This window comes from Arachis hypogaea, chromosome 6 (genome assembly GCF_003086295.3).
Source record: "Arachis hypogaea cultivar Tifrunner chromosome 6, arahy.Tifrunner.gnm2.J5K5, whole genome shotgun sequence".
NCBI classification, from domain to species: Eukaryota; Viridiplantae; Streptophyta; class Magnoliopsida; order Fabales; family Fabaceae; genus Arachis; species Arachis hypogaea.
The window spans coordinates 53,645,082-53,787,051 of record NC_092041.1 but is presented as its reverse complement, the minus strand read 5'-3'; the positions used below and the strand labels follow the sequence as shown (position 1 = coordinate 53,787,051).

Below are 141,970 nucleotides of genomic sequence, written 5' to 3'. Positions count from 1 at the left end.
CTGAAGTTCCTACCAATGAATTACATAAGTATCTCTATCTTTACCTTTATGTTTTATGCGTCTATCACCATACCCATTTGAGTTTGCCTGACTAAGATTTACAAGGTGACCATAGCTTGCTTCATACCAACAATCTCTGTGGGATCGACCCTTACTCGCGTAAGGTTTATTACTTGGACGACCCAGTACACTTGCTGGTTAGTTGTGCGAAGTTGTGTTTATGCCATGGTATTGAACACCAAGTTTTTGGATTCATTACCGGGGATTATTTGATTTGTGAAAAGTATTGATCACAATTTCGTGCACCAGCGTGCCACGCCCAGCTCGTCAAGTGGCACGCCCTCCTTCAGTATCATCCCGGCGTGCCACACCTTCGACCTCAAGTGGCACGCCCAGGGTCTTTTTAACCACGTGTGTAGCCTGGCGTGCCAAGCCTTCGAGCCCAAGTGGCACGCCCAGGTCTTCTCCCTCTTCTTCTTGCTTCTGGAAGATTGAACTAGTGTGGCACGCCCAGGGTTTGGCGTGCCACGCCCATGTTGTGTGCTTGATCCATCTCTCTAGAAAGTTGAACTAGCGTGGCACGCCCAAGGTCTGGCGCGCCACGCCCAGGGTCTGGCGTGCCACGCCCATTTGTGTGCTTGGTTCCTTCGCTGGGGTGCCACGCCCAACATTCAAGTGGCACACCCAGTTCCTTCTTGGTTGATTGGTGATCATGGCATGCCATGCCTAAGGCTCAAGTGGCACGCCTGAGTGGAGAATGGTGGCTGGCGTGCCACGCCTTCGACACCAAGTGGCACGCCCTTATGGTTTGCCTCCTAATTCCTTCTCTGGAAAATACAACCAGCGTGCCACGCCCATCATTTAGCCTTGGTTCCAGTAGCTGGCGTGCCATGCCCAGCATTCAAGTGGCACGTCATAGTAAGATTTTTGAGCTGGCGTGCCACGCCTTCGACACCAAGTGGCATGCCCAGCCCATGCTTTGACTTCTTGTACATTGGCATGCCATGCCTGGATGCTCAAGTGGCATGCCCAAGTGAGGGTGAGAGCTTGGCGTGCCCCGCCTTCGACCTCAAGTGGCACACCCAGACCTTGTTAGCCTTCAACCCCTTTTCTGGAATCTTGTACTAGCATGCCACGCTGTGCTGCCCCAAGTGGCACGCCTATTCGTTTGTGGTTTTCTTATGCTTGGCGTGCAATGCCTTGCTCTTCAAGTGGCATGCCCAAGTGACTTTTGAAGCTGGCATGCCACGCCTTTGACACCAACTGGCACAACCTATAGTAATTAATGGGTTAGGCGTGCCACGCCCCTTCAATGGCCTTCATTGTTGTTCTCTGGAGATATGTACCGGCGTGCCATGCCCAGCTTCTAGCGTGCCACGCCCATGTGAATGCTTGAGAATCTCCTTTTGACTTCAATACTGGCGTGCCACGCCCAGCTCCTGGCATGCCACGCCAGTGCATTTTTGTGGCGTTTGCTTTTTATGCCCAGCTCCTGGCACGCCAATTTCACACGCCTAGCTTGGTTTATTGTTTTGTTCCCATTTTTGATGTCTTTTTCACCTGAAATTCAGCATAACCCATTTCAAAGCAATGTACTATAATATTCATCAAATATTGCATGAATTGCAATGATCAAATGAGATTATGCTCCTTTTTGGTCTTTTTTATGCAAGAAAAAAGGGTAGATGATGCAAGTCATCAGTCACACAACACAAAACTACGGAATCTATCTAGTCAGCAAGGCCAGGGAAAACTTTCGAAGACATCTTTGTAAAGTCCCTACGAGACATAAAGGATACACATACAAGCACAACAAAAAGAAACAAAAAACCATCACTCTGGGTAGCTCGGTCAGGGGCAAAAGAGATCGGGTAAAAACCACGAAGACTAACAAAACACAACAAAAATACCCAACTAGCTAAAAGGTGCCCCCACCTCACAACATCAACGTCGCAACATTGCGGCACCTTTTGGAGGCAACACAAGTGCAAATAACATACAGACAAACACAGCCCCCCATGAAAGAAGAATGAAAAACACCAAGAACCAAACATGTTATCCCCAAACGACACAACAGTCCTAAAAGGAACAAAAATTACTGCTAAACAAATTACCAAAAATAGCCAAGCCAAATAAAAAAGTCCATTTCCAAATAAACTACGTCGTTATCAAAAATGGAATCATACAAAACAAGAACACACTACCAGTGTCCATTAACGACAAAGTAAGGCAAAAATTCAACCGATCATCAGCCAGAAGCTACTATTAAGAAGCAAGTAAATAAAACAAAAGGTGAAGTATCAATCTAAGGGGGAGCCAAAAGAAAGAGTTCGCTAAACAGTGGCGGCACAAACATCCCTCTCCGAAAATGAAAACACCAGGAAAACTAAGAGAAAGAAATTCTTGGGCACAAGGCGCAGTTGAACGGCAGTAAGGAGAGAAACTTGAAAAGAAATGAAAAGAAGAGGCGTCACGAAAAGAAAAAAGAAAAGAAAGAAGAAGAGGCGCCAAAACTTTTATAAGCGCCAACGGAATGAAACGACGAAGGAATAAAGACCTAATCAATAGGTCTTAAAAGCCCTCGAATGAATCAAGGAAATTGTTGAGCCAAACTAAGCTCCGCATTTAAAGTAGAGCAATGTTTCAAATTTCAAAAAAGCAACGAAAGGTCACTTACACGAGCTACCTCAAGGGAAAAAATCCAACAAAGATGAAGTCACTTATGCTCGAATACAACCTACAAAAAGGTCGAAGCTCGAGCAGGGGCACTGTTCATATCCTATCCCGAGCTCTTACCCGGGACCTCGTGTAGCATCTCTTTTTTTTTTTACGTCGTACTGACCCTCTTTCTTTCAACGATTCTATCCCGAGAAGGATTCCTTAAAGCGATCCTCAATGGCCTGATCTTCCGCAGGCTCCCGCGGTCCCCGCAAGGCTTTGTGGCTCGAGTTAGTCTATGTCCGCCCTATGCTTATGATAATTGTGTGCGCACACTTTAGTAGGTGTGATCATACCAGCACTAATGTACTGGATCCCATTAGAACTCTGCAATTAAAAGTGCTTGGGCGAGAGTAGTACTAGGATGGTTGACCTCCTGGGAAGTCTTCGTGTTGCATCTCTTTTTTTTTATGTCGTACTAACCCTCTTTCTTTAAATGACTCTATCCTGAGAAGGATACCTTAAAGCGATCCTCAATGGACTGATCTTCCGCAGGCTCCCGTGGTCCCCGCAAGACTTCGCGGCTCGAGTTACTCTATGTCCGCCCTATGCGTTTGATAATTGTGTGCGCACACTTTAATAGGTGCGTGACGAACTGATTTCTATCGGTAAAGAAATTCACAAGAATATAATCGCGTTGTAAGTATAGTTTCTAAACCAACAGAGAATCCTTTCGTACAAAAGTTTGGTTGTCACAAGTAACAAAACCCAATAAAATTTATAACCGAAGTATTCAAACCTCGGGTCATCTTCTCAAGGAATTGCAGGGATGTGTGCTTATAATTGGTTATGGAAAAGTATGTTTGGGGGGTTTTTAATATAAGAAGCAAAAATAGTAAATGGCAAAAGGAATAAACTAATAACTAGAAAAGCTCTTGGCAAAGTATGAGAATTGGACGTCCTATCCTAGTTATCCTTATCAATTGTGATGAAAATTGGATTTTGCTCCCACTTGGTCAACCTCTAACTATGAAGGTATGTTAAGTGGATAAATCAATTTGATTTCTTAGGTCCCAGTCAATTCCTAAGAAAGGACTAGTGTTAGGGGAATTCAAATCAATCAGTAAAGAATTCCAATTTTCAATCAACAAGGAGTTTGATAACTCAAGTGTCTCCAATTACTCAAGCAAAGCTAAGAGTGTAAAGAGCTAAATCAAAATCATAAATATGAAATACCTCAACTTGCATTAAATAGAGAAATCAAATTAAACATGAGAATTCATAAACCAAGTAGCAACATCAAATAATCAATAAGGGAAAATCAATAAACTAAAGTACTAGAAGAATTAAAAGCAGAAGAGAAATCCTAATCCTAAAACCTAAGAGAGAGGAGAGAGCCTCTCTCTCTAGAAAACTACATTTAAAACGTAAAATTGTGTGAATAAGAAGTTGTGTTGGTATCCTCATGAATAGATGCATTCCCCCACTTTATACCCTCTAATATGTGTTTTCTGGGCCGAAAACTGGGTCAAAACATGGCTTGAAATCGCCCCTAGCAATTTCTGTTAATTCTGCAGATCGCGCATGTCACGCGTATGCGTCAGTCACGCGTACGCGACATTTGGCAATTTTCCTCTCCACGCGTGCATGCCAGGCACACGCTCGCGTCGTTTGAGCGAAATCCAATCCACACGTATGCGTCAAGCACGCGTACGCGTCACTGTGATTTTCTCTATTTCGCGTGCACGCATGAGCCATGCGTGCGCGTCGAAGCTCGCTGGTTATCTCCTTGGTTTCTTGTGTTCCTTCCATTTTTGCAAGCTTCCTCTCCATTCTCTAAGCCATTCCTGCCCTATAAAGCCAGAAAAAACTTAACACATATATCATGGCATTGAATGGTATAAGGGAGAATTTAAAATACGTAATTTAAAGGCTTAGGAAGCGGGTTTTCAACCATAGAACTAAACTATGAAGGAATTGTAAAATCATGCAAATCATATGAATAAGTGGGTAAGAATTTGATAAAAACCACTCAAGTAAACCCAATATAAACCATAAAATAATGGTTTATCAACCTCCCCACAATTAAACATTAACATGTCCTCATGCTTAGCTTAAGGAGATAAAATAAATGAGTAGGGAAAAGCAAGACTCATGCAATGCAACCTATGAATGTGAATACAACTATATGCTAAGACGTTTTTATCTACTTGGTTAAAAGCAAACACGTTCTCCAAGACAAATACAAACCAAATTCCACTAATTCAAATCGTACAATAAAAAGCAAGTAAACTTGTAAGAAGATAGCTCATGAAAGCAGGGAACATAGAATCAAGCACTGAACCTTTACTGGTAGTGTATATCACTCTAACTCTCAAGTGTCTAGGGTCAATCACTCTACTCTTCCCTAGTCATGCTTTCTAAACCTTGTTCTTCATCTAACCAATCAACAAATATTTAGCATACCAATGCAAACATCATGAGGTCTTTTCAGGGTTGTGATGAGCGGATAATTTATACGCTTTTTGGCATTGTTTTTATATAGTTTTTAGTAAGTTTGAGCTACTTTTAGGGATGTTTTCATTAGTTTTTATGTTAAATTCACATTTCTGGACTTTACTATGAGTTTGTGTGTTTTTCTGTGATTTCAGGTAAATTCTGGCTGAAATTGAGGGACTTGAGAAAAACTCTGAAGAAGGCTGACAAAAGGACTGCTGATGCTGTTGGAATCTGACCTCCCTGTACTCGAAATGGATTTTCTAGAGCTACAGAACTCCAATTGGCGCGCTCTCAACGGCGTTGGAAATTAGACATCCAGGGCTTTCCAGCAATATATAATAGTCCATACTTTATTCGAAGAATGACGACGTAACTTGGTGTTAAACGCCAAGTTCATGCTGCTGTCAGGAGTTAAACGCCAGAAAAATGTCATGATCCGGAGTTGAACGCCCAAAACACGTCAAAACTCGGAGTTCAACTCCAAGAGAAGCCTCAGCTCGTGGATTGATCAAGCTCAGCCCAAGCATACACCAAGTGGGCCCCGGAAGTGAATTTATGCATCATTTACTTACTCATGTAAACCCTAGTAGCTAGTCTAGTATATATAGGACATTTATCTATTGTATTAGACATCTTTGGTCTCAGTTTTGTTTTATTCTTCATCCTAGGAGATCATTGATCACGTTAGGGGGGCTGGCCATTCGGCCATGCCTGAACCTTTTACTTATGTATTTTCAACGGTGGAGTTTCTGCACGCCATAGATTAAGGGTGTGGAGCTCTGCTGTACCTCAAGTATTAATGCAATTCTATTTTCTTTTATTCAAATCTCTCTTATTCTTATTCCAAGATATTCATTCGTACCCAAGAACATGATGAATGTAATGATGAAAGTGACGATCATTATCATTCTCACTTATGAACGCGCGTGATTGACAACCACTTCCGTTCTACATGCAACAGAGCTTGAATGCGTATCTCTTAGATTCCCCAACAGAATCTTCGTGGTATAAGCTAGATAGATGGCGGCATTTATGAGGATCCGGAAAGTCTCACCTTGTCTGTGGTATTCCGAGTAGGATCCTGGGAATCCGGAAAGTCTCACCTTGTCTGTGGTATTCCGAGTAGGATTCCGGTAATGAATGACTGTGACGTGCTTCAAACTTGCAAGTGCTGGGCGTTAGTGACAGACGCAAAAGAATCAAGGGATTCTATTCCAGTAGGAGCGGGAACCAACCAGTGATTAGCCGTACTGTGACAGAGTGCGTGAGCATTAGTTTTCACTGCGAGGATGGGATGTAACCATCAACCATGGGTGATGCCTCCAGACGATTAGCCGTGCGAGTGACAGCCGCATAGGATCATTTTCCCGAGAGGATTGAAAGTAGCCACCGCTGATGGTGAACCCCTATACAAAGCTTGCCATGGAAAGGAGTAAGAAGGATTGGGTAGAAGCAGTAGGAGAGCAGGCGTCCTTGAGCCATGCAGCATCTCCATATGCTTATCTGAAATTCCCACCAATGAATCTGCATAAGTCTTCTATCCTTTTTATAATCTGTTCTCTTATTTCTATTTTCAAAAACCCATAAACCATTTTAATCTGCCTGACTGAGATTTACAAGGTGACCATAGCTTGCTTCATACCAACAATCTCTGTGGGATCGACCCTTACTCACGTAAGGTTTATCACTTGGACGACCCAGTACACTTGCTGGTTAGTTGAACGGAGTTGTGATAACAACTGGTGCCACAATAATAATTTCATACAACTTAAAGAACAGTGATCACAATTTCGTCCACCAAGTTTTTGGCGCCGTTGCCGGGGATTGTTCGAGTATGGACAACTGACGGTTCATCTTGTTGCTCAGATTAGGTAATTTTCTTTTCAAAAATCTTTTTCAAAATTTTTCTTTTCTTTTTCGTTTTTCTAATAATGTTTTTCGAAAAAAATTAATAAAAATACAAAAAAAAAAAATTAGAAAATCATAAAAATCAAAAATATTTTGTGTCTCTTGTTTGAGTCTTGAGTCAAATTTTAAGTTTGGTGTCAATTGCATGCTTTTAAAATTTTTCTTGCATTTTTTTCGAAAATCTCATGCATTCATAGTGTTCTTCATGATCTTCAAGTTGTTCTTGACAAGTCTTCTTGTTTGATCTTGATGATTTCTTGTTTTGTGTCTTTTGTTGTTTTTCATGTGCATTTTTGCATTCATGTTTTTCATGCATTAAAGATTTCTAAGTTTGGTGTCTTGCATGTTTTCTTTGCATAAAAAAATTTTCAAAAATATGTTCTTGATGTTCATCATGATCTTCAAAGTGTTCTTGGTGTTCATCGTGACATTCATACCATTCTTGCATGCATTCATTGTTTTGATCTAAAAATTTCATGCATTGAGTATTTTTGTTGTTTTTCTCTCTCATTATTAAAAATTCAAAAATCAAAAAATATCTTTTCCTTATTTCCCTCCAAAATTTCGAAATTTTGGGATTGACTTGGTTAAAAATTTTTAAAATTAGTTGTTTCTTACAAGTCAAGTCAAAATTTCAATTTTTAAAAATCTTATCTTTTCAAAATCTTTTTCAAAAATCATATCTTTTTCATTTTTTCTATAATTTTCGAAAATTTCAAAAATCTTTTTCAAAACATTTTCAAAATCTTTTTCTTATCTTTATATCAAATTTTCGAAAATTAGCTAACAACTAATGTGATTGGTTCAAAAATTTGAAGTTTGTTACTTTCTTGTTAAGAAAGGTTCAATCTTTAAGTTCTAGAATCTTATCCTGTAGTTTCTTGTTAGTTAAGTCAATTTTAAAATTAAATCTTTTTATCTTTTATCTTATCTTTTTCAAAATTTTATCTTTTTCAAAATTTGATTTCAAAATATCTTATCCAACTTCTTATCTTCTTATCTTTTTCAAAATTTGATTTCAAATCTTTTTCAAATCAACTAACTAACTTTTTGTTTGTTTCTTATCTTTTTCAAAACCAACTAACTACCTATCCCTCTCTAAAATTCGAAAATTCTCCCTCTCTTTTAAAAAAATTCTTTTTGTTTTAACTTTTAATTTTAAACTTATTTTGTCATTAATTTTCGAAAACACTAACCTCTTTTCAAAAATTATTTTCGAATTTTTCTCCCTCTCTCTTCTCTTCTTATATTTAATTAATTAATTACTAACACTTCTCTTCACCTCTCTTCATCTAAGAATCCGAACTTCTTATATCCCTTGTATTTGGATTCTTCTACCCCTTTCTTCTTCTACTAACATAAGGGAATCTCTATACTGTGACATAGAGGATTCCTTTTTCTTTTCTTGTTTTCTTCTCTTTCATATGAGCAGGAACAGGGAAAAGGGCACTCTTGTTGAAGTCGATCCAGAACCTGAAAGGACTCTGAAGAGAAAATTAAGAGAAGCTAAATTACAACAATCCAGAAATAACCTTTCAGAAATTTTCGAACAAGAGAAGGAGATGGCAGCCGAAAATAATAATAATAATAATGCAAGGAGAATGCTTGGTGACTTCACAAAGCCAACATCCAAGTTTGATGGAAGAAGCATCTCTATTCCTGCCATTGGAGCCAATAACTTTGAGCTTAAGCCTCAACTAGTTACATTAATGCAACAAAACTGCAAGTTTTATGGACTTCCATCTGAAGATCCTTATCAGTTCTTAACTGAGTTCTTGCAGATCTGCGAGACTGTAAAGACGAATGGAGTTGATCCTGAAGTCTACAGACTCATGCTTTTCCCTTTTGCTGTAAGAGACAGAGCTAGAATATGGTTGGATTCACAACCTAAGGATAGCCTGGACTCTTGGGATAATCTGGTCACTGCTTTCTTAGATAAATTCTTTCCTCCTCAAAAGTTGAGCAAGCTAAGAGTGGATGTTCAAACCTTCAAACAAAAAGATGGTGAATCCCTCTATGAAGCTTGGGAAAGATACAAGCAGCTGACCAAAAGATGTCCATCTGACATGTTTTCAGAATGGACCTTATTAGATATATTCTATTATGGTCTCTCTGAATTTTCGAAAATGTCATTGGACCATTCTGCAGGTGGATCTATTCACCTGAAGAAAACGCCTGAAGAGGCTCAAGAGCTCATTGACATGGTTGCAAATAACCAGTTCATGTATACCTCTGAGAGGAATTCCGTGAATAATGGGATACCTCAGAAGAAAGGAGTTCTTGAAATTGATGCTCTGAATGCCATATTGGCTCAGAGCAAAATGTTGACTCAACAGGTCAACATAATCTCTCAAAATCTGAATGGATTGCAACATGCATCCAACAGTACTAGAGAGGCTGCTTCTGAAGAAGCTTATGATCCTGAGAACCCTGCCATGGCAGAGGTTAATTACATGGGTGAACCTTATGGAAACACCTATAACCCATCATGGAGAAATCACCCAAATTTCTCCTGGAAGGATCAACAAAAGCCTCAACAAGGCTTTAACAATGGTGGACGCAATAGGCTGAACAATAGTAAGCCATATCCATCATCTTCTCAGCAACAGACAGAGAACTCTGAACAAAACACTTCTAATTTAGCCAATATAGTCTCTGATCTGTCAAAGGCCACTTTCAGTTTCATGAATGAAACAAGATCATCCATTAGAAATTTGGAGGCACAAGTGGGCCAGCTGAGTAAGAAAGTCATTGAAACTCCTCCCAGCATTCTCCCAAGCAATACAGAAGAGAATCCAAAAGGAGAGTGCAAGGCCATTGATTTGATCAAAGTGGCCGAATGCACTAGGGAGGAGGAGGACGAAATTCCTAGTGAGGAAGACTTCCTGGGATGTCCTTCAAGCAAGAAGGAGTTTCCTATTAAGGATCCTGAGGAATCTGAGGCTCATACAGAGACCATAGAGATTCCATTAAACCTCCTTCTGCCATTCATGAGCTCTGAAGACTATTCATCCTCTGAAGAGGATGAAGATATCACTGGAGAGCAAGTTGCTCAATATTTAGGAGCTATCATGAAGCTGAATGCCAAGCTGTTTGGTAATGAGACTTGGGAAAGTGAACCTCCCTTGCTCATTAGTGAACTAGATACTTGGATTCAGAAAACTCTACCTCAAAAGAAACAAGATCCTGGCAAGTTCTTAATACCTTGCACCATTGGCACCATGAGCTTTGAAAAAGCTCTATGTGATCTTGGGTCAGGGATAAATCTTATGCCACTCTCTGTAATGGAGAAGCTGGGGATCATTGAGGTACAACCTACCTTGTTCTCATTACAATTGGCAGACAAGTCAGTAAGACAAACTTATGGAATAGTAGAGGACGTGCTAGTAAAGGTTGAAGGCTTTTACATCCCTGCTGATTTCATAATTCTAGACACTAGGAAGGAAGATGATGAATGCATCATCCTAGGAAGACCTTTCCTAGCCACAGCAGGAGCTGTGATAGATGTCAACAGAGGAGAATTAGTCCTTCAATTGAATGGGGACTACCTTGTGTTTAAAGCACATGGCCATCCCTCTGTGACAAAAGAGAGTAAGCATGAAGAGCTTCTCTCAGTTCAGAGTCAAGAAGAGCCCACACAGTCAAACTCTAAGTTTGGTGTTGTGAGGCCACAACCAAACTCTAAGTTTGGTGTTCAAACTCCATATCCAAACTCTAAGTTTGGTGTTGGGACCACACTAACATTGACCTGATCACCTTGTGGCTCCATAAGAGCCACTGTCAAGCTATTGACATTAAAGAAGCGCTTGTTGGGAGGCAACCCAATTTTATTTATCTAATTTTATTTTATTTTGTTTCTTTGTTATTTTTGTGTTTAATTAGGTACATGATCATGAGGAGTCACGAAAAAAATCAAAAAAATTAAAAACAGAGTCAAAAACAGAAGAAAAAAATTGTTCACCCTGGAGGCAGCGCAGACTGGCGTTCAACGCCAGTAAGATGCATCTGGCTGGCGTTCAACGCCAGAACAGAGCACCATTCTGGCGCTGAACGCCAGAAACAAGCAACAACCTGGCGTTAAACGCTAGGAAGACGCACAGAGAGGACAAGCTGGCGCTGAACGCCAGGAACAAGCATGAAACTGGCGTTCAACGCCAGAAACATGCATTACATGGGCGTTGAACGCCCAGAACATGCACCAATGGGCGTTTGAACGCCAGAATGATGCATGAAGGCATTTTACATGCCTATATGGTGAAGGAATGGTATTTCTTTTCACCTCAGGATCTGTGGGCCCCACAGGATTCCCACCTCAGGATCTGTGGACCCCACAGGATCCCCACCTACCACATTCCCACCTTTTCTTTAATCCTAATCACACTCTCCTAATCCAAATCTCATTTTCACTCTTTCCCATGTCACACTTCCCAAAAACCTTCACCAATCACCTCAATTCCTCTTCCCAATTACCCCATTCACCATTCACATCAACCTCCTCTTCCCCATAAACCCCACCTACCTTCATAAAATTCAAATGCATTTTCCCACCCATTCCCACCCAAATTGGCCGAACCTATACCCTCCCCTCTCCCTATAAATACCCTTCCACTCTTCTTCATTTTCACACATCACAAACCCACATCCCCCCACATAGCCGAACCAACTCTTCTCCATCTCTTCCCTATTCTCTTCTTCTTCTTCTACTTTTCTTTTCTTTCTTGCTCGAGGGTGAGCAAAATTTTAAGTTTGGTGTGGTAAAAGCATAAGCTTTTTATTTTTCCATTACCATCAATGGCACCTAAGGCCGGAGTATCCTCTAGAAAAGGGAAAGGGAAGACAAAAACTTCCACCTCCGAGTCATGGGAGAAGGAGAGATTCATCTCCAAGAGCCATCAAGACCACTTCTATGATGTTGTGGCAAAGAAGAAGGTGATCCCCGAGGTCCCTTTCAAGCTCGAAAAGAATGAATATCCAGAAATCCGACATGAAATTCAAAGAAGAGGGTGGGAAGTCATAACCAACCCCATGCAACAAGTCGGAATATTGATGGTTCAAGAGTTCTATGCCAATGCATGGATCACTAGGAACCATGATCAAAGTATGAACCTGAATCCAAAGAACTATCTCACAATGGTTCGGGGGAAATACTTAGATTTTAGTCTGGAAAATGTGAGGTTGGCGTTTCACTTGCCCATGATGCAAGGAGATGAACGCCCCTACACTAGAAGGGTCAACTTCAATCAAAGGTTGGACCAAGTCCTTATGGACATATGTGTGGAAGGAGCTCAGTGGAGAATAGACTCCAAAGGAAAGCCAGTCCAACTGAGAAGACTGGATCTCAAGCCTGTGGCTAGAGGATGGTTGGAGTTCATCCAAAGATCCATCATTCCTACTAGCAACCGATCTGAAGTTACTGTGGATCGGGCCATCATGATTCACAGCATCATGATTGGAGAGGAAGTAGAAGTTCATGAGATCATATCCAATGAACTCTACAAAATAGCCGACAAGTCCTCACCTATGGCACGGCTAGCCTTCCCTCACCTTATATGCCATCTATGTTACTCAGCTGGAGTTATCATAGATGGAGATATCTCCATTGAAGAAGACAAGCCCATCACCAAGAAAAGGATGGAGCAAGCAAGAGAAGCTCCTCACGGCCCTCAAGAGATGCATGAGGAAGCTCATCATCAACAATTCCCTGAGATGCCTCAAGGAATGCACTTTCCTCCCAACAACTATTGGGAGCAACTCAATACCTCCTTAGAAGATTTGAGCCATAATGTTGAACAATTAAGGGTGGAACATCATGAGCACTCCATCATTCTCCAAGAAATAAGAGAATATCAAAGAGCAATGAGGGAGGAGCAACAAAGGCAAGGAAGGGACATAGAAGAGCTTAAGGACATTGTTGGACCTTCAAGAAGAAGACGCCACTAAAGGTGGATTCATTCCTTGTTCTTTATTTCTTTCTGTTTTCGGTTTTTAGTATGGTGTTTATCTATGTTTTGTGTCTTTATTTCATGATCATTAGTATGTAACCATGCCTTAAAGCTATGAATAAAACCCATTAGTCCTTCACCTCTCTTAAATGAAAAATGTTTTAATTCAAAAGAATAAGAAGTACATAGATTTCGAATTCATCATTGAATTTAATTTAATTATATTGATGTGGTGACAATACTTTTTGTTTTCTGAATGAATGATTGAACAGTGCATATGTCTTTTGATATTGTTGTTTATGAGTGTTAAAATTGTTGGTTCTTGAAAGAATGATGAACAAAGAGAAATGTTATTGAGGATCTGAAAAAAATCATGAAATTGATTCTTGAAGCAAGAAAAAGCAGTGAAAAGCAAAAGCTTGTGCGAAAAAAAAAAAAAGCAAGCCATGAGCACTAGGCAAGAGTAAAAAGGATCCAAGGCTTTGAGCATCAATGGATAGGAGGGCCCAAGGAAATTAAATCCAGGCCTAAGCGGCTAAATCAAGCTGTCCCTAACCATGTGCTTGTGTCATGAAGGTCCAAGTAAAAAGCTTGAGACTAAGTGGTTAAAGTCGTGATCCAAGGCAAAAGAGTGTGCTTAAGAGCTCTGGACACCACTAACTGGGGACTCTAGCAAAGCTGAGTCACAATCTGAAAAGGTTCACCCAGTTATGTGTCTGTGGCATTTGTGTATCCGGTGGTAATACTGGAAGACAAAGTGCTTAGGGCCACAGCCAAGACTCATAAGTAGCTGTGTTCAAGAATCAACATGCTTAACTAGGAAAGTCAATAACACTATCCGAAATTCTAAGTTCCTAGAGAAGCCAATCACTCTAAACTACAAAGGAAAAAGTGAGATGCCAAAACTGTTCAGAAGCAAAAAGCTACAAGTCCCGCTCATCTAATTAAATTAATATTCATTGATATTCTGAGATTTATAGTATATTCTCTTCTTTTATCCTATTTGATTTTCAGTTGCTTGGGGACAAGCAACAATTTAAGTTTGGTGTTGTGATGAGCGGATAATTTATACGCTTTTTGGCATTGTTTTTATATAGTTTTTAGTAAGTTTGAGCTACTTTTAGGGATGTTTTCATTAGTTTTTATGTTAAATTCACATTTCTGGACTTTACTATGAGTTTGTGTGTTTTTCTGTGATTTCAGGTAAATTCTGGCTTAAATTGAGGGACTTGAGCAAAACTCTGAAGAAGGCTGACAAAAGGACTGCTGATGCTGTTGGAATCTGACCTCCCTGCACTCGAAATGGATTTTCTGGAGCTACAGAACTTCAATTGGCGCGCTCTCAACGGCGTTGGAAAGTAGACATCCAGGGCTTTCCAGCAATATATAATAGTCCATACTTTATTCGAAGAATGACGACGTAACTTGGCGTTAAACGCCAAGTTCATGCTGCTGTCTGGAGTTAAACGCCAGAAAAACGTCATGATCCGGAGTTGAACGCCCAAAACACGTCAAAACTCGGAGTTCAACTCCAAGAGAAGCCTCAGCTCGTGGATTGATCAAGCTCAGCCCAAGCATACACCAAGTGGGCCCCGGAAGTGAATTTATGCATCATTTACTTACTCATGTGAACCCTAGTAGCTAGTCTAGTATATATAGGACATTTATCTATTGTATTAGACATCTTTGGTCTCAGTTTTGTTTTATTCTTCATCCTAGGAGATCATTGATCACGTTAGGGGGGGCTGGCTGATGTGCTATAACTGGGTATAGCTACGATTAAGGGAAATTGCACGAACGGCAAAATTCCTTCCGGCAAGTGCACCGGTTATCGTCAAGTAAAAACTCACAATAGAGTGAGGTCGAATCCCACAAGGATTGGTTGAATGAGCAATTCGAATTAGAGGTTTGATTAGTTGAGCGGAATCGAGAATTGGGTGTGAATTGCATAAAGTAAATTGGCGGGAAATGTAAATTGCAAGGAATTGAAATGACTGAATCTTAAATTTCAGAATTAAAGTGCGAGAAGTTAAATTGCTGAAATTAAAAGGAATTGGGGTGATTGCATAAATTGAAATTTCAGAATGTAAATGGAAAAGGATAGATCAGAGAGATGGGGAATTCATTGGGTGTTAGGAGATATTGAGATCTCCGAATCAGAACATTTCATCTCTTCCTCAACCAATGCATTCATTGAATTTTGCTTGGCAATCTTATATGATTGGATCCCAATCCCTTGGCTCACCAATTCTCTCTAAAAACAAACAAATTCCCAATCCCTTGGTTTAAATGTTCATAAGAAGAGATGAAGCTCGATCACTGATTATACCACACAATTTCATGGACCACAATTTGGTAGGATTACATGTCACAATATCCATCCAAACCCCAATCCAATTCACTGTGAGAAAGCTTCTCTAGCATGAATCCATCATTCCTTTCCCAAGGTTCCGAAGGATTCCAATTATGGGTAGTTTCTTTCCCAAGACAACTACCCAATGGAATTAGATCGAGAAGCTTTCTAACAAAATTCAAGAGAAAAGATTGAAGAAGAAGAATAAACTATTATTGATTCATTGAACTACAATAGAGCTCCCTAACCCAATGAAAGGGGTTTAGTTAGTCATAGCTCAGAGTTCAATTACACAATATGAAAAGTTCTAAAGTGTCAAAAAAAGTTCCCACTAACTTAAATTCTACCCTATTTATACACTTTCTAAATTGAGCTTCTGTTGTGTTCCTTGGGCCTTGAGGCCTTTCCTTGATTTCCTTTTGCTTTGGGTTTATGGTCCATAATCCTGATGAGACTGTGATCCAATTCTGCAACATTCATTGAGCAAACTTAGTAATAAACAAGTAATGACACAAGGCTCAACAAATTGAAGTTTCAGACTCATCAATTCTTCAAGCCCAAATCCCACAAACCATGATATTCAATTGGGTTTCATGCCATAATAAGTTTAAGTTAATCTTTGTGCTCATTTGCTAACTTAAACTTCAATATAATTGGCCCAGAAACCTTTTTAAATGGTGGTGTTTAAGTTCAAGTTTAAGTTTCAGTTTAAGGTCAAACTAAAACTTAAACGTGGAATTGGAAGAAAGCAACCCAGGGGTGTGCATTGTCGAGCACGTTTAACCTCCAGTTTAAGGTTAAACTGGAGGTTAAACTTGGAAATAAAGAAAGCACACCCTGGAGGCAATTTGGGTCGACCACGTTTAACCTCCAGTTTGAGGTTAAACTGGAGGTTAAACTTGGAAATGAAGAAAACACCCTGGAGGAGAGAAGCCATCGAACACGTTTAACCTCCAGTTTGGGGTCAAACTGGAGGTTAAACGTGGAATGAAGAAATCACACCCTGGAGGCAGAAAATGGTCGAACACGTTTAACCTCCAGTTTGAGGTCAAACTGGAGGTTAAACGTGGAAACACTTCCCTTTCTTGAGTCGTCACTTTGTTCTCTTGTCAACCTTGCCAATTTGATGCCAAATATGGACTATTATACCTCGTTGGAAAGCTATGGATGTCTACTTTCCAATGCAACTGGAAGCGCATCATTTGGAGTTCTACAACTCGAGTTATACTCCATGGAAGGTGAAGAGGTCAGCTGGCCTGATTGCATGTTGGTACTATGCTCTTCTATGCACATTACGGGGCTGTTTTCTCCCTCAATTTTTAGTATCCACCATGCATGCCATATATGCTTGGAAAGCTCTAGATGTCTTCTTTCCAATGCATTTTGAATCACCTCATTTGAAGTTTTGTAGCTCAAGTTATTTATGTTTGAAAAAGGCATGGTCAAGCTGTTCCATATAACACGTTTAAGCTCCAGTTTAAGGTTAAACTGGAGCTTAAACGTGGAAATGCTCCTGGTGCCTTTCTTACTTCTGGCATTTAACCTCCAGTTTGAGGTCAAACTGGAGGTTAAACGTGGAAATGCTTCTTGGTGAGGAGAAGTGTCGAACACGTTTAACCTCCAGTTTGAGGTCAAACTGGAGGTTAAACGTGGAATGCTCCCTTGGTTCAAATCATCATTCTGGCGTTTAACCTCCAGTTTGAGGTCAAACTGGAGGTTAAACGTGGAATGCTTCTTGGTGCCCTTTCTCATTCTGGCATTTAACTTCCAGTTTGAGGTCAAACTGGAGGTTAAACGCCAGTTATAGCATTTCCTCTCTTCTCATGATTTTGGCGTTTAAGCTCCAGTTTAACCTTAAACTGGAGCTTAAACGTCCCATTTGATTTTTAAACTTCCTTTATTGATTTTTGTTGCTTCCTTGCCTAGCCTCTTCTTCCCTGAAATCATCCAAACAATTGCATCAAAGTCTTGCAAAATTTCATGAGAAATCATCCATTCATAGCATTCAAGTAATAACACTAAAAACTCATGGAATTTGCATCAAAATCATAATTGTTTGGATGATTCATTGCTTGTTGTTCATTTAACCATTCTTGGTTACTTTAAACTCAAGAAAATGCATAAAACAACTAAAACTAACAGAAAAGTGCTAGTGAAACTAGCCTAAGATGCCTTGGCATCACTGGCCATTCGGCCATGCCTGAACCTTTTACTTGTGTATTTTCAACGGTGGAGTTTCTGCACGCCATAGATTAAGGGTGTGGAGCTCTGCTGTACCTCAAGTATTAATGCAATTCTATTTTCTTTTATTCAAATCTCTCTTATTCTTATTCCAAGATATTCATTCGTACCCAAGAACATGATGAATGTAATGATGAAAGTGACGATCATTATCATTCTCACTTATGAACGCGCGTGATTGACAACCACTTCCGTTCTACATGCAACAGAGCTTGAATGCGTATCTCTTAGATTCCCCAACAGAATCTTCGTGGTATAAGCTAGATAGATGGCGGCATTTATGAGGATCCGGAAAGTCTCACCTTGTCTGTGGTATTCCGAGTAGGATCCTGGGAATCCGGAAAGTCTCACCTTGTCTGTGGTATTCCAAGTAGGATTCCGGTAATGAATGACTGTGACGTGCTTCAAACTTGCAAGTGCTGGGCGTTAGTGACAGACGCAAAAGAATCAAGGGATTCTATTCCAGTAGGAGCGGGAACCAACCAGTGATTAGCCGTACTGTGACAGAGTGCGTGAGCATTAGTTTTCACTGCGAGGATGGGATGTAGCCATCAACCATGGGTGATGCCTCCAGACGATTAGCCGTGCGAGTGACAGCCGCATAGGATCATTTTCCCGAGAGGATTGAAAGTAGCCACCGCTGATGGTGAACCCCTATACAAAGCTTGCCATGGAAAGGAGTAAGAAGGATTGGGTAGAAGCAGTAGGAGAGCAGGCGTCCTTGAGCCATGCAGCATCTCCATATGCTTATCTGAAATTCCCACCAATGAATCTGCATAAGTCTTCTATCCTTTTTATAATCTGTTCTCTTATTTCTATTTTCAAAAACCCATAAACCATTTTAATCTGCCTGACTGAGATTTACAAGGTGACCATAGCTTGCTTCATACCAACAATCTCTGTGGGATCGACCCTTACTCACGTAAGGTTTATTACTTGGACGACCCAGTACACTTGCTGGTTAGTTGAACGGAGTTGTGATAACAACTGGTGCCACAATAATAATTTCATACAACTTAAAGAACAGTGATCACAATTTCGTCCACCAGGTTGTAATGGGGCTGAGGTAAAGGTAAGGATGCATGTATGGTCAAGTGAGCTATAATATGAAGCTTTGACTAACCTAAGCTCTTACCTAACACACACATACACTCTATGTAATTCTAAAATCATACTTAGCTACCCATAATTCCTACTTTTGTATCACTTACTCATGTACCAAAATTTTGATATTTCTTTACTTTTATCACATGTGCATTGATCTTTTATTAAAGCTTAACATTGGGGTAATTTTGTCCCCTTGTTTATTTACTTATTTATTGAATATTTTTGGTTTTTTTTAAATCTGAAAACTAAACATAACTTATCAATGCACATAGACTTTTAATTTTTCTGGTTTTACATGAGTAGGTTCCCAAATTCCCAATATTCAAAATTAGAAACATGATACATTCCCTTATTGACCCATGTTCCCACGGTTTTCCCCACACTTAGTTGATGCACAATCTTTATCTTAAGCTAGCCAAAGATTCAATTTGGGATAATTAATTTGTTTTTCTACTTAAGGCTAGTGATGTGGTAAAATATTAAACAAATGGGGATAAAAGGCTCAAAGTGGCTAACAAAGGTAAATGAAAGGGTAGGCTTTTTGGGGACAAGTGAGCTAATAATCAAATGATGGCCTCAATCATATGCAAGCATGTAAATACACTAAACAATGGACATATAGAATGGAACAAAATCTATATTGCAATTATAGAGAAGGAAACACGCAAGAATAAAATATTATGGTTAAATAATATAACCATATAATAAGCTCAAAATCTCACGGGTTGTGTGTTATTTGGCTCAAAAACTATGTTCCAAATACAACTTCAAACAAATTTAACACATAAAAAATTTTCATTTTTAATTTAAATTAGTGAAATAATTTTAATTTTTAATTTAAATTAGTGAAATTTTCAAAAATAGGGTCCTAGAAAGAAACTTATTATTTTTCAACAAAGTAGTACTTAAATACAAACAATCAACTACACATGCAATCTATTATGCAATGCAACAATGAACTAATAAAGAAAATAAGACATTGGTGTTGAGAAGAGAATACCTAACCCACGGAGATCGGTATCGACCTCCCCACACTTAAAGATTGCACCGTCCTCGGTGCATGCTGAGATGTGCAGGTGGACGGGCGGTTTCAACTGGCACTTTTCTCCAGAGATTGTGCAGATGGACTTGTTTGTTGCCCCATATAGAAGTTTCTCCCTTTTTCCTTCTTTGGTGGCCAGCCTGAAAGAAGAGAAAAAAGAAGAACAGTAACCTAAAAATAATGATAGAAAACAAATAAAATTATGAGTGGGTAATGCCAAATAATAAGGGTCTCAATTACATGGTAGCTACAACATGTAAGTGAGGAAACACTATAAGCACATGGCATATCAATGGTGCAGACATTGCAACAAAGGGGAAGAGATAATGGGTAATGAAAAACAATATAAATTCATGGCAATGCAAAATGAGTACAAGTATCGTAAAAGATTAGCATTAACTTAAATAATATTACCCAACAGATTAAAACAAGTCACTAAGCACCAAAACAATACCAGAAAAGATACAACAATTGAATAAGAACATTTAACATCAACGGTAAAATAATAAATTTAGGAAAAAAATAAAAATATGCACAAAATTAAAATACAATAAATGAAAGTATGCAAATAAATTAAGTATAATAGAATGAGAGATAATAAGAATGAGAATTGAAAGAAAGGAAGAAGAAGTAAGTAAGAAAGGAATAAGGAAAAATTAGGATTGGGAAAGACAAGATAAGATTTTTTTGGCGCTGATCTAGATAAGCTGTGCGGTGCAGGTGACGCGGACGCGTGGGTCACGCGTTCGCGTGAGTTGCAATATTTTCAAGTGACGCAGACGCGTCGGTCACGCAAATGCGTGACTTGATTTGTGCTAGTAGCATGAGAGTAGCCTCGCGTTCGCACAACTCTCTGTCTCAAACGCATATTGCTAAAATTTAGGGTGACGCGTGCACATGGGTGACGCGCACGCGTGCACATGGGTGACGCGCACGCGTGCATGGCCTTTCTTTTAAAATGACGCGGACGTGTGGGGCACGCGTTCACGTGGTAGGGCTTGTGCTTCTAGCATGGTTCTAGCCCCACTCCATCACAACTTGTTGCCATACACCCATTTACGTCAATTTCACGGGGTCACGTGTGCGCGTGGGTGACGCGCACGCGTGGAAGGCTGGATTCGCAAAGAAAGCGGATGTGTCAGGGACGCGTTTGTGTGGGTATGTTTGTGCCTGAGGCACGCCTCCAGCAATGCTTTCACGTGACTCTCTGCTTCTTTCTTCTCGTGTCCAAGGCACCTATGACGTAGACGCGTCAACGACGCTTGCGCGTCGCGTGCGATTTTTTTTATGCAGTATGCAAAATGCAGAATGCAGAATGCAGATGACTATGCAGAAATTATGAATGAACACGAATGAAAATAAATAAAATAAAGCTAAGAACAAATAGGAAAGAATATACCATGGTGGGTTGTCTCCCACCTAACACTTTTAGTTAAAGTCCTTAAGTTGGACATTTGGTGAATCCCTTGTTATGGTGGCTTGTGCTTGAACTCATCCAGAAATCCCCACCAATGATTGTAATTCCAATGGCCTCTGGGATCCAAACTAGGCGCACACAGCTGTCAAGCAATCTAAAGTAAGTGACAAGGCCCCAATAGTGTTGATTGCTAGAATGAATTCTGGGGTCCCAGACCTTACTTTTGCACCCGTCTTCTTGTTGATCATCATGATTCCATTCGAGTGGCACGCAATTGACATTCTCACTGAGACATCCAAACAGCTTCCTAGACCCATTCAATTGAGAATTGTACCAACCTTTGTACTTCAATTTGGAGCATGCAACCATATTGAACCTTGCATGACATTTCCTACTACTAACCATTTCCTGCTTGCTCTTATGGCCACAAAGAGCTTTAAGCTGACCATCTGTCTCAAGTAAAGCATATTCAAGTGAGCTAATTAAGCTTAGAGATGAGAGATTTACCAACTTGAATGAAGGAATGGACAGTGATGGCTTTGGGGGAGAGGTCTCCAACAACTTTGGCAAGGTAATTTCCAGCTCCATTCCCTTGAGCTCTTCTTTGACAACTTCCACCTCTTTGCAAGCTTCTTCAATATCAACCTCTTCCTCTTGGTAGCATTCTTAACAATTTGATCTCTTCTTCATTGTTCACCAAGGGCATGGGAGGTTGTGCTTCTTCTTCTTTAATCTCCATGACAAGTCCAATGGGAGAGGATTCAAATGTAGATAAGAATTCATTAATGATTGAATCCATCTATTGATCGTCCCCTTCAAAGTCTTCAACCATGATATGCCTTGGAGGTTGTACACCCTCCTCAACATCAAATTCAAACTCTTTAGAAGGGGGCTCTATGACTTGAGTTTCCCATGGAGGTTTTGCATCTCCTAAATCTTCGACCACTTCTTCCTCTTCAACGATTACGGCTTCCTCCAATTGTTCTAATACAAAGTCATGCTGCTCACTGTCCACTGGAGTTTCTAGCTTCTCTTTCATGCTGCGTTCTTTAGTAGATTCTCCACATGAAGCCATGGGAGTTCCTTGAGTGTCCGAACATTGGGAAGGTAATTGATTGATCGATTGCTCCAGTTGGTGAAGAGTTGCATGAAATTTTTCCACTATTTCCTTAAGACGCTCCTGTGATTCTCGGGTCGATGGATATGGACATGGTGCATAGGAAAGTGGTGGTTCTTGGGAGTAATTGGATTGGAATTGGGGTGGATATGAGTTAGGGTCATATGGAGGTGAATGGTGGAAGGGGGATTGTGGATATGGTGGTTCAAAGCTATGTTGAGGAGGTGGTTCATAAGCGTATGATGGGGCTTATTGGTAACTACAAGGGGGTCCACCATATTCATCATCTTGGTACGCTCCCTGGAATGGCTCTTGACCATAGTAATTTGGTGGAGGTTAGTTGTCACGAAAGGGTCCACCATAACTATTGTCTTGGTATGCATCACAGAATAGTTGTTGGTTATAGCGCATTGGAGGGGGTTGTTGCCAAGAGGGTTGATCAAATCCTTGTGGCTCCTCCCATCTTTGATTATTCCAACCTTGATGCCTGTTCTCATTATAGCTTCCATTCCTTACAACAACATTGGAACCAAACTTAAAGCGATGGGGGTGAGAACTCATAGTAACTAATAAAAATTAAAAACAAAAAGAAAAATAAATAAACAAGAAAAAGAAAATATTTACAATAACCAATAATAGGGCACACGTTTGCAATTCCCGGCAACGGTGCCATTTTTACAAACTGATTTCTATCGGTAAAAAAATTCACAAGATTATAATCGCGTTTTAAGTATAGTTTCTAAACCAACAGAGAATCCTTTCGTACAAAAGTTTGGTTGTCACAAGTAACAAAACCTAACAAAATTTATAACCGAAGTATTCAAACCTCGGGTCGTCTTCTCAAGGAATTGCAGGGAGGTGTGCTTATAATTGGTTATGGAAAAGTATGTTTGGGGGTTTTTTTTTTAGATAAGAAGCAAGAATAGTAAATGGCAAAAGGAATAAACTAATAACTAGAAAAGCTCTTGGCAAGGTATGAGAACTGGACGTCCTATCCTAGTTATCCTTATCAATTGTGATGAGAATTGGCTTTTGCTCCCACTTGGTCAACCTCTAACTATGAAGGTATGTTAAGTGGATAAATCAATTTGATTCCTCAGGTCCTAGTCAATTCCTAAGAAAAGACTAGTGTTAGGGGAATTCAAATCAATCAGTAAAGAATTCCAATTTTCAATCAACAAGGAGTTTGATAACTCAAGTGTCTCCAATTACTCAACCAAAGCTAAGAGTACTAGAAGGTTTAAAAGTAGAAGAGAAATCCTAATCCTAAAACCTAAGAGAGAGGAGAGAGCCTCTCTCTAGAAAACTACATCTAAAACCTAAAATTGTGTGAATAAGAAGTTGTGTTGGTATCCTCATGAATAGATGCATTCCTCCACTTTATAGCCTATAATCTGTGTTTTCTGGACCGAAAATTGGGTCAAAACACGGCCCGAAATCGCCCCCCATCGATTTCTGTTAATTCTGCAGATCACGCATGTCACGCGTACGCGTCGGTCATGCATACGCGTTATTTGACGATTTTCCTCTCCACGCGTGTGTGCCAGGCAGCGCTCGCGTCATTTGCGCAAAATCCAATCCACGCGTATGCGTCAGGCACGCATACGCGTTGCTGTGATTTTCTCTATTTCGAGTTCACGAGTGATCTATTTTCTCCTTGGTTTCTTGTGTTCCTTCTATTTTTGCAAGCTTCCTTTCCATTCTCTAAGCCATTCCTGCCCTATAAAGCCTGATAACACTTAACACACATATCATGGCATTGAATGGTATAAGGGAGAATTTAAAATACGCAATTTAAAGGCTTAGGAAGCAGGTTTTCAACCATAGAACTAAACTAGAAAGGAATTGTAAAATCATGCAAATTATATGAATAAGTGGGTAAGAATTTGATAAAAACCACTCAATTAAACACGATATAATCCATAACATAATGGTTTATCAGTGCGATCATACCAGCACTAATGTACTGGATCTCATCAGAACTCTAGAATTAAGCGTGCTTAGACGAGAGTAGTACTAGGATGGGTGACCTCCTGGGAAGTCCTCGTGTTGCACCTCTTGTTTTTATGTCGTACTGACACTCTTTCTTTAAATGATTCTATCCCGAGAAGGATACCTTAAAGTGATCCTCAATGGCGTTATCTTCCGCAGGCTCCCACGGTCCTCGCAAGGCTTCGCGGCTCGAGTTACTATATGTCGCGTGATGGGCTGAATTCACTGCCCTTCCCCAATAATATTGATGAATCCGCTCTTGGCAAGCGCACCAAAAATATCATCAAGTATTAACCCACAGTGGAGTGGGACCGTATCCACAGAGATTGGTAGATTTGAGCAATTTTAATCAATTAGTGAATTAGTCAAGCTCAACAGAATAAGTTGTGTGTGCAGAATTATAAATGGCAGAAACATAAATGGCAAAGGAAATAAAAGAAAGCAATAAAATATAGAAATGGAAATAACAAGAATGTAAAGGGGAATGGGATTTTGTAGAATGTAAGTAAAGCTATAAAAGAATGGGAAAGATAAGAATGGGGGAATTTATTGATATCAGGAGATATTGTCTCTTTGGATTAATTCAGCTCATATCCTCTTCAATCATGCAACTCATTGACCTCTTGGCAATCATGATTGATTGAGCCCCAATCCCTTGGTGACTCAATCTCTCAGATCTTGATCAATAGCCAATACCTTGGTCTAATTGCTCATGAAGAGAGATATGCTTGGTCCCTAATTATACCACACATCATCATAGGTCCAGGTAGAGGGAGGATTATATGTCACCATATCCAAACACCAAAACCTAGATTCTACTCCAGTGTGAGAAGGGATTTCTAGCATGGTTTCATGTTTCCTTTTCCAAGGTTCCCATGAAACCCATTTTGCATTCAATCTCTTTTCCAAGTTAATTGAACACTAAGCATTAAAATCGAAATTCCTTCTAGCAAATCCAAGAGAAGATGAATAGAAGAAGAAATTCACTATCATTAATCCATCAAGTACGTTAGAGCTCCCTCTCTCAATGAGAGAGAATTTAGCTACTCATAGCTCAGAGAGAAAGTACAAAATATGGAAGAGATGAAGTGTGAAAAGTAAAAAATAAAATCAAAACTAAACTCTGTGACTTGCTTACCCCCTTTTTCAATACTTCCAAGGGTATTTATACTACTCCTAGATCTAGAAAATAAAAGAAAATTACAAAAGCGAAATGAAAATTACATTTTGGAGGGAAAAGAAACTCAGCAAACGTGATCTTCTAGCTGCCGCGTGACTAGCGCTTCTCTGGCGTGTCACGCTCCTTCTGTTTTTGACTTGGCATTCCACGCCTCTTCATTCAAGTTGCATGCCGTCCTCTGTTTCACCCCTGGCGTGCCACGCCTTCGAACCTAAGTGGCACACCCAGGACATTTTAAAGGGCAAGGTAGCCTGGCGTGCCACACCTTCAAACCAAAGTGGCACGCCCAAGGCATTTCGAAGGGCAAAGCAACCTGGCGTGCCACGCCTTCAAACCAAAGTGGCACGCCCAAGGTCACTTCCCTTATCTCTATGTTTCTGGAGATTTGTACCAGCGTGGCACACCCAGGGTCTGGCGTGCCATGCCCTTCTTAAAGTTTCGCCCCCTTGCCGGTGTGCCACGCCTCGTCATCCAAGTGGCACGCCTGAGTTTATTGGCTCCTCTTCTTCCTCTCTGGCATGCCACGCCATGAGATTGGCATGTCACGCCCTTTATTTGCTTTATCTTCTTGCTGGCATGCCACGCCTCATCTCCCAAGTGGCATGCTTGAGTTCACTGGCCCTTTAACTCCTCCTCTGGAAAACACTACCAGCGTGCCACGCCATGAGATTGGCGTGTCACGCCCTTCATTTGCCATGGTCCCAGAGGTTGGCGTGCCACGCCTGGATGTTCAAGTGGCACGCCAAAGTGAGATAATTAAGCTGGCGTGCCACGCCTTCGACACCAAGTGGCACGCCCAGCTTTATTTGGCCTCCTTAGGTGCTGGTGTGCCATGCCTTGTTGCTCAAGTGGCACGCCTTAGTGGGACTTCTTGAGCTGGCATGCCACGCCTTCGATACTAAGTGGCACGCCCAGCTTTTGCATTCTCCCCTTGTTTACTGGCATGCCACGCCTTGTTGCTCAAGTGGCACACCTATTCAATTGTGGGTCTTATAGGCTTGACGTGCCACGCCTTGGTCCTCAAGTGGCATGCCCAAGTGAACTATGGGGCTGGCGTGCCACGCCTTTGACACAAAGTGGCACGCCATAGTGATGGCTCTTCTAGTAACGAGTTCGCGTGCCGCGCCTTGCTCCTGGCTTGCCACGCCCCTTTAATGGTCTTCAATTTTGTTCTCTGGAATGTTGTACCAGCGTGCCACGCCTAGCTTCTGGCGTGCCACGGCAACACATTTTTGTGGCGTTTGTTCCAAATGGCACGCCTGCTTCACACGCCCCACTTGTTCTGTTGTTTTCTTTCCCATTTTTTATGTCTTCTCCACCTGAAATCCAGCACAAACTCATTTCAAAGCAATGTATTATGATATTCATCAATTAAGGCATGAATTGCAATGATCAAATGAGATTATGCCTCTTTTATGGTCCTTTTTATGCAAGAAAAAGGGTAGATGATGTAAGTCATCACAACACCAAACTTAAGCTTTGCTTGTCCTAAGCAAATCAATGTGAGTGGTCTTTTTGGTGAATTGAGACTTGACCTTGAATGTATGCACTATAACTAGGAATTGGACTAAGTGCTCAACACATGCATGAGTGCTTTGAATATCACAAAGAGCTCCTAGATCCTTAAAGGTTTTTTTTTCAAAGTATGCGTCTTAGGGGTCCTTTTCATTGATTGTCACCTTGAAGTAGTAAGGGTTAACTCTTTCTCTCTCTTTTGTGCTTCTTTTCTATATATTAACCACAACTCTAAGTGTTTTGTCTCAAGCATTTACTAGGAGTTCTAACTCTTTCTGATTTTTTCAATATTTCTTTTCCCTCCTTAGTAGTTGATGCTCAGAGCCTTGGGTCTTTGTTGCTTACTACTTCTTGGTTCTATAGATATTTAAGGAACACACCTCAACTTCTACTTGTCATGCCTTCTAGGACTAGTTACTTCTCATGACTCATTTTTCTCCTTTCACTTCATTCAAGGTTTTTCACTTAGTCTTTTGTTCCTTAGTTCTTTTGAATAAGCTTTCTTGGTCTTAGTCTCATTTACTTTTGTTCACACTCACAACAACTCTTATGGAAACAAACTCTACTTTATTGATGAAGATGAAGACTACAGTTATCATTGCATTTTCTTTTTTGCATATCAAAGGACTCACAAAAGACTTCAATAGAATAAAACATAAACTATCCTAACATTATTGATGAGCGGATAATTTATACGCTTTTTGGCATTGTTTTTAGGTAGTTTTTAGTAGGATCTAGCTACTTTTAGGGATGTTTTTATTAGTTTTTATGCTAAATTCACATTTCTGGACTTTACTATGATTTTGTGTGTTTTTCTGTGATTTCAGGTACTTTTTGGCTGAAATTGAGGGACCTGAGCAAAACTCTGATAAAAGGCTAACAAAGGACCGCTGATGCTGTTGGATTCTGACCTCCCTACACTCGAAATAGATTTTCTGGAGCTTCAGAACTCTAAATGGCGCTCTCTCAATGGAGTTGGAAAGTAGACATCTAGAGCTTTCCAGCAAAATATAATATTCTATACTTTATTTGTGATTAGATGACGTAAACTGGCGCTCAACGCCAGTTCTATGCTGCATTCTGGAGTCAAACGCCAGAAACACGTCATGAACCAGAGTTGAACGCCAGAAACACGTTACAACTCAGCGTTCAACTCCAAAAGAAGCCTCTAGATGTGTAAAGCTCAAGCTCAGCCCAAGCACACACCAAGTGGGTCCCAGAAGTGGATTTCTGCATCAATTACTTACTTTTGTAAACCCTAGTAGCTAGTCTAGTATAAATAGGACATTTTACTATTGTATTAGACATCTTTGGTCTCGGTTTTATTCTATTATTCATCTTAGGAGACTATTGATCATTCATGGGGGCTGGCCATTCGGCCATGCCTGGACCACCATCACTTATGTATTTTCAACGGTGGAGTTTCTACACACTATAGATTAAGGGTGTGGAGCTTTGCTGTACCTCAAGTTTTAATGCAATTACTACCATTTTCTATTCAATTCAGTTTATTCCTGTTCTAAGATATTCGTTGCACTTCAACATGATGAATGTGATGATCTGTGACACTCATCATCATTCTCACCTATGAACGCGTGACTGACAACCACTTCCGTTCTACCTTAGACCGGGAGCATATCTCTTGTATTCCTTAATTAGAATCTTCGTGGTATAAGCTAGAATTGATGGCGGCATTCATGAGAATCCGGAAAGTCTAAACTTTGTCTGTGGTATTCCGAGTAGGATTCAAGGATTAAATGACTGTGACGAGCTTCAAACTCGCGATTGTTGGGCGTGATGACAAACGCAAAAGAATCAATGGATTCTATTCCGGCATGATCGATAACCGACAGATGATTAGCCGTTCTGTGACAGAGCATTTGGACCATTTTCACTGAGAGGATGGGATGTAGCCATTGACAACGGTGATGCCCTACATACAGCTTGCCATGGAAAGGAGTCAGAAGGATTGGATGAAGGTAGTAGGAAAGCAGAGATTCAGAAGGAACACAGCATCTTCATACACTTATCTGAAATTCTCATCAATGATTTGCATAAGTATTTCTATCTTTATTTTCTGTTTATTTATTATTATTTTTTGAAAACTCCATAACCAATTATTATTTGCCTAACTGAGATTTCCAAGATGACCATAGCTTGCTTCATACCAACAATCTCCGTGGGATCGACCCTTACTCACGTAAGGTTTATTACTTGGACGACCCAGTACACTTGCTGGTTAGTTGTGCGAGGTTGGGAAGAAAGTGCTGAGCTATAAACGCGCATACCAAGTTGAATGCCATTATTAGAGATCACAATTTCGTGCACCAAGTTTTTAGCGCCGTTGCCGGGGATTGTTCGAGTTTGGACAACTGACGGTTCATCTTGTTGCTCAGATTAGGTAATTTCTTTTTGTTTTATTTTTGAAAAAAATTTTTTTCAAAAATATTTCAAAAATTTTACTTCTGTTTTTGAAAATCTTTCAAAATTTTTACGAATGGATTCTAGAGTTTCATGTAACATGTTGAAGTCTGGCTGGCTGTAAAGCCATATCCAAATCCTTTTGGAATGAGACTTCAATTAATCACCTCAATGCATGTAATGCCATCCTAAAGCTGGCTGGCTATTAAGCCATGTCCAACCCTTGGATTGGAGCTTTAGGCTAACATTGAAAGATTCCTGGAATTCTTCTTAAAAATTTTGAATTTCTTATTTTCTTTTTCCTATATGTTTTTCAAAAAATATAAAATAAAATCCAAAAAATTTATAAAATCATAAAAACATAAAAATCAAAAATATTTTTTGTGTTCTTGTTTGAGTCCTTAGTCAAATTTTAAATTTGGTGTCAATTGCATATTCATCTTGTTCTTGCATTTTTCGAAAATTCATGCATTCATAGTGTTCTTCATGATCTTCAAGTTGTTCTTGGTAAGTCTTCTTGTTTGATCTTGATGTTTTCTTGTTTTGTGTCTTTTATGGTTTTTCATGTGCATTTTTGCATTCATAGTGTCTAAGCATTAAAGATTTCTAAGTTTGGTGTCTTACATGTTTTTTTTGCATCAAAAATTTTTCAAAAATATGTTCTTGATGTTCATCATGATCTTCAAAGTGTTCTTGGTGTTCATCTTGACATTCATAGTGTTCTTGCATGCATAATGTGTTTTGATCCAAAATTTTCATGTTTTGTGTCATAATTGTGTTTTTCTCACTCATCATTAAAAATTTAAAAAAATAAAAAATATCTTTTCCTTAATTTGCTCAAAAATTTTGAAATTTTGGGTTGACTTGGTCAAAAAAATTTTAAAATTAGTTATTTCTTGTTAGTCAAGTCAAAATTTCAATTTTAAAAATCTTATCTTTTCAAAATCTTTTTCAAAAATCAAATATTTTTCATTTTTTTTATTATTTTCAAAATTTTTAAAATTTATTTTCAAAATCTTTTTCCTATCTTTATCTCAAAATTAAAACTTTACTAACAATTAATGTGATTGATTAAAAAATTCGAAGTTTGTTACTTTCTTGTTAAGAAATGGTTCAATCTTTAAATTCTAGAATCATATCTTTTAGTTTCTTGTTGGTCAAGTAATCAATTTTAATTTTAAAAGTTAAATCCTTTTCAAAATATATTTTTCTTAAAAATCATATCTTTTTATCATATCTTTTAAAATCATATCTTTTTCAAAAATTTGATTTCAAAATATCTTTTCTAACTTCCTATCTTTTCAAAATTGATTTTCAAATCTTTTTCAACTAACCAATTAACTTTTGTTTATTTTTTTTATCTTTTTCAAAATCACCTAACTAATTTTAGCTCTTTAATTTTCGAAAATTATCTCCCTCTTTTTCAAAATTCTTTTAATTAACTAATTGTTTTAAATTTTAATTTTAATTTTAATTCTTCCTTTAATTTTCGAAAATCACTAACTCTTTTTCAAAATTTATTTTCGAAAACTTCTCTCTCTCATCTGATTCTATTTATTTATTCATTTACTAACACTTCTCTTCATCTCAAATCTCTACTCCTATCATCACCCTTGTGTTTGGATTATTCATTCTTCTTCTTCTATTCCTTTCTTCTTCTACTAACATAAAGGAATCTCTATACTGTGACATAGAGGATTCCTCTTCCTTTTCTGTTCTCTTCTTTCTCATATGAGCAGGAACAAGGAAAAAGGCATTCTTGTTGAACCTGATCCTAAACCTGAAAAGACTCTGAAGAAAAAACTAAGAGAAGCTAAATTACAACAATCCAGAGACAACCTTACTGAAATTTTCGAACAAGAAAAGGATATGGCAGCCAAACCCAACAACAATAATGCAAGGAGGATGCTTGGTGATTATACTACACTTACTTTCAAGTTTGATGGAAGAAGCATCGCAATTCCTGCCATTGGAGCAAACAATTTTGAGCTGAAACCTCAACTAGTTGCTCTAATGCAACAAAACTGTAAGTTTCATGGACTTCCATCAGAAGATCCCTACCAGTTTTTAACTGAGTTCTTGTAGATTTGTGAGACTATTAAGACTAATGGAGTAGATCCTGAAGTCTACAGGCTCATGTTTTTCCCTTTTGCTGTAAGAGATAGAGCTAGAACATGGTTGGACTCACAACCTAAGGATAGCCTGGACTCTTAGGATAAGCTGGTCACAGCCTTCTTGGTTAAATTCTTTCCTCCTCAAAAGCTGAGCAAGCTTAGAGTGGATATTCAGACCTTCAAGTAAAAAGATGGTGAATCCCTCTATAAAGCTTGGGAAAGATACAAGCAAATGACCAAAAAGTGTCCTTCTGACATGTTTTCAGAGTGGACCATGATAGATATATTCTTTTATGGTCTATCTGAGTTCTCTAAGATGTCACTGGACCATTCTGCAGGTGGATCCATTCACCTAAAGAAAACGCCTGCAAAAGCTCAATAACTTATTGACATGGTTGTAAATAACCAGTTCATGTACACTTCTGAGAGAAATTCTGTGAATAATGGGACGCTTCAGAGAAAAGGAGTTCTTGAAATTAATGCTCTGAATGTCATATTAGCTCAGAACAAAATGTTGACTCAGAAAGTCAACATGATTTCTCAAAGTCTGTATGGATGGCAAAATACATCCAACAGTACTAGAGAGGCATCTTCTGAAGAAGAAGCTTATGATCCTGAGAACCCTGTAATAGTAGAGGTAAATTACATGGGTGAACCTTATGGAAACACCTATAATTCATCTTGGAGAAATCATCTAAATTTCTCATGGAAGGATCAACAAAAGCCTCAATAAGGCTTTAATAATGGTGGAAGAAACATGTTTAGCAATAGCAAATCTTTTCCATCATCTTCTCAGCAACAGACAGAGACTTCTGAGTAGAGCACCTCTAATTTGGCAAACATAGTCTCTAATCTGTCTAAGACAACTTTAAGTTTCATGAGTGAAACAAGGTCTTCCATCAGAAATTTGGAGGCACAAGTGGGCCAGCTGAGTAAGAAAGTCACTGAAACTGGTCCTACTACTCTCCCAAGCAATACTGAAGAGAATCCAAAAAGAGAGTGCAAGGCCATTGACATAATCAACATGGCCGAACCTAGAGAGGAAGGAGAGGACGTGAATCCCAATGAGGAAGACCTCAGGGGACGTCTCTCAAGCAAGAAGGAGTTCCTTATTGAGGACTTAAAGGAATCTAAAGGTCATATAGAGACCATAGAGATCCCATTAAACCTCCTTCTGCCATTCATGAGCTCTGAAAACTATTCTTCCTCTGAAGAGGATGAAGATGTAACTAGAGAGCAAGTTGCTTAATATCTAGGAGCTATCATGAAGCTGAATGCCAAATTGTTTGGTAATGAGACTTGGGAAGGTGAACCTCCCTTGCTCATTGGTAAACTAGATACATGGGTTCAGCAAACTTTACCTCAAAAGAAACGAGATCATGGTAAATTCTTAATACCCTGTACCATAGGCACCATGACCTTTGAAAAGGCTCTGTGTGACCTAGGGTTAGGCATAAATCTTATACCACTCTCTGTAATGGAGAAGCTGGGGATCATTGAGGTACAGCCTGCCATATTCTCATTGTAAATGGCAGACAAGTCAGTAAGACAAGCTTATGGATTGGTAGAGGACGTGTTGGTAAAGGTTGAAGGCCATTACTTCCCTGCTGATTTCATAATCTTAGACACTAGGAATGAGGAGGATGAATGCATCATCCTTGGAAGACCTTTCTTACAGAATGGTGTTCTTCTGTAACAATGGAGAGGAAGCATGAAAAGCTTCTCTCAATATCGAGTCAAACAGAGCCCCCATAATCAAAATTTAAGTTTGCTGTTGGGAGGCCACAGCCAAACTCTAAGTTTGGTGTTGAATCCCCACATCCAAACTCTAAGTTTGGTGTTGGGAGTCTACAACATTGACCTGATCACCTGTGAGGCTCCATGAGAGCCCACTGTCAAGCTATTGACATTAAAGAAGTGCTTATTAGGAGGCAACCCAATTTTTATTTATCTAATTCTATTTTTATTTTTACTTTTCTTTTATGTTTTATTAGGTTCATGATCATGTGGAGTCACAAAATAAATACTAAAATTAAAAACAGAATAAAAAATAGCAGAAGAAAAAGCATACCCTGGAGGAAGGTCTTACTGGCATTTAAACGCCAGTAAGGAGCATCTGGCTGGCGTTCAATGCCAGAACAGAGCATGGATCTAGCGTTAAACGCCAGAAACAAGCAACATCTTGGCGTTTAAACGCCAGGAAAACACCCTGAGGAGAGCTGGCGCTGAACGCCAGAAACAAGCATGGAACTAGCGTTCAACGCCAGAAACATGCTGCAAATGGGCATTGAACGCCCAAAACAAGCATGAAGCTGGCGTTCAACCCCAGAAACAAGCATCAATCTAGTGCTGAATGCCAGGATTGCATGAAAAGGGCATTTTACACGCTTCATTGGTGCAGGGATGTAAATCTTGACACCTCAGAATCTGTGGACCCCACAGAATCATCTCAGGATCTGTAGACCCCACAGGATCCCCACCTACCTCAACTCACCTTCTTTCCTCTTCACACAATCCAATAACACTCTTCCCCAAAACCCTTCACCAATCACCTCAATCTCTCTTCCCCATCACCTCTTCACCACTCACATCCTTCCATTCTTCCCCATAAACCCCACCTACCTTCAAAATTCAAAATCTCTTTCCCACCCAAACGCACCCTAAATAGCCGAACCTACTCCCTCTCCCTCCACTATATAAACCCCTCCATTCTCCTTTATTTTCACACAACACAACCCTCTCTTCTCCTCTTTGGCCGAACCACAACCCTCTCTCCCTCTCCTCCATATTTTCTTCTTCTTCTTCTATCCTTTCTTCTCTTGCTCGAGGACGAGCAATATTCTAAGTTTGGTGTGGTAAAAGCATAGCTTTTTTATTTTTCCATAACCATTGATGGCACCTAAGGCCGGAGAAACCTCTAAAAAAAGAAAAGGGAAGACAAAAGCTTCCACCTCCGAGTCATGGGAGATGGAAAGATTCATCTCAAAAGCCTATCAAGACCACTTCTATGAAGTTGTAGCCAAGAAGAAGGTGATCCTCGAGGTCCCTTTCAAACTCAAGAAAAATGAGTATCCGGAGATCCAACATGAAATCCAAAAAAGAGGTTGGGAAATTCTTACCAACCCCATTCAACAAGTTGGAATCTTAATGGTTCAAGAGTTCTATGCCAATGCATGGATCACTAGGAACCATGATCAAAGTATGAATCCGAACCCAAAGAATTATCTTACAATGGTTCAGGGGAAATACTTAGATTTCAGTTCGAAAAATATAAGGTTGACATTTAACTTGCCCATGATGTAAGGAGATGCACGCCCCTACACAAGAAGGGTCAACTTTGATCAAAGGTTGGACCAAGTCCTTATGGACATATGTGTGGAAGGAGCTCAATGGAAAAGAGACTCCAAAGGCAAGCCGGTTCAATTAAGAAGACTGGACCTCAAGCCTGTGGCTAGAGGATGGTTGGAGTTCATCCAATGCTCTATCATTCCCACTAGCAACCAATCCGAAGTTACTGTGGATCGGGCCATCATGATTCATAGCATCATGAATGGAGAGGAAGTAGAAGTTCATGAAGTCATCTACCTTGAATTCTACAAAATAGCCGAAAAGTCCTCCACCATGGCAAGGCTAGCTTTTCCTCATCTTATTTGCCATCTATGTTACTCAGCTGGAGTTATCATAGAAGGAGATATCCCCATTGAGGAGGATAAGCCCATCACTAAGAAGAGGATGGAGCAAACAAGAGAGCCCACTCATGGAGCCCAAGAGACGCATGAGGAAGCTCATCACCAAGAAATCCCGGAGATGCCTCAAGGGATGCACTTCCTCCCAACAATTATTGGGAACAACTCAACACTTCTCTAGAAGACTTCAGTTACAATATGGATCAATTAAGGGTGGAACATCAAGAGCACTCCATCATTCTCCATGAAATTAGTGAAAATCAAAGAGCAATGAGGGAGGAGAAACAAAGGCAAGGAAGAGACATAGAAGAGCTCAAGGACATCATTGGTTCTTCAAGAAGAAAGTGCCACCATCACTAAGGTGGACTCATTCCTTGTTCTTATTTCTCTGTTTTTTGATTTTTAAGCGTTATGTTATCTATGTTTGTGGCTTTATTACATGATCATTAGTATGTAGTAACTATGTCTTAAGGCTATGAATAATTCCATGAATCCTTCACCTTTCTTAAATGAAACATGTTTTTAATACAAAAGAACAAGAAGTACATGAGTTTCGAATTTATCCTTGAAATTAGTTTAATTATATTGATGTGGTGATAATACTTTGTTTTCTGAATGAATGCTTGAACAGTGCATATTTTTTATCTTGTTGTTTATGAATGTTAAAATTGTTGGCTCTTGAAAGAATGATGAACAAAGAGAAATGCTATTGATAATCTGAAAAATCATGAAATTGATTCTTGAAGCAAGAAAAAACAGTGAATAGCAAAAGCTTGCGAAAAAAAAAATAATAATAGAAAGAAAAAGAAAAAGCAAGCAGAAAAAGCCAATAGCCCTTAAAACCAAAAGGCAAGGGTAAAAAGGATCCAAGGCTTTGAGCATCAATGGATAGGAGGGCCCAAGGAAATAAAATCCAGGTTTAAGCGGCTAAATCAAGCTGTCCCTAACCATGTGCTTGTGGCATGCAGGTCCAAGTGAAAAGCTTGAGATTGAGTGGTTAAAGTCGTGATCCAAAGCAAAAAGAGTGTGCTTAAGAGCTCTGGACACCTCTAACTGGGGACTTTAGCAAAGCTGAGTCACAATCTAAAAAGGTTCACCCAGTCATATGTCTGTGGCATTTATGTATCCGGTGGTAATACTGGAAAACAAAATGCTTAGGGCCACGGCCAAGACTCATAAAAGTAGCTGTGTTCAAGAATCAGCATACTTAACTAGGAGAATCAATAACACTATCTGAAATTCTAAGTTCCTATCGATGCCAATCATTCTAAACTTCAAGGGATGAAGTGAAATGCCAAAACTGTTCAGAAGCAAAAAGCTACAAGTCCCGCTCATCTAATTAGAACTAATATTCATTGATATTTTGAGATTTATAGTATATTCTCTTCTTTTTATCCTATTTGATTTTCATTTGCTTCGGGACAAGCAACAATTTAAGTTTGGTGTTGTGATGAGCGGATAATTTATACGCTTTTTGGCATTATTTTTAGGTAGTTTTTAGTAGGATCTAGCTACTTTTAGGGATGTTTTTATTAGTTTTTATGCTAAATTCACATTTCTAGACTTTACTATAAATTTGTGTGTTTTTCTATGATTTCAGTTACTTTCTGGCTGAAATTGAGGGACCTGAGCAAAACTCTGATAAAAGGCTGACAAAGGACTGTTGATGCTGTTGGATTCTAACCTCCCTGCACTCCAAATGGATTTTCTAGAGCTACCGAACTCCAAATGGCACGCTCTCAACAGCGTTGGAAAGTAGACATCTAGAGATTTCCAATAATATATAATAGTCTATACTTTATTTGTGATTAGACGACGTAAACTGGTGCTCAACGCCAGTTCCATGCTGCATTCTGGAGTCAAACGCCAGAAACACGTCACGAACCAGAGTTGAACGCCAGAAACACGTTACAACTTGGCGTTCAACTCCAAAAGAAGCCTCTACACGTGTAAAGCTCAAGCTCAGCCCAAGCACACACCAAGTGTGCCCCGGAAGTGGATTTCTGCATCAATTACTTACTTCTGTAAACCCTAGTAGCTAGTTTAGTATAAATAGGACATTTTACTATTGTATTAGACATCTTTGGTCTCGGTTTTATTCTATTATTCATCTTAGGAGACTATTGATCATTCATGGGGGCTGGCCATTCGGCCATGCCTGGACCACCATCACTTATGTATTTTCAACTGTAGAGTTTCTACACACCATAGATTAAGGGTGTGGAGCTCTGCTGTAACTCAAGTTTTAATGCGATTACTATTATTTTCTATTCAATTCAGTTTATTCCTGTTCTAAGATATTTGTTGCACTTCAACATGATGAATGTGATGATCCGTGACACTCATCATCATTCTCACCTATGAACGCGTGACTGACAACCACTTCCGTTCTACCTTAGACCGGGAGCATATCTCTTGGATTCCTTAATCAGAATCTTCGTGGTATAAGCTAGAATTGATGGCGGCATTCATGAGAATCCGGAAAGTCTAAACCTTGTCTATAGTATTTCGAGTAGGATTCAAGGATTGAATGACTGTGACGAGCTTCAAACTCTCGATTGTTGGGCGTGATGACAAACACAAAAGAATCAATGGATTCTATTCCGGCATGATCGAGAACCGACAGATGATTAGCCGTGCTGTGACAGAGCATTTGGACCATTTTCACTGAGAGGATGGGATGTAGCCATTGACAACGGTGATTTCCTACATACAGCTTGCCATGGAAAGGAGTAGGAAGGATTGGATGAAGGTAATAGGAAAGCAGAGATTCAGAAGGAACATAGCATCTTCATACGCCTATCAGAAATTCCCATCAATGATTTGCATAAGTATTTCTATCTTTATTTTTTGTTTATTTATTATTATTATTCGAAAAATCCATAACCAATTATTATTCGCCTAACTGAGATTTCCAAGATGACCATAGCTTGCTTCATACCAACAATCTCCGTAGGATCGACCCTTACTCACGTAAGGTTTATTACTTGGATGACCCAGTGCAATTACTGGTTAGTTGTGCGAGGTTGTGAAGAAAGTGCTGAGTTATAAACATGCATACCAAGTTGAATGCCATTATTAGAGATCACAATTTCGTGCACCAATTATCAATTATTCTCAAACATAAAGTAAATAGATAAAAAAAAACTTAAGCAGAATTAAAAAATTTGGGAAATGTCAACCATGGAACTCAACAACCTTATGCAACTTCTTCAGTTTATTGGCCCCTTGCCTTTGTCCTTCTTCTTGGAGGGGGAGAAGTCATCTTCACCCTTTTTGGAGGATCCTTCTTGTGCTTTCTTATCCTTGGGCTTCCAGAAACCCAGCCTCACCATATAATTTCTTTCATCCTCCTTATGCTTAGCTAGGATCTCTTCTTGTCTAGCACTTAATTCTTCTAGCCCTTGCATGAAAGTTGGGTATCCGGGGTTGATGGCGGCCACAGCATTACACAGGTGATTCAGCATCGCCTGTGTGTTGATATCATATTGTCTCCTTGAAATGGTCCGGGCATCATAGAGATGCCTGAACTCAGCAAGGTTCCTCTTTTGCCATTTGTTTTGCTCCACCACCTTGTTAAGTGCACTTCGCACCTCACCCCAATCAAACTTCTCTTACTGCTCCTTTCTTACTTGCTCAAAACTTCCTTGGAGGTTATGTATTTTCTCATTCACTTGGTTCCATTGCTTCCTTTGGCTACTTTGAAATTGGTTGACATCTTCCCTCAATTGATGCAGGTCTCCCTTCATTTGGTGCAAGTCTCCTTGCAGCTGCTCCCAGTTCATTCCTTCAGGAAATTGTTGGTATTGTTGGTGTGGTGGTGGTTGAAGCACCAGAAATTGTGGTTGCTCCTTTGCCTCCTCTTCCTCTTGTTGTTGTGGGTGTGGCACATGAACATGAGCTCTATGCTCTCTAGCCCTTTGAAGTGGATTGATGGTCAACACCTTGGCCATCTTTTTGGCAGTTATAGACTTATCCTGCTTCACCAACACCTCATCAATCACCTTCTCAACTCTAGCGTCATCACATAGCTCTTGTATGTTGCTGAGGAATGCCAATCTTGTGCTCTCATTAGTGCTTTTCAATATCTTGTTTATGTTGTTGGCAATTAACTCCCCAACATTCACGTTCTCCCCCTTCATTATGCTGTATATAAGTACATCCCTCTCCTTGGTCACCTCTGATGTGTTCAATGTAGGGATCAAAGACCTTCTCACAAAGTCTAACCACCCCCTAGCTTGGGGGCTCAAATCCCTTCCTTTCAGATGGTTGGGTTTTCCATCTTTATCATTGATCCACTACACATTTAGTACACAAATTTCATTCAGGATTTCATCAAAACCTGGGTCTGGTTGCTTCATCCTCTCCTCATAACTTCGAGTGGAGTTGACCCTTTTCACCATCAACAGCCTTTCTATGTTAGAGGGACTATATAGTCAATGGTCATCCCCCTCACATAGCTGATATACCCATATGTTTACCCTGGCTGTGGCACGGCATTGGCATAAAACTCCCTTACCACACTTTTCACCACTTTCTTTGGTGGGTTGCAGAAGAGTGCCCAGTCCTTGTTGTTGATCTCAATGTTGATCTCAAGCTGCTCATTCCTTCCTAGTTAAAAGCCGACCTCTGGGATGTTCCCTCTCTCACTCACCCAACCATAGAATTGGTTTTGGTTGAATGCTGAGAGGAATTTGTACTCATTAAAGTTTGAGCTTGAGGAACCTGAGGTTGGTTCTTTGGTCTTTCTTTTCTTTGAGGTTGAGGATCTTGGTGGTGCCATTGGGTGGAGAGATAGTGTGTTTGAGGGTTCTGAGATATTAGTGGAGTGTTGCGAAGAAACACAAGCAAAATAAGGTTTTGCCCCAACACCAAACTTAGCACTTGATTGTCCTAATCAAGTAGAGAGATAAAGAAAAAGAAGAACGAGAGAAGAAAGAAAGGGCTCTGTGAGTTTGTTATGTGGAGGGAATGGGGGGGTAGGGGATTTATAGGAGTGAAGAGTGTGGTTTGATGGTGGGAAAAAAAGGGAATTCAATGTTTTTCACTTGGGGAGTGGCACCTAGCATGGGAAGAGGCGCCAACCCTTATCCCGCTGTGCTCTCTGAATATGTTGAGTTCCAAAGTGTAAGTACACTTTGACCTCCTTGTTATCTATCAAGTGGGCCCTATTCAATCTCCTAAAAAAAAGAAAATGAAAACCCCATTAGTAATGACAAAATGATCCTCCACATTCCTTTTCAATGCTAGTGAATGGAGTTGCAACTGATGGGTGTCCCTTGGGACACCAAACTTAATTCATTTGCATCTCAATAAATTGGGTTCATCATTGGGTATTTAATATGTTCATGGGGAAGAAATAATTCCAATCCTTTCACATTCTTTGCATCTAATCTCCCTTGAACACATTAAAATCCTCATTTAAGAACTCCACCAATGTATTAAATGCTTCCAAGTTGAGTGGTATTGGGCTTGCTGATTGATTCTTGTATGGTAGTGGCCACACCAAACTTAATCCATGGGCTTACTCCTTAAAAATTTAATTTATCCAAATGTTTGTAAGCCTAGATCAAGTTGGTGGGTGGCCACACCAAACTTAGCTTTTTAGCTAGTCTTTAGCCCAATCACTCATCATCATTAGTAAATGCTTTCATCCAGCTGCACTTCCGAAAATAGCACACAATTTACTCACAAAGCTATCTTAACTATCAAAACTGAAATTAACTTCCTAAGCTAATATTTACAATCTACTTCTAATAAAGCAATGAATCAAAAGTATATAAAGTGTTGAGTTGCCTCCCAACCAGCGCTTCTTTATCGTCACTAGTTGGTCTGCGGATGATAAGGGGTTGCCACCTTGTGTTTGACTCCATATCTGAGAAGGAGTGCTTCCAGTTTATTGCAGAAATGTGTCCCTCCATCAATAATGAGTGCTCTGGGAACTCCGAACCTGCTGAAAATGTTCTTTCTTAAGAAGCTCATTACAACCTTGTTGTCATTTGTGGTGGTGGCAATAGCCTCCACCCACTTTGACACATAATCTACAGCCACAAGTATATAACTATTTGAGTAGGAGGATGGGAAAGGCCCTATGAAGTCAATCCCCCATACATCGAATAGTTCTAGCTCCATTATAAATCTCTGTGGCATCTCATTATTCTTGGGTAAATTTTCAACCCTCTAGCATTCATCACACCTTGACACCAAGTCCTTTGCATCCTTAAAAATGCTTGGCTAGTAGAATCCACATTGAAGCACCTTGGCTGCTGTTCTTTCTCCACTAAAGTGGCCTCCATATGCAGATCCATGAAATTACCAAAGCACCTCTTGTCCTTCTCCATGGGATATACACCTCCTCAAGATCCCATCAGTACACTTTTTGAACAAGTATGGCTCATCTCAGATATAGTATTTGGCATTTTTGATGAGCTTTCTCTTCATATGTTTGTTGATGTTGGTTGGTAGTTCCCCAATGGCCTTGAAATTGGCTATGTCAGCAAACCAAGGGGTCTCTTGTATCATCATCAATTATTCATCTGGGAAGCTTTCATTCACTGCAAGATGGTGTACTCCTTCTTCCTCTTGTAGGATCCTTGAGAGGTGGTTAGCAACTTTGTTCTCTACTCCACTCCTATCCTTAATTTTGATGTCAAACTCTTGGAGTAACAGGATCCATTTTATTAGCCTTGGCTTGGATTCTTGTTTTGTAAGCAAGTATTTGAGTGCTGCATGATCAGTGAATATAATTACTTTAGAACCAATGAGATATGATCTAAATTTATCAAAAGCAAAGACAATGGCAAGTAATTCCTTCTCTATAGTGGTGTATTTCCTTTGATTTTCATTGAGGACCTTGTTGGCATAATAAATGACATGCACCAATTTATCCTTCCTCTGTCCTAAAACAGCACCTACAGTAAAATCTAATGCATCACACATCAACTCAAAGGGTAGATCCCAACATGGTGGTACTATGATAGGTGCAGAGGAAAGTTTGTTCTTAAGCTCCTCAAAGGCTAACATGCATTCATTATCAAAAACAAAAGGCACATTAGAGACAAGTAGGTTGCTCAATGGCTTGGCAACCTTAGAGAAGTCTCTAATAAACCTCTTATAAAAACCAACGTGTCCCAAAAAGCTTCTGATTGCTTTGACATTGCTAGGTGGAGGTAACTTTTCAATCACCTCTACCTTTGCCCTGTCTACTTCTATGCCCTTCTTTGAGATTTTATGACCAAGGACCACTCATTCTGTAACCATGAAATGGCATTTTTTCCAGTTTAAAACAAGGTTGGTCTTTTGGCATCTCTTTAGCACCAAGGCTAAGTGATGCAAGCAATCAGAATATGTGTTACCAAATACAGAGAAGTCATCCATAAACACCTTGATGAACCTCTCAATCATGTCTGAAAATATGGAGAGCATGCACCTTTGGAATGTTGCAGGTGGATTGCTGATAAACCCCGTTTTGACGATTTATCTTGTATTAATTTTAAGAGATTTTATCACCTTTTACCCACATTTACCCATTGAATTAGCATAGTTTTGTGATTGTCTCCTTATTTGTGCTTAGATGTGAAAACATGCTTTTTAGGACTTAAAATTGCTAAATCTAATTCTCCTTGATTCCACTAGATGCCTTGATGTGTTTGTTAGTGATTTCAGATTGAAAAGGCTAGGAATGGATCAAAGGAGTGAAGAGGAAAGCATGAAAAGTAGAGAAATCATGAAAAGGCAAAGAAGTTGAACTCGCCCATGGACGCGCGCGCGCAACTGCCAGTTGCGCGCACCTTGCGAATCACCCCATGGACGCGTACGCGTGCTGTGCGCGTATGCGTCGGTGATGGTTTATGATTTTTTAATGAAAACGTGACCAATGAATTCTCAAGGGTTGTGGGGCCCAATCTCAACTAACTTTGGCACCAAAGATGCTATTTAAAGCCAAGGATTGAAGAGCAAAGGGACATTAGTTCATTCCCACTCATTAGGATTAGTTTAGAAGTAGTTTCTAGAGAGAGAAGCTCTCACTTCTCTCTAGGATTAGGATTAGGATTAGGCTTAGTTCTTAGATCTAGGTTTTCATTCATTCATTCTTCTACTTCTACTTCTCAATTCCTTGTTTGTTAGATTCATTCTTCTTCTATTCTTTTGTTGTAATTTCCTTTATGTTGTTCTTATACTTTGTTGTAGATCTACTATTGTTCCTTCCATTTTCTTTCAATTCAATAAGAGGTAATCCATAATAATTGTTCTTCTTTGCTTTTCTATTGTTGATATCTTACCTTTGTAGTTAGATCTCTCTTTAATTCTTGCAATTTATGTTGTTTACTTTTATTGCCTTTTATGTGTTTGTTGAAATGCCTCTTCTAGATATAGTATAGATTTTGTTCCTCTTGGTCTAGGTAGAGTAATTGGTGACACTTGAGTTATCTTATTCCTTTGTTGATTGGTAATTGGAGAGATTGCTAATTCGTTTGGAGTGCACTAAAGCTAGTCTTTCCTTGGGAGTTGGCTAGGACTTGTGGCTCAAGTCAATTCATCCACTTGACTTTCCTTTATTTAGTAAGGGTTAACTAAGTGGTAGTAATGAACAATTCTCATCACAATTGAGAAGGATAACTAGGCTAAGACTTCTAATTTTCATACCTTGCCAAGAGCCTTTTATAGTTGTTAGTTTATTTTCATTGCCATTTACTTTCATGCCTCTTATCCAAAACCCCAAAACACACTTCTAACCAATAACAAAACACTTTATTGTAATTCCTAGGGAGAACGACCCGAGGTTTGAATACTTCGGTTTATAAATTTTAAGGGTTTGTTTTAGTGATAAACAACTTTTTGTATGAAAGGATTAGTGATTGGTTTAGAAACTATACTTGCAACGAGAATTCATTTGTGAAATTCTATACCATCAAAAATCCATTCATCAATTGCACAGTCCAAAGGGCATCCTCCTGTAAGCAAAAATAATATATGAACAAGCAAATGAAGTTTTCTCCTGGTCCTTTGGGTCTACAACTATTTGGTTGTAACCCGAATAACCGTCAAGAAAGCAGTAGTATTCATGTTCAGCCAGCCTCTCGAGCATTTGGTCCATGAATGGCAGGGGGAAGTGGTCCTTCCTGGTGGCTTCATTGAGTTTCCTGTAGTCGATGCACATGCACCAACCGGTCACTGTTCTTGTTGGTATCAGCTCATTCTTCTCATTTGGTACAATAGTGATTCCTCCTTTCTTTGGAACTACTTGTACCGGGCTCACCCAAGGGCTGTTTGAGATGGGGTAGATCACCCCAGCTTGTCACAACTTCAACACTTCCTTCTGGACTACCTCATTCATGGCCGGATTCAACCTTCTTTGTTGTCGCCTTGAGGGCTTGGCACCCTCCTCAAGTAGGATCTTGTGCATACACATTGAAGGGCCGATCCTTTTTAAGTCTGTGAGTGTCCAGCCTATAGCATCCTTGTGTTGTTTCAGCACTTGGATGAGCTCCTCTTCTTGCTCCTTGCTCAAGCTTGAGTTGATGATCATTGGGTAGGTGCTGTTGTCACCTAGATAGGCATATTTCAATCTTGGAGGTGAGGTTTGTAGCTCTAGTTTCGGTGCCTCTTCTTCATTGTTGTCTTTGTGGTTTGTCATGATTGAACTTTCCATGGTTCCTTGTGGTGGTTCTTCACGTGGTGCTTGTTGCTCCAATTCCATACTTCCTTCATATTGCACTTCTTCCAAAACTCCTTGGACTATTTGTTTTATGGTGTCCACTGATGTGTGGAAAACGATCCAACACGAAACTCACCGGCAAGTGTACTGGGTCGCATCAAGTAATAATAACTCACATGAGTGAGGTCGATCCCACAGGGATTGAAGGATTGAGCAATTTTAGTTTAGTGGTTGATTTAGTCAAGCAAATTAAGCATTGGTTGAGTGATTTGTAGCAGACAGAAGGTAAATTGCATGAATTATAAAGGGGAAAGGGATGAATTGCAGAAATAAAAAAGGACTGAAAGTAAAGGTACTGAATCTTAAAGAACAAGAAATTAAATGACTAAAATTTAAAGTACAAGAAATGTAAATTGCGGTAACTTAGAGTGCAAGAAATATAAATTACTTGAATAGTAAAGAGGATTGAGGGACTGTGACTGCAGAATTTAAACAAGCAGAAGTAAATTGCATTAAACAGAAGAGTAGAAGATGAATTGAATTGAAACAGATCTCAAAAAGTAAGGATAGAATGCTTTGAAATATAAAACAGAAAATGACTTGTGCTTAATTGCAGAAAATTAAAAGATGGTTGAAGATCTCAGGAGTGGAAGAGACTAGAAAACAAGTCTAGATCTCAAATCCTTCCTCGATCCAACAAGAACAATTGCAAAGGAGAATGGAAAAGTGAATTGCAGAAGAAAATAAAAGATGAAGTAGTAAACAGAAATTGAAATTCAATTATGCAGAAAAAAGTAAACAAGAGATCTCAAGGTGAGATTGAAACAGAAGTTCTTCAATTCTCCACCCAAGATCCAAAGCCAAAAGTAAAGAGTGCTCAGACAAGAACAAGGAAGAAAAGAGATGAATTCTCCTTCCCAATTCCCTAAGATCTCAAATCCAAAGTAAAAGCTCAAAAATGAAAAATCAAAGAAAAATTCTCAAGTAAAGTCTAGAGGTCTGTAAAAAGGTCCTCACTAAATCAAACTAACCTATATTTATACACATTCTATTCTTGGATTTTAGAATTTGGATGGGCTTTTAAATTTGGTGAAGAAATGAATTAAGTTGGATTTTTAATTGAATTTCAGCCCAAGTAGCTCCCAGGAGGACGCTGTGCTCTTGTGGAGAGCAGAGCATTGAAGCCTTGTGTGGGGATCCTTGTTGCGTGCCAAGGTTGGTGAGACATCAGGATGCTGCTCCGCTCTTGTGGAGAGCGGAGCAGTGGTGTCATGTGTGCATCTTGCCCGTGCACCCAAGCTCCCTTCTGGCCGTGTCAAGCATGCCCATGTGCATGCCAAGGAGTAGCGCTCTGCTCTCCTTGTGGGCAGCGCAATGGGGCTTCCAAAGGGGAGTCCCAAGTTCGAAACTTGATGGATGGCTCTTTGGAGAAAATTTCCTTGGTTTCCTTGGCACCAAAGTAGCACCTAGACTTTTACTTTCTTGGAGGCCTTGTTTTCGAACATTGGAGGTTGAAAACAAGCCAATTTTGGCTTGTTTTCCTTTCATTTGAGCGCTACTTCCTTCCCTCTTGAGCTTGGGTTCGAAACCCATGGGTGGCACTTGGAGTTAATTTTTCCTCAATTTTTCCATGAGGAGCCCGAAATTGCTCTTGAGGAGAGGAGAGCAGAATTTTTGCTCTTCCTTGTTTCTTGGCTTGAATTTGTGCTCCGCTCTCAAGGGGGGCAGGGCAGTGAAGCCTTGCATGCTTGGTTCATTATTGTGCTCCCTTGGAGAGCAGTGTGCTCTTGGGGAGAGCAGTGTAGCTTCCCTCCTTCATTTTGCCACACTATTTTCTTCCTTGGGCCACACTTCTTAGGCCACGCTTTCTTGTTTTCTTCTTTTCTTCACCTACAATTAATCAAAACAACCAATCAAAGTATCACCAAATTCACAAGGTTTATAAATCATTAAAAATCAATTAAATTTAGCTCAAACCTCATGATTTAGCATCAATTAAATGGTGGTTGTTTGATTCAAAGAAACCATGCATTTCCATTCCAAATTACTTACTTAGAATGCAAGAAAGTGCATAAAAACTAGTGAAACAAGTGAAATTAGCTTGAAAAATGGGCATATGATGACTTGTCATCAAAACACCAAACTTAAATCTTACTTGTCCCCAAGCAAGAACTAAACATAAGAGAAGATAGAATGAAATAGAGAAGTATATATGTCCTTATTAGGCAGATAGTTAAATTTGGTTTTTAGGGTTTTATGCAGATCAATAGTAGTTCATTTATTACTTGCTGTCAAAACAAACAATGTCTCCTAAAGGGTTCACTAAGGTTGCTGCTACAATACCTTATTTTTTTGCTTATCTCCCTTGTTAGCTTTTTCTTCTTTCTATTGCATTAGAGAGCTTATTGCTTATTAAAGGCTTGGTGGCAAATGTTGTAGTGGCCTTTGGCTTAATTTCACTCAACATTCCTTCACCACAAGACACATGACTCACCTTTTTCTTCCTAGGATCATTGATGCCCAGCATCTCTTTGGATAACTAAATGTTTTGTAGCTAGGTTGCTCTTTATTGTGAACTTACTTGTCCAAGCATATCCTAGTACAAAAACACCACATGCATGTGTCCTAGGGTCCAAGCTATTGGTGTCTAGCCTTATTATTTGTTTCCTTGCCAGCTTTTGGCTTTTCTTCTTCTTTTTCTTTTTGTTTTGATTTATTTGCAAGGGACTTTCATTAATTGAAGGATCATAGCAGCAAACTAGCTTAAGCTTCAAGTAACATGTCATTATGCAGCAATTATTCTATGAGCTAATAATTGAATCAAACACATACCACCACTAACTTTCATTCTAACTTTTGCAACATTGAACAATTACTTTTCTAAGTCAAAATCTCTCTTTTATTCAAATAGCAGGGGAAACAAAACAAAATTCAAAGCTAAGTGATGGATAACAAACATTATGCAGATCATCATACTTAATCAAACAACTTCACTTGCAACTAGATGAACACTTTAGCAAGACATACAAGAATTCCTAAATTAAAAAATTTCACAACAACAAGGATTAAGTGTAGATACAACCTTTTGGGTTGCAGCTTTTCATTCTTCCTCTTGTTGTATCCTTTTTGAGTCACAATGCAAATTGTCTTCAATTGTTGGCTAATTTGCTGCATAATTCTCAAAAGTTGCTTGCTTCTCAAGCCCTTAAATGAATGGTTAGTATGCATAAATTGAGTGTGTCTTTTGGTTTTATTTTGGTGTGGGAACACCAAACTTAATTGCTTGCCACTGCCTCTGATGCAACAAGTTAACCATATGTGAAATCCTTGTGTCTTTGCTAGAGGTTATGGAATTAAATCTAGAAAGCTATTAAATAGTTGAATAATTTGTCTGATTGCTTGGAGCTAGCATTGTGCAGGAAGTGAGAATGTGCTTTTAAGTGAGATTTTGGTGGAACACCAAACTTAGAATCCTTCATTCTCCCTTAATTTGTTTTGGTGTGCAGCACCAAACTTAGCTCCTTGCAATGCATACCAATTATTCAACATTTTTATTCAAAATGCTATGAAAAGAAAACTACCTCAGGTTGGGTTGCCTCCCAACAAGCGCTTCTTTATTGTCACTAGCTTGACATCATTCATTCTGTTGATCATGTAAATTGAAGATCACAGTGCCTTAGCTTGTCTTTCTTTACCGTGAACTTCCTTCCGGTTTCCCCTTTGATGACTTCTATGACTTCCCGTGGAAGGATCTTAGTCACAATATAGTGATCACACAGCTGTGGGGAAACCTTCATGGTTTGAATGTCTAGCAGTACTTTATCCCCTAGTGAAAATTTCTCAGTAGGGATTTTCTGATCTTCTTTAATTCTATCCTCTGTCTCTCCTTGTAAGACTTCCTTGTTGTGTTTTTCTTGGCTGGTACTTTCTTTGTCCAAGGTTTTCTTACTTTCCTCTATGATCTTTTTCCATTCTTCCCTTTTTGCAACATTTTCGTTGTTATTTGGTTTGTCTTCAGTGATGTTGAGAGGGATTTCCTCTTTCTTGGTTGTTTTTGAAAAAGCTAGGCCAATAGCAGTATTTGTTCTCCAAGCTTCTTATGTGCATCCATATGGTTTTTGGTCTCATGGGCTTGAACTTCCATGAGTTTCTCTATCATCATTTCCAAGTCTGAGATTCTCTGAAAAAGTTGTAAGTGTATAAGATGAACTGGTTGATGTGGCAAACCTTGTGAAGGAATTGCATAGGTATTGTGCGGGTAAGATGTGGGTGTTGCAGAGGTATTCTGGTGATTTTGTGAGTTGTTATGAGGCCGGGAGTGCATGTTTTGTGAGTATTGGTTTTGATTGGCATTATTGGATGAGTGACGTTGGTTGTTTGTGGTCATGGATTTGCCCTGATTGAAACTTCTTTTTCTTGATGTTGATACTCCCCCATTCTCAGATAAGAATGGGGCCTCCATGGTGAAAATTGTGCATTCACTGCAACAGAACGCAGGCAATCAACTTTTCTAGCTCTCAGCTCCATGTGTTGCTGGGTTTGATGGTGCATTTGTTTGTTTAGGTTCATGACTACATCCATTCCTTCAAGATTCGTCACTTCTTTTTCTGAAATTGCATTCTGTGGTTTCTCAGATAAGTGTTGGTTGCTGACTTCTTTGTCATTGAAATTTGCAGCTCCTTGGGCAGTTGTTGTCGCTTTGAGTAGGCCATTTGAGACGTAATCCACCGCTTTTCTTATTTCTGGGGTTAATCCTTCATAGAAAGCTTGGAAACCCACTTTGTCAATTGCTTTCTTGTATCTTTCCCATGCCTTGAAGAGTGGTTCTTCTTCTCCTTGTGTGAATGGATGTACCCCCTCTTTCAGCTTGATTATCTGTTGGGATGAGGAGAATTTGGCTAAAAACTTGGTAACCAAATCGTCCCAACTAGTGATACTTCCTTGGGGAAAGCTTTCAAGCCACTGTGCAGCTTCATCCCTTAGTGAGAAGGGTAATAACAAGAGCTTATAGGTGTCATGATCTATACCATCGGGTTTAACAGCACCACAGGTTTTTAGAAAAGTGGATATGTGCTGTTTAGGGTCTTCCAATGGATTTCTGCCATAGGAACAATTGTTCTTGATTACTTTAATGAGTTGTGGCTTCATGTCATGATATTCTTCTCCAATAATAGCCTTCCCTTTGACTTCTCTTCTCAACCTTCTGATAGTTTGTTCGTCTTGACCTTCAGAATTTGGAACCTCTCTTCTTTCCTGCAACATGCAAACTAGTATAAGGAACACATAGTGGTATTTTTTTGAAAATTGAGTGCAGTTAGTTGAGACAAAATTTCAAACAGTTAGTGTGTTAATAGTGGCAAATCTTCAAACAATTAGTATGTTAGTAAAAGAATAATAAAGAAAATACTTGATCTAAACTACCACCTCACTTAATCATTGTCAATCTATTTCAATCCCCGGTAACGGTGCCAAAAACTTGATGTGTGGAAAACGATCCAACACGAAACTCACCAGCAAGTGTACCGGGTCGTATCAAGTAATAATAACTCACATGAGTGAGGTCGATCCCACAGGGATTGAAGGATTGAGCAATTTTAGTTTAGTGGTTGATTTAGTCAAGCAAATTAAGTATTGGTTGAGTGATTTGTAGCAGACAGAAGGTAAATTGCATGAATTATAAAGGGGAAAGGGATGAATTACAGAAATAAAAAAGAACTGAAAGTAAAGGTACTTAATTTTAAAGAACAAGAAATTATATGACTGAAACTTAAAGTGCAAGAAATGTAAATTATGGTAACTTAGAGTGCAAGAAATATAAATTGCTTGAATGGTAAAGGGGATTGAGGGACTGGGACTGCAGAATTTAAACAAGCAGAAGTAAATTGCATTAAACAGAAGAGTAGAAGATGAATTGAATTGAAACAGATCTCAAAAAGTAAGGATAGAATGCTTTGAAATATAAAACAGAAAATGACTTGTGCTTAATTGCAGAAAATTAAAAGATGGTTGAAGATCTCAGGAGTGGAAGAGACTAGAAAACAAGTCTAGATCTCAAATCATTCCTCGATCCAACAAGAACAATTGCAAAGGAGAATGGAAAAGTGAATTGTAGAAGAAAAGAAAAGATAAAGTAGTAAACAGAAATTGAAATTCAATTATGCAGAAAAAAGTAAACAAGAGATGTCAAGGTGAGATTGAAACAGAAGTTCTTCAATTTTCCACCCAAGATCCAAAGCCAGAAGTAAAGAGTGCTCAAGCAAGAACAAGGAAGAAGAGAGATCAATTCTCCTTCCCAATTCCCTAAGATCTCAAATCCAAAGTAAAAGCTCAAAAATGAAAAATCAAAGAAAAATTCTCAAGTAAAGTCTAGAGGTTCGTAAAAAGGTCCTCACTAAATCAAACTAACCTATATTTATACACTTTCTATTCTTGGATTTTAGAATTTGGATGGGCTTTTAAATTTGGTGAAGAAATGATTTAAGTTGGATTTTTAATTGAATTTCAGCCCAACTTGCTCCCAGGAGGATGCTGTGCTCTTGTGGAGAGCAGAGCATTGAAGCCTTGTGTGGGGATCCTTGTTGCGTGCCAAGGTTGGTGAGACATCAGGATGCTGCTCCGCTCTTGTGGAGAGCGGAGCAGTGGTGTCATGTGTGCATCCTGCCGATGCGCCAAAGCTCCCTTCTGGCCGTGTCAAGCATGCCCATGTGCGTGCCAAGGAGTAGCGCTCTGCTCTCCTTATGGGCAGCACAATGGGGCTTCCAAAGGGGAGTCCCAAGTTCGAAACTTGCTGGATGGCTCTTTGGAGCAAATTTCCTTGGTTTTCTTGGCACCAAAGTAGTGCCTAGACTTTTACTTTCTTGGAGGCCTTGTGTTCGAACCATGGAAGTTGAAAACAAGCCAATTCCTTTCATTTGAGCGCTACTTCCTTCCCTCTTGAGCTTGGGTTCGAAACCCATGGGTGGCACTTGGAGTTAATTTTTCTTCAATTTTTCCATGAGGAGCCCGAAATTGCTCTTGTGGAGAGCAGAGCATAATTTTTGCTCTTCCTTGTTTCTTGGCTTGAATTTGTGCTCCGCTCTCAAGGGGGGTAGTGTAGTGAAGCCTTGCATGCTTGGTTCATTGTTGTGCTCCCTTGGAGAGCAGTGTGCTCTTGGGGAGAGCAGTGTAGCTTCCCTCCTTCATTTTGCCACACTATTTTCTTCCTTGGGCCACACTTCTTAGGCCACGCTTTCTTATTTTCTTCTTTTCTTCACCTACAATTAATCAAAACAACCAACCAAAGTATCACCAAATTCACAAGGTTTATAAATCATTAAAAATCAATTAAATTTAGCTCAAACCTCATGATTTAGCATCAATTAAATGGTGGTTGTTTGATTCAAAGAAACCATGCATTTCCATTCCAAATTACTTACTTAGAATGCAAGAAAGTGCATAAAAACTAGTGAAACAAGTGAAATTAGCTTGAAAAATGGGCATATGATGACTTGTCATCATCCACCATCATGCATTCTCCTATTGCTTCCTTGGAATAACTCATTGCCTTGAAGACATTAAAGACCATCTTTTCCTCATGTAATCTCAAGACTAGTTCTCCTTTTTGCACATCAATGATGGCTCCAGCAGTAGCTAGGAATGGCCTTCCTAGGATAATTGAAGTGTTTGCCTCTTCTTCTATATCCAGCACAACAAAGTCAGTTGGGAAGAAGAATTCTCCCACCTTCACCAATAAATCTTCCACCACTCCATGTGGAAACTTGAATGTTCTGTCAACTAGTTGGAGTGCCATTTTTGTTGGTTTGGCTTCCTCAATTCTCATCCTTCTTATCATGTTCAAGGACATTAGATTGATGCTAGCTCCCATGTCACACAAGGCCTTTTCAATAGTGATATTCTCTATGATGCAGGGGATTTTGAAACTTCCTAGGTCCTTCATTTCATGGGGGAGTTTCTTTTGTATGATGGCACTACATTCCTCAGTTAGGACTACAGTCTCCTTTTCACCCCAGTTTCTTTTTCTTGTCATGAGCTCCTTCAGGAACTTTACGTAGAGGGGCATTTACTCCAATGCTTCAGCAAATGGTGTGTTGATTTGGAGCTTTTTGAAGTTTTCCAAAAATCTGGAGAACTGGCTGTCCTTCCCATCCTTCCTTAGCCTTTATGGGTATGGTGCCTTTGGTACATAAGGCTTCAAGATTGGCTTGGCGAAGACAGGCTAGGGGCCTTTTCTTTCTTCATGTTTTCAGGCTTTTCTGCAGCTTCTTCTTCATTGTTTTCCTGGTTTTGGGTGGCTTCTTCTATCACTTTTCCACTTCTAAGTGTGATGGCCTTGCATTCCCCTCTTGGATTGACCATGGTATCACTTGGAAATGTGTGTGTAGGCATTGGGATTTGCTTGGATAAGAACCCCACTTGTGCTTCTAGTTTTGAGATTGCTGCACCTTGGTTCTTCAAATTCAACCTGTATTCTTCTTGGTTGGTATCTATCTTCTTTTCAGCTTGTGCTTGCCTTTCAAAGAGGGTGGAAATGGCTTTTGTGAGCTGTGATGATAGCTGTGCTATGGCGGCCTCTACTCTCTCAAAGTTACCTTTGATTTCACATGGTTGTGAGGTTGGGGTTAGTGTATCTTGATGGTGGTGTGTTTGCTAGTTGGAAGGATATGAATGTGAGGTGGATTTTGGTAAGGTCTGTTGTTATTTGACTAATGGTTGGAGTTGTGATTCTGGTATTGATTGGCTTGGTAGGGTTTGTTGTGCTCTTGGTTGTGATTTTGTTGGTTCCCCTACCCAAAATTTGGGTGGTTCTTCCATCCTGGGTTATATGTCTTAGAGTTAGGGTCATATGGTGGTCGAGAGGGATTATGCACATAGTTTGCTTGCTCACATTCAACTTCTGGTTCATTTTCTTCTTGGGGTGGTGCTTGAGCTTGGACAACTGCAACTTGATTGTTTTCCATTTTCTTGGTTAAGGCTGCCAATTGTGCTGCAATTGCCATGTTTTATGCCAACAGGGCATCCATAGAATTGAGTTCCAGCACCCCCTTCTTTTGGCCTCTTTCTAAAGAATAGAAGTAGTCATTCTCAGCTACAGTTTCAATGACATCTATAGCTTCCTCGATGGTCTTCTTCTTGTTGAGTGAACCCCCTGAAGAGTGGTCTACAGCCTTCTTCGATTCATAGGTTAATCCTTCATAGAAAATGCAAAGCTGCACCCACTCATTAAACATATCTGGTGGGAATTTCCTTGTTATATCTTTGAACCTCTCCCAGGCCTCATAGAGTGTTTCACCATCTAGCTGTCTGAAGGTTTGCACCTCAGCTCTTAGCCTGTTGATCCTCTGTGGAGGGTAAAATCTCGCTAGAAACTTGTTCACAACATCCTCCCATGTGGTTAGGCTCTCCTTGGGGAATGATTCTAACCACTTTATTGCCTTATCTCTGAGTGAGAAAGGGAACAGAAGTAGTTTGTAGGTGTCAGGGTGTACACCATTGGACTTTATAGTATCGCATATCCTCAAGAATGTGTTGAGATGTTGATTTGGATCTTCTTGAGCACCTCCTCCATATGAGCAGTTATTCTGGACTAGTGTGATGAGTTGAGGTTTCAACTCAAAGTTGGTGGGATATATTGTTGGCTTGAGGATGCTGTTGCCACAGTTTCCTGGATTTGGGTTGATATAGGAGCCTAAGACTCTCCTCTCTTACCCAGCTTGATTTCTAGCTCCTCCTCCAACATCTTCGTGCACTTCGTCTTCCATGGTGGTTGTTAGATTTTCTTCTACTAGTTCTTCTCCAACTATACCCTTGCCTCTAGCCTCCCTCCTCAATCTAAGGAAGGTTCTCTCAGGTTCATTATCAAGAGAGGATGAAGTTCTCCTCTTCTACCTGTCATACAGCCAACACACAACAAGAAAAGAGCAAGTGAAGAAATCTCCTTAGTTAAAATTAGTGATTAGAAATCTCAAAATAACTAAAGAAATCTCAGAAAGTATAAACAATGAATAACTAAAGAAATCTCAGAAAGACAAGAAAGAAAAAATAGATATTAGAAAGGAATTTAAAGGTTACACTAGGAAATGAATAAAGAAAAATAAAAAAATGCTTAATCTAGCTCTCCAATTGGTTTAATCATTGTCAAATTCAAACCAATCCCCGGCAACGGCGCCATAAAACTTGATGGTCGGAATTTACTACCCTTCCCCAATAATATTGATGAATCTGCTCTTGGCAAGCGCACCAAAATTATCATCAAGTATTAACCCACAGTGGAGTGGGATCGTATCCACAAAGATTGGTAGATTTGAGCAATTTTAATCAATTGGTGAAAGTCAAGCTGAATAGAATAAGTTGTGTGTGCAGAATTATAAATGGTAGGAACATAAATGGAAAAAGAAATAAAAGAAAGCAATAAAATACAAAAATGGAAATAACAAGAATGTAAAGGGGAATAGGATTTTACAGAATGTAAGTAAAGCTATAAAAGAATGGGAGAGATAAGAATGGGGAATTCATTGAGATCAGGAGATATTGTCCCTTTGGATTAATTCCAGATCATATCCTCTTCAATCATGCAACTCATTGACCTCTTGGCAATCATGATTGATTGAGCCCCAATCCCTTGGTGACTCAATCTCTCAGATCTTGATCAATAGCCAATTTCTTGGTCTAATTGCTCATGAAGAGAGATATGCTTGGTCCCTAATTATACCACACATCATCATAGGTCCAGGTAGAGGGAGGATTGTATGTCACCATATCCAAACACCAAAACCCAGATTCTACTTAAGTGCGAGAAGGGATTTCTCGCATGGTTTCATGTTTCCTTTTCCAAGGTTCCCATGAAACCCATTTTGCATTCAATCCCTTTTCTAAGTTAATTGAACACTAAACATTAAAATCGAAATTCCTTCTAGTAAATCAAAGAGAAGAAGAAATTCACTATCATTAATCCATCAAGTACAATGAGAGAGGGAATTTAGCTACTTATAGCTCAGAGAGAAAGTACAAAAGATGGAAGAGATGAAGTGTGAAAACTAAAAGTAAAATCCCCCAAAACTAAACTTTGTGACTTGCTAACCCATTTTCCAATACTTCCAATGGTATTTATACTACTCACAGATCTAGAAAATAAAAGAAAATTACAAAAGTGAAAAGAAAATTACAATTTGGAGGGAAAAGATACTCAACAAACGTGATCTTCCAGCTAGCATGTGACTAGCGCTTCTCTGGCGTGTCACGCTCCTTCTGTTTCTGATTTGGCGTGCCACGCCTCTCCATTCAAGTGGCACGCCGTCCTCTGTTTCAATCCTGGCGTGCCACGCCTTCGAGCCTAAGTGGCACGCCCAAGACATTTTAAAGGCAAAAGTGGCCTGGCGTGCCACGCCTTCGAACCAAAGTGGCACGTCCAAGGCATTTTAAAAGGGCAAAACATCCTGGCGTGCCACGCCTTTGAACCAAAGTGGCATGCTCAAGGTCACTTCCCTTATCTCTATGCTTCTGGAGATTTGTACCAGCATGGCACGCCCAGGGTCTGGCGTGCCACGCCCTTCTTAAAGCTTCACACCCTTGCCGGCGTGCCACGCCTCGCCATCCATATGGCACGCCGGAGTTCATTGGCTCCTCTTCTTCCCCTCTAGAAAATACTACCAGTGTGCCACGCCATGAGACTGGCATGTCACGCCCTTCATTTGCTTCATCTTCCTACTGGCGTGCCATGCCTCATCTCTCAAGTGGCACACCTGAGTTCACTGGCCCTTTAACTCCTCCTCTGGAAAATACTACCAGCGTGCCACGCCATGAAACCGGTGTGTCACACCCGTCATTTGCCATGGTCCCAGATGTTGGAGTGCCACACCTGGATGTTCAAGTGGCACGCCAAAGTGAGATAATTAAGCTGGCGTGCCACGTCTTCGATACCAAGTGGCACGCCCAGCTTTATTTGGCCTCCTTAGATGCTGGCGTGCCACGCCTTGTTGCTCAAGTGGCACGCCTTAGTGGGACTTCTTGAGCTGGCATGCCACGCCTTCGATACCAAGTGGCACGCCCAGCTTTTGCATTGTCTCCTTGTTCACTGGCGTGCCACGCCTTGCACAAGTGGTACGCCCACTCAATTGTGGGTCTTATAAGCTTGGCCTGCCACGCCTTGGTCCTTAAGTGGCATGCCCAAGTGAACTATGGGCTGCCGTGCCACGCCTTCGACACAAAGTGGCACGCTATAGTGATGGCTCTTCTAATAACGAGTTCACGTGCCACGCCCTGCTCCTGGCGTGCCACGCCCGTTTGATGGCCTTGAATTTTGCTCTCTGGAATGTTGTACCAACATGCCATGCCCAGCTTCTGGCATGCCACGCCAATAGATTTTTGTGGCATTTGTTCCAAGTGGCACGCCTGCTTCACATGCCCCACTTGTTTTGTTGTTTTCCTTCCCATTTTTGATGTCTTCTCCACCTGAAATCCAGCACAAACTCATTTCAAAGCAATGTACTATGATATTCATCAATTAAAGCATGAATTGCAATGATGAAATGAGATTATTCTTACTGGTGTTAAATGCCCAGAAGTGCCTCTTACTGGCATTTTCGTGCCAGTGAGCTTCTTTTCTCTGCTCTCTGCTCTGAACCCTTCTATAATTCTGTGACCTCCTGTAAATGAGAATTAATTTTGATGATAATTTATTAAACTCCTATAATTATTATTTAAATGACAAATAAACTATAGTAATGGCTGGGTTGCCTCCCAGCAAGCGCTTCTTTATTGTCTTTAGCTGGACCTTTCTGAGCTTTAATCTAGTCTCAGTTCTAAGCATTCTTGCTCAAAATTGCTTTCCATTGAGTCTTGAATGCTGCTCTGTATGCCCATAGAGCATCATCCAAGCTCTTTGCCCAATCCTTTCTACGGGTAATTATAGTCCATTCTAGGATTCTTTTTAGTTCTCTATTAGAGATTTCAGCTTGCCCATTGGTCTTTGGATGATATGGAGTTGCCACCTTGTGGCTAATTTCATATCAGACCATGGCAGTATAAAGCTGTTTATTACAGAAATGAGTGCCTCCATCACTGATTAGTGCTCTAGGGACACCAAATCTGCTAAAGATATGTTTCTTGATGAACTTCAGTACTGTCTTAGTATCGTTAATGGGTGTTGCAATTGTCTCCACCAATTTAGATACATAGTCTACTGCCACCAGAATGTAAGTGTTTAAATATGATGGTGGGAAAGGCCCATGAAGTCAATACCCGATGCATCAAACAACTCAATCTCTAAGATCCCTTGTTGAGGCATGGTGTAACCATGAAGCAGATTACCAGGTCTCTGGCAACTGTCACAGTTACGTATAAACTCTCGGGAGTCTCTATAAAGTGTAGGCCATTAGAAGCCACATTGGAGGACTTTGGTGGCTGTTCGCTCACCTCCGAAATGTCCTCCATATTGTGATCCATGGCAATGCCATAGGATCTTCTGTGCCTCTTCTCTAGGCACGCACCTATGGATTATTCCGTCTGCACATCTCTTAAAGAGATATGGTTCATCCCACAAGTAGTACTTCGCATCAGAAAGTAATTTTTTCTTTTGCTACCTGCTGTACTCCTTGGGAATGAATCTTGCAGCTTTATAGTTTGCAATGTCTGCAAACCATGGCACTTCCTGAATGACAAAGAGTTGCTCATCCGGAAAGGTTTTAGAGATCTCAGTTAGAGGGAGAGACATCTCTTCTACTGGTTCTATCCGGGACAGGTGATCTGCTACTTGATTCTCTGTCCCTTTTCTGTCTCTTATTTCTATATCAAACTCTTGCAGAAGCAACACCCATCTTATGAGCCTGGGTTTTGAATCTTGCTTTGTGAGTAGATATTTAAGAGCAGCATGGTCAGTGTACACAATCACTTTTGATCCTACTAGATAGGATCTAAACTTGTAAATGGCATAAACCACTGCAAGCAGCTCTTTTTCTGTGGTTGTATAATTCTTCTGTGCGTCATTTAGAACATGGCTAGCATAGTAAATGACGTGTAGAAGCTTATTATGCCTCTGTCCTAATACTACACCAATAGCATGGTCATTGGCATCACACATTAATTCAAATGGTAATGTCTAGTCTGGTGCAGATATGACAGGTGCTGTGACCAACTTAGCCTTCAGAGTCTCAAAAGCTTGCAGACATTCTGTGTCAAAGCTAAATGGCGTATCAGCAGCAAGCAGGTTGCTTAGGGGTTTTGCAAAATTTTGTGTCCAAGGACAATTCCTTCAGTCACCATAAAGTGACATTTCTCCCAGTTTAAAACCAGGTTGGTCTCTTGGCACCTTTTCAGAACAAGTGCTAGATGGTTAAGACAAGAGCTGAATGAATCTCTGAATACTGAGAAGTCGTCCATGAAGACTTCCAGAAATTTTTCCACCATATCAGAGAAAATAGATAGCATGCATATCTGAAAGGTTGCCAGTGCATTACACAGACCAAATGGCATCCTTCTGTAGGTAAATACTCTAGATGGATATGTGAATGCTGTTTTCTCTTGATCCTGGGGATCTACTGCAATTTGGTTGTAGCCTAAGTAGCCATCTAGAAAGTAGTAATAGTCATGACCTGCTAGCCTTTCTAGCATTTGGTCTATAATAGTAAAGGAAAATGATCCTTTCTTGTGGCAGTATTGAGTCTTCTGTAGTCAATACACATACTCCACCCTGTAACTGTTCTTGTAGGAACCAGTTCATTTTTTTATTATGAACCACTGTCATGCCTCCCTTTTTGGGTACAACTTGGACAGGGCTCACCCAGGGGCTATCAAAAATGAGATAAATAATCCCAGCCTCTAATAATTTAGTGACCTCCTTCTGCACCACCTCCTTCATGGCTGGATTCAGCCGCCTTTGTGGTTGAACCACTGGTTTGGCATTATCCTCCAGTAGGATCTTGTGCATGCATCTGGCTGGGCTAATGCCCTTGAGATCACTAATGGACCACCCAAGAGCTATCTTGTGTGTCCTCAGCACCTGAATTAGTGCTTTCTCTTCCTGTGGCTCTAAGGTAGAGCTTATGATTACAGGAAAATTTTCACCTTCTCCCAAAAATGCATATTTTAGGGATGGTGGTAATGGTTTGAGCTCGGGTTTAGGAGGTTTCTCCTCTTCTTGAGGAATTTTCAGAGGTTCTTCTATTTCTTCTGGTTCTTCCAGATTAGGCTGAACATCTTTAAAGATATCCTCTAGCTCTGATTCGAGATTAGGCTGATCTCCTATACCAGGGAGTCAATAATATCAACACGCATGCAGTCTTTTGATGTGTCTGGGTGCTTCATTGCTTCAATAGCATTCAGCCTAAACTCATCCTCATTGACTCTCAAGGTTACTTCCCCTTTTTGGACGTCAATGAGAGTTCGTCTAGTTGCTAGGAAATGTCTTCCTAGAATGAGAGTTACACTCTTGTGCTCCTCCATTTCCAGCACTACAAAGTCAGTGGAAAAGGTGAACGAAGACATATCCTGGTTGGTTTGACCTTTTCAGTCTAGCTAAGCTTTCTGATAGTGGATGTAGGGATTAGGTTGATACTTGCCCCTGATGACAAGTCATCATATACCTATTTTTCTATGCTTTTTCATACAAGAAACTGATGATTTGTGCTTAAATATTGAATGCTTTTGTAATTAAATGATATATTTTTTTGATATTTTAATTTTATAAATCTTGTAGGAAATAAGAAGAAAAAGAAGCAAAGAAGCACAAAAAAAGGAGAAAAAAAGAGCTTTGGGACACACTTTGAAGTTGGAGCACACTTTGGAGCCTTAGGCCACGCTTTTAAAAGCGTGGCCCATGACCAAATCAAAGGTGAATAAGCAATCAGCGCACACTGCCCTGCTCTTGCCAAGGGCAGGGCAATATCATGATGAAACAAAGTGAGGTTGGAAGCAAATTTTCGCTAAGGTAAAATCTGGGCGCTCACAGCATGACCATGCCTCCTTCAAAGGGCTATAACTTGAGCTACAGACGTTCAATTGATGTGCTTCCAGTTGCATTGGAAGGTTGACATTCAGAGCTTTCCAACGATATATAGCAATCCATATTTGGCATACAATTGTGGCAGGAACGAAAGGCATCTTTAAGGGAAAAAAAATAAGCAAAAATAAACCAATGTGCTTCCACCAAGGTTCGAAGCTGGAGCCTCACTCCAAAGCAAAGTAGCGCTCAATTTTCTGCCCTGCCCTCTTGGAGAGTAGGGCAATGTCGTGCTCTTCATGGAAAATCAAGGAAAATTGCTCCCCCAATTGCTTGCCAAAAGAATCGAACACGGCACCATGAGGAAGCAAGAAACTAGGCCTTACTTTGGTGCCAAGAAAACCAAGGAAAAGAAGTAGCGTGTGCATCCACCAAGTTTCGAACTTGGAACTTCACTTTTGGAAACACTGCCCTGCCATCTGCGAGGGCAGGGCAGCATTTTGTGGTGCACGGCCAGCGGGCAGAATCTGGCGCACCAAGGGGGTCTCGGCAGCATCAGCACGCACGGGCAGCAGAATCTGGCGCACCAAAAAACTCTGCCCTGCCCTCCACAAGGGCAGGGCAGCATCCTACAGCACCAACACGCACGCACCAAGGGACGCATGCACCATTTTCTGCCCTGCCCTCCACAAGGGCAGGGCAGCCTCCTGGGAGCAAATAATCATGGGCCAAAAGTTCAATTTCATATAAATTCAATTCCTCACCAAATTGAATCAAGGCCATCCAAGACCCATTCTCCCTCAAATCCAAAGCAAGCAAAAGCCCACTCAACATGACTCAAAGGCACACAGAGAAGCTAGATTAGAAATTTCATTTTTGTGAATTTGTTTTTAATTTCAATTTCATTTTATTTTCATTTTGTAAAAGAAGCCTATATAAAGGGCATCATCCTCATTTCGGAGGGGAGGTTGGCTCTAAAAGGAGCTGGATTAGAAAGAGGCTAGCTCCACTAGGGAGTATTAGGATTTGAGAGCTCTTTCTCTCTCTTAGTTTTAATTTCTGTTTTGAAATTTTGGATTGAGGTTGGAGGAATTATGTTTCAATCTTTAATCTGAAATCCATCTTTGTTCATCTTCTGCATAATTTCTAAGAATTGAAAGTTGAATCTGCATTCTCATTTACGGCTTCCATCTTTCTTTCTTCTTCAATCTGCTTTCTACTTTGATCAAGGAAGGGATTGAGATCTAGACTTATTTTCTAGTCTCATTGATTTCCTGAGATCTTGTCTCTTTAAATTTCACAATTGAGCTTAATTACATTCTGTGTTGCTTCTTCAAGCAATTTTTCATTTCTGTTTAAATCTATTGCACTTCATCTTTTACTTCTCTGCTTGATTGCTCTTTACATTTTCTTGTTGAATTTTAAATTTCCTGCACCCAATCTCCTTTACATTTAATGCAATTTACATTTCGTGCAATTTAAGTTTCAGCTCTTTTACTTTCTTGTTCTTTAAGTTTCCTGCAATTTTATTTTCTGCATCTTTTAAATTCCTTGCAATTTACTTTCCATTGATTAACTTCACACAATTCACTCAATGTTAGCTTGACTAAACTAATCAACCACTAAAGTTGCTTGATCCATCAATCCCTGTGGGATCGACCTCACTCTAAGTGAGTTATTATTACTTGATGCGACCCGGTATACTTGCTGGTTGGATTTGTGTGTTGGAAATTTATTTTTCCACAAAAACACCATCAAGTTTTTGGCACCGTTGCCGGGGATTGATTAGATCAACAATGATTAAGTGGGTGAGAGGTCTAGATCAAGCATTTTTTTTTGTTTTTGTTCTCTATTTTAAATTGATAGCAAGGTGTTTGAGTTGTTGCCTCACTAAGAAATTCTATCTCTGTGACATGAATTTCAAATTTCATTGATGTCTACAAAATACAAATGGAGTTCAACTCATCTTATGCTCAAACAAAATTTTATGGGATATCACCCACCATCACCGATCTCTAATGATGGCTGGGAATATCACCAAGAGAATACACATTCTGAGCACTCCAATTCATGGAGATTCGCTTCAGAAACACAAGATGAGCAAGAGAACCATATGGGATATTTCCTTCCAACACAAAATGATGCAAGTCATGATTCTAATGGAGGCTGGGAAGGGAATTCTAATGCTCCATATGATATTCATCCAAAGATATCATCACTTGACCATGCTTCAACAGAAAGCCCCTTTCAAAACTCACCACTCACACAAACTTCCATGAACCACTCAAGGTTCTCAAAGCTTGAGTCCATGCTCAAAAGATATGAGGAGAAGACAACAAAAGTTTGGAAAAAACAAGAAAACTCCCTCAAAAACATGGAAGTGCAGCTAGCTCAATTGGTGAGTGCAACGAAGAAGGAGGAAAAACAAGAGGAAGAGGCTACTGAGTCAAGTGGATTTTTAGTGAAGAAAAAAGAGGTGGTGGAAACATTTGAACCTGAACTTGCATATTCACAGAAGCCACTTGAGATGACAAGAGCACATGACAACTCACAACTCTCACAAACTTCCCTGGACCAAAATACCTCAACATTTGAATCCATGATTGAAAGGTATGAAGAGGAGATGAAGAAAGCTTGGGAAGATCAACAAACCTCCTCCATGAAAGAGCTATTAAAGCAAATGTTGAGTGTAAAAGAGGAAGTGGAAGAACAAGCTAGTGAGAAGGACAATCAAGAACGTCCAAACTCAAGGGAAACAGAGAGGCACATGAAGGACAAACTCATTGAACCACCAATTCAAAATGCTCTGGATGAAGATCAAACTCCAAAAATCACACAGCAACCAATTCATGAATCCAAAGAAGTGAAGGCAACTAACAAAAGCACCAATCCTGTCCCTGAACCAGCAAGCAAGCTCAATCAAGCCAAATTCAAAAGGAAGCTTGCTGAGAAGAGGCCAAGAGAAGGGACAATAGCTGAAACTTCTCCTCCTTTGAGGTCATTCCTCTTAACAAACTGGAAGAAGAGGAAGAAAATGAAGAACGGTAGACAGTAGGTACATTTCTATCTATGCTTTGTTTAAATTCAATAAATTGGCATATGGTTACATTCTAAGTTTGGTGTTGCGTTGCAACAAATTGTTTTCAATCTTTTTGGATGATTGCATCAAATCAAAAATGAAAGTGACACACCAAGATTTTAAGTTTGGTGTGCCACTTATTTTCTATGCAATTCATTCAAGCAACACTACTTGTCTGCATAATCATAATGCCTCTATAGTGTTATTTTTTTTCTTTCTTTTAATTTGACACTTTGTCATTCTACTTTCTTTAGTCATTTTTCTGTTTTTAAATGCTTTCATTTTAGTTTGCTTATTTACTGTGTTTGTTAATACATTACCAAGAGAGCTTTATTCATGACAGATTCTTGGCTTGGTGATTGTACTTAACAAATAACAGTTTCACCTGCTTAGTTTTAATTCAAATAAATTGACATATGACTGCATTCTAAGTTTGGTGTTGCTATGCAACAAAATTTGGTTCCAATATCTATTAGATACTTGCATCAATTCCAAGTGAAAGTGTCACACTAAGTTTGATGTGCCACTTATTCTTTATGCAAAGTATTGTGCACACCTTCTTATGCTTGCAATCAAAATGTCGCTGCCTCTTGTGCCTTGATTGTTATTTTTCATTTTTGCTTGCTTGCAACACATGTAATGCTAACATTTCATTATGTAAGACATCCATGATATATCTTAGCCCCATAGCCACTGTTCTAATTATTGCTTGAGGATGAACAAGCATACTAAGTTTGGCAAGGGAAAGAGGAAAAATAGAGGAAAAAGGACAACAATAATGAAGATGAACTACAAGGTTGTAGAGTTCCTTTTCTTCTCATTTATTTCCAGCACTTTAAATTGCATGATTGTCTTTATATTTTCTGTATACATGTGTGGTATGACTAAGCATAGCTTGAATTTGATTTGAAATATGTTGTTGTAACATTATGACTACCAACTTGAGTTTTGTGAATTCAAAAGCAAAAAAAAGCATCATGATCATAAACAAACAAGGAATTAAAGAAGAATTTAGCATGTGCATACAAGTATTGGAAAGCTAGTGTGATTGATTGTTGCTCAATTGCATTGGATTTTATTTAATTGAAGTTTTTCATCTAGTATATTTTGTGAAATCTTTTGAAATCATGAAAACCTTGAAGAAGCAAATACAAGTAAAGCAAGAAAAGAAAAAGGGAAAGAATGAGAAAGCTGAAGGCTCTGAGTACCAATGGCAATTTATTTGTTAAGTGCTTGTGGTGTTTATATATCAAGCCAAATGCTTGAAAACAAAACACTTAGAAGTCAAGGCTAGGCTCAAGTGCAAAAGCACTCCCTCAAAGCTCAAGGCTCTGAGCATCAATGATTAGAGAGTTAAGAAAAGAAACAAAAGAGCTTAATGAAGTCCTCTAATTAAATGCTTGTGGTGCTTATGTATCAAGTGGTAATACTTGAAAACAAAGCATTTAGAAGTCGTAGCTTTGTTATTAACTCATGGGGCAAAGCACCCAAAAGGAGAAGCTAAAAAAAAAAATTCAAAAGCTTGTTTCAAGGAAGAATTATAAGAAAGAGATTTCATAAATTGAGCTAGATGGAAGTATCAATCATTTACATTTCTTTTGTGATTGAAGCATGCATAGAAAACTAGCTTACCATGAACATTGAGTTGCTATTCTTCTTACCTTGGATTGTCAATCTTTATTGCATGATTCTTTTCTTGCTTGGGGATAAGCAAGGTTTAAGTTTGGTGTTGTGATGACAAGTCATCATATACCTATTTTTCTATGCTTTTTCATACAAGAAACTGATGATTTGTGCTTAAATATTGAATGCTTTTGTACTTAAATGATATATTTTCTTGATATTTTAATTTTATAAATCTTGTAGGAAATAAGAAGAAAAAGAAGCAAAGAAGCACAAAAAAAGGAGAAAAAAAGAGCTTTGGGACACACTTTGAAGTTGGAGCACACTTTGGAGCCTTAGGCCACGCTTTTAAAAGCGTGGCCCATGACCAAATCAAAGGTGAATAAGCAATCAGCACACACTGCCCTGCTCTTGCCAAGGGCAGGGCAATATCATGATGAAACAAAGTGAGGTTGGAAGCAAATTTTCGCTAAGGTAAAATCTGGGCGCTCACAGCATGACCATGCCTCCTTCAAAGGGCTATAACTTGAGCTACAGACGTTCAATTGATGTGCTTCTAGTTGCGTTGGAAAGCTGACATTCAGAGCTTTCCAATGATATATAGCAATCTATATTTGGCGTACAATTGAGGCAGAAACGAAAGGCATCTTTAAGGGCAAAAAAAAAGCAAAAATAAACCAATGTGCTTCCACTAAGGTTCGAAGCTGGAGCCTCACTCCAGAGCAAAGTAGCGCTCAATTTTCTGCCCTGCCCTCTTGGAGAGCAGGGCAATGTCGTGCTCTTCATGGAAAATCAAGGAAAATTGCTCCCCCAATTGCTTGCCACAAGAATCGAACACGGCACCATGAGGAAGCAAGAAACTAGGCCTTACTTTGGTGCCAAGAAAACCAAGGAAAAGAAGTAGCGTGTGCATCCACCAAGTTTCGAACTTGGAACTTCACTTTTGGAAACACTGCCCTGCTATCTGCGAGGGCAGGGCAGCATTTTGTGGTGCACGGCCAGCGGGCAGAATCTGGCGCACCAAGGGGGTCTCGGCAGCATCAGCACGCACGGGCAGCAGAATCTGGCACACCAAAAAACTCTGCCCTGCCCTCCACAAGGGCAGGGCAGCATCCTGCAGCACCAACACGCACGCACCAAGGGACGCATGCACCATTTTCTGCCCTGCCCTCCACAAGGGCAGGGCAGCCTCCTGGGAGCAAATAATCATGGGCCAAAAGTTCAATTTCATATAAATTCAATTCCTCACCAAATTGAATCAAGGCCATCCAAGACCCATTCTCCCTCAAATCCAAAGCAAGCAAAAGCCCACTCAACATGACTCAAAGGCACACAGAGAAGCTAGATTAGGAATTTCATTTTTGTGAATTTGTTTTTAATTTCAATTTCATTTTATTTTCATTTTGTAAAAGAAGCCTATATAAAGGGCATCATCCTCATTTTGGAGGGGAGATTGGCTCTAAAAGGAGCTGAATTAGAAAGAGGCTAGCTCCACTAGGGAGTATTAGGATTTGAGAGCTCTCTCTCTCTTAGTTTTCATTTCTGTTTTGAAATTTTGGATTGAGGTTGGAGGAATTCTGTTTCAATCTTTAATCTGAAATCCATCTTTGTTCATCTTCTGCATAATTTCTAAGAATTGAAAGTTGAATCTGCATTCTCATTTACGGCTTCCATCTTTCTTTCTTCTTCAATCTGCTTTCTACTTTGATCAAGGAATGGATTGAGATCTAGACTTGTTTTCTAGTCTCATTGATTCCCTAAGATCTTGTCTCTTTAAATTTCACAATTGAGCTTAATTACATTCTGTGTTGCTTCTTCAAGCAATTTTTCATTTCTGTTTAAATCTGCTGCACTTCATCTTTTACTTCTCTGCTTGATTGCTCTTTACATTTTCTTGTTGAATTTTAAATTTCCTGCACCCAATCTCCTTTACATTTAATGCAATTTACATTTCGTGCAATTTAAGTTTCAGCTCTTTTACTTTCTTGTTCTTTAAGTTTCCTGCAATTTTATTTTCTGCATCTTTTAAATTCCTTGCAATTAACTTTCTGTTGATTAACTTCACACAATTCACTCAATGTTAGCTTGACTAAAATAATCAACCACTAAAGTTGCTTGATCCATCAATCCTTGTGGGATCGACCTCACTCTAAGTGAGTTATTATTACTTGATGCGACCTGGTATACTTGCCGGTTGGATTTGTGTGTTGGGATCGACCAGGAAGAATCTTGATTTCAAGAGTCCTGAGATAGTCTGCAAAGCGAGCAAATTTTTTATCCTGTTTTGCTTGGCGGAGTTTCTGAGGATAAGGTATTTTGGCTTTGTATTCTTCAACCTTGGTTGCTGCAGGTTCATTTCCTATAGAGGTAGGTTGAGAAGCCTTCTTAAGAGAGCTATTATCAGCACTTGCAAGTGTCTGACCCCTCATAGGCGTTTCAACACCAGGATTGGGGGTTGGATTGGCGTTTAACGCCATATTCCCTCCCTTTTCTGGCGTTTGAACGCCAGAACTGAACATGGGTTGGGCATTTAATGCCAGTTTTTCACCCTTTTCTGGTGTTTGAACGCTAGAATCATTCCTCCCTTGGCTCTTATTGTCCTCAGAGGGATTTTGGGTAGCAATCTGCTCATCCTCTATTATTTGTTCTTTTCTTGGCTTTCTGCTGCTTTGAGTTGAGGTATTTAATGTTTTTCCACTCCTTAATTAAACTGCTTGGCACTCTTCTGTTATCTGTTTTGATAACTGCTGTCTTGTCTGGTCAAGTTGTGCTTTCATGTTCTTGTTAGCATCCTTAGTGGCTTGTAACATCTCTTTAAATTCTGCCAACTGTTCTGTCAGATAACATAATTGCTGATTGATTTCAGCAACTTATTCTAAAGGACTAAGTTAAGTGGATACTGCCTTAGCCTCTTCTTTTATGGAGGACTCACTACTTAAGTACAGATGCTGATTTCTAGCAACGGTATCAATGAGCTCTTGAGCCTCTTCAATTGTCTTTCTCATGTGTATAGATCCACCAGCTGAGTGGTCTAGAGATATATGAGCTTTTGCTGTAAGCCCGTAGTAGAAGATGTCTAACTGCACCCATTCTGAAAACATTTCAGAGGGGTATTTTCTTAGCATCTCTCTGTACCTCTCCCAGGCATTGTAAAGGGATTCATTATCCTCTTGTTTAAAAAGCCTTGGGTGTCCAGCCTTAGCTGTGTCATCCTCTTAGGAGGGAAATATTGATTCAGGAATTTGTCTGACAACTGTTTCCATGTTCTTATGCTAGCTTTAGGTTGGTTATTTAACCACCTCTTAGCTTGGTCTTTTACAACAATTTATAGACATCCTAATCTACTTCCTTATCATGTACTGTGTCAGCAATTTATAAGAACTGTGCCAGAAATTCAGTAGGTTCTTCCTGTGGAAGACCGGAATACTGGATTTTGCTGCAACATGATAATGAGCTGAGGATTCAACTCAAAACTACTGACTCCGATGGAAGGTATACAGATACTACTCCCATGTGAAGCAGTAGTGGGTTAGCATATGACCCCAGAGTCATTCTGGACTGTTCATTTCTACTTAGGTCCATGATGGAGAAAGGGAGATGATGTGGATTTATTTTATTTTTTTTTATTATATTTATTTATTAATTTTTTTCGAAATAATAAGAATAAGAAAATAGATATTAAAATAATAAAATAAAATAAAAAAATTTGAAAATATTTTATGATGATTTTTTTTAAAAAGAATGAGGAGAGAGAAAGTGGTTAGGAGTTTTTGAAAAAGATATGATTTTTAAAAATTTTGACTAAATCAACCTATTGAATTCGAAAATTATGAGCAATTAAAGGAAAAGATATTTTTTTGATTTTTGAATTTTATTATGAAAGAGAAAAACACACAAAAGACACAAGACTTAAAACTTTTAGATCCAATGCTCATTGTTTTCGAAAATTTTGGAGGGAAAACACCAAGGCACACCAAACTTAAAAATTTTAAGATCAAAACACAAAGAAGACTCAAGAACACTTTGAAGACTCACAAGAACAACAAGAACAAAAGAAAGAACACCAAACTTAAAATTTTTAGAAAACCAAAATAAATATTTCAAAAACTAAAGAAAAATTAACAAGAGAACACCAAATTTAAAATTTGGCACAATATTTAATCAAAGAAAAATTATTTTTAAAAAGATTTTAGAAAAGAAGACTCAAAGGGGCAACTATTCCCAAGAACATAGACACATTCAACAAATGCAATGATTGAATAGAGAAAAACTATTTTTTAGATGACAAAAACACATAGGACACCAAACTTAAAACATGCAACTAGACCCAATGAGAAACTAACAATTAATAAAGAAAAATAATATTTTTGAAGACAATTTTTTTGAAAAGAAAGTAAAAGACTTTAAACTAAAAAGACAAATTTTTCCTAATCTAGCTAATAAAATAAACCATCAGTTGTTCAAACTCGAACAATCTCCGGAAACGGCGCCAAAAACTTGGTGCACGAAAATTACAATCACACTTTGTAATAACGCACAACTAACCAGCAAGTGCACTTGGTCGTCCAAGTAATACCTTACGTGAGTAAAGGTCGATCCCACGGAGATTGCCAGCTTGAAGCAAGCTATGGTTATCTTATTTTAATTGCGAAGAGTAAAAGAGCATGAATTAAATGATAGTTGTTATGCAGTAATAGAAACCAGGTTGAGGTTTTGGAGATGCTCTGTCTTCTGAAGTTCTGCTTTCCTACTGTCTTCTTCTTCACGCACGCAGGTCTCCTTCCATGGCAAGCTGTATAATGGTGGATCACCGTTGTCAATGGTTACCAGCCGTCCTCTCAGTGAAAAGGGTCCATGTACATGGCTAATCATCTGTTGGTTCTCACTAATGCTGGAATAGGATCCATTGATCCTTTTGTACACTGTCACTGTGCCCAGCATTTATGAGTTTGAAGCTCGTCACAGTCATCCCTTCCTGGATCCTACTTGGAATACCATAGATAAGGTTTAGACTTTTCGGATCTCAGGAATTCTGCCAACTGATTCTAGCTTATACCACGAAGACTCTGATCTCACGGATTTGAATGCTCTGTTGTCAGGAGAGGCAGTCAAACTCGTGAACCAGGAACCCAAGAGACATACATTCAATCTAAGGTAGAACGGAAGTGGTTGTCAGGCACGCGTTCATAGGTTGAAAATGGTGATGAGTGTCACGGATCATCACATTCATCATGTTGAAGTGCGAATGAATATATTAGAATAGAAACAAGCATGATTGAATAGAAAACAGAAATAATTGCATTAATTCATCGAGACACAGTAGAGCTCCTCACCCCAAACAATGGGGTTTAAAGACTCATGCCGTCAAAGATACAAATTCAGATGTAAAATGTCATGAGGTACAAAATAAATCTCTAAAAGTAGCTTTTATACTCAACTAGTAACCTAGATTTTCAGAAAATGAGTAAACTAAGATAGATAGTGCAGAAATCCACTTCCGGGGCCCACTTAGTGTGTGTTGGGACTGAGCATTGAAGCTTTCATATGTAGAGGCCTTCATTGGAGTTGAACTCCAGTTTGTAACTTGTTTCTGGCGTTTGACTCTAGCTTGCAACTTGTTTCTGGCGTTTAACGCCAGAATAGGGCAGAAAGCTGGCGTTGAATGCCAATTTGCATCATCTAAACTCGGGGAAATTATGGACTATTATATATTTCTAGAAAGCCCTAGATGTCTACTTTCCAACGCAAATGAGAGCGCGCCATTTGGGTTTCAGTAGCTCCAAAGATTTCATTTCGAGTGCAGGGAGGTCAGAATCCAACAGCATCTGCAGTCCTTTTTCAGCCTCGGAATCAGATTTTTGCTCAGGTCCCTCAATTTAAGCCAGGAAATACCTGAAATCACAGAAAAACACACAAACTCATAGCAAAGTTCAAAAATGTGATTTTTGCATAAAACTAATAAAAATATACTAAAAAGTAGCTAGCTCCTACTAAAATATCCGCTCATCATCGCGCCCCATGCTTATGATAAATGTGTGCGCACACTTTAATAGGTGCAATCATACCAGCACTAATGCACCGGATCCCATCAGAACTCCGCAATTAAGCGTGCTTGGGTGAGAGTAGTACTAGGATTGGTGACCCACTTTCTTTAAACAATTCTATTCCGAGAAGGATACCTTAAAGCGATCCTCAATGGCCTGATCTTCTCCAGGCACCCGCGGTCCCCGCAAGGCTTCACGGCTCGAGTTACTATATGTCGCGCCCCATGCTTATGATAATTGTTTTCACACACTTTAATAAGTGTGATCATACCAGCACTAATGCCCGAGATCCGATCAGAACTCCGCAGTTAAGCGTTCTTGGACGAGAGTAGTACTAGGATGGGTGACCTCTTGGGAAGTCCTTACGTTGAACCTGTCCTTTATTTTTTTTTACGTCGTATTGACCCTCTTTCTTTAAACGATTCTATCCTAAAATTGCGTTGCACCTCTTCTTTTTTTTTTACATCGTACTGACCCTCTTTCTTTAAACGATTCTATCCTAAGAAGGACACCTTAAAGAAATCCTCAATGGCCTGATCTTTCGCAAGCTCCCACGGTCCCCGTAAGGCTTCGCGGCTCGAGTTACTCTATATCGCGCCCCATGCTTATGATAATTGTGTGCGCAAACTTTAATGGGTGCGATCATATCAGCAGTAATGTACCGAATCCCAGCAGAACACCGTAATTAAGTGTGCTTGGGCGAGAGTAGTACTAGGATGCGTGACCTCCTGGGAAGTCCTTGTGTTGCAACTCTTTTTTTTACGTCGTACGGACCCTCTTTCTTTAACCGATTCTACCCTGAGAAGGATACCTCAAAGCGATCCTCAATGGCCTGATCTTCCGTAGGCTCCCGCGGTCCCCACAAGGCTTCGCGGCTCGAGTTACTCTATATCGCGCCCCATGCTTATGATAATTGTGTGCGCAAACTTTAATAGGTGTGATCATATCAGCACTAATGTACCGAATCCCAGCAGAACATTATAATTAAGTGTGCTTGGGCGAGAGTAGTACTAGGATGCATGACCTCCTGGGAAGTCCTTGTGTTGCAGCTCTTTTTTTACGTCGTACTGACCCTCTTTCTTTAACTGATTCTACCCCAAGAAGGATACCTTAAAGCGATCCTCAATGGCCTGATCTTCCGCAGGATCCCATTGTCCCAGTAAGGCTTCGCGGCTCGAGTTACTCTATGTCGCGCCCCATGCTTTTGGTAATTGCGTGCGCACACTTTAATAGGTGTGACCAGACCAGCACTAATGTACTGAATCCCATCAGAACTCCGCAATTAAGAGTGCTTGGGAAAGAGTAGTACTAGGATGGGTGACCTCCTGGGTAGTCCTCACATTGCACCTCTTCTTTTTTTTATGTCGTACTGACCCTCTTTCTTTAAACGATTCTGTCCCAGAAGGATACGTCAAAGCGATCCTCAATGGCCTGATCTTCTGTAGTCTCCCGCGGTCCCCGTAAGGCTTCGTGGCTCGAGTTACTCTATGTTGCGCCCCATGCTTATGATAATTGTGTGTGCAAACCTTAATAAGTGCGATCATACCAGCACTTATGTACCGAATCCCATCAGAACTCTGCAGTTAAGCGTGCTTGATCAGGAGTAGTACTAGGATGGGTGACCTCATGGGAAGTTCTCACATTGTACCTCTTCTTTTTTTTAATGTCGTACTGACACTCTTTCTTTAAACGATTCTATCCTAAGAAGGATACCTTAAAGCGATCCTCAATGGCCTGATCTTCCGTAGGCTCCCGCGGTCCCCGTAAGGCTTCACGGCTTGAGTTATTCTATGTCACACCCCATACTTATGATAAATGTGTGCGCTCACTTTAATAGGAGCGATCATACAAGAACTAATGCACTGGATCTCATCAGAACTCCGCAGTGCGTGCTTGGGTGAGAGTAGTACTAGGATTTGTGACCTCATGGGAAGTCCTCTTGTTGCACCTCTTTTTTTTTACATCGTACTGACCCTCTTTCTTTAAACGATTCTATCCCGAGAGGGATACCTTAAAGCGATCCTCAATGGCATGATCTTCCGCAGGCACCCGCGGTTCCCGCAAGGCTTCACGGCTCGAGTTACTCTATGTCGTGCCCCATGCTTATGATAATTGTTTGCGCACACTTTAATAAGTGTGATCATACCAGCACTAATCCCCGGATCCGATCAGAACTCCGCAGTTAAGCGTTCTTGGGCGAGAGTAGCACTAGGATGGGTGACCTCCTGGGAAGTCCTTGCGTTGCACCTCTTCTTTTTTTTTTTACCTCACACTGACCCTCTTTCTTTAAACGATTCTATCATGAGAAGGATACCTTAAAGCGGTCCTCAATGGACTGATCTTCCACAGGCTCCTGCGGTCCCTGTAAAGCTTCGCGGCTTGAGTTACTCTATGTCGCGCCCCATGCTTATGATCAATGTGTGCGCACACTTTAATAGGTGTGATCATACCAGCACTAACGTACTGGATCCCATCAGAACACTGCAATTAAGCGTGCTTGGGCAAGAGTAGTACTTGGATGGGTGACCTCTTGGGAAGACCTTGTGTTGCACCTCTTTTTTTTTACGTCGTACTAATCCTCTTTCTTTAACCGATTCTACCCCGAGAAGGATACCTTAAAGCGATCCTTAATGGCCTGATCTTCCGCAGGCTCCCGCGGTCCCCACAAGGATTCGCGGCTTGATTTACTCTATGTCGCGCCCCATGCTTATGATAATTCTGTGCGTACACTTTAATAGGTGCAATCATACAAACACTAATGCACCGGATCCCATCAGAACTCCTCAATTAAGCATGCTTGGGCGAGAGTAGTACTAGGATGGGTGACCTCCTGGGAAGTCCTCGTGTTGCACCTTTTTTTTATGTCGTACTGACCCTCTTTCTTTAAACGATTCTATCTTGAAAAGGATACCTTAAAGCGATCCTCAATGGCATGATCTTATGCAGGCTCCGGCAGTCCCAACAAGGCTTCGAGGCTTGAGTTACTCTATGTCACGCCCCATGCTTATGATAATTGTGTGCGCACACTTTAATAGGTGTGATTATACCAGCACTAATGTACCGGATCACATCAGAACTCTGTAATTTAGTGTGCTTGGGCAAGAGTAGTACTTGGATGGGTGACCTCCTGGGAAGTCGTTGTGTTGCACCTTTTTTTTACGTCGTACTGACCCTCTTTCTTTAACTGATTCTACCTCGAGAAGGATACCTTTTTTTTACGTCTTGATGAATTAATGCAATTATTTCTGTTTCCCATTCAAACATGCTTGTTTCTATCTAAGATGTTCATTTGCGCTTCACTATGAAGAAGGTGATTATCCGTGACACTCATCACCTTCCTCAATCCATGAACGTGTTCCTGACAACTACCTCCATTCTACATTAGATTGAATGAGTATCTCTTAGATTCCTTAATCAGAATCTTCGTGGTATAAGCAAGAATTATTGGCGGCATTCATGAGGATCCAGAAGGTTTAAACCTTGTCTGTGGTATTCCGAATAAGATTCTGGGATTGGATGACTGTGACGAACTTCAAACTCGCAAGTGTTGGGCGTAGTGACAGACGCAAAAGGATCAATGGATCTTATTCCGACATGATCGAGAACCAACAGATGATTAGCCGTGCTGTGACAGAGCATTTGGACCATTTTCACTGAGAGGATGGGAAGTAGCCATTGACAACGGTGACACCCTACATACAGCTTGCCATGGAAGGAACCTTGCATTTATGAAAGTGAGGAAGCATTATGTTACAGAAATTCAGAAGACAAAGCATCTCCAAAACTCCAACATATTCTCCATTATTGAGTAACAATTATTTATTTTATGCCCTTTCACTTTTTACAATTGAACTAAAAAACACTGTTGTTGGTATCCTGACTAAGAATAATAAGATAACCATAGCTTGCTTCAAACCAACAATCTCCGTGGGATTCGACCCTTACTCACGTAAGGTATTACTTGGACGACCCAGTGCACTTGCTGGTTAGTTGTGCGAAGTTGTTAAGAATTGTGATTTCCAATTTTGTGCACCAAGCGTGCCACTTGGTATCGAAGGCGTGGCACGCCAACCCAAGCATCTCACTTTGGCGTGCCACTTGAAGCTGAGGTGTGGCACGCCAACCATTGGAATCAAGGCAAGATCATGGGCATGGCACCCCAGCCTTTAGGCGTGGCACGCTGGTACAAGTTTTCAGAGAGGATTAAAGAGGCCAATTACATGGGGCGTGCCACTTAGTATCAAAGGCATGGCACGCCATTCACTATTCTTCACTTAGGCGTGCCACTTGAGCAACCAGGCGTGGCACGCCAGTGTCATTCAGAGGGCAAAGAAGCATTGGGGCGTGCCACTTGAGTTCGTGGCGTGGCACGCCAAACAGAGGAACCACTCACTCACAAAGGGGCGTGGCACGCCAGACCCTGGGCGTGCCACGCTAGTGCAACTTTCCAGAGGAGCTTAGCCAAGCACACAACAAGGGTGTGGCACGCCAAACCCTGGGCGTGCCACGCTAGTTCAAGTTTCCAGAGGCAAAGGAAAGTGGAAAAAGCAAAGGGCATGCCACTTGAGCTCGAAGGCGTGGCACGCCAACACAAGAATTCCACTATGGCGTGCCACTTGAGTTCGAAGGCGTGGCACGCCAAGGTTGACAAAGGGACGAGCGTGCCACTTGAAGGATTGAGCGTGGCACGCCAAGCTAGTTTGAAGGGAACGTGACACGCCGGTAAAGCGCCAGCCACACGCCAGCTAAGAAGTCACGCTTATTGAGTGTTTTCTTTTCCCTCCAAAATGTAATTTTCCCTTTTCACTTTTGTAATTCTTTTATTTTAATAGGAGTAGTATAAATACCCCCAAGGAGTACTGAAGAGGGGTTAAGCATTTAGTTTTAGATCCACTTTTACACTCCACTTTTGAGTACTTTTCAAGCTATGAGTAGCTAACTTCCCTCTCATTGACAGAGGGAGCTCTGTTGTACTTGATAGATTGATAATAGTGAAATTCTTCTTCTCTTCACCTTCTCTTTGATTTGCTTGAAGGAATTTCGTTCTTAATGCTTAGTGTTCAATTATCTTGGGAAAGAGATTGAATGCAACTGGGTTTCATGGGAACCTTGGGAAAGGAAACATGAAATCATGCGTGAAATCCCTTCTCACACTTGAGTAGATTCTGGGTTTTGGTGGTTGGATACGTGACATATAATCCTCCCTCTACCTGGACCTATGAGGGTGTGTGGTATAATCAGGGACCAAGCATATCTCTCTTCATGAGCAATTAGACCAAAGAATTGGCTATTGATCAAGATTTGAGAGATTGAGTCACCAAGGAATTGGGGCTCAATCAATCATGATTGCCAAGAGGTCAATGAGTTGCATGATTGAAGAAGATATAAGCTAGATTTGATCCAAAGAGACAACATCTCCCAATCTCAATGAATTTCCCCATTTTTATCTATCCATTTCTTTACAGCTTAATTTTTACATTCAGCAATTCCCCACTCCCATTTACATTCAAGTCATTTATGATTCAGCACTTTACATTCTGTAATTTCCATTTCTACACTTTATTGCTTTTCTTTATATTCTAGTCATTTACATTTATCTCATTTACAATTCTGCACTTCACAATCTTATTGATCCACTTGACTAATTCATCAATCAATTAAAACTGCTTGAATTTGCCAATCTTTATGGATACAATCCCACTCCACTGTGGGTTATTACTTGGCGATAATTTTAGTGCGCTTGCCAAAAGAACTAATTCACTAATTTTTGAATGGGAGTGTGAATTAGAAACTCATCAATCATACCAGCACTAATGCACCGGATCCCATCAGAATTCTGTAGTTAAGCGTGCTTGGGTGAGAGTAGTACTAGCATTGGTGACCTCCTTGCAAGTCCTCGTGTTGCACCTTTTCTTTTTTTTTTTACATCGTACTAACCCTCTTTCTTTAAACGATTCTATCCCGAGAAGGATACCTTAAAGCGATCCTCAATGGCCTGATCTTTCGCAGGCTCCCGCGGTCTCCGCAAGGCTTCGCGGCTCGAGTTACTCTATGTCATGCAACATGCTTATTATAATTGTGTGCGCACACTTTAATATGTATGATCAAACCAGCACTAATGCTCCGGATCCAATCAGAACTCTGCAGTTAAACGTGCTTGTGCAAGAGTAATACTACGATGGGTGACCTCCTTGGGAAGTCCTCACGTTGCACCTCTTCTTTTTTTTATGTTATACTGACCCTCTTTCTTTAAACGATTCTATCCCGAAAAGGATACCTTAAAGTGATCCTCAATGGCCTGATCTTCCGTAGGCTCCCGCGGTCCCCATAAGGCTTCGCAACTCGAGTTACTCTATGTCGAACCCCATGCTTAGGATAATTGTGTGCGCACACTTTAATAGGTGCGATCATACCAGCACTAATGTACCGGATCCCATCAGAACTCCGCAATTAATCGTGCTTGGGAAAGAGTAGCACTAGGATGGGTCCTCGCATTGCACCTCTTCTTTCTTTTTTTATGTCGTACTGACCCTCTTTCTTTAAACGATTCTATTCCGAGAAGGATACCTCAAAGCGATCCTCAATGGCCTGATCTTTCACAAGCTCCCGCGGTCCCCGTAGGGCTTCTCGGCTCGAGTTACTCTATGTCGCGCCCCAAGCTTATGATAATTGTGTGCGCACACTTTAAAAGGTGCGATCACACCAGAACTAATGCATCGGATCCCATCAGAACTCCGCAGTTAAGCGTGCTTGGGCGAGAGTAGTATTAGGATGGGTAACCTCCTGGGATGTCCTCATGTTACACCTCCCCCTTTTTTTTATGTCGTACTGACCCTCTTTCATTAAACGATTCTATCATGAGAAGAATACCTTAAAGCAATCCTCGATGGCCTGATCTTCCGCAGGCTCCCGCGGTCCCCGCAAGACTTCGCGGCTCGAGTTACTCTATGTCGCGCCCTATGCTTATGATAATTGTGGGCGCACACTTTAATATGTACGATTTTACCAGCACTAATGTACCGGATCTGATCAGAACTCTGCAATTAAGCGTGCTTAGGCGTGAGTAGTAATAGAATGGGTGTCCTCTTGGGAAGTGCTCGTGTTGCAACTCTTTTTTTTCTTTTTTTTTACGTCGTATCGACCCTCTTTCTTTAAACGATTCTATCTCGAGAAAGATACCCTAAAGCGATCCTCAATGTTCTAAGCTTCCGCAGGCTCCCGCGGTCACTGCAAGGGCTTGCGGCTCGAGTTACTCTATGTCGCGCCCCATGCTTATGATAATGGTGTGTGCACACTTTAATAGGTGCGATCATACCAGCACTAATGCACTGGATCCCATCAGAACTCCACAGTTAAGCGTGCTTGGGCAATATTAGTACTAGGATGGGTGACCTCCTGGGAAGTCCTTGTGTTGCACCTCTTTTTTTTTGTACGTCGTACTGACCCTCTTTCTTTAAACGATTCTATCCTGAGAAGGATATCTTAAAGCGATCCTCAATGGCCTGATCTTCCGCAGGTTCTGGCGGTCCCCGTAAGGCTTCGCGGCTCAAGTTACTCTATGTCACGCCCCATGCTTATGATAATTGTGTTCGCACACTTTAATGGTTGCGATCATGCCAGCACTAATGCACCAGATCCCATTAGAGCTCTACAGTTAAGCATGCTTGGGCGTGGGTAGTACTAGGATGGGTAACCTCCCGGTAAGTCCTCGTGTTGCACCTCTTTTTTTTGTACGTTGTACTGACCCTCTTTCTTAAAACAATTCTATCCCGAGAAGTATATCTTAAAGCGATCCTCAATGGCCTGATCTTCTGCAGGTTTTTGCGGTCCGCGAAAGGCTTCGCGGGTCGAGTTACTCTATGTCGCGCCCCATGCTTATGAGAATTGTGTGTGCACACTTTAATAGTTGCGATCATACCAGCGCTAACGTACCGGATCCCCTCAGAACTCTGCAAGTAAGCGTGCTTGGGCGAGAGTAGTATTTGGACGGGTGACCTCCTGGGAAGTACTCGTGTTGCACCTCTTTTTTTTTTATGTCGTACTAACCCTCTTTCTTTAAACAATTCTATCCCAAGTAGGATATCTTAAAGCGATCCTCAGTGGGCTGATCTTCTGCAGGTTTCTGTGGTGCGCCCGTAAGGCTTCGCGTATCGATTTACTCTATGTCGCGCCCCATGCTTATGATAATTGTATGCGCACACTTTAATAGTTGCGATCATACCGACGCTAATGTACCGGATCCCATCAGAACTCTGCAAGTAAGCGTGCTTGGGAGAGAGTAGTATTAGGACGGGTGACCTCCTGGGAAGTACTCGTGTTGCATCTCTTTTTTTTTTACGTCATACTAACCCTCTTTCTTTAAATAATAATATCCCAAGTATGATATCTTAAAGCGATCCTTAATGGCCTGATCTTCTGCAGGTTTCTACAGTCCCCGTAAGGCTTCGCGGGTCGAGTTACTCTATGTCGCGCCCCATGCTTATGATAATTGTGTGCGCACACTTTAATAGTTGCGATCATACCAGCGCTAATGTACCGGATCCCATCAGAACTCTGCTGTTAGGCATGCTTGGGTGAGAGTAGTATTAGGTCAAGTGGTCTCCTGGGAAGTCCTTGTGTTGCACCTCTTTTTTTTTAACGTCGTACTGACCCTCTTTCTCTAAACAATTTTATCCCGAGAAGGATACCTTAAAGTGATCCTTAATGTCCTGATCTTCCCCAGGCTCCGGCGGTCCCCGCAAGGCTTCGCGGCTCAAGTTACTCTATGTCGCGCCCCATGCTTATGATAATTGTGTGCGCACACTTTAATAGGTGTGATAATAACAGCACTAATGCACCGGATCCCATTAGAACTCCACAGTTAAGCATGCTTGGGCGAGAGTAGTACTAGGATGGGTGACCTCATGGGAAGTCCTCGTGTTGCACCGCATTTTTTTACATTGTATTGACCCTCTTTCTTTAAACGATTCTATCCCAAGAAGGACACCTTAAAGCGATCCTCAATGGCCGGATCTTCCACAGGCTCCCACGGTCCCCGCAAGGCTTTGCGGCTCGAGTTACGCTATGTCGCGCCCAATGCTCATGATAACTGTGTGCGCACACTTTAATAGGTGCGGTCATACCAGCACTAATGCACCGGATCCCATCAGAACTCCACAGTTAAGAGTACTTGGGTGAGAGTAGTACTAGGATGGGTGACCTCTTGGGAAGTCCTCGTGTTTCACCTCTTTTTTTTTGTACGTCGTACTGACCCTCTTTCTTTAAACGATTCTATCCCGAGAAGGATACCTTAAAGCGATCCTTAATAGCCTAATCTTCCGCAGGCTCCCGCTATCCCCGCAAGGCTTCGCGGCTCGAGTTACTCTACGTCGCGCCCCATGCTTATGATAATTGTGTGCACACACTTTAATAGGTGCGATCATACCAGCACTAATGCACCGTATCCCATTAGAACTCCGCAGTTAAGCATGCTCGGGCGAGAGTAGTACGAGGATGGGTGACCTCATAGGAAGTCCTCGGGTTGCACCTCTCTTTTTTTTCTTTACGTCGTACTGACCCTCTTTCTTTAAATGATTCTATCTTGAGAAAGATACCTTAAAGTGATCCTCAATGGCTTGATCTTCCGCAAGCTCCCGCGATCCCCCCAAGGCTTCACGGCTCCAGTTACTCTATGTCACGCCCCAGGCTTATAATAATTGTGTACGTACACTTTAATAGGTGCGATCATACCAGCACTAATGCACCGGATCCCATCAGAACTCCGCAATTAAGCGTGCTTGGGCGAGAGTAGTACTAGGATGGGTGACCTCCTGGAAAGTCCTCATGTTGCACCTATTTTTTTATGTCATACTGACCCTCTTTCTTTAAATAATTCTATCCCGAAAAGGATATCTTAAAGCAATCCTCAATGGCTTGAGCTTCCGCAGGCTCTCGCTGTCCCCGCAAGGCCTCGCGGCTTGAGTTACTCTATGTCGTGCAACATGCTTATGATAATTGTGCGCGCAAACTTTAATAGGCACGGTCATACCAGCACTAATGCACTGGATCCCATCAAAACTCCACAGTTAAGCGTGCTTGGGCGAGAGTAGTACTAGGATGGGTGAGCTCAGATGACAAGTCATCTTATGCTAGCTTTTCAAGAATTTTTCACTTGTTTCATTAAGTTTTATGCATTTTCTTGCACCATAAATAAGTGGTTTGGGGTGGATTTGCATGGTTATGGTAAATCAATCAACCATCCTTTCTTTGACACAAAATCATAAGGTTTAAGCTAGAATTAGTTGGTTTTTGAATGATTTATAAACCTTGTGAATTTGGTGATGCTTTGATTGGTTGTTTTGATTACTTGTAGGTGAAAAAAATGAACCTTAGAGCACGCTTTGGACCTTAGGCCACACTTTGAAAAGCGTGACCCACAGCACAAAAGGGTGGCACTCACCAAAGGAGTAAGAGTCACTCACTCAAGGAACCAAGTATAGCGCTCCCCAATTTAGCGCAACGCTCTTTAATTTAGCGCCAACACCAAGCGCCCAGCACCAAAGTAATAAGGCCAAGGAAGCAAAGGCATGGCACTACGTTGAGTTACAAAGCGCAGCACTCAAGGGAGCCAAGGAAAACAAGGGTAGCGCTCAATTGGAGAGAGCGCTACGTTAAAAGTTCTCACTTTTTCCTGGCCTCCCCAAAGAAAATAAAGGTGCAACATTTGCAAGTGAAGGAGCCAGGAATCGAACCGTGCACATAAGGGAACCAAGAGAACCGCTACTACAAAAGAATTGTTGGCACAAATGCAACCACCAGGGCTCGAAATGGTGAACGAGGCAAACAACAAAGGGGCGCTACTTTAGAAGCACTAACAGAGCGCTACTCTTCACAAAGGAAATTGGCAAAATGAACTCACCAAGGCTCGAAAGAGGGAGCCTCACCTTGCGCACAAAGGGCACTGCGTTCACTCACTTAACGTAGCACCATGAACAAGGCTGGTTTGAAGAAGGTTGACAAGGGCTTGACATTAGGAGGGGCACTACGTTACATTACTTAACGTAGCGCCATGAACAATTGAGCTAAGCACGAGCCTGGGACCAAGCAAATTGAGCGCTGCGTTTTTGACTTTAACTGAGCGCTTTCCTGGGAGGTGTCCCTTGTTCCATTTTCAAGCAAAGGCCAAATTGGATCCAATTCTTCATAAGTTGAAAAGCCCACTCCAAATTATGAAGATGAAAAAATAGAAAGTGTATAAATATGAATTAGTTTGATTTAAAGAGTACCTTTTTTTTTTAATTTTTAGTTTACTCTTAGCTCATTTTTCATTTTTCTTAAAAATTAGTTTTCATTGAGAGCTCGAGAACTGAGATTGGATCTCAGTCTTGCTCTCTAGTTTTTATTTTACTCTTCCATCTTTTGTTTCGAATTTTGGATTGGGATTGAAGGAATTCTGTTTCAATACTTGATTTGAAATTCATCTTGTTCTTCTTCTGCATAATTCAAAGAATTGAGGAATTGGATTTGAGTTTTATTTGCTGTTTCATTTACATTTCTTCTCCAATTTTGTTTCTGTTTGATTAAGGAAGGAATTGATATCTAGATTTACTTTCTAGTCTCATTGATCCCCTGAGATCTTCAATTTCTCCTTTAGATTTAATAATTGAGTTAAGTTTACTTCTATTTTGTTCCTTCAAGAAATTTTCCTTTTCTGTTTAAGATCTTCTGCACTTTACTTCATTTTCTACTTTTCTTCTTGATTGCTCTTTACATTTTCTTGCTCAATGTTGAATCCCAACTCCCCAAATCCCTTTAATCTTTCAGAATTTAAGTTTCACAACAATTTAGATTCAGTAGTTCACATTTCTTGCACTTTAAGCTTCAGCATTTACATTTCTTGCAATCTAAGTTTCAGTTATTTACATTACTTGTACTTTAAGATTTTGCTCGTTCACTTTTTTTGCTCTTTAATTTACTGTCAATTCTCCATCTCCCTTTTAGTTTCATGTAATTTAGCTTCTGTTTATCACAATTCACTCAACTCATCAACTATTTGCTTAACTAAATCAATCATCTAACTAAAATTGCTCAATCCTTCAATCCCTGTGAGATCGACATCACTTATGTGAGTAATTACTACTTGATGCGACCTGGTTCACTTACCGGTGAGTTTTGGTGTTGGATCATTTTCCACCCATTAAGTTTTTAGTGCCGTTGTCGGGAATTGACTAGATTGACAATGATTAAGTATGGTGGTGCTCTAGATTAAGCACTTTTTCTTTGTTTTCTTTATTTTTGACTAACACACTAACTGTTTGAATTTTTGCTTAAGCTAACCATGCCCTCACTCTAGTAGTAGAGTGCAGTGTTCCTGGTTTTTCTGGTCTTGTGTGTTTTTTGTGTTTTATTTGTATGACAGAGGCAAGAAGAGAGATTCCTAATTTGTGTGACCAAGACAAAAGGACTCTCAGGAGATTAAGAAGAGAAGCAAGAGGAAAAAATGTCATTGGTGAAGAAACTTCTAAAGAATAGTACTAATAAATGGAGGAGAATCCAATAAATCCACCAGTGGGAGTAGCCAACAACAATGGTCAATCTCAGAGGATAGTTTTGGCTTCTTACACATTTGCTAATCCAAGGCATTGTGGGAGTAGCATCCTTACCCCAAATGTTAATGCAAATAACTTTGAATTAAAGCCACAACTCATCACCTTAGTACAAAACAATTGTTCCTATGGAGGAGGTCCACTTGAAGATCCAAACCAACACTTATCCACTTTTCTTAGGATTTGTGACACTGTCAAAACTAATGGATACATCCTGACATTTACAAGCTGTTGTTATTTCCATTTTCCCTCAGAGACAAAGCAACTCAATGGTTGGAGTCATTTCCAAGAGATAGCATCAACAATTGGGAAGATCTAGTGAATAAGTTCTTAGCCAAGTTCTATCCTCCTCAAAGGATCATTAGACTCAAAATAGAGGTCCAAACATTCATTCAGATGGATGGAGAGTTATTCTATGAGGCTTGGGAGAGATAGAAGACCTTGATCAGAAAGTGTCCCCCTGAAATGTTCAATGAATGGGACATACTCCAGAATTTCTATAAAGGCTTGACCTTAAAAGCTCAAGAAGCACTAGATCACTCAGCAGGAGGTTCTTTGCAATTGATGAAGACAGCAGAGGAGGCCCAAAACCTCATTGATATAGTGGCAAACAATCAATATTTTTTTGCTCATCAAAGGCAATGGCAACCAGCCCAAAGGAAAGGAGTCATGGAGTTGGAAGGTGTGGACACTATCCTAGCCCAAAATAAGGTGATGCAGCAGCAAATCCAGCAACAATTTGAGCAAATGGCTAAAGAGAATTGACAGTTTACAAGTTACATCAGTGAATGTCACCAATCAACCATCAACTGGGTAGGGATCAAATAAAGAAAACCAAGAGGATCAGCAGTAGGAACAAGTTCAATATGTGCACAACCAAGGTTCTGGATCAAATGAAGTTTATGGTGACACCTACAACCCCTCCTGGAAGAACCACCCAAATCTCAGATGGGGAGATAACCACAATCAAAACCAGCAGCCATGGCAAAGAAATTCAAACCACAACAACTCAAGAAACACAAACAACAACAACCAGCAAAACACTAACGCTAATCCATACAGAAAACCCAAAACAATCATTCCATTCCAACTATTATCCATCCAATCATCTAGCCACTAACCAAAACAATTATCATCCACCCTCAATATCTCATAATCAGCCACAGATACCATAAGATACTCAAAGGATCTCCAACTTGGAGATACTAATGGAAAAGATGATGAAACAGTAGGAACTAACAAGCAAGAATCATGAAGCTTTAATGAGAAACTTAGAGAGACAGATTGGACAACTGTCCAAACAGACAGTGATTGAAAGGCCAATAAGCTCACTTCCAAGTGATACCATTCCAAATCCTAAAGAAGAATGCAAAGCTATTCAATTAAGGAGTGGAAGGACCTTAGTAAATAACAAGAAAGCTAACAAAAAACCCATGGAGAATGACAAGAAGCCAGCTGAAAAAAATGAGGCTAACAACAAGGAAGAGATGACAGCAAGCAAGCAAGAAAAAGAGAAGCCTAAAGAGAAAGATGAGCAGCCACAAGAATCAAGCAAAGGGAAGCAAGTAATGGAGGAACCATCTCAAAGATAGAAGCAGTTAGAGAAGACTTCCACACCTCCCTTACCATACCCTCAAAGGTTCAACAAGGAGATAAAGGATCAGCACTTCCCCAAATTCCTTGAAGTCTTCAAGAAGTTGGAGATTAATATCCCCCTGGCTGAAGCATTAGAGCAGATGCCTCTATATGAAAAGTTCTTGAAAGAACTTATCAATAAAAAGAGAAGTTGGCATGAGAAGAAAACCATTATGCTCACCGAAGAATGCAGTGTTGTGATTCAAAGGGTCATCCCACCAAAACTCAAGGATCCTGGGAGATTCTTCTTGCCTTGCACCGTTGGTAGTCTAACCATTGATAAGGCACTATATGACTTAAGAGCAAGCATCAATCTAATTCCCTATTCTATGATGAGAAGGCTATGTATAGAGGATGTAAAGCCCACACAATTGTCACTAGAGCTTGTGGAAAAATCATTGGTATTTCCCAGAGAAGTGATTGAAAATCTCCTGGTCCAAGTAGGGACATTCATATTCCCAGCAAACTTTGTGATCCTGGATCTAAGAGAAGAAGAGAGTGACTTTATTATCTTGAGAAGACCCTTCTTGGCCACAGCAAGGGCCATCATAGATGTTGAACAAGGAGACCTGACCCTAAGGGTACATGATAAAAGCATTACTCTGAATGTCTTTCCAGAAGCACAGCATAATGATGAAAAGGAAAAATGCATGGAGGTTGACAAAGAAGACTTGAAGTGGAAGGAAGAAACCAACAAGACACTCATTAGTTCTCTTCCAGGGGAAGAAACAAGCAGCAAAGCAGGGCAAAAGGAGAATGAGACTCTAAAGAATGATAAGAGAAAGCAAGAAGAAAGTGAGAAGTAGATCACTAAGAAGACAAATTCCAAAACACAGCCCACTATGAAAGGAGAAGAATCACCAAAAAAGGGGGAAGAAAAGCAAAAAAAAGGGTAAAAAAGGTTGGAAAAACAAAAAGATCCCAATTGAAAGATTTTCAAAGGGAGATAAAGTGCAACTAATTTACCAGCAGTTGGGGACAAATCAACAATCTAATGATTACTACACAATCAACAGGATACTCTCACTGAAGCATGCAGAGTTCAAACATCAAGGCACTGGAAGGAAGCTTACTGTGAGAGGAGACAAACTGAGACATCAAAACTATCAACCACCCTAATGAAGGATGTTAAGCTAGTGACAATAAAGAAGCGCTTGTTGGGAAGTAACCCAACCTGAGATAGTTTTCTTTTCATAGCTATTTCAATAAAAAAAGGGTTGAGTAGTTTTATCTATAGTGCAAGGAACTAAGTTTGGTGTTGCAACCAAAACAATTTAAGGAAGAGTGAAGGATGCTAAGTTTGGTGTTCCACCAAAATCTCATTTAAAAACACATTCTCACCTTCTGCATAAAGGGTTGCTAGCTCCAAGCAATCAGATAAACCATTTAACCATTGTTTGTTTTCTTGTTTTTAGTTTTATAACCTTAAGCAAAGACAAAAGGGTTTCACATATGGTTGTTTTGATGCATGAGAAACATTGGCAAGGGATTAAGTTTAGTGTTCACACACCAAAGTTCAAAAGCCCACAAACAATTTTTGCATACTAACCATGTGCCTAAGGGCTTGAGAGACAAGCAACTTCCAAGGATTATGCAGAAAAACATTCAACCTGTGAAAGGGATCTGCATCATCATCCAAAAGAGGAGCAACAGAGAGAAATAATGATGACAGAAGGAAAAGTTATGAGGCATTCCCAATAGGTTGTATTGACACTTAATCCTTGATTGCTGTAAAGTGTTTTAACTTAGAGATTCCTATATATCTTGCTGAAGTGTTTAACTAGGTGTAAGTGGAGATGTTTGCCAAAAATGCTAGCTTGCATTATGTTTGTTATTCCTCATTAGCTTGAATTTTGTTTTGTTTCCCTGTTGCATGAATAAAAGAAAAATGTTTGAAATAGAAAGTGAATGTTCAATGTTGTAGAAGTTAGAATGAAATTCAGTGGTGGTATCTGTTTGATTTAATGGTTAGCTCAAATAACAAAAGATGCATAATAACATGTTTTTTGAAGTGTGAATTAGTTTGCTGCTATAAAGTATGTTAATTAATGAAAATCCCTTAAGAATGAAGCAAAACAAAAAAGAAAAAGAAAGAAAAGCCAAGAATGGGCAAAGAAACAAACAATAAGGCTAGATGATGACAAGTCATCATATACCCATTTTTCAAGCTAATTTCACTTGTTTTATTAGTCTCTATGCACTTTCTTGCATCTTAAGTAAGTGATTTGGAGTGAAAATGCATAACTTCTTTAAATCAAACAACCACCATGAAATTAATGTTAACTCATGAGGTTTAAGCTAATTTTAATTGATTTATAAGCCTTGTGAATTTAGTGATACTTGGAGTGGTTGTTTTGATTTAATGTAGGTGAAGAAAAGAAGAAAAGAGGAAAGCGTGGCCTAAGAAAGTGTGGCCAAAGGAGAAAAAGGCGTGGCTTATGAAGGAGGGAAGCAAGCATTGCCCTCCACAAGGGCACACTGCCCTCCAGGAGGGCAACATAAGGGAACAAAGCATGAAAGGCAACTCTGCCCTGCCCACTACAAGGGCAGAGCACAAATCTGTGCCTTGGAATCAAGAAGAACAAAATGTTGCCCTGCCCTCCTCAAGGGCAGTATCAGGCTCACCAAGGGAAGAAAATCAAAGGAAAATGCCTACAATGCTTGCCACAAGAGTTGAACACGGGACCATGAGGAAGCAAGGAATTAAGCCTCACTTTGGTACCAAGAAAGCCAAGGAAAATGGGTAGCGTGTGTAGCATCCAAGTTTCGAACGCGGGACTTCATGTTGGAAACACTGCCCTGCCCTCCGCGAGGGCAGGGCAGCATTTTGTTGTGGCACGGCCAGCACACAAATCTGGCGCACCAAGGCACCAATCTGGCGCACCAATTTTTTCTGCCCTGCCCTCCGCGAGGGCAGGGCAGCATCCTGCGCACCAAGCCGCACCAAGCCGTACCACGCATGCACCACACATCAAATTTCTGCCCTGCCCTCCACAAGGGCAGGGCAGCCTCCTGGAAGCTATTATTTTTGGGCTAAAATTGGATTAAAAATCCAATAAAATTCATTTCTTCACCAAATCAAAAGCCCTTCCAAAATCCCAAGATCCAAGGATAGAAAGTGTATAAATAGGAGCTAGTTTGATGTAATTAGGACTTTAACTTGACTTTTGAATTTTGCACTTTCTTAGAGCTTTGAATTTTATTTTTGCACTTTGGAACTTCTCTTGGGGACTTCACTGAGATTTCAGAGAATTGGGGAGGAGAATTGATCTCTCTTCTTCCTCGTTCTTGCTTAGGCCTTTTTAATTTCCTTATTTTGAGTTTTGGGTGTGAAGAATTGAGGAAATTCTATCTCAATCTCCATTCAAAATCTCTTTAAACATCTTTTTGCACAATTGAGTTTAATTACAATTCCTTTACTGCTTCTTCTTCAATTTCTTGTTAATTGCTTTGTGAACTTGGATCTGGGAAGGTAATTGAGATCTAGACTTTGCTATCTAGTCTCTTGAGTCCTGAGATCCCAATTTTCTTTTTGGTTCTTCTGTGAACCTCAGCTGCATGTTAATTTCCATTTCTGTTTGGATTCTAGTTATTCCTAATTCATTTTCTGCTTTATTAATTGCTGCAACTTACTTTCTCTTGCTAAAATTCTGAATTCCCAATCCTTAAATCCCTTTTCCATTCAAGCAATTTATATTTCTTGCACTTTAAGTTACTGCAATTTACATTTCTTGCACTTTAAGTTTCAGTCATTTAATTTCTTGTTCTTTAAGATTCAGCTTCTTTTACTTTCCTGCCCTTTAATTTACTGCAATTCTCCCCTCTCCCTTTACATTCCAAGTAATTTAGTTTCTGTTAAAGATAAATCACTCAACCAATACTTGATTCGCTTGACTAAATCAACCACTAAACTAAAATTGCTCAATCCTTCAATCCCTGTGGGATCGACCTCACTCCCGTGAGTTTTTATTACTTGATGCGACCCGTTACACTTGCCGGTGAGTTTTGTGTTGGATCGTTTTCCACACATCAAGTTTTTGGCGCCGTTGCCGGGGATTGAAACAGATTGACAATGATTAAGTGAAGTGGAGATCTAGATCAAGCACTTTTTCTTTATTTTTTTATTTTTTTTTACTAACATACTAACTGTTTGAGAAATTGCCTCTATTAACTCGCTAACAATTTATCTCAATTAACTGCACTCAATTCTCAAGCGTGCTGTTGTTTGGTCATCTTGATTGTTTGCGTACGAGTTTCTACAGACAAAGGGTATCATGACATGAAGCCACCACTTATTACACTCATCAAGAACAATTGTTCTTATGACGGAAATCCATCGGAAGATCCTCAGCAGCACATATCCACTTTTCTGAAGACTTGTAATGCAGTCAAAACCGATGGTCCAGATCATGACACTTATAAGATCCTGTTATTCCCTTTCTCATTAAAGGGTGAAGCTGCACAATGGTTTGAAACTTTTCCCCAAGGAAGTATCACTAGTTGGGATGATTTGGTCACCAAATTTCTGGCCAAATTCACCTCATCCAGACAGATCATCCAGCTGAAAGAGGAGGAACATCTATTCACACAAGGGGACGAAGAACCACTCTTCAAGGCCTGGGAAAGATACAAGAAAGCGACTGATAAAGTGGGCTTCCGAGCTTTCTATGAAGGATTGACCCCAGAAACAAGAAAAGTAGTGGACTACTTCTCAGATGGCCTACTCAAAGCAACAACAACTGCCCAAGGAATTGCAGACTTCAATGACAAAGGAGTCAACAACCAACATTCATTTGAGAAACCACAGAATGCAATCTCAGAAAAAAAAGTGATGAATATTGAAGGGGTGAATGCGTTCAAGGACCTAAACAGACAAATGCACCATCAACCACAGCAAAACATGGAGCTATCTGCTGCAGGGAATGCCAAATTTCCACCATGGAGACCCCATTCTTATCTGAGAATGAGGGAGTCTCAACATCAAGAACAAGGAAGTTTCCACCAGGGCAACTCCATGACCACAAACAATCAACATCACCCACCCACTAATACCACTCAAAGCCAATACTCACAACACAGACACTCCCAGACTCATCTCAACTGGAGAAGGAACGAGTACCAAAATCACAAACCAAGGGACTTCAATTATAACAACCCCAACTTCACAAACCAACAAAAACACCATTACAGCAATAACAACCACTACATGCCACCATCACACCCACTCTTCCAACCTTTAACATCTCATAACCAACCAATCTCACAAGACTCTCAGAGAATCACAGACTTGGAGATCCTAATAGAGAGAATGATGAAACACCAAGAGGAAACAACAAGGAACCAAGAGATGTTAATCAAAGGAATTGAGGAGCAGATAGCTCAACTGGCGAAGTACTTTGCAGAAATGGGTGAGAAGAAACCAAATACTTTCCTCAAAACCATTGAAGACAAACCAACCAACAATGAAGATGCTACAAAGAAGGAAGGATGGAAAAGGATCATAGAGGACAATGAGAAAATACTGGACAAAGGAAGTACCAGCCAAGAAGAACACAACAAGGAATTCTTTCAAGGAGAGACAGAGGATAGAACTAAAGAAAAGCAGAAAATCCCCACTGGAAAATTTTCACTAGGGGATCGAGTGATGATCAATATTCAAACCATGAAGGTGTCTCCCCACAGTTGTCTGATCACTACATTGTGACTAAGATCCTTCCACAAGAATTTATAGAGGTCATCAAAGAGGAAACCGGAAGGAAGTTCACAGTAAAGAAAGACAAGCTAAGGCACTGTGATTTTCAACCTCCATGATCAGCAGAACAGAAGATGTCAAGCTAGTGACAATAAAAGAGCGCTTGTTGGGAGGCAACCCAAGCTGAGGTAGTTTTCTTTTCATAGCTCTTTTAATAAAAATGTTGAATAATTGGTATGCATTGCAAGGAGCTAAGTTTGGTGTTGCACACCAAAACAATTTAAGGGAGAATGAAAGATTCTAAGTTTGGTGTTCCACCAAAAATATCATTTAAAAACACATTCTCACCTCTTGCATGATGCTAGCTCCAAGCAACCAAACACATTATTTGACTGTTTAATTGCTTTCTAGCTTTAATTTCATTAACTTTTAGCAAGGACACAAGGTTTCACATATGGTTAAAATTGTTGCATAAGAGGCAGTGGCAAACGATTAAGTTTGGTGTTCCCACACCAAAATCAATCCAGGAACCACACTCAGTTTATGCATACTAACCATATAATTAAGGGCTTGAGAAGCAAGCAACTTTGAGAATTATGCAGGACATAAGTCAACAATTGAAGATATTATGCATCTTAACTCAAAGAGAACACAACAGAAGGAAGAATCAAAGGGCTGCAACTTCAAAGGTTGTATCTAAACTTAATCCTTGCTGCTGTGAAATGTTTTGAAGCTGGAAACCATTGTATGTCTTGCTAAAGTGTTTATCTAGTTGCAAGTGAAATTGTTTGTTAAAAATGCTAAATCTGCATAATGCTTGTTATCCATCACTTAGCTTGAAATTTTGTTTTGTTTCCCACATGCTTGAATAAAAGAGATTTTGTTTGAATTGAAAAGTGAAATATCCAATGTTGCATAAGTAAGAATGGAAGTTAATGGTGGTATATGTGTTTGATTAAATGCATGACTCATGAAATAATTGTTGCATAATATCATTCTCATTCAAGTGTGAGTTAGCTTGCTGTTGTAAAGACTCTCATCAATAAAGAAAAAGCCCTTAAGAACAAAAACAGAAAGAAAAGGAAGAAGAAAAAGCCAAAATGGCAAGAAAAACAAAGAATAAAGGTTGGACACCAATAGCTTGGACCCTAGGACATATGCCTGTGATGTTCTTGTACTGAGATATGCTTGGATGAGTAAATTCTAAGGGGTATTTTAAAACCCGGTCACTTAGATCAACTGATTTGGGATGGCCAATTGAAAGTCCACAATAAAGAGCAACTTAGATACAGAACATTTAGTTATCCAAAGAGATGCTGGGCATCAATGATCCTAGGAAGAATTAGTAAGCCATGTGTTTGTGGTGAAAAGATGTTGAGCAAAAGAAAAAAAAATAAAGCCAAAGGCTACTACTGCAACATTTGACACCAAACCTCCAAAAGAATAATAAGCTTGTTAAGCATTATAAGAAAGAAAAGTTAGCAAGGGAGTAATTAAAAAGTAAGTCTTATAACAGCAAGTTTAGCAAGCCTTTGAGGAAAGATGTATATTATGTAACAACAACAATAATTGAGTTATCATTGTCTGCATAAAGATCCTATAAATCAAGTTCTGCTATATGCCTAATAAGGATATGTGTTCTTTTCTTAATTCATTTCAATTGCTCTCAATTTTGATGCTTGCTTGGGGACAAGCAAGATTTAAGTTTGGTGTTGTGATGACAAGTCATCATATACCCATTTTTCAAGCTAATTTCACTTGTTTTATTAGTCTCTATGCACTTTCTTGCATCTTAAGTAAGTGATTTGGAGTGAAAATGCATAACTTCTTTAAATCAAACAACCACCATGAAATTAATGTTAACTCATGAGGTTTAAGCTAATTTTAGTTGAATTTTAATTGATTTATAAGCCTTGTGAATTTAGTGATACTTAGAGTGGTTGTTTTGATTTAATGTAGGTGAAGAAAATAAGAAAAGAGGAAAGCGTGGCCTAAGAAAGTGTGGCCAAAGGAGAAAAAGGCGTGGCTTATGAAGGAGGGAAGCAAGCATTGCCCTCCACAAGGGCACACTGCCCTCCAGGAGGGCAACATAAGGGAACAAAGCATGAAAGGCAACTCTGCCCTGCCCACTACAAGGGCAGAGCACAAATCTGTGCCTTGGAATCAAGAAGAACAAAATGTTGCCCTGCCCTCCTCAAGAGCAGTATCAGGCTCACCAAGGGAAGAAAATCAAAGGAAAATGCCTACAATGCTTGCCACAAGAGTTGAACACGGGACCATGAGGAAGCAAGGAATTAAGCCTCACTTTGGTACCAAGAAAGCCAAGGAAAATGGGTAGCGTGTGTAGCATCCAAGTTTCGAACGCAGGACTTCATGTTGGAAACACTGCCCTGCCCTCCGCGAGGGCAGGGCAGCATTTTGTTGTGGCACGGCCAGCACACAAATCTGGCGCACCAAGGCACCAATCTGGCGCACCAATTTTTTCTGCCCTGCCCTCCGCGAGGGCAGGGCAGCATCCTGCGCACCAAGCCGCACCAAGCCGCACCACGCACGCACCACACATCAAATTTCTGCCCTGCCCTCCACAAGGGCAGGGCAGCCTCCTGGAAGCTATTATTTTTGGGCTAAAATTGGATTAAAAATCCAATAAAATTCATTTCTTCACCAAATAAAAAGCCCATCCAAAATCCCAAGATCCAAGGATAGAAAGTGTATAAATAGGAGCTAGTTTGATGTAATTAGGACTTTAACTTGACTTTTGAATTTTGCACTTTCTTAGAGCTTTGAATTTTATTTTTGCACTTTGGAACTTCTCTTGGGGACTTCACTGAGATTTTAGAGAATTGGGGAGGAGAATTGATCTCTCTTCTTCCTCGTTCTTGCTTAGGCCTTTTTAATTTCCTTGTTTTGAGTTTTGGGTGTGAAGAATTGAGGAAATTCTGTCTCAATCTCCATTCAAAATCTCTTTAAACATCTTTCTGCACAATTGAGTTTAATTACAATTCCTTTACTGCTTCTTCTTCAATTTCTTGTTAATTGCTTTGTGAACTTGGATCTGGGAAGGTAATTGAGATCTAGACTTTGCTATCTAGTCTCTTGAGTCCTGAGATCCCAATTTTCTTTTTGGTTCTTCTGTGAACCTCAGCTGCATGTTAATTTCCATTTCTGTTTGGATTCTAGTTATTCCTAATTCAATTTCTGCTTTATTAATTACTGCAACTTACTTTCTCTTGCTAAAATTCTGAATTCCCAATCCTTAAATCCCTTTTCCATTCAAGCAATTTATATTTCTTGCACTTTAAGTTACTGTAATTTACATTTCTTGCACTTTAAGTTTCAGTCATTTAATTTCTTGTTCTTTAAGATTCAGCTTCTTTTACTTTCCTGCCCTTTAATTTACTGCAATTCTCCCCTCTCCCTTTACATTCCAAGTAATTTAGTTTCTGTTAAAGATAAATCACTCAACCAATACTTGATTCGCTTGACTAAATCAACCACTAAACTAAAATTGCTCAATCCTTCAATCCCTGTGGGATCGACCTCACTCCCGTGAGTTTTTATTACTTGATGCGACCCGGTACACTTGCCGGTGAGTTTTGTGTTGGATCGTTTTCCACACATCACTAGACACCAATAGCTTGGACCCTTGGACATATGCATGTGGTGTTTTTGTACTAGGATATGCTTGGACAAGTAGGTTCTGAGGAGTATTTTGAAACTTGGCCACTTAGATCAACTAAGCTGGGATTGCCAACCAAAATTCCACTATCAAGAACAACCTAGCTACAAAGTATTTAGTGATCCAAAGAGATGCTGGTGGCATCAATGTTCCTAGGAAGAAATTGTGAGACATGTGTCTGTGGTGAGAAAGTGTTGAGCAAAATTAAGCAAAAAGACCGCTGCAACACTTGCCACCAAGCTTTCACTAATAAACAAGCTAGCTAAGCAAAACAAAGAAAGAAAAAGCTAGCAAGAGATCAATCAAAAGCAAGACATTATAGCAGCAACTCTAGTGAACCTTTAAGGAAACATTTTTTATTTATCAGCAAGGAATAAATAAGCTACATTTGTCTGCATAAAACCCCATGAACCAAGTTCAACTATTTGCTAAATAAGGACATGCATACTTCTCTATTTCATTTCATTTTCTCTTATGTTTAGTGCTTGCTTCGGGACAAGCAAGGTTTAAGTTTGGTGTTGTGATGGCAAGTCATCTTATGCTAGCTTTTCGAGCATTTTTCACTTGTTTCATTAGGTTTTATGCACTTTCTTGCACCATAAGTAAGTGGTTTGGAGTGGATTTGCAAGGTTATGGTAAATCAATCAACCATCCTTTATTTGAAACAAAATCATAAGGTTTAAGCTAGAATTAGTTGGTTTTTGAATGATTTATAAACCTTGTGAATTTGGTGATGCTTTGATTGGTTGTTTTGATTACTTGTAGGTAAAGAAATGATGAAAAAAAGGAATAAAATGAACCTTAGAGCACACTTTGGACCTTAGGCCACACTTTGAAAAGCGTGACCCAAGGCACAAAAGCGTGGCGCTCACTAAAGGAGTAAGAGTCACACACTCAAGGAACCAAGTATAGCACTCCCCAATTTAGCGCAGCGCTCTTTAATTTAGCGCCAACACCAAGCGCCCAGCACCAAAGCAACAAGGCCAAGGAAGCAAAGGCATGACGCTACGTACTCAAGGGAGCCAAGGAAAACAAGGGTAGCACTCAATTGGATAGAGCGCTACGTTAAAAGTTTTCACTTTTTCGTGGCCTCCCCAAAGAAAATCAAGGCACAACATTTGCTAGTGAAGGAGCCAGGAATCGAACTGTGCAGATAAGGGAACCAAGAGAAGCACTACTACAAAGGAATTGTTGGCACAAATGCAACCACCAGGGCTTGATATGGGGAACGAGGCAAACAACAAAGGGGTGCTACGTTAGAAGCACTAACTGAGCGCTACTCTTCACAAAGGAAATTGGCAAAATGAACTCACCAAGGCTCGAAAAAGGGAGCCTCACCTTGCGCACAAAGGGCGCAACGTTCACTCACTTAACGTGGCACCATGAACATGGCTGGTTTGAAGAAGGTTGACATGGGCTTGACACAAGGAGGGGCGCTACGTTACATTACTTAACGTAGCGCCATGAACAATTGAGCTATGCATGAGCCTGGGACCAAGCAAATTGAGCGTTGTGTTGTTGCATTTAACTGAGCGCTTCCCTGGGAGGTGTCCCTTGTTCCATTTTTAAAGCAAAGGCCAAATTGGATCCAATTCTTCATAAGTTGAAAAGCCCACTCCAAATTCTGAAGATCAAGAAATAGAAAGTGTATAAATAGGAGTTAGTTTGATTTGTAGAGGACTTTTTTTTTATTTCTAGTTTACTCTTAGCTCATTTTTCATTTTTCTTAAAAATTAGTTTTCATTGAGAGCTCAAGAATTGAGATTGGATCTCAGTCTTCCTCTCTAGTTTTCATTTTCCTCTTCCAGCTTCTGTTTTGAATTTTGGATTGAGATTGAAGGAATTCTGTTTCAATACTTGATCTGAAATTCATCTTGTTCTTCTTCTGCATAATTCTGAGAATTGAGGAATTGGATTTGAGTTTCATTTGCTGTTTCATTTACATTTCTTCTGCAATTTAGCTTCTGTTTGATCAAGGAAGGAATTGAAATCTGGATCTACTTTCTAGTCTCATTGATCCCCTGAGATCTTCAATTTCTCCTTTCGATTTAACAATTGAGCTAAGTTTACTTTCTATTTTGTTCTTTCAAGAAATTTTCCTTTTCTGTTTAAGATCTTCTACACTTTACTTCATTTTCTACTTCTCTTCTTGATTGCTCTTTACATTTTCTTGCTTAATGTTGAATCCCAACTCCCCAAATCTCCTTAATCTTTCAGAAATTTAAGTTTCACAGCAATTTATATTCAGTAGTTTACATTTCTTGCACTTTAAGCTTCAGCCATTTACATTTCTTGCAATCTAAGTTTCAGTCATTTACATTACTTGCACTTTAAGATTTAGCTCGTTCACTTTTTCTGCTCTTTAATTTACTGTCAATTCTCCCTCTCCTTTTTAGTTTCTTTCAATTTAGCTTCTGTTTATCAAAATTCACTCAACTCATCAACTGTTTGCTTAACTAAATCAACCATCTAACTAATATTGCTCAATCCTTCAATCCCTGTGGGATCGACCTCACTCATGTGAGTAATTACTACTTGATGCGACCCGGTACATTTGCCCGTGAGTTTTGGTGTTGGATTGTTATCCACCAATCAACCTCCTGGGAAGTCCTCGTTTTGCACCTCTTTCTTTTTACGTTGTACTGACCCACTTTCTTTAAACGATTCTATCCCGACAAGGATACCTTAAAGCGATCCTCAATGGCCTGATCTTTGCAGGCTCCCACGGTCCCCGCATGGCTTCGTGGCACGAGTTACTCTATGTCGTGCCCCATGCTTGTGATAATTTTGTGCGCACACTTTAATAGGTGCGATCATACCAGCACTAATGCACCGGATCCCATCAGAACTCCGCAGTTAAACGTGCTTGGGCGATAGTAGTACTAGGACGGGTGACCTCTTGGGAAGTCCTCGTGTTGCACCTTTTTTTTTACATCGTACTAACCATCTTTCTTGAAATGATTCTATCCCGTGAAGGATACCTTAAGGCGTTCCTCAATGGCCTGATCTTCCGCAAGCTCCCGCAGTCCCCGCAAGGCTTCGCAGCTCGAGTTACTCTATCGCGCTCCCCATGCTTATGATAATTGTGTGCGCACACTTTAATAGATGCAATCATACCAGCACTAATGCACCGGATCCCATCAGAACTCCGCAGTTAAGCGTGCTTGGGCGAGAGTAGTATTAGAACGGGTGACCTCCTTGGAAGTCCTCGTGTTGCACCTCCTTTTTTTTTACGTCATACTGATCTTCTTTCTTTAAAGGATTCTATCTCGAGAAGGATACCTTTAAGCGATCCTCAATGGCCTAATCTTCTGCAAGCTCCCGCGGTCCCCGCAAGGCTTCGCGGCTCGAGTTACTATATATCGCGCCCCATGCTTATGATAATTGTGTGCGCAGACTTTAATAGGTGCGATCATACCAGCACTAATGCACCGGATCCCATCAGAACTCCGCAGTTAAACTTGCTTGGGCGAGAGTTGTACTAGGATGGGTGACCTCCTGGGAAGTGCTTGTGTTACACCTCCTTTTTTTTTACGTCGTACTGACCCTATTTTTTTAAATGATTCTATCCCAAGATGGATACCTTAAAGCGCTCCTCAATGGCCTGATCTTCCGCAGGCTCTCGCGGTCCCCGCAAGGCTTCGCGGCTCGAGTTACTCTATGTCGCGCCCCATGCTTATGATAATTGTGTACGCACATATAAATAGGTGCGATCATACCAGCACTAACGCACCGTTCCATCAGAACTCCGTAGTTAAGCATGCTTGTGTAGGAGATGTACTACGATAGGTAACCTCTTGGGAAGTCCTCGTGTTGCACCTTTTTTTTTTTACGTCGTACTGACTATCTTTCTTTAAACGATTCTATCTCGAGAAGGATGCCTTAAAGTGATTATCAACGGCCTGATCTTTCGCAGGATCCCACGGTCCCCGCCAGGCTTCGCGGCTCGAGTTACTCTATGCCGCTCCCCATGCTTGTGATTATTGTGTGTGCACACTTTAATAAGTGCGATCATACCAGCACTAATGCACCGGATCCCATCAGAACTCCGTAGTTATGCGTGCTTGGGCGAGAGTAGTACTAGGATGGGTGACCTTCTGGGAAGTCCTCGTATTGCACCTCTCTTTTTTTTTATGTCGTACTGACCTTCTTTCTTTAAACGATTCTAACCTGAGAACGTTACCTTAAAGCGATCCTCAATGGCTTGATCTTCCGTAGGCTCCTGCGTTCCCTGCAAGGATTCGTGGCTCGAGTTACTTTATGTCGCGCCCCATTCTTATGATAATTGTGTGCGCACACTTTAATAGGTGTGATCATACCAGCACGAATGCACCGGATCCATTAGAACTCCGCAGTTAAGTGTGCTTGGGCGAGAGTAGTACTTGGATGGGTGACCTCCTCGGATGTCCTCGTGTTGCACGTCTTTTTTTTACGTCACACTAACCCTCTTTCTTTAAACGATTCTATCCCAAAAAGATTACCATAAAGCGATTCTCAATGGCCTAATCTTTCGGAGAATCCCACGGTACCCGCAAGGCTTCGTGGCTCAAGTTACTCTATGTCGCGCCCCATGCTTATGATTATTATGTGCGCACAGTTTAATAAGCGCGATCATACTAGCACTAATGCACCGGATCCCATCAAAACTCCACAGTTAAGCATTTTTGGGTGAGAGTAATACTAGGATGGGTGACCTCTTGGGAAGTCCTCGTGTTGCACCTCTTTTTTTTTTACGTCATACTAACCCTCTTTCTTTAAACGATTCTATCTTGAGAAGGATACCTTAAAGCGATCCTCAATGGCCTGATCTTGCGCAGGCTCCTGTGGTCCCCGCAAGGCTTCGTAGCTCGAGTTACTCTATGTCACGCCCTATGTTTATGATAATTGTGTGTGCACACTTAAATAGGTACGATCATACCAGCACTAACGCACCAAATCCCATCAGAACTCTGTAGTTAAGCGTGCTTGGGCAAGAGTTGTACTAGGATGGGTCACTTCCTCGGAAGGCCTCGTGTTGCATGCCTTTTTTTTTACGTCGTACTGACCCTCTTTTTTTAAACGATTCTATCCCGAGAAGGTACCTTAAAGTGATTCTCAATGGCCAGATCTTCCGCAGGATCCCACGGTACCCGCAGGGCTTCGCGCCTCAAGTTACTTATGTCGCGGCCCATGCTTATGATAACTGTCGCGCACACTTTAATAGGTGCGATCATACCAGCACTAATGCACTGGATCCCCTCAGAACTCCGCAGTTAAGCGTGCTTGGGTGACAGTAGTACTAGGATGGGTGACATGTTGGGAAGTTCTCGTGTTGCACCTCTTTTTTTTACGTCGTACTGACCATCTTTCTTTAAACGATTCAATCCCGAGAACGATACCTTAAGGCAATCCTCAATGGCCTGATCTTCCGCAGACTCCCGGGGTCCCCGCAAGGCTTTGCGGCTCGAGTTACTCTATGTCGCTCCCCATCCTTATGATAATTGTGTGCGCACACTTTAATAGGTGCGATCATACCAGCACTAATGTACCGGATCCCATCAGAACTCTGTAGTTAAGCGTGCTTGGGCGATAGTAGTACTAGGATGGGTGACCTCCTGGGAAGTCCCGTGTTGCACCTCTCTTTTTTTTTATGTCGTACTAACCCTCTTTCTTTAAACGATTCTATCGCGAGATAGATACCCTAAAGTGATCCTCAATGTCCTGATCTTGCACAGGCTCCCGTGGTCCTAGCAAGGCTTCGCGGATCGAGTTACTCTATGACGTGCCCTATGCTTATCGTAATTATGTGCGCACACTTTAATTGGTGCGATCATACCAGCACTAATGCATCGGATCCCATCAGAACTCTGTAGTTAAGCGTGCTTGGGCGAGAGTAGTACTAGGATGGGTGACCTACTCGGAAGTCCTCGTATTGCACCTCTCTTTTCTTTTACATCGTACTGACCCTCTTTCTTTAAACGATTCTATCCTGAGAAGGAAACCTTAAAGTGATCCTCAATGGCCTAATCTTCCGCAGGATCCCATGGTACCCGCACGGCTTCGCGGCTCGAGTGACTCTATCTCGTGCCCTATGCTTTTGGTAATTGTGTGCATACATTTAAATAGGTGCGATCATACCAGCACTAATGCACCGAATCCCATCAGAACTCCACAATTAAGCGTGCTTGTGCGAGAGTAGTACCAGAATGGGTGACCTCCTGGGAAGTCCTCGTGTTGCACCTCTTTTTTTTTACGTCGTACTGACCTTCTTTCTTTAAACGATTCTATCCCGAGAAAGAAACCTTAAAGCGATCCTCATTGGCCTGATCTTGCGCAGGCTCCCGTGGTCCCCCCAAGGCTTCGCAGCTCGAGTTACTCTATGTCGCATCCTATGCTTATGATAATTGTGTGCGCACACTTTAATAGGTGCGATCATACCAGCACTAATGCATCAGATCCCATTAGAACTCTATAGTTAAGCGTGCTTGGGCAAGAGTAGTACTAGGATGGGTCACCTCCTCGAAAGGCCTCGTGTTGCACGTCTTTTATTTTTACGTGATACTGACGATGTTTCTTTAAGCGATTCTATCCCGAGAAAGATACCTTAAACCGGTTCTCACCGGTTCTCAATGGCATGATCTTCCACAGGATCCCATGGTACCCGCAAAGCTTCGCAGCTCGAGTTACTCTATGTCGCACCCCATGCTTATGATAATTGTGTGCGCATACTTTAATAGGTGCGATTAAACCAGCAATAATGCACCGGATCCCATCTGAACTCCGTAGTTAAGCGTGCTTTGGTGATAGTAGTACTAGGATGGGTGACCTCGTGCGAAATCCTCGTGTTGCACCTCTTTTTTTTTACGTCGTACTAACCCTCTTTCTTTAAACGATTCTATCCCGAGAAGGATACGTTAAAGCGATATTCAATGGCCTGATCTTGTACAGGCTCCCGTGTTCCCCGCAAGGCTTCGCGGCTCGAGTTACTATATGCCATGCCCTATGCTTATGATAATTGTGTGCGCACACTTCAATAGGTGCGATCATAATAGCACTAATGCACCGGATCCTATCAGAACTCTACAGCTAAACGTGCTTGGGCGAGAGTAGTATTAGGATGGGTGACCTTCTCGGAAGTCCTCGTGTTGCACGTCATTTTTTTTACGTTGTACTGACCCTCTTTCTTTAAACGATTCTATCCCGAGAAGGATACCATAAAGTGATTCTCAATGGCCTGATCTTCCGCAGGATCCCATGGTACCCGCAAGGCTTCGCGGCTCAAGTTACTCTATGTCGCGTCCCTTGCTTATGATAATTGTCTGCGCACACTTTAATAGGTGCGATCATACCAGCATTATTGCATCGGATCCCATCAGAACTCCACAGTTAAGCATTCTTGGGTGAGAGTAGTACTAGGATGGGTGACCTCTTGGGAAGTCCTCGTGTTGCACCTCTTTTTTTTACGACGTATTGACAATCTTTTTTTAAACGATTCTATCCCGAGAAGGATACCTTAAAGCAATCCTCAACGGCTTGATCATCCGCAGGTTCCCGCGATCCCCGCAAGGCTTCGTGGCTCGAGTTACTCTATGCTGCGCCCAATGCATATGATAATTATGTGCGCACACTTTAATAGGTGCGATCATACCAGCACTAATGTACCGGATCCCATCATAACTCCACAATTAAGCGTGCTTAGGCGAGAGTATTACTAGGATGGTAGACCTCCTGGGAAGTCCTCGTGTTGCACCTCTCTTTTTTTTTTTTTTTACGTCGTACTGACCCTCTTTCCTGAAACGATTCTATCATGAGAAGGATACCTTAAAGCGATCCTTAATGGCCTGATCTTCCGCATGCTTCCGTGGTCCCCACAAGGCTTTGCGGATCGAGTTACTCTATGTCGTGCCCTATGCTTATGTTAATTGTGTGCGCACACTTTAATAGATGCGATCATACTGGCACTAATCCACCAGATCCCATCAAAACTCTGCAGTTAAGCGTGCTTGGTCGAAAGTAGTACTAGGATGGGTGTCCTCTTGGAAGTTCTCGTGTTGCACATCTTTTTTTTCACGTCGTACTGACACTCTTTTTTTAAACGATTCTATCCCGAGAAGGATACCTTAAAGCAATTCATAATGGCCTAATCTTTCGTAGGTTCCCACGGTACCCGCAAGGCTTCACAGCTAGAGTTACTCTATTTCGCGCCCCATGCTTATGATAATTGTGTTTGCACACTTTAATATGTGCGATCATACCAGTACTAATGCACCGGATCCCATCAGAAATCTGCAGTTAAGCGTGCTTGGGTGAGAGTAGTACTACGATGGGTGACCTCCTCGGAAGTCTTCGTGTTGCACGTCTTTTTTTTACATCGTACTGACCCTCTTTCTTTAAACGGTTATATCCCGAGAAGCATACCTTAAAGTGATTCTCAATGGCCTGATCTTCCGCAGGATCCCACGGTACCCGTAAGGCTGTGTGGCTCTAGTTACTCTATGTCGCGCCCCATGCTTAAAATAATTGTCTGCACACACTTTAATAGGTGCGATCATACCAGCATTAATGCACCGGATCCTACCAGAACTCCGTAGTCAAGCGTGCTTGGGTGAGAGTACTACCAAGATGGGTGACCTCTAGGGAAGTCATCGTGTTGCACCTCTTTTTTTTTACGCCGTACTGACCCTCTTTCTTTAAACGATTCTATCCCTAGAAGGATACCTTAAAGTGATCCTTAATGACCTGATCTTCCGCAGGTTCTCAAGGTCCCCGCAAGACTTCGCGGCTCAGCTTACACTATGCCGCACCCCATGCTTATGATAATTGTGTTTGCACACTTTAATAGGTGCGATCATACCAGTACTAATACACCGGATCCCATTAGAACTCTGCAGTTAAGCGTGCTTTGGCGAGAGTAATACTAGGATGGGTGATCTCCTGGAAAGTCCTCGTGTTGCACCTCTTTTTTTTTACGTCGTACTGGCCCTCTTTCTTTAAACGATTCTATCCCGAGAAGGATACCATAAAGTGATCCTCAATGGCCTGATCTTGCACAGGCTCCCGCGGTCCTCGCAAGGCCTCGCGGCTCGAGTTACTCTATGTCGCGCCCTATGCTTATGATAATTGTGTGCGCACACTTTAATAGGTGCGATCATACCAGCACTAATGCACCGGATCCCGTCAGAACTCTGCAGTTAAGCGTGCTTGGGCGAGAGTAGAACTAGGATAGGTGACCTCCTCAAAAGTACTCGTGTTGCACCTCTCTTTTTTTTACGTCGTACTGACCCTCTTTTTTTAAACGATTCTATCCCGAGAAGGATACCTTAAAGTAATTCTCAATGGCCTGATCTTCCGCATGATCCCACAGTACCGCCAAGGCTTTGCGGCTCGAGTTACTCTATGCCGCGCCCCATTCTTATGATAACTGTGTGCGCACACTTTAACAGGTGCTATCATACCCGCACTAATGCACCGGATCCCATCAGAACTCTCCAGTTAAGCGTACTTGGGTGAAAGTAGAACTAGGATGGGTGCCCACTTGGGAAGTTCTCGTGTTGCACCTCTTTTTTTTTACGTCGTACTGACACTCTTTCTTTAAACGATTCTATTCCCAGAAGGATACCTTAAAGCGATTCTCAATGGCCTGATCTTTCGCAGGTTCCCACGGTACCCGCAAGGCTTCACGGCTAGAGTTACTCTATTTCCCGCCCCATGCTTATGATAATTCTATGCGCACACCTTAATAGGTGCGATCATACCAGCACTAATGCACCGGATCCCATCAGATATCTGCAGTTAAGCGTGCTTGGGCAAGAGTAGTACTTCGATGGGTGATCTCCTCGGAAGTCCTCGTGTTTCACGTCTTTTTTTTACGTCGTACTGACCCTCTTTCTTTAAATGATTCTATCCCGAGAAGGATACCTTAAACTGATTCTCAATGGCCTGATCTTCCGCATGATCCCTCGGTACCCGTAAGATTTTGCGGCTCGAGTTACTCTATGTCGCGCCCCATGCTTATAATAATCGTCTGCACACACTTTAATAGGTGCGATCATACCAGCACTAATGCACCAGATCCCATCAGAACTCCGTAGTTAAGCGTGCATGGAAGTCCTCGTGTTGCACCTTTCTTTTTTTTTACGTCATACTGGCCCTCTTTCTTTAAACGATTCTATCCCGAGAAGGATACCATAAAGTGATCCTCAATGGCCTGATCTTGCGCAGGCTCTCGCGGTCCCCACAAGGCTTCGCGGCTCGAGTTACTCTATGTCGCGCCCTATGCTTATGATAATTGTGTGCGCACACTTTTAGTAGGTGCGATCATATCAGCACTAATGCACCGGATCCCATCAGAACTCTGCAGTTAAGTGTGCTTGGGCGAGAGTAGTACTAGGATGGGTGACCTCCTCAGAAGTCCTCGTGTTGTACCTCTCTTTTTTTTACGTCGTACTAACCCTCTTTCTTTAAACGATTCTATCCCGAGAAGGATACCTTAAAGTGATTCTCAATAGCCTGATCTTCCGCAGGATCCCACGGTACCCGCAAGACTTTGCGGCTCGAGTTACTCTATGTGGCGCCCCATGCTTATAATAATTGTGAGCGCACACTTTGATAGGTGCGATCATACCAGCACTAATGCATCGGATTCCGTCAGAACTCCATAATTAAGTGTGCTTGGGTGAGAGTAGTACTAGGATGGGTGACCTCTTGGGAAGTCCTCGTATTGCACCTCTTTTTTTTTTTTTTTTACGTCGTACTGACCCTCTTTCTTTAAACGATTCTATCCCGAGAAGGATACCTTAAAGCGATCCTCAATGGCCTGATCTTTCGTAGGTACCCGCGGTCCCCACAAGGGTTCACGGATCGAGTTATTCTCTGCCGCACCCCATGCTTATGATAATTGTGTGCGCCACTTTAATAGGTGCGATCATACCAGCACTAATGCACTAGATCCTATAAGAACTCTCATAATTGCCATAGTCATGGTTAGGACGATGATAGGATTCCTTGGATCTTCCCTCCCGAGTCAAGGCCCCTTTTATGCATCAATTACAATTTTGCTCATTACTTAGTTCTTTGATTTCTTGGTTCTTTTAATCTTTGATTTCTCACTTGAAAACCCCTTTTTGGCTGTAACAACCAAGGAAGTAACACCTCAATTGCGTTCCTAAGGAGAACGACCCGAGGTTGAACTACTCTCGGTTATTTTGTATTGAACTAACATTTGATTGAGAGTATCCATTGCCGGTTCAGACTATACTTACAACGGAAGAAGTTCTATTTTATCTAAATTCCGAATTGGCATAAATCCTCTTTATCAGCGCCCTACCCACCTCCATTCCTTCTCTTCTCTTGTTCGTTTACCACAACCCCGTCCCAACCCCTAAACCACCATACTACCATCCAGCCACCTCTGTCCGACATCCACAATCACCGCCGTGGCGGCTGGCAACAACCATCGGTCCCTCTCTCTCTCTCTCTCTCTCTCTCTGTCTCTCTCTCTCTGTCTCTCTCTCTCTTCTTCTCCCCGTCTTCCAGCTCCTCTCCTCTGCCCCCAGTCAGCCACGTGTTCTAAATCCAGCGATGCAGCTCCACCACGATCCCAGCAGTGGCAATCCCTGCACCGCCGCAGCTGCTCTCTATCCACCCCTCTCCCTCCATTTTATGTACATCATCAATGCAGGTTCCATTTTCTTGCCCTATTTCATGCTTATTTTGGTCACTTTTAATTGTGTTTTCATAATGATTTTAGTAACTAGGTTAGGTTAGATTAGTTAATTGTTGATTGTTATATTGATTGTAAGTGTGTTGCTGATATCTGGGTTACTGATTACTTGAATTAGATTGAAATTCATAAGCATCTTAACTGCATACCAACTGTTTGACATAATACCTCAATGAACTTTTTGTTTAATTCATGTGTTTTGGCCACCATATGTCTTAAATTTTATCCTTGTTAGGCATTCTAATTAAAAATTGTGCACTTTCGAATTGTTGTGATGATATTTGAAACTGAATTTCAATAATGCACTAATTTATTACTTTGAGTTGCTAGCACCAAATTGGTTTGAAAATTTCAATTTGGTAACATATAGGGTGAAATGTTAATAAGTGCAAATTAAACCTAGCGAATTGAACTAAACAACTTGCTCATTATGGTTTCCAAATTAAAACCATTTAATCACATAACAAGTGCTTGTTCTTTAATGCTTTTCATTTGGTTGAGTGACTTCACTTTATTTTTATCAAGCTTGTCATTTTGTTTTGTAACAAGTACCTTGTTCCTGTGGTTATCTTGTTACTTTTGGGTAAATAAGTAGTTGATCACTGTTGAGTTGGATATTGTTGGTTATGTCAATTTCTCTGTAACCTTGTGCATTAACAGACATAACTTCACTATCCACTCTTTTAAAAATTCAATTCACTCTTAATGTGAATGCCTAAGCTTGAGTGTACTTTAATTGTTTCTCATTCATTACTTGCAACCTTAGGCTACTTAATTGAGAAGCACATTCTTTTTCTTGATTAAACCACACTTTTATGATGTTCGCCTCAATTAAGTGTTTATTTACTGTTATTGGCTCCAAGTTGCATTGTAATTACTTCCTTTTTTGCCTTCTTATACCATTTACTTTATGATTTTGAATTGTACTCCATTCATTCCCTTTCAGGATACGCCGTAAGGGCAAGGAGCCATCATCATCATCAGCTCCAACCGGCAGTCTCCCTTGTCCTTCTGACAAGCCGGATACCTTTGCCAATGAAACAGCCCAACGTCAGTTTCACCGCCTTGAGGGAAAGGCCTTACATCTATTCTATTATATAAAAATCGGATGTCTACGCTTAATGATGAAGCTGACGTGGCATGTTTCGGAGAATGTTTCCCGATTTAATTATTTTAACTCATTTAATATCATTTATTGTACTAACTTAATTATATCAAATAATTGATTTGATTAGATATTTAAATATTAATATAATTAATATAATTTATTATAATTTATATTACTTAATTAATTATATTACATTAATTATAAATCGTTATATTAGTGAATTAGTCGTTTCATTTATAAAGTCTAAAATAAAATAAATAAATTGTTATTTATTCTAATTAAATTTATTTATATACTATATATGCATTAACGTTAATTTATAAAACATAGAACTTGTGGACTCTAAAAAATGCATACAATTATAGAAGAATTAAATCTATTCTCTTTATTTATTTTTAACCATCGTTTTAGATTTTAATTTTTTTTAAAACCAGTGATAGTGAAATTTTATTAATGCTAGATAAAATTATAGAAGAATCTATGAAGTAGTATAAATTGTTGCTCTTTCAATCAAATCATACCACATATAAAAATAAATTAAATTAAATAAATCGAATTTGTATTTTCATATAATTCAATTCGATTTAGGTAAATATGTAGTAAATTGAATTCATAAGGTTCAAATTATATGAAACTTCTGAATAATTATAATGATATGGGTATTTTATATAAAAATTAATACAAAAATAATTTAAATTTCCTACAATATTTTTTTGTATTTATGAGCTAATTCATTAATATATGTAATTTAAAACCCTAATCCCAAATTGCATGCGACTCATATATAATTAATTTTATCATACAATTGATCCTATTTTTAATACGTCTTTTCACATTTTTTTATTTTGTCTAAATTTTGTATTTTTTTATTTGTCTTGTGTTGTAATAATTTTTTTGGAGTCAATAAAAATCAAAGTCTCAAATTTTAAATTATAGAAAATATGATACTATGTTATAAAATTATTTTTTCTAATAATTTGAGCTCATAAAAAAGGCATATGAATGAGATAAAAACTATCTTAAATTTGCTGCGTATAATGTCTGGTTTAGAAAACAAAAATAAGAGGATGAGAAGACCACAGATTTGTTGAAATAGGAGTGGTTCACGAAGACAATGGCACAAATTTTAAACAATCATGAGATACATGAGACCGATATATATTATTCATATTCTAAATTCTTCAACCTGAAACTCAAAATCCGCAAATAAAAATTAGTATATGAATTTTTTCGAAATAAAATAATAACAATAAAAAAAAGTGCTTTTAATTTATTATTAATTAGTCATTGAACGTTAAATTATCAAATAAAAAATATTATTAAATGAGAGTAGTTACTGAATGAGAGTAATTGTTAGGGTGTTGGTGTTGTATACTGTTGTGGCTCACTAAAGTAGGTTATATTATATTTATGACTTCGTAAATAGAAATTTTTTATTTCGTTCAAAAAAGGAAACTTTTGATTTGAAATAAAATAATTTCTTTGATTCTTTCCAACAAATTATAACATATACACATTAAAATTTTAGCCCAACCAAAAATACAATAGCTCTATATAAGAACTCTATAATTACATATAATTATCATATTCAGTATTTATTTATTAGATATTTTTTGAAGGTGTTCCTGTTGCACATTGCACCACATCTTTTTGTAAGTTTTATTTTTTTTCATTTCAAATAAATTTTTTAAGTGTCGATTAGTTTTCTATTGATTAGTGTTTTCATTTTATTTTGTTTAACTTCTTTGCAATTTTATTTTTTTACGGTTTACATGTTATAAACTTATTAGCTTAGTAATTGAAAATAAATAATATTTATATAATTGTTAAATATTTGAAAAAAATAAGACTATTAGCACTCTCTAAAAGTACTATTACTACACGATACACTATGTTTTATGTAAGTTTCATATATTTTATGTAAGTTTTATTTTCTTTTATGAGATAGATTAAAATTTGTGAATTTGGATACTAATTTTTATTATTCACTTAATCTAATTATTCAAAAAAATTATTTTATTTATTTATAAAATAAATTTAAAAATTACATGTTACGGAGAACATACAGTACTACCTTTTAAAAGTATATTATTACTATTATTATTATTATTATTATTACCACAAAGTTGTATTTAATTTTTAATACATAATTCAATTTTTAATACTTAAATTTTAAATGACTAAAATTATTCTATGTTAAATATTTTGTCCTTTAACTAATTTTTTTTGTTATACGTTAGATTAAAAAAATGTAATTTATTAATCACTTCTAAATTCAAATTTAAAATTGTTGTGCATGAGTGTATGTTTTTCATTAATTATTTAATAATATAATATAAAAATTAGTTTATTTAAGACAGCTATATTTAAATTAGTTTAGCTTATATATATATATATATATATATATATATATATATATATATATATATATATATATACCCCTTTTAATTAGATTATTAATTTATGAATTAAAAGTCACTATTAATATATTTTTACATATTTAAAAATTAAATTTTTTATTTTTTAAGTAAAAAATGATACCTCATAAATTAATTAATAAATAATCAGTATTATAAATTAATGGATATTTAAAATTTAACTTCAACATAAGTATTAAAATTTAAAAATTTGTATTCCTAGCTCATTGTTGCGGGAGAAGTACATTGTAGATAAGTGACTTAACAAGGATAATGTAACCCACTCCGATCACATAATCCAAGGTTGCAAGGTTAAAACGAAAGATAGTTTTGGCAAAAAAACGAAAACGAAAAAGACTTAGTGATAATGAGTTTGCTTTTTTTGTGCTTCTAGTAAGTGTTCTTGTTAAACTTTTTTAATTTCTATTTTTTTATGAGAAATACAATTTAAACTATCATCATTGTTGAGAATATTAGTAAAGTAGTTTGTACTATATATAATTTTTTAAATATTTTAATTTAGTGATTGAAAAACTGTAAATAACTATTCATCTTTATAACTTTTTTTTAATTCATATTTAGTAAGTTATAAATTACATAAAAATTATGCAATCTTCAAATCTTCATGTACTATTTAAGTTAATTAATTATTTAATATTATTAAAAATATACTCTGTCATAATTTAAAATAATGTACTATTTAATCTAAATTAATATATAAAATTCTATACTAATTGAGAAAATATAAAATTTAATGATTTTGTGTAGATCTATTTAACTCGATTTAAATAAATTAAAATTTTAAAATTATATTTAAATTTAGAGTTTTATTTATTATTTAAATTGAATAGTATTTATTTTTAAGTCATGACTGGGTATATTTAAATATTATGATATAGATACTCATTGATTTAGTTTAATAATTTAAAAAATAATTCAATAAAAACTAAACCAATACAAAAAAAATTTTAACTACGAAAGTATACTACTAAAATTGTATAAAATCAAATACGAGATTAGTTAATTGAATAATTATTATTTGTGTTTTATTTATTTTTCTTGACATAACAGTGTCGAAGAACAACAATAATACAAATTTTGACGTACATAAAAATGTGCATCATATTACTACAATTCAAAGAACAGTGTGTCGAGAAACTGATACCTATCTAATATTCACAGTTTACAATCAAATGAAGATAAAGGTGACATTTTTTCACTGTAATTGACTCATGTTTCTCTAAATTTAATTTATATCAGTTTAATGACTAAAATTTTCTATATATTTCTCATTACTAATTCATAGGGAAGCAACTATCTATGTATGGTATACACTGTGCCTCGCATGGAATTGGACAGAAAAATACTGCTCCTAATTATGTAAGACCTTCTACATCAGAGATAAGATCTAAATTTTTAATTCTACGGATGGATCCTTCATTGACAAGAACTCCACTGTCCGTGTTAACAAATAGTACGTATAATTAATGATTGCCACATGATTCATACACCAATATTTAACAAAAAGTATACTTCATTAGAAATCATTTATATAACATAGATTTATTACAATTCTAGCATACTCCAGTGTATAAAGACCCACCAATAATCTAACGAAAGTCATTCCGCAAAATCAACTTCCATCACACTGCGGTTCCCACAGATCATGCCTAACAGAAAGGTAATATAGAAAAGATGATCATCATTATTATATTCTTTTCTTTCGTATAGTGTCTAATGCTTAATTGAATAAAATTAAACTTTTTGTAAAGAAATTCTACTATAATTGGGGTGTAAAAAAGATAATCTTCCTCTGTTGTTGCTTCGGTGGCTATTAATTTGGCACAACTTTATGAAGATGTAAATTTATCGACTGTTAAGACGCACCCACCAAGTAGTGACATACAAAGTGGCCAAAATGTTGACCCTTTTGTTGATGATGAAGGTAATTTTTCATTATACCAAGAATTTAAGTTTGTAGTTTGCATGAGATATGAATTATTAGTAATACATCAACATATATGTTTACATTTTTTATAATTTTTATTTATTGTAGTTTTGAATGGTTATGATGATTCAATGTTGGATGTAGATATGGAAGATAATTTTATACCATCATCAGAAACCTTAGACGGTATGTAAAAATTTTATCTGTATGTTTATTTGCATCTTTGTGTACATCATGGACTAAATTGCATCGATATGACAACTGAGTATCTAAAGAGAGTTCATTCGGCAGATGTTTGGGATATAGGAAATCCTATTTATCAATGTCAACACTGTAAAGCATGGATGTGGTCTGGAGAAAGGCTTGCTAAATCCAAATAGTCGCCCCAACCAAAGTTTTCATTATGTTGTATGGAAGGAAAGATCGAGCTTCCTCTACTTTCTGTGCCTCCTGATGAGCTCATTCAGCTTCATACTGGAGGAGATCAAAGAAGTATTCATTTCCTAAAAAATATAAGGACATTTAATTCAATGTTTTGTTTTACATCAATGGCCGAAAAAATTGACTGTGGGGTGAACAATGGGACTGCTCCTCCAATTTTTAAGCTTGAGGGTACCATAGCATTGGTAGCTTACTTCCTCCTGATAGTTTGCGACCAACATTTGCCCAGCTATATATCTATGACACAGAAAATGAGATTAATAATCGAATAGGCACACTTTGGTAATTTTCATGCAACTAGTCAAATTTTTTAGTCGTTTCTTATCTATGAGAGAAAATAATATAAATTTTATTGATTTTTTTCCGCAGTTCCAATGAAGCTATAAATGAGCGGGATAGAAAAATTGTGACAATATTAAGAAACATGCTAGACAAATATAATAGTTTGGAAAAGAGTTTTCGCTATGCAAGAGATAGGTACCAACAGAAAAATTGTACAAACATAAAGCTTATGTTGATTAGTAAAAAGACTACAGATGGCAGGACATACAATTTGCCATTTGCATCTGAAGTGGCTGTATTGATTGATGGCGATGTCGAACAACTTAGCAAAGATAGAGATATTATTATAGAGAGTCAATCTAGAAAGCTCCAGTGGATTGATATTTTTCATCCATCTTATTTAGCCTTGCAATATCCATTATTGTTTCCGTATGGGCAGGATGGATTTCGTTTGGGTATTGCAACATCAAATTCTATCTCTGCTAGGCCTACAAAGAAAAACAAAAACAATCACATGCGACAATTCTTTGCTTTTCGACTACAAAAAAGGACAGGTGAATCTCCGTTAATTTTGAGATCAAAGAGATTATTCCAATGGTTTCTGGTAGATGCCTACACAATGGTGGAATCAGAGAGTTTAACATTCTTTAGGTGTAAACAACCACATTTGAGGGTTGATAAATATAAATGTCTGCATGAAAGTCTTATAAACGGGGATGTAGATGCTGCAAGGCTTGTACTTTTACCGGTGGACCTAGGTATATGATGAATAATTGTAAAGATGCATTTGTAATTTGCAGATATGCAGGATATCATAGCTATTTTATCACCATGGCCAGTAACCCTGAATGGGATGAGATAAAAAGAGAAGTGACTTCCATTGGATTGAAGGCAGAAGACCATCCTGATATATTATGTCGAGATTTCAAGATCAAACTTGATGGTTTGATTGATGACTGGTGCACGAAATTGCAATCACACTTTTGCAATTCCGCACAACTAACCAGCAAGTGCACTGGGTCGTCCAAGTAATACCTTACGTGAGTAAGGGTCGATCCCACGGAGATTGTCGGCTTGAAGCAAGCTATGGTTATCTTGTAAGTCTTAGTCAGGATATCAATAATTATCAAGGTTGATTGTGAAAAGTAAAAGAACATGAAATAAGTACTTGTTTTGCAGTAATGGGGAACAGGTTGAGGTTTTGGAGATGCTCCATCTTCTGAATCTCTGCTTTCCTACTGTCTTCTTCTTCAAGCACACAAGGCTCCTTCCATGGCAAGCTGTATACAAGGGTTTCACCGTTGTCAGTGGCTACCTCCTATCCTCTCAGTGGAAATATTCAACGCACCCTGTCACGGTACGGCTATCCATCTGTTGGTTCTCAATCAGGCCGGAATAGAATCCAGTGATTCTTTTGTGTCTGTCACTAACGCCCCGCCTTCAGGAGTTTGAAGCTCGTCACAGTCATTCAATCATTGAATCCTACTCAGAATACCACAGACAAGGTTTAGACCTTCCGGATTCTCTTGAATGCCGCCATCAGTTCTAGCTTATACCACGAAGATTCTAATTAAAGAATCCAAGAGATATCTACTTAATCTAAGGTAGAACGGAGGTGGTTGTCAGGCACACGTTCATAGTTGAGAATGATGATGAGTGTCACGGATCATCACATTCATCCGGTTTAAGAACAAGTAATATCTTAGAATGGAAGCAAGCATGATTGAATGAAAAACAGTAGTAATTGCATTAATCCATCAAGACACAGTAGAGCTCCTCACCCCCAACCATGGGGTTTAGAGACTCATGCTGTGGAAAATACACAAAGAAACGTGTAAAATGTCATGAGGTACAGATACAATGTCAAAAGATCCTATTAATAGTGAACTAGTAACCTAGGGTTTACAGAAATGAGTAAATGACAGAAAAATCCACTTCCGGGCCCACTTGGTGTGTGCTTGGGCTGAGCATTGAAGCATTTTCGTGTAGAGACTTTTCCTGGAGTTAAACGCCAGCTTTTATGCCAGTTTGGGCGTTTAACTCCAATTTTTATGCCAGTTCCAGCGTTAAACGCTGGGAATTCTGAAGCTGATTTGCAACGCCGGTTTGGGCCATCAAATCTCGGGAAAAGTATGGACTATTATACATTGCTGGAAAGCCCAGGATGTCTACGTTTCAACGCCGTTGAGAGCGCGCCAATTGGGCTTCTGTAGCTCCAGAAAATCTACTTCGAGTGCAGGGAGGTCAGAATCCAACAGCATCTGCAGTCCTTTTCAGTCTCTGAATCAGATTTTTGCTCAGGTCCCTCAATTTCAGCCAGAAAATACCTGAAATCACAGAAAAGCACACAAACTCATAGTAAAGTCCAGAAAAGTGAATTTTAATTAAAAACTAATAAAAATATACTAAAAACTAACTAAATCATACTAAAAACATACTAAAAACAATGCCAAAAAGCGTATAAATTATCCGCTCATCACAACACCAAACTTAAATTGTTGCTTGTCCCCAAGCAACTGAAAATCAAATAGGATAAAAAGAAGAGAATATACTATAAACTCCAAACTATCAATGAAACTTAGCTCCAATTAGATGAGCGGGACTAGTAGCTTTTTGCCCCTGAACAGTTTTGGCATCTCGCTTTATCCTTTGAGGTTCAGAATGATTGGCATCCATAGGAACTCAGAACTCAGATAGTGTTATTGATTCTCCTAGTTAAGTATGATGATTCTTGAACATAGCTACTTTATGAGTCTTGGCTGTGGCCCAAAGCACTCTGTCCTCCAGTATTACCACCGGATACATACATGCCACAGACACATAATTGGGTGAACCTTTTCAGATTGTGACTCAGCTTTGCTAGAGTCCCCAATTAGAGGTGTCCAGGGTTCTTAAGCACACTCTTTTTGCCTTGGATCACAACTTTATTATTTTTTTCTTTTCTTTTTCTCTTTCTTTTCTTTTCGTTCTTTTTTTTTCATTTTTTTGTATTCACTGCTTTTTCTTGCTTCAAGAATCACTTTGATGATTTTTCAGATCCTCAATAACAGTTCTCCTTTTCCATCATTCTTTCAAGAGCCAACAATTTTAACATTCTTAAAACAACAAGTTCAAAAGACATATGCACTGTTCAAGCATTCATTCAGAAAACAAAAAGTATTGTCACCACATCAAACTAATTCAACTAGTTTCAAAGATGAATTCGAAATCCTGTACTTCTTGTTCTTTTGTGATTAAAGCATTTTTCATTTAAGAGAGGTGATGGATTCATAGGACATTCATAGCTTTAAGGCATAGATACTAATGATCATGTAACAAGACACAAACATGGATAAACATAAGCATAAAGATTCGAAAAATAGAAAATAAAGAACAAGGAGATTAAAGAACGGGTCCACCTTAGTGATGGCGGCTTGTTCTTCCTCTTGAAGATCTTATGGAGTGCTTGAGCTCCTCAATGTCTCTTCCTTGCCTTTGTTGCTCCTCTCTCATGATTCTATGTTCTTCTTTAATTTCATGGAGGAGGATGGAATGTTCTTGGTGCTCCACCCTTAGTTGTCCCATGTTGGAACTCAATTTTCCTAGGGAGGTGTTGATTTGCTCCCAATAGTTTTGTGGAGGAAAGTGCATCCCTTGAGATGAATCTCTCCATCTCCCATGGCTCGGAGGTGGAAGCTTTTGCCTTCCTTTCCTCTTTCTAGAGGTTTCTCCGGTCTTAGGTGCCATAAATGGTTATGGAGAAACAAAAAGCAACGCTTTTACCACACCAAACTTAGAAGGTTTGCTCGTCCTCGAGCAAAAGAATAAAGAAGAGAGAGAGTGGTGGGGTAGGTGGGGATCCTGTGGGGTCCACAGATCCTGAGTTGTCAAGGATAATTCATCCCTGCACCACGTGGCGAGCAAAAATGCTCCTTATGCCAATTCTGGCGTTAAACGCCGGGCTGGTGCCCATTTCTGGCGTTTAACGCCAGCTTGGTGCCCATTCCTGGCGTTTAACGCCAGTCTGGTGCCCCTTTCTGGCGTTAAACGCCCAGGAGGTGCCAGACTGGGCGTTAAACGCCCATTTGCTGCCCTTACTGGCATTTAAACGCCAGCAAGTTTTCCTCCAGGGTGTGCTGTTTTTCTTTCTATTTTTCATTCTGTTTCTGCTTTTTCAATTGAATTTGTGACTTCCCAAGATCATCAACCTATAGAAAACATAAAATAACAAAGGAAAATAATAAATATAACATTGGGTTGCCTCCCAACAAGCGCTTCTTTAATGTCAGTAGCTTGACAGTGGGCTCTCATGGAGCCTCACAGATGTTCAGAGCAATGTTGGAACCTCTCAACACCAAACTTAGAGTTTGAATGTGGGGGTTCAACACCAAACTTAGAAGTTGGTGGTGGCCTCCCAACACCAAACTTAGAGTTTGACTGTGGGGGCTCTGTTTGACTCTGTTTTGAGAGAAGTTCTTCATGCTTCCTCTCCATGGTTACAGAAGGAGAACCTTGATTCTTATAGTTTGCACTGTCTGCAAGCCACGGAGCTTCCTGAATAGCAAACAATTGCTCATCCGGAAAGGTTTTAGAGATCTCAGTAGGAGGGAGGGATGCTCCTGCTACTGGTTCTATCCGGGACAGGTGATCAGCTACTTGATTCTCTGTCCCTTTTCTGTCTCTTATTTCTATATCAAACTCTTGCAGAAGCAACACCCATCTTATGAGCCTGGGTTTTGAATCCTGCTTTGTGAGTAGATATTTAAGAGCAGCATGGTCAGTGTACACAATCACTTTTGATCCTACTAAATAAGATCTGAACTTGTCAATGGCATAAACCACTGCAAGTAGCTCCTTTTCTGTGGTTGTGTAGTTCTTCTATGTATCATTTAGAATACGGCTGCCATAATGAATGACGTGCAGAAGCTTACCATGCCTTTGTCCCAGTACTGCACCAATGGCATAGTCACTGGCATCACACATTAGTTCAAATGGTAATGTCCAGTCTGGTGCAGAGATGACTGGTGCTGTGACCAGCTTAGCTTTCAGAGTCTCAAACGCCTGCAGACACTCCTTATCAAAGATAAATGGCGTGTCAGCAGCTAGCAGATTACTCAGAGGTTTGGCAATTTTTGAAAAATCCTTTATAAACCTTCTGTAGAATCCTGCATGCCCCAGAAAGCTTCTGATTGCCTTAAAATTGGTAGGTGGTGGTAATTTTTCAATTACTTTAACTTTAGCTTGATCCACCTCTATTCCCTTGTTTGAAATTTTATGCCCAAGGACAATCCCTTCAGTCACCATAAAGTGACATTTTTCCCAGTTTAAAACTAGGTTGGTCTCTTGGCATCTTTTCAGAACAAGTGCTAGATGGTTAAGGCAGGAGCTGAATGAGTCTCCAAATACTGAAAAGTCATCCATGAAGACTTCCAGAAATTTCTCTACCATATCTGAGAAGATAGAGAGCATGCACCTCTGAAAGGTTGCAGGTGCATTGCACAGACCAAAAGGCATCCTTCTGTAGGCAAATACTCCAGAAGGACATGTAAATGCTGTTTTCTCTTGGTCCTGAGGATCTACTGCAATTTGGTTGTAACCTGAGTAGCCGTCCAAAAAGCAGTAGTATTCATGACCTGCTAGTCTCTCTAGCATCTGGTCTATGAATGGTAAAGGAAAATGATCCTTTCTGGTGACTGTATTGAGCCTTCTATAGTCAATACACATGCGCCACCCTGTAACTGTTCTTGTAGGAACAAGTTCATTCTTTTCATTATGAACCACTGTCATGCCTCCCTTCTTGGGGACAACGTGGACAGGGCTCACCCAGGGGCTATCAGAAATAGGATAAATAATCCCAGCCTCTAGTAACTTAGTGACCTCTTTCTGCACCACCTCCTTCATGGCTGGATTTAGCCGCCTTTGTGGTTGAACCACTGGCTTAGCATCATCCTCCAATAGGATCTTGTGCATGCATCTTGCTGGGCTAATGCCCTTAAGATCACTTATGGACCACACAAGAGCTGTCTTGTGTGTCCTTAGCACTTGAATTAGTGCTTCCTCTTCCTGTGGATTTAAAGCAGAGCTTATGATCACTGGAAAAGTGTCACCTTCTCCCAGAAATGCATATTTCAGGGATGGTCGTAGTGGCTTGAGCTCGGGTTTAGGAGGCTTATCTTCTTCTTGAGGAATTTTCAAAATTCCTTTTATTTTCTTTAGTTCCTCCAGATCAGGCTGAACATCTTTAAAGATGTCATCTAGCTCTGATTCAAGATTTTCAGTCATATTGACCTCCTCCACCAAAGAGTCAATAATATCAGTGCTCATGCAGTCATTTGATGTGTCTGGATGCTGCATAGCTTTGACAACATTCAACTTGAACTCATCCTCATTGACTCTCAGGGTTAATTCCCCTTTTTGGACGTCAATGAGGGTCCGTCCAGTTGCTAGGAAAGGTCTTCCTAGAATGAGAGTTGCACTCTTGTGCTCCTCCATTTCCAGCACTACAAAGTCAGTGGGAATGGCAAATGGCCCAACCTTGACAATCGTGTCCTCAATTATGCCTGATGGGTGTTTAATGGAGCCATCAACAAGTTGGAGACATATCCTGAGCTTTCTGATAGTGGATGCAGGTATTAGGTTGATACTTGCCCCAAGATCACATAGAGCTTTCTTGGTACAAGTACCCTCTAATGTGCATGGTATCATAAAGCTTCCAGGATCTTTAAACTTCTCTGGTAAGCTCTTTAATATGACTGCACTGCATTCTTCAGTGAGAAAAACTTTTTCAGTTTCTCTCCAATTCTTCTTATGACTTAAGATCTCTTTCATGAACTTAGCATAAGAAGGTATTTGCTCAAGTGCCTCTGCAAACGGAATCTTTATTTCAAGAGTCCTTAGATAGTCTGCAAAGCGGGCAAATTGCTTATCCTGCTCCGCTTGGCGGAGTTTCTGAGGATAAGGCATCTTGGCTTTATATTCTTCAACCTTAGTTGCTGCAGGCTTATTCCTTACAGAAGTGGTTGAAGAAGCCTTTTTAGAGGGATTACTGTCAGCACTCTCAGGTGTCTGGTTCCCCTTTTGCGTTTGAACGCCAGGATTGGGTGGAAAATGGGTGTTTAACGCCAACTTTTCCCCCTTTTCTGGCGTTTGAATGCCATAACTGGGCAGGGAATGGGCATTTAACGCCAGCTTTCCCTCCTTTTCTGGCGTTTGAACGCCAATAGTATTCCTCTCTGGGCTCTTACTGTCCTCAGAGGGATTTTGGATAATGGTTTGGCTCTTCTCTGTCAATTGTTCCGTATTTGGCTTTTTGCTCTTTTGAGTGGTGTTGTTCAATGTTTTCCCACTCCTCAGTTGAACTGCTTGACATTCTTCTATTATCTGTTTAGATATCTGCTGTTTTGCTTGATTCAACTGTAGTTCTATGTTCTTGTTAGCAACTTTAGTTTCATGGAGCATCTCTTTAAATTCTGCTAACTGTTCTGTCATCAGGAGCAATTATCGATTAAGCTCAATCATCTGTTCTTGAGGATTAGGATCAGTGGCTTCTGCCATGACTTCCTCTTTTGGAGAGAACTCATTGCTAGAATACAAATATTGGTTTCTAGCAACAGTGTCTATAAGCTCCTGAGCCTCCTCAATCGTCTTCCTCATATGTATAGATCCACCAGCTGAGTGGTCTAGAGACATCTGAGCTTTTTCTGTAAGCCCATAGTAGAAGATGTCTAACTGTACCCACTCTGAAAATATTTCAGAGGGGCATTTTCTTAGCATACCTCTATACCTCTCCCAGGCATTATAAAGGGATTCATTATCCTCTTGTTTAAAGCCTTGGATGTCCAGCCTTAGCTGTGTCATCCTTTTTGGAGGGTAAAAGTGATTCAGGAATTTGTCTGATAACTGTTTCCATGTCTTTATGCTTGTTGTAGGTTGGTTATTCAACCACCTCTTAGCTTGATCTTTTACAGCAAATGGAAACAGTAATAGTCTATAGACATCCTGATCCACCTCTTTATCACGTACTGTGTCAGCAATTTGTAAGAATTGTGCCAGAAACTCAGTAGGTTCCTCCTGTGGAAGACCGGAATACTAGCAATTTTGCTGCACTATGATAATGAGTTGAGGATTTAGCTCAAAGCTGCTTGCTTTAATGGGAGGTATACAGATGCTACTCCCACATGCAGCTGTAATGGGGTTAGCATATGACCCCAGAGTCATTCTGGACTGTTCAATTCCACTTATGTCCATGATGGATAAGGGAAATAATATGGATTGCAAGTAGATAAAAATATTTTTTTTTTAAATTGATCGAAAAATGAAATAAAAACAACAGGAAAATAAACTAAAAAAAAAGTCGAAAATTAAAAGAGAATAAGATCAAAGCAAATTGAAAACTGAATCAATTAGTTAATTAAAAAGATTTTGATATTAGCAATTAGAAAGATATGATTGAAAAGTTTTTATGAAAAAGATTTGATTTTTGAAAAGAGGAAAGAGAAAAACAGCAAAATGACACCAAACTTAAAATTTTTAGAAAATCAAACACTAATTTTCGAAAATTTTTAAAGGAAAAAAATACAAAGAGGACACAAAACTTAGAATTTTTATGGATCAAAAAGGGACTAAGGACATGCAAGATCGAAAATTAAAAGAAAAACAAAAGCATGCAGTTGACACCAAACTTAAAATATGAAACTAGACTCAACTAAAAGACTCTAAACCAACAAAAATAAAACAGTCCTAATCTAAGCAACAAGATAAGCCGTCAGTTGTCCAAACTCGAACAATCCCCGGCAACGGCGCCAAAAACTTGGTGCACGAAATTGCAATCACACTTTTGCAATTCCGCACAACTAACCAGCAAGTGCACTGGGTCGTCAAAGTAATACCTTACGTGAGTAAGGGTCGATCCCACGGAGATTGTCGGCTTGAAGCAAGCTATGGTTATCTTGTAAGTCTTAGTCAGGATATCAATAATTATCAAGGTTGATTGTGAAAAGTAAAAGAACATGAAATAAGTACTTGTTTTGCAGTAATGGAGAACAGGTTGAGGTTTTGGAGATGCTCCATCTTCTGAATCTCTGCTTTCCTACTGTCTTCTTCTTCAAGCACGCAAGGCTCCTTCCATGGCAAGCTGTATGCAAGGGTTTCACCGTTGTCAGCGGCTACCTCCCATCCTCTCAGTGGAAATGTTCAACACACCCTGTCACGGTACGGCTATCCATCTGTCGGTTCTCAATCAGGCCGGAATAGAATCCAGTGATTCTTTTGCGTCTGTCACTAACGCCCCGCCTTCAGGAGTTTGAAGCTCGTCACAGTCATTCAATCATTGAATCCCACTCAGAATACCACAGACAAGGTTTAGACCTTCCGGATTCTCTTGAATGCCGCCATCAGTTCTAGCTTATACCACGAAGATTCTAATTAAAGAATCCAAGAGATATCTACTTAATCTAAGGTAGAACGGAGGTGGTTGTCAGGCACACGTTCATAGTTGAGAATGATGATGAGTGTCACGGATCATCACATTCATCCGGTTTAAGAACAAGTAATATCTTAGAATGGAAGCAAGCATGATTGAATGAAAAACAGTAGTAATTGCATTAATCCATCAAGACACAGCAGAGCTCCTCACCCCCAACCATGGGGTTTAGAGACTCATGCTGTGGAAAATACACAAAGAAACGTGTAAAATGTCATGAGGTACAGATACAATGTCAAAAGATCCTATTAATAGTGAACTAGTAACCTAGGGTTTACAGAAATGAGTAAATGACAGAAAAATCCACTTCCGGGCCCACTTGGTGTGTGCTTGGGCTGAGCATTGAAGCATTTTCGTGTAGAGACTTTTCTTGGAGTTAAACGCCAGCTTTTATGCCAGTTTGGGCGTTTAACTCCAATTTTTATGCCAGTTCCAGCGTTAAACGCTGGGAATTCTGAAGCTGATTTGCAACGCCGGTTTGGGCCATCAAATCTCGGGCAAAGTATGGACTATTATACATTGCTGGAAAGCCCAGGATGTCTACTTTTCAACGCCGTTGAGAGCGCGCCAATTGGGCTTCTGTAGCTCCAGAAAATCTACTTCGAGTGCAGGGAGGTCAGAATCCAACAGCATCTGCAGTCCTTTTCAGTCTCTGAATCAGATTTTTGCTCAGGTCCCTCAATTTCAGCCAGAAAATACCTGAAATCACAGAAAAGCACACAAACTCGTAGTAAAGTCCAGAAAAGTGAATTTTAATTAAAAACTAATAAAAATATACTAAAAACTAACTAAATCATACTAAAAACATACTAAAAACAATGCCAAAAAGCGTATAAATTATCCGCTCATCACCCTTCAAGAAATAGCTTCTGATGCTTCAGTTGCTTCAGTTCACGCCCTTGCTCTTCTTGTTCGTTAAGTAGTTTGCAAAGCATGCTATTTTGATTTTGTTGTTCTTCCTTTAGTTGCTCCATAACTTCTTGCAATTTGGTGACAGATGCTTCAAGATGCTCCCAGTATTCAATTTGAGGGATTTCCGGGAGGAACTCCTGTGCTTTCCTCTTGATGGGGTCATCCTGCACTTGTTGTCCTTCCATTGACTTTTTGGTGATTGGTCGCTCAACTGAGATATACTCAGTTACTCCCATCTTCACCCCAGCATCTTTACATCGCATAAAGATTAAACTTGGATAAGCCAATTTGGCATCTTTGGAGTTCTTGTTTGCAATTGTGTAAAGTTCACAAGAAATCAGCTGATGAACTTCCACTTCTTTTCCCAACATAATGCAATGGATCATTACTGCTCTTTTGATGGTGACTTCAGAGCGGTTGCTAGTGGGCAGTATAGAACGCCCAATGAAGTCCAGCCAGCCATTGGCAACTGGTTTGAGATCTTCTCTCTTGAGTTGATTTGGGACACCCTTGGTGCTAGTTATCCACTTGGTTCCAGGGAGGCATATGTCCTCTAGAATTTCGTCTAAGCCCTTATTTGTTCTCATCATTCTCCTATTAAAGGAGTCTGGATTATCTTTCAGCTGAGGTAGCTTAAAGATTTCCCTGATTTTGTCAGGGTGAAGGTGAACAATCTTCCCTCTAACCAAGGTCCGATAATCATAGAAGGCGGCTCCAGCTATTCTCTGCCTGTCTGTTTACCACAGATTAGAGTAGAATTCCTGAACCATGTTCCTTCCCACCTTTGTTTCAAGATTAGCTAGGGTTTCCCAGCTCCTGTTTCGAATTTGCTCTTGGATCTCCGAATATTCGTCTTCTTTTAGATCGAATTTAACTTCTGGGATCACTGACCTTAGACCCATTATTTTGTAGTAATGGTCTGAATGTTCTTTGGTTAAAAACTTCCGTTGATTCCAAAGTGGTTTTGGAATATTCTCTTTTTCGCCTCTTGGAGTGGTTTATTTTCCCTTAGGAGCCATGATCTTCGTGGGTATTGGTTTAGTGATCACGGATAAACACACCAAACTTAGAGGTTTGCTTGCACTCAAGCAAAAGAAAGGAAAGGAAAGGGATAGAAGGAGAGCCAATTTTTTGAATTGTGGAGGAGAGGAGGGAGGCCGAACTAGGATTTAAAGGGAAGGAGTGGGTTTTTTCGAAAATTTTGAAGGAGATATGATAGGAAAAAGATGCAATTTAAAATTGAAAAAATATGAAAGATATTTTAAAAAAAAAAGATAAATCTAAATTTTGAAAAGAGGATATGATGAATTTAAAAGAAAAGATTTGAGAAGATTTTAAAAAGATAACTGAGTTTTGAAAAAGATTTGAAAAGAAGTTGGAGAGGATTTGAAAAGGATTTGTGTTTATGAATTAAGATACATTTGATATTTTTGAAAAAGAATTTGAAAAATTAGGATTAAAAATTTTTGGAATTGAAGTTTGGAATATGAGAGTTTGTAACATGTTTATGCAAGAAATCATGAATTGAAACATAAAAAATGGAAAAAGTTTGAATTGAAAACGAATTTACCTCCTCCCCACAATCCTGGCATTAAACGCCCAAATGCTGCATGTTTTGGGCGTTTAACGCCCATTTGTAGCTTTTCCTGGGCGTTTAACGCCCAGCTGTTGCTTCTGGCTGGCGTTAAACGCCAGGAACTCCTTTGTCACTGGGCGTTTTTCTGAACGCCCAGGACGCTGTAAATCTGGCGTTAAATGCCCAGAAGATACTTCTTTCTGGTGTTTAACGCCCAGATGGCTATCTCTACTAGCGTCAAACGCCCAGTAGATGCTTCTTTTAGGCGTTTAGCGCCCAAAATAGCTCTTACTGGCTTTTTCGCACCAGTGAGCTTCTTTTTGCTATTTTATCCTCTGAATCCTTCTGTAACTCTGTGAACTCATGCAATTGCTATTTTACCTTGAAGATAATTAACATGAACCTGTAAAATTCAATTAATTAACAAATAAGCTTTGTTAATGGCTGGGTTGCCTCCCAGCAAGCGCTTCTTTGTTAATGCTGTTGTATTCTGACCTCCTTGCACTCAAAATGGATTTTCTGGAGCTACACAACTTCAAATGGCGCGCTCTCAACGGCTTCTGAAAGTAGACGTCCAGACCTTTCCAGCAATATATAATAGTACATACTTTATTCGAGATTAGATGACGCAAACTGGCACTCAACGCCAGTTTCTATGCTGCATTCTGGAGTCAAATGCCAGAAACACGTCACGAACCAGAGTTGAACGCCAAAAACACATTACAACTTGGTGTTCAACTCCAATAGAAGCCTTAGCTCGTGTAAAGTTCAAGCTCAGCCCAAGCACACACCAAGTGGGCCCTGGAAGTGGATTTCTGCATCAATTACTTTCTTCTGTAAACCTTAGTAGCTAGTCTAGTATAAATAGGATTTTTACTATTATATTTTCATCCTGGATTGTATTTTTGATCCTGTGATCACGTTTTGGGGGCTGGCCTCTCGACCATGCCTGGACCTTCATCACTTATGTATTTTCAACGGTGGAGTTTCTACACACCATAGATTAAGGGTGTGGAGCTCTGCTGTACCTCGAGTTTTAATGCAAGTACTTCTATTTTTTATTCAATTCAACTTATTCTTGTTCTAAGATATTCGTTGCACTTCAACTTGATGAATGTGATGATCCGTGACACTCATCATCATTCTCACATATGAACGCGCGTGACTGACAACCACTTCCGTTCTACCTTAGACCGGGCGCATATCTCTTGGATTCCTTAATCAGAATCTTCGTGGTATAAGCTAGAATTGATGGTGGCATTCATAGGAATCCGAAAAGTCTAACCTTGTCTGTGGTATTCCGAGTAAGATTCCGGGATTGAATGACTGTGACGAGCTTCAAACTCGCGATTGCTGGGAGTGATGACAAACGCAAAAGAATCAAGGGATTCTATTCCAACATGATCGAGAACCGACAGATGATTAGCCGTGCTGTGACAGAGCATTTGGACCATTTTCACTGAAAGGATGGGATGTAGCCATTGACAACGGTGATGCCCTACATACAGCTTGCCATGGAAAGGATTAAGAAGGATTGGATGAAAGCAGCAGGAAAGCAGAGATTCAACAGGGACAAGCACCTCCATACACTTGTCTGAAATTCTCACCAATGATTTACATAAGTATTTCTATCTTTATTTTCTGTTTATTTAATATTATTATTCGAAAACTCCATAACCTTTTATTATCCGCCTAACTGAGATTTACAAGATGACCATAGCTTGCTTCATACTAACAATCTCCGTGGGATCGACCCTTACTCACGTAAGGTATTACTTGGACGACCCAGTGCACTTGCTGGTTAGTTGTGCGGAATTGTGACAAAGTGTGATTCACGTTTGAGAGCGCTACCAAGTTTTTGGCGCCATTGTTGATGATCACAATTTCGTGCACCAAGGTCCCTATAGGAGTCTTGAATGCTGTTCTGTATGCCTACAGAGCATCATCCAAGCTTTTTGCCCAATCCTTTCTACGGTTAATCATAGTCCATTCCAGGATTCTTTTAAGTTCTCTATTAGAGACTTCAGCTTGCCCATTTGTCTGTGGATGATATGGAGTTTCCACCGTGTGGCTAACTCCATATTGGACCATAGCAGAGTAAAGCTGTTTATTGCAAAAAAGAGTGCCCCCATCACTAATTAGTACTCTAGGGACACCAAATCTGCTGAAGATGTGTTTCTGGAGGAATTTTAGCACTGTCTTAGTATCATTAGTGGGTGTTGCAATAGCTTCCACCCACTTGGATACATAATCCACTGCCACCAGAATATAAGTGTTTGAGTATGATGGTGGGAAAGGTCCCATAAAGTCAATACCCCATACATCAAACAACTCGATCTCCAAGATCCCTTGTTGAGGCATGGCATAACTGTGAGGCAGATTACCAGATCTTTGGCAACTGTCACAATTAAGTACAAATACTCGGGAGTCTTTATAGAGAGTAGGCCAGTAGAAGCCACTTTGGAGGACTCTTGTGGCTGTTCGCTCACTTCCAAAATGTCCTCCATATTGCGATCCATGGCAATGCCATAGGATCTTCTATGCTTCTTCTTTAGGCACACATCTATTGATTATGCCGTCTGCACATCTCTTGAAAATGAGTAAACAAAGATGGATAGTGCATAAATCCACTTCTGGGACCCACTTGGTGTGTGCTGGGGCTGAGACTTAAGCTTCTCACGTGCCTGGGCTATTGTATATTGCTGTTTCTGGCGTTTAACTCCAACTTGCAACCTGATTCTGGCGTTCAACGCCAGAATGCAAAATGGAACTGGCGTTGAATGCCAATTTACGTCATTTATCTTCGTGCAAAGTATGGACTATTATATATTGCTGGAAAGCCCTGGATGTCTAGTTTCCAAACCAATTGAGAGTGCGCCAATTGGACCTCTGTAGCTCCAAAAACTTCATTCTGAGTGCAGGGAGGTTAGAATCCAACAGCATCAGCGGTCCTTTTTCAGCCTGAATCAGATTTTTGCTCAGCTCCCTCAATTTCAGCCAGAAAATACCTGAAATCACAAAAAAATATACAAACTCATAGTAAAATCCAGAAATATGAATTTTGCCTAAAACTAATAAAAATATACTAAAAACTAACTAAAACACACTAAAATCTACATGAAATTACCCCCAAAAAGCGTATAAAATATCCGCTCATCAGCTTCGCAATTGGAAGGTTGACTCATGTACCTGCAGGTAATGCCAAGTTTATATTCAATTTTGATCTTACTTATTTAATGATTTAAATTTAAAATCTTAATAGCCTGTACCCCACGTCCATTTTATTCGATTTATCTACACTAGAAAATAAATGTTCAAATAACTTTCAACAGTTATAATCTGTAGATTATACAATTGTTTATTTTTCTATATTTTTTAGGAAAATTATTCTTATGCGGATGTGTAGCTACATAATAATTAAAATAGCGTAGCTTAATCCATTTAACAACTTAAAAGTGGGATTTTAACCAAGTTTTTTGCAGCAAATATCGAAGAATATTACCAACGACTTCTCTTGAATACTCAAAGAGGATGTATAAGTTTTTGAGATATAAGAACATTAGGAGGAACAATTTATGCTACGTATAGAGATGCATGCTTTGCCCTTAGACTGTTGCAAGATGACATAGAATTCATTGATGCAATTAAGGAAGCAAGCTCATAGGCCTCAGGATCATATGTTAGGAGGTTATTTGTCATTCTATTAACATCCAACAATATCTCAAGACCAGAACATGTCTGGGATAGATGTTGTAATGAACTCTCAGATGATATTTTGTATTGACAGAGAACCGTGATGAACATGAGGGGTGAGTTTTTATTAATTACAATGATCAAAGTTCTTTCTTATTGATCATTTTTAGTTTGATTAAATTTTACAGTATCGTATAATATGCAGAGTTAACAATATCAGATGATGAGATTAAGCAGCTGTGCTTAATGGATATGGACAAGATCTTATATTCCTATGGTAAGACCTTAAAAGACTATCCTCCTATGACTTTAGAAACTAAAGCTGATAGTTCTTTGTTAACCAAAAGGGTTATTAGGGAAGAGCTAAACTTTAACAGGGATGATTTAAAGAAAAATGCCTTAGACATGTTAGCCATCGCAACACCTGAGTAGAGATATGCATTTGATAAAATTGTTACAACTGTGTATTGTGATGAAGGGGATTTTTTCTTTGTATATGGTCATGGAGATACTGGAAAAACATTTCTCTGAAACCTTATGTCTGCTGAGATTCGCTCAAGGAGTGATATAGTGTTAAACGTTGCTTCGAGTGGTATTGCATCTTTACTTCTTCCCAATGGAAGAACGGCACACTCAAGGTTCAAAATACCGCTGAATATAACTGAGGATTCTGTATGTAACATCAAACCTGGTTCCCCTCAAGCAATGTTGCTGTTGAAAGCTAAACTTATAATTTGGGATGAGGCTCCAATGGTTAGTAGGTACTGCTATGAAGCGCTTGATAAATGCTTGGGTGATATCATGAGGTGTTCTCCAACATATAGCAAAGATTTGCCCTTTGGAGGAAAAGTGGTTGTACTAGGTAGAGACTTTAGACAAGTTCTTCCTGTCATTTCACGAGGATCGAGACAAGATATCATTCATTCAACCGTTAATTCGTCTTACCTTTGGAAGTTTTGTCAGGTGCTCAAACTAACAAAAAACATGAGACTCTCTGTAGGGATGATTGCTTCAGATCAAGATGAGACAGAGCAATTCGGTAAGTGGTTATTGAAAGTTGGTGATGGTCTAATAGGTGACAATATGGATGGTGAATCTGAGATATGTCTTCTTAGAGATATTGTTATTCCTTCTTCGGACCAGGCATTTGATGAGTTGGTTCATTTTTCTTATCCAAATATTTTGGAAAACATGTCCTCAAAGAATTTTTTCAAAGCAAGAACCATACTGGCTCCCGCACTAGACATCGTTGAAGAGGTCAACAACCATCTGATGGCTATCATTCCTGGAGGAAAAAAATTATATCTTAGTTCGGATTCCATTTGTATGGATGAAGGGAATATGGAGAGTCAACTAGATCTTTATGGTCCTAAATTACTGAATAGCATAAATTGCTCTAGTTTTCCTACACATAAATTAATACTCAAGGTTGGTGTTCCGGTGATGTTACTGAGGAATATTGACCAATCCAGTGGTCTTTGTAATGGTACAAGGATACAAGTTAGGACGCTTAGAAATCATGTCATAGAATGTGAAGTCTTAACGAGTAACAATGTTGGTCATGTTGCTTTGATTCCTAAAAGAATATGGTACCAACAAATGAAACCGTCCCAGTTAGATTCCAACGAAGACAGCTTCCCATAATAGTATTGTTTGCCATGACAATTAATAAGCCTCAGGGACAAACTTTATCTCATGTTGGATTGTACTTGCCCAAACCAGTTTTTACACATGGCCAACTATATGTGGCACTTTCAAGAGTTAAGAGTAAGAGATGTTTAAAAATTTTACTTATGAATCACGTAAGAATGTCTGCAAATTCAACCATCAATGTTGTTTATAGAGAAGTCCTTGAAAAAATAGTATTCTAATGTAAATATTTTAATTTTATTTTAAATTCTGTAACAGTGTATAATTATTTTACCTTAAAAAATATAAAATAATTATTACTCACTTTTTTTAAGTTGAACTTTGATTCTGATAATAATTTTATAAATTTCTTAAAATAATAGTTATTTTGTACTTTTATTTTAAATATCGAAGCATACAATTTTTTTTACTTTTATAAATTTTTCCGTGTTGAGCACGGGTTCATACACTAGTTGGGAGCAAAAACTGAACATTTCGGAGAAGCTTGCGAGTGTCATCCATGACCGCATAGCTTACTACCAGTGGACCTTCATTGAGCAAGATCCAATGGAGATTAACGAGTCCATTATGCGAGAATTTTATAGGAATCTTTTGACTGGAGACACACAGACAGTATTCCTTAGAGAACAACAGTTAGATACCCCCACTCAGTCATTTAAGGCCCTCCTCCAACTTCCACACATACCACCTAGTCGAGATGCCTATCCGAAGATAAAAGCGGATGTGATCTAGGGCATGATCACATTGGATACTATCCTGAAGAAGATTGACCACCCTGAGGTCCGATGGGAGTACAGTTCAGGGGAGAAAGCTGCCCCCATTAGTATTGTATGCTTCGACCCCACTCCCAAGGCGAGGATATGAAAGTAGATAGTCGCCGATTATCTGTTGCCTAGCACCTACGCCACCTACATTAGAGTATGTATTGTGCTTCTTTGGGATATCTTCCTTCCTCCCCAGGGACACTCGATCTTTCCACTAGGAGGGGAACTCCTTACTTTCGCATTTTCCTATAAAGTTATGAGCAACTAAACCTCATGATTATGGTTAGGAGCTCTGTTTATTTCTATGGATTAAGATTATTATTCTTCTATTTTAATTAATGTTTGATTCAATTCTAAGGTGTTGTTTTCGTCCTTAATCTTATGAATCTAGGTGGAACAAGAGTATGACCCTTTTTCTACATGAGCTTTTGTGATTTTCGGGAGAGCTATCTTGCTTGAGCTACAACTTGAAACCACTCCTCCTAAACTATGAATTACCTGGACTAATTAGGATTTGTGACATAAAATTCTGTTAGCTTTGGGTAATTAAGATTTTTGTGGTGCTAAACTGGTTTTTTGAACTTCACTCTCTGATCTGAACTAACTGACCTTGTCTGTGGCATTTTAGTAAGATTAGAGGAGATTAAATTTCTAAGAGATTAGGTTTTAATCACTTATGGTTTTCCATAGAATGAATCACTCATTGTTAAAAAAGTTGGTAAGAAGTCTTAATCCGGAAAGATAAATATCTTCAAGACCTTAATTGTTTTCTCATCATTGTTTTACTCCAACCTGTTTATTTGCTTTCTTTATTTACTATTTTATTATTTATGCGTTTTACACCAACAACCATCTTTTACTGTTTGCTTGACTAACTCCAACAAGATAATTATTGCTTGCTCAATCCAACAATCCTCGTGGGATCGACCCTCATTCACATGAGGTATTGCTTGGACAACCTGGTGCACTTGCTGGTGAAGTTGTGTGAGTTCTAATTTCATGCACCAGGAGGGTAAGAAGATAGTGATCCTACCTTTGATCAGAGAGTCGATGTGGAAGGTGAACCAGTAGCAGAAATTCAACATTCCCTTCCCATCACTCATTATGAGATTAGCCACGGTAGCTGGAGTGGAGAGGAGGCCAGATGATCGTATGTTTAGAGTCCCGAGTGGCCATCGGTTTTCGCCATTCAGGGAGTGGGAGGAGTCGGCAAAGAAGAGCACCAAGAAGATGAAGACAATAGAGCCATCATCATCATCAGCGCCACCACCACCATCAACTCTTACATCTTCCTCCCGAGCTATTTATGAGTTAGTCCAGCAGATTTTGCAGGAGGTCTATCGCAACAAGCGCCGCAATGTGCAATGTTTTCAGTGGTTAGCGGAGAAGCTTGAGTGAGGAGACCCTAGCCCAACTCCTACGGATTCACCCGAGTCGGCGGCGGAGGAGGACGGCGCTGAAGACGAGGATGTCGCGCCGATTTTAGATTTGATCGTGTACCAGCCACCAGAGCACCCGCAGCCACTAGAGCACCCATAGCCACTAGAGCACCCATAGCCACCAGCTAGAAGTGGAGATTTCTAGAGCTGTCCATCCCCCAGATTCTCATCTATGCACGGAAGACCGTGCAACCCTTAAGTGTGGGGAGGATTCACGACTTTTGGGGTGTAAACTTTCTTTCTAAATACTTTGTAATCTTTTATGCTTTATGTTATTATGCTTTTGTGGATATTTACTAGTACTTTTGACTTTTGCACTGCACATTCTTATTTTGGTTGGTCGTATATATCCCAGTTTATCTTTAGTTTCATTTCTAGAAATTGCGTTTTTATGGGTATATAGTCTATAGATAGAAGTTGTGATTGGATGTTGTGAATAGTATAGCACCTAGTTCATCTTTGTCCTAATTGTTCATGATGAATTTTGGATAGTAGAAATTAGAAAAAGAACTAGGAATTTTTGAAATTGCATCCAACATAACATACATAGGAAATAATTTTGGCAAAAACATCAAAAATTTTCAAAACTTTCTTTACGAGCATTCCATTGATTTGATTTGGAAAAATCATTTCTTAAACTTTCTTGAATGATTTTTGTGGAACATAGAAGGGAGATAGAACAAATAACCATGTAAGTTGTTGAGCTTATGATGCGTTGTTGCATATTTCAACCACAATCTTTATTCTTGTGTGCTATGCTCCTTCTATGATTGTGATCTTATATTTGCTTGATTCTTTATTTTCGATGTTTGATGTTTTGAATGCATTTAGCATGATTGAGGACATTTTTGAATTAAAGCTCACTAAACCCATATGATCATACCCTTATATCTACCATTGTGAGCCACTTTTGAGCTTCTTAATCCCCTTTTGTTCTAATTATTACTGCATCACCAACCTTAAGTAAAAAACCATGAATAACCTTGAATTACATCTTTGATTAGCTTAGGTTGAGGAGTATATTTCATTTAAGTGTGGGGGGGATTTGTGGAAGGTAGTGAATCAAAAAGTTTGTTTTGGGTACTTCATTGAAAACTTTGAAAATTATGTACATTCATGTGTCAACTGCTTAAGTCATATGCATTTGATTTCTTGAAAAAAAAAGAAGAAAAAATTTGAAAAAAAATAATAACAAAAAGGGGATAAAGGTTACCGAAAAGAAGAAATATGAATAAGGAATACATATGTGAATTTAGATTATAAAGATGCATGAATGTGTGTAAAAAGAGAGGAATGGGAAGTTAGGTTGCAGTTTAGTGATTAGGTTGATATAGGTTGGATGGGATACTTGAGCTAATCAAAGATCCAATTTATTAGTCCACTTGGCCATGTTTATCCTACCTTAACCTTAACCCCATTACAACCCTAAGAAGTCCTCATGATATTTGCTTACATGCATCAAATACTTGTTAATTGTTAGATGAATAGAAAATCTTAGAAATCATGATTAAAGGAGACTTGACTGATTAAACCCTAAACATTGAGCAATTAGAGTGTATACACATCCGGTGAGGGGTTCGATTACTCAATTATATGTCTCCACCTCTGATCTTATGTTTTCTTGCAAGTTACTTCATTTCATTTTAAAATTCGAATTAATTCTTTGGATTTTGATCGCATTGAAATATTTCTTTGTTTAGCCCTATATGTCCATTTGCTTGCTTGAAAATTTGATTGTTTGTTTTGCCAATTCAATAGGAAACTATAATACAGATAGATATAGATAGCATTTAGTATAGTTGCATGCATATAGATAGTTTCATTTAATAAGTTGTTTGCCCTTTGATTCTTCTCCTTGTTTGTGATTAGCATGAGGACATGCAGTTGTTTAAGTGTGGGAGAATTGATAAGTCCATATTTGATGGTAAATTTTGACTTGAATTAAGTGAATTTCATCACGTAAACCTGCATATATTCACTTAAATAGCAAAGTTTTGTCATTTCACTCTAAATTGTGCCTAAATGTGAAAAAATGCTTTTTTATGCTTAAATTAATCAATTTTATTCCACTTTTATTTCATTTGATGTCGTGATATGTTTTGTTGAGTGATTTTAGGTCCAATAGGCAAGAATGGCTAGAAAGAAGTGGAAGGAAGCATGCGAAATGAGAGATTTCATGAAGAAAACAAAGGAAAAGCACACACTCCAGTGTGCGTACACACACCTTCCTGTTCATATGCACAATATGAATTTTAGCTAGTGTGCATACGCACACAACCCTGTCTGTACGCATAAGTTCTGACGCATGACTTCATTAAAAATTCACGTGACTTGCGATTTTGGGGGCCTCTTGGCCCAATTTTTGGAGTTCCTGAAGTTGAAATATGAGCTATATCAAAGAGGCAAGATGGCATATGAAGAGGACCAATTTTACACAATTACATAGATTTTTAGGAGTACGAGTAGTTGAGAGTAATTGAGAGTAGTGTTCTTACAATTTTCTCTTAGGTCTTATTAGGGTTCATAATAGAATTAGCTCAATTACAATTTTCGATCTTGGATATTTTCTTGTTTCATTGTAAGTAACCTTTGCTATTCTCTTTAATTACACTCAAGGTTCTGAAAACTGAACCGGTCATCGAACTGTTTTAACTGCTGGTTCACGGTTTATAGGTTCAACCGGTTCGACCGTGGTTGAACCGAAAAAACTGTTTTGTAATAAAATAATAAATAAAATATAAATAAAGACATTAAAACATAATTATAATCTAATATAAACCTTAATCATTTAATGAAGAACTCTAACTAATGAAGAACTCTAACTAATACATCTGAATAAATCAAGGCTTATGTAGAAATCATTACAGACCAGCACTGTTATGCTATTCCTTTGATAGCCATTTGGAATCAGCACTAAACAATCAATTTAAACAATTAATCACTTAATAGTTAATAATGCTTTAAGCAATCAGCACTAAAAAATTAATCAACAACCAGCACCAAAGAATTAATCAGCAACCAACACAAAAAATTAATCATTTAATGAAGAACTCTAACTAATGAAGAACTTTAACTAATGCATCTGAAAAAATCAAGGCTTATGTAGAAATCAGACTAACACTGTTATGATATTCCTTAGATAGCCATTTGGAACTTGCGACTGCGGCGGTGGCTGGACAGAGGGTGCGTCGGAAGCTCGAGGTAGAGACTAGAGGCGTGGTAACTGAGAGCGAGAGGTGAAAGTGGAAGGCTGGAGGGTGGAGGCTCTCGTGTGTTGTCTGGTTGAAGAACTGAAGAGTGAAGACTGAAGGCTAGGGTTCTTCTGGGGAAAAACGCAATATTTTGGGCAAAAATTAAAAAATCGGTCGGGTCACAGTTCAGTTCGACCAACCGGTTCCTGACCGGTTCACCGGTTTGATCACTGTTTTCAAATCTGCAGTTTTGTTTATTATCCGAACCGCTTTTTTCCTCGGTTCATTGTTTGACCGGTTCGACCATCCGGTTCGAACCGATTTTCAAAACCCTGATTACACTACTCTTGTTACATTTTGCTCATAGTTAAAGTTACATTGTTAATATATCCAATTTTGGTTTCTTGAATCTTTTGTTGATGATTTTGATGATTGATGATTTATATATGCTTGATTGAATTTCTATTATTGATTTTGTGCATATTTTAGTTATAGTTTTCATTATCTTTTGCAATTTACTATGTTTTGCTTTTATGCCCACCAAGTGTTTATGAAAATGCCAATTATGAATTTTGAGTAGATTTTTCACTCCTTGGCTTGGGAAATGAGTAGTTACGATACTAGAGTCATAATGTCCGATATTTAGTGGTAATTTTTTGGTTGTTAATTGCTCTTGTTTCCACTAATGCTAGTTTTTTACTAAGTTAATTAGTAAGTTAGCTAGGATTTGTATATTAAGGTCAATTATACTTACTTGACTTATTCCTCAGTGTTAGGGGTTGACGAAGTGAAATTAACTCATTGTAATTGCCATAGTTGTCGTTATGACAAGGTTAGGATTCCTTGATTCCCATTTCCAAGTCAAGGATCTTTTGTACATGGCACTCCATTTTCACTAGTTTTGATCTTGTTTCTTTCTAATTGGCATTAATTTTCTTCTAATCCTTTGTTAGTTCATTTATTCTTTAGTTCTTTTAAATTTCAATTCCATGCTTGAAAACACCTCCTTATTTCACAACCAAAAGTGTGCACACCAAATTGCTAGTCCGAGGGAATATGACCTGGGATTTAAAACTCCCGGTTTATATTTGTTTTGATTGTGACAATCTCTTTATTTAAACTTTGATTGTGGGCCGTAATTGTTGATGTGTGGAAAACGATCCAACACAAAACTAACCGGCAAGTGTACCGGGTCGCATCAAGTAATAATAACTCACATGAGTGAGGTCGATCCCACAGGGATTGAAGGATTGAGCAATTTTAGTTTAGTGGGTGATTTAGTCAAGCGAATCAAGTATTGGTTGAGTGATTTGTGTTTAACAGGAAGTAAATGACAGTAAATGTAAAGGGGGAAGGGAATTTGCAGTAAATTAAAGAACAGGAAAGTAAAATTTGCAGAATCTTAAAGAACAAGAAAGTAAATGACTGAAACTTAAAGTGCAAGAAACTTAGATTGCAGTAACTTAAATGGCAAGAAAGTTAAATTGCTAGAAAGTAAAAGGGACTTGAGGAATGGGATTGCAGGATCTAAACAAAGAAGAAGTAAATTGCAGCAATTGATTGAGCAGAAATTGAATCAGAAGCAATAAGCATTCAAACAGAAAGGAAATAGAATGCAGCAAGGGTTCACAGAAGAACCAAAAGTAAATTGTGGTCTCAGGTCTCAAGAAACTAGGTAGCAGAGCCTAGATCTCTATTTGCCTTCCTAGATCCAAGTTAACAAAGCAATTGGCAAGAATTAGAAGAGAAAGCAGTAGAAGAACAGAAATCAGATTCAATTCTGCAGAAAACAAATTGAAAAGAGTTTGAATGGGAATTGAGACAGAATTTCCTCAATTTCACACACCCAAAACTCAAAAACAGAAGAGTAGAATTGCCCAAGTAAGAAGGAGGAAGGAGATCAATCAATTCTCCCTTGATCCTCTTGGTGCTCGGACAAGTCTCTCAAGAACAATTGCAAAAGTTCAAAAGGAAGGTGAAAGTAAAATTCAAGAGTAAAGGTAAAAATCAAAGTGGTCAAAAAGGTCCTAATTACATCAAACTAGCTTCTATTTATACACTTTCTATTCTTGGATTTTGGGATTTGGATGGGCTTTTGATTTGGTGAAGAGATGAATTCAAATGGATTTTTAATTTGAATTTTTGGCCCATTAAAAGTCACTCCCAGGAGGCTGCCCTGCCCTTGTGGAGGGCAGGGCAGAAAATTGGTGCTTGGTGCATGAGATTGGTGCGGCCTTGGTGCGGCTGGTGCGAGTCTGGCGCGTCCGGGTGCGGTGAGATGCTGCCCTGCCCGCGCCAAGGGCAGGGCAGAAAATTGTGGTGCTGCCAGGAGAGGATCGTGGTGCGCCAGATGCTGCCAGGAACGTCCCATGGTGTGCCAGATTTGCTTCTTGGTGCGCCACACACAAAATGCTGCCCTGCCCGCGCCAAGGGCAGGGCAGAGTTCCCTCTTCCACGTCCCGTGTTCGAAACACGGCTTGGTCACAAATTCAATTAATTTCCTTGGCTTCTTGGCACGGCAATCAACTTTAGTTCTTGGCTTCCTCATGGTTCCTTGTTCGATCCTTGTGGCATGCATGGGTGACATTTTTCTCTTGAATTTCTTCCTTAGAGAGCCCGATTCTGCCCTCCACAAGGGCAGGGCAAGGTTCTCTTTCTCTTGGTCCCAAGGCACATTTTGTGCTCTGCCCTTGTAGTGGGCAGGGCAGATTTGCCTTCCTTGTTTGGTTCTCTTGTGTTGCCCTCCTAGAGGGCAGTCTGCTCTTGTGGAGGGCAATGTTGCCTCCCCCATTGCATGCGGCACGCTTCATATTGCTTTGGCCACGCTTTCCTTTCTTTAGGCTACACTTCTTAGGCCACGCTTTTCCTTTTCTTTTCTTTTCTTCACCTACAATAAACCAAAACAACCACTCAAAGTATCACTAAATTCAAGAGGCTTATAAATCAATTAAAATTCAATTAAAATTAGCTTAAACCTCATGATTTAACATTAATTTCATGGTGGTTGCTTGATTTAAAGAAGTTATGCATTTTCACTCCAAATCACTTACTTAGGATGCAAGAAAGTGCATAAATGCTAACAAAACAAGTGAAATTAGCTTGAAAAATGGGTATATGATGACTTGTCATCACAACACCAAACTTAAATCTTGCTTGTCCCCAAGCAAGCATCAAAACTAAGAAAAATTGGAATGAATAAGAAAAGGATGCTTATCCTTATTATGCAGATAGCAGAACTTGATCTATGGGGCATTTATGCAGACAATGACAACTCAAGTTATTGTTCTTGTTACATAATATACATTTTGCATCAAAGGTTTGCTAAACTTGCTGTGATAAGACTCACTTTTTACTCATTCCCTTGCTAACTTTTCTTGGCTTACAAAGCTTAACAAGCTTATTATTCTTTTATAGGTTGGGTGTCAAATGCTGCAGCATAGCCTTTGGCTTTATTTTCTTTTCTTTTTGCTCAACATCTCTCCACCACAGACACTTGGCTCATTAATTCTTCCTAGGATCATTGATGCCCAGCATCTCTTTGGATAACTAAATGTTCTGTATCTAAGTTGCTCTTTATTGTGGATTTTCAATTGGCCATCCCAAATCAGTTGATCTAAGTGACCGGGTTTTAAAATACCCCTTAGAATTTACTCATCCAAGCAGATCTTAGTACAAGAACACCACAGGCATATGTCCTAAGGTTCAAGCTATTGGTGTCCAACCTTTATTCTTTGTTTATCTTGCCACTTTGGCTTTTTCTTTCTTCCTTTTCTTTCTGTTTTTGTTACCAAGGGTTGTTTCATTATTAATAAGAGTTTTTATAACAGCAAGCTAACTCACACTTGAATGAGAATGATATTATGCAACAATTATTTCATGAGTTATGCATTTAATCAAACACATATACCACCACCAACTTCCATTCATACTTATGCAACATTGGATATTTCACTTTTCAATTCAAGCCAAACTCTTTTATTTAAGCATATGGGAAACAAAACAATTTTCAAGCTAAGTGATGGATACAAGCATTATGCAGACTTATCATTTTTAGCAAACAATCTCACTTGCAACTAGATAGACACTTTAGCAAGACAAACAATGGTTCCCATGTTCGAAACAATACACAGCAGCAAGGATTAAGTTCAGATACAACCTTTGAAGTTGCAGCCCTTTGATTCTTCCTTCTGTTGTGTTCTCTTTGAGTTAAAATGCATAGTGTCTTCAATTGTTGACTCATGTCCTGCATAATCCTCAAAGTTGCTTGCTTCTCAAGCCCTTAATTATATGGTTAGTGTGTATAAACTGAGTGTGGTTCCTGGATTGATTTTTGGTGCATGGACACCAAACTTAATTGTTTGCCACTACCTCAGATGCAACAAGTTAACCATAATTGAAACCATGTATCCTTGCTAAAGGTGAATGAGATTAAAGCTAGAAAATAATTCATCAGTTGAATAATGTGTTTGATTGCTTGGAGCTAGAATCATGCAAGAGGTGAGAGTGTGTTTTAAATGATATTTCTGGTGGAACACCAAACTTAAAAGTTTTCATTCTCCCTCAAATTGTTTTGGTGTGCAACACCAAACTTAGCTCCTTGCAATGCATACCAATTATTCAACATTTTTATTGAAAAGCTATGAAAAAGAAAACTACCTTAGGTTGGGTTGCCTCCCAACAAGCGCTCTTTTATTGTCACTAGCTTGACATCTTCATTTTTGCTTATCATGGAGGTCGGAAATCACAGTGCCTTAGCTTGTCTGTCTTCACTGTGAACTTCCTTCCGGTTTCCTCTTTGATGACTTCTATACATTCTTGTGGAAGGATCTTAGTCACAGTGTAGTGATCAGACAACTGTGGGGATACCTTCAAGGGTTGAATATTGATCATCACTCGATCCCCTAGTGAAAACTTTCCAGTGAGGATTTTTTGCTTTTCTTTAGTTCTATCCTCTGCTTCTTCTTGAAAGAATTCCTTGTTGTGTTTTTCTTGGCTGGTGCTTCCTTTGTCCAGTATTTTCTTGTTGTCCTCTATGATCCCTTTCCATCCTTCCTTCTTTGTAGCATCTTTGTTGTTGGTTGGTTTGTCTTCAATGGTTTTGAATAGAGTATCTGGTTTCTTCTCACCCATTTCTGCAAAGTACTTTGCCAGTTGAACTATCTGCTCCTCAATTCCTCTCATTAACATCTCTTGGTTCCTTGTTGTTTCCTCTTGATGTTTCATCATTCTCTCCATTAGGATTTCCAAGTTTGTGATTCACTGAGAGTCTTGTGAGGTTGGTTGGTTATGACATGTTGAAGGTAGGAAGGGTGGGTGTGGTGGTGGCATGTAGTGGTTGTTATTGCTGTAATGGTGTTTTTGATGGTTTATGAAGTTCGGGTTGTTATAATGGAATTCCCTTGGTCTGTGATTTTGGTACTCACTCCTTCTCCAGTTGAGATGGGTTTGGGAGTGTCTGTGTTGTGAGTATTAGCTTTGGGTGGTATTAGTGGGTGGGGGATATTGATTGGTTGTGGTCATGGAATTGTCCTGGTGGAAACTTCCGTGTTCTTGATGTTGAGGCTCCCTCATTCTCAGATGAGAATGAGGTCTCCATGGTGGAAATTTGGCATTCACTGCAGCAGACAACTCCATGTTTTGCTGTGGTTGATGGTGCATTTGTTTGTTTTGGTCCTTGAACGCATTCACCCCTTCAATATTTGCCACTTCTTTTTCTGGGATTGCATTCTGTGGTTTCTCAGATGGATGTTGGTTGTGGTCTCCTTTGTCATTGAAGTCTGTAATTCCTTGGGCATTTGTTGTTGCTTTGAGTAGGCCATCTGAAAAGTAGTCCACTGCTTTTCTTGTTTCTGGGGTCAATCCTTCATAGAAAGCTCGGAAGCCCACTTTGTCATTTGCTTTCTTGTATCTTTCCCAAGCCTTGAAGAGTGGTTCTTCGTCCCCTTGTGTGAATAGATGTTCCTCCTTTTTCAGCTGGATGATCTGTCTAGATGAGGTGAATTTGGCCAGAAATTTGGTAACCAAATCATCCCAACTAGTGATACTTCCTTGAGGAAAAGTTTCAAACCATTGTGCAGCTTCACCCTTTAATGAGAAGGGGAACAACAGGATCTTATAAGTGTCATGATCTGAACCATCGGTTTTGACTGCATTGCAAGTCTTTAGAAAAGTGGATATGTGCTGCTGAGGATCTTCCGATGGATTTCCATCATAAGAACAATTGTTCTTGATGAGTGTAATGAGTGGTGGCTTCATGTCATGATACCCTTTG

At 39.6% G+C, this 141,970-nt stretch overlaps 30 non-coding genes and 22 pseudogenes across 30 annotated transcripts; all 52 read left to right on the top strand.

Annotated features, from left to right (window-relative positions):
- The first annotated feature begins 3,000 nt into the window (after positions 1–3,000).
- On the top strand, positions 3,001–3,119 carry LOC112699190 (5S ribosomal RNA). Its single transcript, XR_003152305.1, has one exon. It is a non-coding gene; the product is annotated as a 5S ribosomal RNA (ribosomal RNA).
- A 21,104-nt stretch (positions 3,120–24,223) lies between these two features.
- LOC112699313 (5S ribosomal RNA) lies at positions 24,224–24,342 on the top strand. Its single transcript, XR_003152394.1, has one exon. It is a non-coding gene; the product is annotated as a 5S ribosomal RNA (ribosomal RNA).
- Positions 24,343–71,784: 47,442 nt separating this feature from the next.
- LOC112699520 (5S ribosomal RNA) lies at positions 71,785–71,903 on the top strand (annotated as a pseudogene).
- A 258-nt stretch (positions 71,904–72,161) lies between these two features.
- LOC112699513 (5S ribosomal RNA) lies at positions 72,162–72,280 on the top strand (annotated as a pseudogene).
- A 180-nt stretch (positions 72,281–72,460) lies between these two features.
- Positions 72,461–72,579, top strand: LOC112699522 (5S ribosomal RNA; annotated as a pseudogene).
- Positions 72,580–72,758: 179 nt separating this feature from the next.
- LOC112699463 (5S ribosomal RNA) lies at positions 72,759–72,877 on the top strand (annotated as a pseudogene).
- A 182-nt stretch (positions 72,878–73,059) lies between these two features.
- Positions 73,060–73,178, top strand: LOC112699495 (5S ribosomal RNA; annotated as a pseudogene).
- Positions 73,179–73,362: 184 nt separating this feature from the next.
- Positions 73,363–73,478, top strand: LOC112699540 (5S ribosomal RNA; annotated as a pseudogene).
- Positions 73,479–73,659: 181 nt separating this feature from the next.
- Positions 73,660–73,777, top strand: LOC112699480 (5S ribosomal RNA; annotated as a pseudogene).
- A 186-nt stretch (positions 73,778–73,963) lies between these two features.
- Positions 73,964–74,082, top strand: LOC112699147 (5S ribosomal RNA). Its single transcript, XR_003152265.1, has one exon. It is a non-coding gene; the product is annotated as a 5S ribosomal RNA (ribosomal RNA).
- Positions 74,083–74,263: 181 nt separating this feature from the next.
- LOC112699370 (5S ribosomal RNA) lies at positions 74,264–74,382 on the top strand. The gene has a single exon (XR_003152445.1). It is a non-coding gene; the product is annotated as a 5S ribosomal RNA (ribosomal RNA).
- Positions 74,383–74,560: 178 nt separating this feature from the next.
- LOC112699376 (5S ribosomal RNA) lies at positions 74,561–74,679 on the top strand. Its single transcript, XR_003152450.1, has one exon. It is a non-coding gene; the product is annotated as a 5S ribosomal RNA (ribosomal RNA).
- Positions 74,680–77,323: 2,644 nt separating this feature from the next.
- LOC112699538 (5S ribosomal RNA) lies at positions 77,324–77,431 on the top strand (annotated as a pseudogene).
- Positions 77,432–77,623: 192 nt separating this feature from the next.
- On the top strand, positions 77,624–77,743 carry LOC112699549 (5S ribosomal RNA; annotated as a pseudogene).
- A 183-nt stretch (positions 77,744–77,926) lies between these two features.
- LOC112699547 (5S ribosomal RNA) lies at positions 77,927–78,030 on the top strand (annotated as a pseudogene).
- A 186-nt stretch (positions 78,031–78,216) lies between these two features.
- LOC112699448 (5S ribosomal RNA) lies at positions 78,217–78,335 on the top strand (annotated as a pseudogene).
- Positions 78,336–78,519: 184 nt separating this feature from the next.
- Positions 78,520–78,638, top strand: LOC112699526 (5S ribosomal RNA; annotated as a pseudogene).
- A 190-nt stretch (positions 78,639–78,828) lies between these two features.
- LOC112698865 (5S ribosomal RNA) lies at positions 78,829–78,947 on the top strand. Its single transcript, XR_003151999.1, has one exon. It is a non-coding gene; the product is annotated as a 5S ribosomal RNA (ribosomal RNA).
- A 183-nt stretch (positions 78,948–79,130) lies between these two features.
- LOC112699419 (5S ribosomal RNA) lies at positions 79,131–79,249 on the top strand. Its single transcript, XR_003152487.1, has one exon. It is a non-coding gene; the product is annotated as a 5S ribosomal RNA (ribosomal RNA).
- A 182-nt stretch (positions 79,250–79,431) lies between these two features.
- LOC112699380 (5S ribosomal RNA) lies at positions 79,432–79,550 on the top strand. Its single transcript, XR_003152453.1, has one exon. It is a non-coding gene; the product is annotated as a 5S ribosomal RNA (ribosomal RNA).
- A 184-nt stretch (positions 79,551–79,734) lies between these two features.
- Positions 79,735–79,853, top strand: LOC112699468 (5S ribosomal RNA; annotated as a pseudogene).
- A 182-nt stretch (positions 79,854–80,035) lies between these two features.
- On the top strand, positions 80,036–80,154 carry LOC112699525 (5S ribosomal RNA; annotated as a pseudogene).
- Positions 80,155–80,336: 182 nt separating this feature from the next.
- LOC112699303 (5S ribosomal RNA) lies at positions 80,337–80,455 on the top strand. The gene has a single exon (XR_003152384.1). It is a non-coding gene; the product is annotated as a 5S ribosomal RNA (ribosomal RNA).
- Positions 80,456–80,635: 180 nt separating this feature from the next.
- On the top strand, positions 80,636–80,754 carry LOC112699182 (5S ribosomal RNA). The gene has a single exon (XR_003152298.1). It is a non-coding gene; the product is annotated as a 5S ribosomal RNA (ribosomal RNA).
- Positions 80,755–80,937: 183 nt separating this feature from the next.
- On the top strand, positions 80,938–81,056 carry LOC112699331 (5S ribosomal RNA). The gene has a single exon (XR_003152412.1). It is a non-coding gene; the product is annotated as a 5S ribosomal RNA (ribosomal RNA).
- A 186-nt stretch (positions 81,057–81,242) lies between these two features.
- On the top strand, positions 81,243–81,361 carry LOC112699092 (5S ribosomal RNA). Its single transcript, XR_003152214.1, has one exon. It is a non-coding gene; the product is annotated as a 5S ribosomal RNA (ribosomal RNA).
- A 16,561-nt stretch (positions 81,362–97,922) lies between these two features.
- On the top strand, positions 97,923–98,041 carry LOC112699000 (5S ribosomal RNA). Its single transcript, XR_003152126.1, has one exon. It is a non-coding gene; the product is annotated as a 5S ribosomal RNA (ribosomal RNA).
- Positions 98,042–98,220: 179 nt separating this feature from the next.
- On the top strand, positions 98,221–98,339 carry LOC112699081 (5S ribosomal RNA). Its single transcript, XR_003152203.1, has one exon. It is a non-coding gene; the product is annotated as a 5S ribosomal RNA (ribosomal RNA).
- Positions 98,340–98,521: 182 nt separating this feature from the next.
- LOC112699138 (5S ribosomal RNA) lies at positions 98,522–98,640 on the top strand. The gene has a single exon (XR_003152257.1). It is a non-coding gene; the product is annotated as a 5S ribosomal RNA (ribosomal RNA).
- Positions 98,641–98,822: 182 nt separating this feature from the next.
- LOC112699539 (5S ribosomal RNA) lies at positions 98,823–98,939 on the top strand (annotated as a pseudogene).
- Positions 98,940–99,120: 181 nt separating this feature from the next.
- Positions 99,121–99,239, top strand: LOC112698873 (5S ribosomal RNA). The gene has a single exon (XR_003152006.1). It is a non-coding gene; the product is annotated as a 5S ribosomal RNA (ribosomal RNA).
- A 183-nt stretch (positions 99,240–99,422) lies between these two features.
- On the top strand, positions 99,423–99,540 carry LOC112699363 (5S ribosomal RNA). Its single transcript, XR_003152439.1, has one exon. It is a non-coding gene; the product is annotated as a 5S ribosomal RNA (ribosomal RNA).
- Positions 99,541–99,720: 180 nt separating this feature from the next.
- On the top strand, positions 99,721–99,839 carry LOC112699500 (5S ribosomal RNA; annotated as a pseudogene).
- Positions 99,840–100,021: 182 nt separating this feature from the next.
- On the top strand, positions 100,022–100,140 carry LOC112699493 (5S ribosomal RNA; annotated as a pseudogene).
- Positions 100,141–100,318: 178 nt separating this feature from the next.
- On the top strand, positions 100,319–100,437 carry LOC112699386 (5S ribosomal RNA). The gene has a single exon (XR_003152458.1). It is a non-coding gene; the product is annotated as a 5S ribosomal RNA (ribosomal RNA).
- A 180-nt stretch (positions 100,438–100,617) lies between these two features.
- Positions 100,618–100,735, top strand: LOC112699051 (5S ribosomal RNA). The gene has a single exon (XR_003152175.1). It is a non-coding gene; the product is annotated as a 5S ribosomal RNA (ribosomal RNA).
- A 183-nt stretch (positions 100,736–100,918) lies between these two features.
- Positions 100,919–101,037, top strand: LOC112699075 (5S ribosomal RNA). Its single transcript, XR_003152197.1, has one exon. It is a non-coding gene; the product is annotated as a 5S ribosomal RNA (ribosomal RNA).
- A 183-nt stretch (positions 101,038–101,220) lies between these two features.
- Positions 101,221–101,339, top strand: LOC112699296 (5S ribosomal RNA). The gene has a single exon (XR_003152378.1). It is a non-coding gene; the product is annotated as a 5S ribosomal RNA (ribosomal RNA).
- A 181-nt stretch (positions 101,340–101,520) lies between these two features.
- LOC112699408 (5S ribosomal RNA) lies at positions 101,521–101,639 on the top strand. Its single transcript, XR_003152476.1, has one exon. It is a non-coding gene; the product is annotated as a 5S ribosomal RNA (ribosomal RNA).
- A 192-nt stretch (positions 101,640–101,831) lies between these two features.
- Positions 101,832–101,950, top strand: LOC112699414 (5S ribosomal RNA). Its single transcript, XR_003152482.1, has one exon. It is a non-coding gene; the product is annotated as a 5S ribosomal RNA (ribosomal RNA).
- Positions 101,951–102,131: 181 nt separating this feature from the next.
- LOC112699469 (5S ribosomal RNA) lies at positions 102,132–102,250 on the top strand (annotated as a pseudogene).
- Positions 102,251–102,431: 181 nt separating this feature from the next.
- Positions 102,432–102,550, top strand: LOC112699159 (5S ribosomal RNA). Its single transcript, XR_003152276.1, has one exon. It is a non-coding gene; the product is annotated as a 5S ribosomal RNA (ribosomal RNA).
- A 180-nt stretch (positions 102,551–102,730) lies between these two features.
- On the top strand, positions 102,731–102,849 carry LOC112699385 (5S ribosomal RNA). The gene has a single exon (XR_003152457.1). It is a non-coding gene; the product is annotated as a 5S ribosomal RNA (ribosomal RNA).
- Positions 102,850–103,038: 189 nt separating this feature from the next.
- LOC112699483 (5S ribosomal RNA) lies at positions 103,039–103,156 on the top strand (annotated as a pseudogene).
- A 181-nt stretch (positions 103,157–103,337) lies between these two features.
- Positions 103,338–103,456, top strand: LOC112699282 (5S ribosomal RNA). The gene has a single exon (XR_003152367.1). It is a non-coding gene; the product is annotated as a 5S ribosomal RNA (ribosomal RNA).
- Positions 103,457–103,636: 180 nt separating this feature from the next.
- LOC112699455 (5S ribosomal RNA) lies at positions 103,637–103,755 on the top strand (annotated as a pseudogene).
- A 181-nt stretch (positions 103,756–103,936) lies between these two features.
- Positions 103,937–104,055, top strand: LOC112699330 (5S ribosomal RNA). The gene has a single exon (XR_003152411.1). It is a non-coding gene; the product is annotated as a 5S ribosomal RNA (ribosomal RNA).
- Positions 104,056–104,236: 181 nt separating this feature from the next.
- LOC112699378 (5S ribosomal RNA) lies at positions 104,237–104,355 on the top strand. Its single transcript, XR_003152452.1, has one exon. It is a non-coding gene; the product is annotated as a 5S ribosomal RNA (ribosomal RNA).
- Positions 104,356–104,537: 182 nt separating this feature from the next.
- On the top strand, positions 104,538–104,656 carry LOC112699488 (5S ribosomal RNA; annotated as a pseudogene).
- A 181-nt stretch (positions 104,657–104,837) lies between these two features.
- Positions 104,838–104,956, top strand: LOC112699425 (5S ribosomal RNA; annotated as a pseudogene).
- A 449-nt stretch (positions 104,957–105,405) lies between these two features.
- Positions 105,406–105,524, top strand: LOC112699088 (5S ribosomal RNA). The gene has a single exon (XR_003152210.1). It is a non-coding gene; the product is annotated as a 5S ribosomal RNA (ribosomal RNA).
- Positions 105,525–105,706: 182 nt separating this feature from the next.
- Positions 105,707–105,825, top strand: LOC112699294 (5S ribosomal RNA). Its single transcript, XR_003152376.1, has one exon. It is a non-coding gene; the product is annotated as a 5S ribosomal RNA (ribosomal RNA).
- Positions 105,826–141,970: the final 36,145 nt, after the last annotated feature.